Genomic DNA, 122,564 nt, shown 5'->3' on the forward strand with positions numbered 1-122,564 from the left:
CAAGTTGTTCATATTTTGAGATAAACGATATTATATTACATAGATCTAGATGACCTTGGTATTAAAATTTTTATTTGAATATATCATTATAAAAAAAGCTTGCCTAACAAAAGTATCGAAGAGGAATATTTTATCTGACAATTTTCAACTACAAAATTGCTTTCGACTTGTACGAAATCGTCGGCGGAACATTTGACATTTTCATTTGAATTGCAAAATATATTTCTGTGCGGTTACATTTAAATTCAAACTTTTACATACATATATTTATACGAATAACACAATGTTTATATAAAAATCTCATATACACGTATGGACCAACCAACCAAGCAGACCAACCAGCCCAAGGTTCCTTATTTTAGCGCATTTTAACAGCTAAAAAGCGCTTACTATATAAATAAAAAACTATTTAAAATGACTTTATTGTAGCGAACATACAAATAAATCCTACAATGTAAAATTCTAATTGTTATAATTCTTGTACATATACCATCAAAAGGAAGTCTTTATTAAATATTTAATTAACTCCTGTTACAATTTGTTATTAAGATAAGAACAAAGCCGAGTTCCGAATTCGTAAGAAAAGGTCGATTAACTTGCCCATGGCAGCAATTAAGATTTTCTTTCATCCTTATACAACATAATTACTTTTTTCTTTTATTCAATTTTATTTATATCCTATATAGTATCTTAATCTATATATATAAAAGAAAGTCGTGTTAGTTACACTATTTATAACTCAAGAACGGCTGAATTGATTTGACTGAAAATTGATGGGCAGGTAGCTTAGAACCTCCCGGGAAGACGGTGACATAGCGTGGTCCTATGTTACCGTAACACCTAGAGTAACGGGCAGATTCCTGTCCCGGGTAGTAAAGTGCTGAGGATTCCGGTGCGTTCTTCGGAGATCCCGGAACCTTCTCTGATTGCACTCGAGGCTGGCCACCGAGGGGGTTTTAGTGGGTCAAATCCCACATAACCCTGTCTTCCCCCCAGAAGGCAGGGTATCTTTCGAAGATTTCCCCCCCGATACCAAAAAAAAAAAAAGATAGCTTAGAACCAGGAAAAGGACATAGGATAATTTTTACCCCGTTTTCTATTTTTTATTCCGCGCGGACGGAGTCGCGGGTAAAAGCTAGTCTTATATGTAAAATTTCGTGTCACGGGGTTCGAACTTGAACTCCTCCGAAACGGCTTGAGCGATTCTCATGAAATTTTGTGAGCACCTTGAGTAGGTCTGAGAATCGGCCAACATCTATTTTTCATAACCCCCCCCCCCCCATTTAGTTTCTTTTTTTTTTAACTGCGCGCGGATGGAGTCGCGGGCGACAGCTAGTAATATTCTACATACGAATGTTTAGATGGATGTACGGATTTTAAATGGTAGCTGCAGAACGGTTCAACGAATCATGATGAAATTTGGCACAGATGTAGAAAATAGTCTGGAAAAACATAGAAGTTACTTAATATGTTATTTATTTACGCGCGGACGGAGTCGCAGGCAACAGCTATAACGCAACCATTTTTAAATGTATTTTTCAAGTTATTTTTTAAAAATAAACACAATATTTATTAAGAATTTAATTAATTTAATTACACATGTAATATGTCTTTGATTAAACGCTTTTGATTAGCAAATTATATTGAAATAGTTGAAAAGTTTCAGCGTACATTAATTAATATTGAACATAATAGTTTGTCTAATTAAAATACTAATTACGGTTGAAAATTAAATTTCCAAACTGTATTTTAGAACATAGAAAATTATGCCACATATCTAAGTATTTTATCGAACTATTAAAAAGGTAATCTTTTCACGAGTATATTATGTTAGCTCTACAACTTTTGAAGCCTGAAAAGTTTAAACTGTTCTAAAAAGTGATATGTCTATAGTCAGTAGTATCTATATATATAAAAGAAAGTCGTGTTAGTTACACTATTTATAACTCAAGAACGGCTGAATCGATTTGATTGAAAATTGGTTAGCAGGTAGCTTAGAACTAGGAAAAGGACATAGGATAATTTTTACCCCGTTTTCTATTTTTTATTCCGCGCGGACGGAGTCGCGGGTAAAAGCTAGTTTTTTTTAATTACTAGGTATACCAATTTTTCACTCGTCTCCTATAAAAAATTATTTAACCGATATATTTTTGTTTTACATGGTACGACTATATAACATTAGTAAATTCAAATAATAACTTTAACTGTAACATATTTGTACAAATGCGTAATCTTTATGTAACGCACTTCGTATTTCAACAGACAAAATGTTCACTCACAATGAATGTTACACAAAAGACTTCACACGTTCCGCAAGCTTTTAACGATTCACTTAGCTAATAGCCCGCTAAGAGTAGAAGCTGTGAGCTACCACCATAATGAATAGTAGTAGAGAGTTTAATTCTGACGTCAGTAACAAGAAACCTTTTTCTACAAAACTTCTAGTCGCGTGACTTAAACCGCGCTTCAGATATTTTTAAGGAAATCGTAGCTGCGGCAGTAGAAACAGTATATAAAACTGCAGTAGCACGATGTCGTAGACGCGCAAATTTTGACACTGGTGGAAAATAACCGTATGTAAACTTTAATATCACTGCTGTGTAAACGTCTTTCACTTCATTTGATGTACAAGTCACTTTTACTATATTTCTCATAGACGGTAAAATCAATACCAATAGTTTTACTAACATTTTATAAATCTGTCGAATCCGAGCAAGGAATTTATACTATCTCATATATGACTAGCTGTAGCCCGCAACTCTGCACGGAATAAAAAAAACCTAGTTAGTAGCCTATGTGTTCTTCCAGGATATGTTCTATATCTGTGCGAAATTTCATCGAGATCTATTGAGCCCTTTTCTAAATACCTTCTAACATACATCTATCCAACCATCTATCTAAAACAGTGTTTCTCAAAATGACGTTTGAAACCTAGGAGGGGGCGATAAGGGGCTCAAAAAATGGGGGGCATTGAAATTAATTAAAGTAATGAAATTGTGGTTTTTAAGTTTAAGGGCTGAATAAAAATTAAGGGGGCTCTGAAATATAATTGATTTTAAAAGGGGGCGGTGAAAGAAATAAGTTTGACAATCACTGATCTAAAATTTCGTTTTATAATTTTAGTCAAATAGAATGTTGTATAAGTAATGAAAGGTATTAAACGAAACAAGGTATGATAGTAAAGACAGCTTTGTTCAACATCGCTTGGCTCATGAATACGATGTTTTCTCAGCTTGCTTACTGACTTGAGATATTCATGAAGTGCTTGAAGCAATACAAGATCTGTAACGCGGTCAGAAAACTCTTATCTCGACCAAAGTAAACGTGAAATGAAACATTTATACTCTTGTAAAATAATATTAATTTTTAATTTTGAAATATTAGGTCCTTACATATGAAATTGGCGTTTTGTATGGGAGGAACAAAAAGTCGAATATTTTTTAATATAATATATTTAATTAACCAAAGTATGAACCATTATTTTCTATGCACTTTTGGCATCTCATAGGTAGTTCATTGATCCCTTTACTAAAAAAACCAGTCGGACGGGAATCAATAAAATCTTTGAAGGCGATTTGGACTGCCCCATCGGAGTTGAATTTTTTCCCTTGCAAGAAGTTATCCAAATTTCGAAAAAAATGGTAATCTGTTGGAGCAAGGTCCGGGGAGTACGGAGGATGTCTTAGACTTTCCAATTGAAGCTCTTCTAATTTAGTAGCCGTCTGTTGCGCAGTGTGTGGTCTAGCGTTGTCGTGAAGCAGCAGTGGCGTGGAGCGATTGACCAGCCTAGGTTGTTTAGCCGCTAGCTTTTCCATCATGGTTTGCAATTGCTGACAATAGACATCAGCCGTAATAGTCTGGCCAGATTTGAGAAAACTGTAATGAACAATACCGGCACTAGTCCACCAAACGCTTACAAGTAACTTTTTTGGGGTTAATTTTCGCTTGGGGCAGGATTTGGCTGGCTGGCCAGGATCCAACCATTGCGCTGAGCGCTTCCGATTATCGTAAAGAACCCATTTTTCATCACAGGTAATGATTCGGTTTAAAATACCTTCATTATTGTGCCGGTTTAGTAATGTAACGCAACAGTCGACGCGCGTTTGCCGGTTTGCTTCAGTCAATTCGTGAGGTACCCACCTTTCAAGCTTTTTAATCTTCCCAATTTGCTTCTAGTGAATTAAAACAGTTTTATCACTAACATCGCAGCCTGCAGCTAACTCGGACGTGGTTTGCGATGGATCCGCTTCCACAATAGCCTTCAACTCTTCATTATCAACTTGAGTCTCAGGCCGTCCACGGGGCTTGTTCTGCAGATCGAAATTTCCAGAACGAAAACGTTGGAACCAAAAACGAACTGTGTTTTCTTTTGCAACACGACCGCCATACACATCATTCACCCTTCGAGTCGTTTCCGCAGCACTAGTGCCACGGCGGAACTCGTACTCGTAAATAATGCGATATTTTAAGTTTTCCATTTTGTAAAAAGAGTGACGCAAACAGAAAAAAACAGAAGAAAAAAAACAAATGAATGACGGTCATCGAACCACAAATACATGAGTCTATAGCTGTAAAAATTTTAATTTGGAATTCCTTACCAAAGAGGAGAAATTCGTGATTAAAGTGGCCAGTACGAAAAACGCCAATTTCATATGTAAGGACCTAATATTTAATTATTTTAGCAAAAATTATTTCTTATTTGATTCTACAACGATTGTTAGTTACAATAATTTATTATAAATAAAATAAAATAATATACATTTTGTTATTTAAAATATTTATTCCAAAAGACTTTAAACTAATTTACATGTTGTTATTAAGAAAATACGTAATAAAGATAATTGCAAAACATGGAAGATAAAGAATAATTTAGCGCCCAGTATTAACACGTGACATATTTTTATAATTAACTAGCTTTTACTCGCGACTCCGTCCGCGCGGAATAAAAAATAGAAAACGATGTAAAAATTATCCTATGTCCGTTTCCTGGTTTTAAGCTACCTGCCCACCAATTTTCAGTCAAATCGATTCAGCCGTTCTTGAGTTTTAAATAGTGTAACTAACACGACTTTCTTTTACATATATAAGATAGATTATGATAATTTTTCAGCAAAGATTGTCCTTTTGATACTTAAGCTTTTCTCTCATTCACTAATTTAATAACAAATGAATAAATCTGGCTTAAGCTTTAAGCTTCACTTAAGCTTTTTATAAATGTTAATTCCCACTTTGTAAAATTTTGAAGCAGTGAAAATTCGAATATAAAATTTCACACTAAAATGTAGTCTTTACTAATATTATAAATAGTAATAAAATTGATTATTTCCTTTGAATAGACTCCGAAACTGTTGAATCGATTTGAATTCTTTCAGTGTCGAAAAACTACACTATCACTTTCAGACAGGCTATATTTATTACTTGATTTTATTTTTTTATTCTTACGAAATCGCGGCCAACTGCTAGTATTGAAGAAAAATTTTAAGTACGTCAGTAATTGAAACAACATTAAAAGCACTAGGTTCTTTATTTTAACAAAAGTGTTCCATATTTGAATTGAAAAGAAAAATAAAAATATAACAGCTAAGTTTAAATGCATATTTATTAAACATTTTGCTAGTGAAATAAATATCAGATGGTACTTTGAGATAATCTTAAAGAACTAAGAAATATTAAATGTAAGTAAATGTACGTAAATATAACGCTTTTAGCATTTATTAAAGTGTTTTTAAAAAATATATCAATATATTATAAAACTTATTTTCATTAAATTAAGTGTTTTTTTTTCAAACGAAAAGGCGATATAAAAAAACTTAGAGAAGGATTAATTTTTTTAAATTATTTAATACTTGCACATTGACAACAATGTAACGTACAAAATATAAACCATAAAATAAAACTTTAAACGTTAAAAATAAAATGTACACACATTTTTCAGATTAAAAATTATTTCAAACGTCAGAAAGCGGTTACAAAATGTCCTTGCAATCAGTGTGAAAGCCAAAAACGTTCCGAAATACGAAAGGAACGAATTTCACGTTTACATCGTACGTTCAAATGCCGCAGAATGATCTTATATCCACAAAATTATCCAGTGGTATGGCAGACGTTTATTCGACCTGAATTTCTTCCTTATTTAATAGGAAAATGTACTATGACACTATAAGTAAAATTTACCGTGGATTTTATTTCTACAAGGATTGTTAACTTCCTGGTTAAAATAATATATTTATGTTCAGAACATATTGGTCAAATTTTGTTAATTACGTAATAAGTATCTGGTAAACTAGCGTTTAAACGCAACTTCGTCCACGAGTAATAAATAAATGTAGTAATAAATAAATGATTATTGCACATTACAAATAACCGGGGAAGATGTAGCTTTCTAACAGTGATATAATTTTTCAAATAAGTTCAGTAGTTTCGGAGCCTATTTAATACAAATGAATAATCAAACTCTTAGTCTTTGTAATATTACTAGCTGTCTGCGACTCCGTCCGCGCGGAATAAAATAAAAACATAATAAATGTGCATATGTGTTCATCCAGACTGTGTTCTATATCTGTGCCAAATTTCATCACTATCCATTGAGCCGTTCTGGAGATACCTTCAAAGAAACATCCATCTTAACATTCGCATTTATAATAAAACTAAAATTATAGAAAATTAAATGTTCGTATCTACGGACTAACTACGGACTAGTTACTATCCATTGATGTGATAATAGGTTTCTATTAAACATCTCTTATTACCCAATTACTCATCTAAATTAAAACGGTATAAGTTAAAATTTTAGTTTTATTCGTTGAGTTTGTAAGAAAGCAGCGAATCCCTCTCGATATCCCATAGTTATCGGATTGAAACTTTTGCTATCACATTAGTACTCAGATGATAGTCGTAGAACTAATTTACTATACAAACAGTCTAGACAATCCGAATGTGTAATGTAAACTGAACCTAAGTGCACCTAAGTAGCTCATGTGATTTCTGGAAAGAAAATCTTGTAGAAAACTTATAACGAAATGGATCTTATAATCTTGTACTATCAGATTATACTAAGAAAATAAGTTAAACTAGCTGACGCCCGAGACTCCGTGAACGCGGAATTAAAAAAAAACATAATAAGTGGCCTATGTGTTCTTCCAGATTATGATCTACATATATGCCAAATTTCATCGAAATCCATTAAGCCGTTTTGGAGATACCTTCAAACAAACATCCATCCAAAAATTCACATCTTATATATGTAAAAGAAAGTCGTGTTAGTTACACTATTTATAACTGAAGAACGGCTGAATCGATTTGACTGAAAATTGGTGGGCAGGTAGCTTAGAACCAGGAAACGGACATAGGATAATTTTTACCCCGTATTCTATTTTTTATTCCGCGCGGACGGAGTCGCTGGTTAATGCTAGTTTATAATACTTGTAAGATATGACGCTAACCTTAAGCCATTGCATCAACTTCAGTGTTAAACTCTGACTATTACCTTAAATAAGCCATAATTATTTAATAAAACAACATAAATGTGATCATCTTAATTACTCTGAGTGTTACTCTGGGTGTCCCGGACAAAGAAATCGTTATTGAAAATATTATAAAACCATAATCGTACTAATATTATAAATGCGAATGTTTAGTTTAGATGGATGGATGGATGTTTATTTGAATGTATCTCCGGAACGGCTCTACGGATCTTGATTAAATTTGGCACAGATGTAGAACATAGTCTTGAAGAACACATAGGCTACTTATTATGTTTTTTTATTATTCCGCGCGGACAAGACGCGGGCGACAGCTATTAATTTTTATATTTCTAAAATATTATTAGACATTAACATTAATTTAATTGTCCAATATATAATTTATATTGAAAAAGAACTGTAGTATAACATAATATATCTATAAAATCTACATAACCTTATGTTCTAAGAATATTTTCCTCCACTTCTCACAAAGCTACAACGCAACACTGCATTTCCACCGCACTCCTATTAACAACTCTTGAATTATTTATTAGAAGAACATTTTTACTATTTAATTTATTCTTTATAAGAAATAATTATTATTTATAAATGAATGAAATTAGTTTTTTATAGATGTTACAGAGAAATGAGTTAAATCAACATTACTTTCTAGTAATAGTGGTGAAAAAAACCCACGACGCCACGAACCAAAACAAAAATATGACATTTGGACGAATCTCCAGAACAACTATATGGAAATCGAAGAAATTAGGTATAGATGTAGAACACATTCTAGATCAGGGATCCCCAAACTATTTTGGACAAGTGACCCCCTTTTCCAAAATGAACCGTTATCACAGATCCCCATAGTCAAATTACCTACTTTTAAGATCAATTATTATTATTCATTCTGACTTGGGTCAATAGAAGAAGACAGAGTGAGAATTAGCAATGCTTTAAGTTCAATACAATACATAAGCTATGGTCCCTGAAATGTCTACGGTTCTTGCGGGATACGTACAATTCAAATAATTACTCGGTAAATCCGCAACGGTTAAATATATCTTATTGAAATTTGGCCTAGATATAGAACATAGTCTGGAATATCACATGAGATACTTTTCGGCCTTTCTTTTATTTCTTTGCAGACGAAAAGAGGTTAAAGCTAGTGTTATATAATTTACCGTAGGTTTCTGAGACCGAAATCTCCGTATTAAATTTATGGTAATACCTGTTATTATCTTTGAGAAAATAGAGATAAGACTATGTCCTAAACCCTGTTTAATTTGGCCTCAGAAACTCACGGTAAGTATACCTTTAGTATAAAATAAATTAATTTTGAACTCGAATACAAAAGGCTCACAGCTTATAGCTCGTAAATTTTAATTTTCTAACGTCACGTGTTACACTTATAAAATAAAGGGTGAAGTTCGTTAGTTCACTTTAACCCGAACACCTGCGTCTATGTACTGTACAGAAGAAGAAGAAGAAGAAGAATTTAAGAATTTAAGAGAACTAAGAATTCACTGCAAGAATTCTTAGTTCTCTTTCTTAGCTTACATAAATCATTGGAAAAAAACGACAGTTAATTATAAAAAACAAAACAAAGATTGCATCAGGGATTGCGAACCAATGGCACTCGTGTCACAATATGGTCACGTTATTGATCACAAAATACATTATACGCATAGAAAAATAGTGTGATGTATACCTACTTATATCAGCAGGAAACGAGATAGATGGCTACGGTACGAAATGTTCCCAATTTTTTATGTGATATCACATCTAAGACCTCATTATACATTACTTTAAAAAACTGGCAAGTTTATGTGTAAGGGTTCGTCATCTCTCAACAATAGCCGAATGCTGGGATTTGAACCCACGACCGCTTTTTTGATTGTCTGTACTTTGATATAAGGTTGTTGGCGCTTCAAAGATATATAAATGTAGAGTGAAATAGGTATATACTTAAGTAAAGTAGATAGAGTCTGCAATTTATTTAGCTACGAAGGACCCTACACATCAATTAGCTAAATCCTGTCCGTACGTGTTTGTGTAAACAGGATCGTACTAACCTCAATGTTAAAGTGCCGCAAAACCACAAACATTGTAAGAAACAGATTCTACGCGTTTGTACATTTCACCATAACAACGTATAAAATCTGTCACGGTTGACAAAAAAAAACAAGTAAATTGTATATTATTTATTCTTTTAATATTATTTATTTTGAAAAGAAAACAATAATTGAAATGCAAATACAAGGTAATCATTAAATTAAAATCTGGTAAAATGAAAGAACAATCTTAGGAATCTTTTAACGCCCGCTACACACCTTCAGTTTTAACTGACGACGATGATTCAACGTTTTGTGTACGAAGGGCCTAAAGTAACTATAGTTTGTCGTATATATTATATGAATCCATTTCATACGATCATAGAAAAAGATCTACAAAACTTGGCAACAGTTCCCTATACGATATCGTCTACATGAACACAATAGTTTATTTTACGACTATAGTAGAATCTTATGTATACTGTAATGTTCAACACAAACGTTACATATCTACTGTCAGCCTAAAAATTGAAAATCGATACTGTATCAGTACTTCAATAGAAAAAAAAATATTATCAGATGACATAACGTATTTTAACGTTGACATATTTATAACAAATAAAAGACGGCAAACGAGAAAAGCGACTAAATTATTCAAACTTTCGTGAGACATTTTCATTAACTTATATATAGGTAGGAACGGCTCAGTGAGCGACGAGCCGCGTCCGCGAAATAATACCAGTCCCACTCACCCTGATGAAGGGCCCCCGATGGGCTAGAAACTAGTCGGTGCCGACACCGGATATATATACGTGAGTGTTTTAGCCGTTCCTTTATAAGTTAATGAGAAAAGCGACCTCCTAAATTCTCCAAAACAGCGAAACGACAACTGACCATAGACCGCATTTGGAGATATCGCCTACATTAAATAAACAGAAGAGGGAGTGCACAAAAAATGGTTTAACTTAATTGAAATAAATCAATAAAGTATACGAGAAAATACTGAAACGTTATTTTGTTTTTCATCCAGTTCTGAATCTAACGATGTTTTTACATTACACACTAACCTTTTATATCCACTGTTGTTAAACATATAGTCTGTGTTTTAAAAAGACGACGAGACAAATGACAATTCGTTTTTATAAAGAAGTTTCAACAGTGAAAATTTACTCTAATAATTTTAACAGTATTTCGATGTTTTTTTACATAAACGATCTTGTACTCAACATTGGATATTTTCAAAACGCTCTACTACTTCATGGCCATAACTTAAGTTACAGTTGTATTGTTTGGAAGTTGTGGCCCATTTCACGAAATTCCCGAATTTCAAATCATCTGTGCAGCGCAACACGAAAGTACTGGAATAGCGGCTAATAGCACTCGACCGCTGGGGGCAATTTCTTTAACAATACCCACAACTGTATTTTCAACAATTTTCGTAAAGCCTAAAGATTTCAATTTTTACAATATATTTTGGAACTTGCTTTTTTCCTCCCTAATAGTTTGCGTTTAAAACTATATGTTAGTAAAAAAAAATGTAATTAAGCAAAAAAAAAAATCACTTTATTGATGAGAAAAGAGAAGAGAAAAAAGAGAAACGGGAGTAATTGAAGTTCTTATTTCCTTTTCCAAGATTTAAGCCTTATCAAATCTTACTAATATTACAATTGCGAATTGATGTATAGATGTTTGTTAGAAGGTATCTCCAGAACGGCCCCACGGATTTGGATGAAATTTGGCACAGATATAGAAAATAGTCTTAAAGAACACACAGGCTACTAATTAAGTTTTTTTCTTAATCCCTCGCAGGCGGAGTAACGGTGGACAGCTAGTTTATCCTATAAAGGTATAATGTGGAGTGAAAGTTTATTTTGTACTTTTATTCGAATGTAGGTTAAACAAAGAAACCAAGGAAAACGATTATGAATAATAAAGCTGGGAAGACCGTATTGTGAAGTATTGTGTAAAAGGTAATATAGGTAAGGAAAAGAATTCAAATAGAGCTGATTATAGCTTTGTTATAGCTTTTTATGAATTTAAATTAAATGTTATTCTATCAATAAAAACAGCCTATGTTTATTCCTATGATATAATATTTTTTATTATTATTTATTTATTTATTTTATTATTACTATGATATAACATATAATATTTATTACTATAATAATGTAGCTTTCCAATGGCGAAATATTTTTTGAAATCGGTTCAGTAGTTTTTGAGTCTATACGTTACATACAAAAACATAAATCTTTTCTCTTTATAATATTAATATAGAAAGAGAGACATCTCTATCTATATTACTATTATAAAGTTTGTTACATGTTTGAAAGAGTAGTACACAGTATGACGACTCTATGTATTTTCCGATTCAATAATATGACCAAAACTGCAATTCTTCAACACTTTCAATTTTGTTTTGGAATTATTTATGTGCTAAAATTAGGAATGTCTCCCCTAGAGACGTAATATTTGGGCCAATCCAATTTTATTAATAAAGTCAATTTTACTAACATAATATAATGAATATGTAAAATAATCTAACATAGTTATTTAAATCACGCAACAGATATGTGGACAGTTATGATAAAAAGGCCTTTGGGAAATAAAATAAAAAGCGATTATTGCGAAGGATACAAAACTAATTTGCCTAAAATATTCTAATTTCAAAGTAGGTACTTACTTTGTCTAACATTTTGTAATATTTTGTCTTTCATCTATAATTCAGTAGTAAGTATTCAAAAATATTATACGTTTAAGCGTAGGCATAATGTTTTCTTACTGAATCCATATAGTTTAGTTTTATAAAGAGCTTTTATGAGACGATCATGTGATTTCATGAATGATATTGCTTTGAACAATGAAAACTCAATTTCATTTTAATGTTTTTTTAAAAGAAGTGACTTAAGACAGCCCTTTATTTTTGTGAGTATAATTTTTTTTATTAAGTACTAGCTTTTACCCGCGACTCCGTCCGCGCGGAATAAAAAAAAATGCACACAAGATAAAAAAGTTCCTATGTCCGTCTCCTAGTTCTAAGCTAATTCCCCATCAATTTTCAGCTAAATCAGTTCGACCGATCTTGAGTTATAAATAGTGTAACTAACACGACTTTCTTTTATATATACGAGATAGATTTTTTTAACAGAATATAAATACAATATTGTGCAGTGGTTTGGATTACATTATAAAACATAGCAAAATATGGAGACCGCTTTTCGTTTCACATTTAATATATTCAGAGAGAAGTGCCGGAAGCTTCTTGTTATATAAGTTACATAAGCTTTGTAAGATACTCCAAACATTTGCAAGTCATAACTACACGCTGGAGAAAAATTTAAAACTTTAAAAATACAACTTGTTATACAAAGTGTATGGAATAGACGAGTATACCAAACCTAATCCACGTCCCCTTCACACCATTTTAGTAAGAAAAGAAAAAAGGTGAAGTAGGTATGACGGATACAATCTCTCTCCGTCATTGTGTACATGTTACGTGATGCAGATTTATACACTCGGTCACTTCGCTTTTTTAGCGACATCGAGTGGCTGATCACCCACTCACTTTTATTATAAAAACCTATTCATGCCATTTGCCAAATAAAAATTTGTAACAGTACATTTAAGTTATCAGTGTTCAGCAGATTTACCTTTGCATATAAAAAAAATACTAAACCTAAGCAAGTCACGTACGTAGAAGAACATTTTTTCACTCGACTTTACTCGAATCATATTTTCCATTGAGGGGCCGTCGTTATGACGTCACATCAAACCCTTTTATGCGGATGAATCTAAAATCTAACGATCTCTATACGCTTTGAAATAAACCATAACCTTATTCAGTATATATTTCAATACGTTTGGATACATAAAGATAACTTACTCAAGAAGCTTAGGTCTTCAAGAAGCCTTATGTTGGATATAAAAACTACAAATAAAGAAAATTGTAAATTCATTCTTTTTGTGTTGATAATGAGTGTTCAATGTCAAAATAGCTATAGAAAAAAATGTTGACATACCTGTCATTTTCTTTTAAACAAAAGAGGTAACAATATATTAACATATGACTCATCATCAGCTCACTATACGTCCCCACCGAGGGGCTCGGAGCCTTTTTTTTTTTTTTTTTTTTTTTTTTTTTTATAGTCAGGAAATGCGTTTACGCACGCCTACGCCGGGCTGTGCAATGGCGTAGGGAGTGTGGGACTCGCCGGCCACAGAAGGTGACCGGAATACCCACTAAAACCTGACTGCCCTCTAACGCATTATGGCGGGCGCCACGGGAACGCTTTAGCTTTCTTCCGTGACCCCGCCTGCGTTATCGCCCTGAAGGGGCCACCCTCTCACGCGTGGTTTGTGGGGGGAAGTACGGCGGCGAAAGCCCGCCTCCTTCTCCCCACTCTCCTGCGTCTGAGCGGGGGCGCGAGGGGATTATCCTCGCGCTCTCGCTCCCTTTCCTCCTTCTGCGAAATAGTAATTTCGCAGAAGGAGGAAACCGCCTCCCATGACCCCTCACTGCCCAGCATGGCGCTAATTACACCTGGGAGTGAGAGGTCATCACCAATCGTCGCTGCCAGAGTGCGGCGCTCTTCGGACCACGCTGTGCATACCTGAAGGGTGTGTTGCGCGGTGTCCTCATCAGCGCCGCACTCGTGGCACGACGCCGTCTCTTCTCTTCTGATGCGGTGTAGGTACCGCCCGAAGCAGCCGTGCCCTGTTAAAATCTGGGAAAGTCTATAATTCATTGCGCCGTGGCGCCTCCCGCACCAGTCCGAGAGCCGTGGGCGTATGGCCTCTATGGTGCGGGCGCCGTATTTGGCGTCCGCTAGGCCAGCAGCCCACAGCTCTATGGTCGTTCGCTTTCTCTCCGCCCGGGACCGGGCGAGCTCCTCTGGAGCCGGGGCTTCGCCCCGAGCTCTCTGCTCGACCCGCTCCCGGTACGCTTCGGCCAGCACACCCGCTTCTATCTCCCACGGGGGAGTGCCGGCCAAAGCGCAGGCCGCTGCATGGCCAACCGTGCGGTAGGCCCTGCATGCGCGCACCGCAACGATGCGCTGCGGCCTGCGGAGGAGGGCCCTGTTTGACGCGTCAAGAGCTTCTGCCCATATCGGCGCGCCGTACAGGGCCATACTGCGAACGACCATGGCATACAGTCGTCTGGCCTGCACGCCCGGACCTCTCAGGTTCGGGAGGAGCCTGGCGAGGGCGGAAGCCGCGCCGACGAGTCGGGGGGTTAGCGTCCGGAAGTGATCTCCGAACCGCCAACCCCCATCGAGGATAAGGCCAAGATATTTGATCCGGGCCTTAACCTCGACCTCGTCCCCGTTGATCCGGAGGGTCGCTCCTGCGGGCACTCTCCACCTCGGCCCTTTGAAGCAGAGGGCCTCGGTTTTGTGGAGTGCCACGCGGAGTCCGAGCGCCTCGATCCTCCGGACCAACAGGGTGGCCCCGGCTTCCGCCCTCCTCTTAACTTTCTTCCAGGTGGTGTCCCGGACGGCTATCATCGTGTCATCTGCGTAGCAAATGACAGCCATCCGGGGCAGCACCTCCCCGCGGATGGCCCAGTCGAAACCGATGTTCCACAGCAGGGGTCCTAGGACGGACCCCTGAGGAACACCGGAGGCCATCCGCCGCTCCTCTCTTCCCCCCCTCCCCATGTAGGACACTACCCGCTCTCGCAGGTAGTGTCCCACAATCCTCCGGAGATAGAGGGGCAGTTCATGGTACCGAAGTGCCTCCTCTATAACTCCGAAGGGGAGGGAGCCAAAGGCGTTGGCGATGTCGAGTGACACCGCCATCGCCCCCTGTCCCCTCTCGGCCGCATCCTCCGAGAACCTTTTCAGGACGGTCAGGGCGTCCAGAGTGGATCGCCCAGACCGGAACCCGAACTGGTTCTCGGAGAGCTGCGGCCCTTCCGTCTCCAGATGCTGGATGATCCGGGAAGCCAATACCCTTTCGAGCAGCTTCCCGGCCTCATCCAGCATCACGAGCGGCCGGTGGCCGGAAGGAGAGTCGACGGGGCGACCCTCCTTCCTCAGCAACACCAGTCGCCCCTCCTTCCACACCCCGGGGAAACGCCCCTCCGCCAGACAGTCGTTAAACAGTGTGCGGAGGCGCTCCCCGAGGGGCTCGGAGCCTACCCTAAGTTAGGGGTGACTAGGCCATAGTCAACCACGCTGGCCAAGTGCGGGTTGACTTGACACATTTCACGATGTTTTCCTTCGCCGTAAAAACGTCGAATAAATGTACATATGTAAATCGAAAAACACATTGGTACATGGCGGGATTCGAACCCAGGACTTGCAGATTGCAAGTCAAGTGCAACCCCTGAGCCACCGACGCTCTAACAATGGAAAATAAATGAAAATAGAATGTCTAAATCATAGTGAAATGTACTAGTAACGCTATGTTGTCATTATTTAGTAACATCCTCTGAATCTGTATTTATTTGGGCCTCTAATGAGATCATTAAAAGAGAACAAAAGAAGAGCCAAGTAAATATACAAAAAAAAGTGTCCGCCCTTAGCATTAATTAGACGGCTTTCATTATCCATCGAATGGAAAAAACTTCCCTAATCACAGCAACGAATGTTGTTTGAACATTTTTTTTCTGATAACATAGATCTTTCCTAAAAAAAACTCCTTGTTAATTACAAGGAGGATTTATTTTCAATCGCTATAGTCATATCTGCAATTTACTCGTAGTTTTTATTAAAAATGGACTCAAAAACTACATAAAGTACTATATTCCTTATTCTTACTAATTTTAAGTTATTATAAGTGTTTTGTTTTTTCTTCAGTCATTTTGTTTATTACAGTTTTTCATTTGTTTTTATTAATATTTTTATCAATTGATTGCTTTCAGTTACAGAAGATCATAATGAAGAAATTGAAGTCTGAAAACTGAATGTAGTTACAAACGACATGCAATAGAGTTGAAGGAGAGATACATGATACAATATCGGTGTGAATCGAAATGAATAACTCAGTAGGATAGACTACGTATATATAATGCTGTAAAAATGCAATTGATCGTTCAATATACACTTGCGATAGTCTAGAAAATGAAACCCCTGCCAAGTTTACAACTCGAAGATCAACTCAGTGAAGTTGGATAATAAAAATGTACCAAGCAAATAAGTATAAATATTTTTATGAAAAGACGAAAATTAAAAAAAAATCTAATATATAAAATTCTCGTGTCACAGTTCTCGTTCCCGTACTCCTCCGAAACGGCTTGACCGATTCTCATGAAATTTTGTGAGCATATTCAGTAGGTCTGAGACTCGGCCAAAATCTATTTTTCATTTTTTTTTAACTGCGCGTGGACGGAGTCGCGGGCGACAGCTAGTAATTTATAAAAATGTGAATAAATCGACGCCCCCATCGAATTATCCTGTAATGCACTCTTACCGGGTTCTTGCTTTTCCGTCGAATTCGCCATCTAGAGGTCCCATCACACGTTGTGATTTTTTTTTTAATTTTTCTTAAAATTTATTACGGAGATAAAAAGTCGTTATTGAACCAGATTTTTTTATTTCCGGTAATTTAATTTTTCCTTCATAACACAGAATACGCACGAAATACATGAATGAAAATTATTTTTTATATTATTTTATTATTTTAATTAAATACAATGAAGCTATTAAAATTAGCTTTGTTTTGGTATCTAAAAGATTCTTGTACAATAATTATTGATGAAGTTATTAAAGAAATACGGTTTTTTGCTTCCCCTGAAAAATTTGATTTTCTATTACGGGGTTATTCGGTGGGGGCGTCGAAATAAAGTTCGCGTCATTACGTAAAGTAATTTAACTGTCTTGTAATAAAAGATGAAATGGTGGCTACTTGTTCAATCACTCAGATAACTGTTAAACATTGCCTAAAAGATTTGAAAAGATACACTCATTCTGTCTGTCTACATTAACTCGTACTTTACAAACTCACGAGTCTTGGGATAAACTGGATTCACTAATTACCTAAAACATTAACTTGTCTAATTGCAAGCTGAAACCAACGAGCGTATTTGTAATTACAAGAAAACAAAGAATCATCTATTATTTACATTTAAAGTTAAAACATAATAGCCAGCGACTTCGGTCGTGTGAGAATAAATCTTGGATCTCTATTTTGTTGCGCACTTATCTAGTGAATATGTAAAAAAACAAAAACCAAACTATACCTCGAAAGCCATATATTTTTTCAGGATTAAAAGTATTCCACGTTTAATTTATGTTACAAACTAACATCCATCCATACATTCTTTCAAACTTTCACATCTTTCGAAGATAAGTCAGTATTCATGTTATAATTGTTCATAGTCGTTTATTACTTTATAGAAAGGCGAAACTACTAACAATACAACGATGAAAATAATCCTTTGTACTTTTAAAATAGTTTCTCACACGCAGAGCAAAGAAAATATTTCGGTTGAAAGTTTGTTACATTGTTCTCACAACAATGGTCTAACGATCCTTTTGTCTATATTTCTATTATCATTAATTAATAAAGTAATACGTTGTTACTAATGGATGTGAATATACCGAAACTTTATACTTTATATTAGACTTGAATGAGGAGAGAATTATAGAGAGCGGTTCATAATAGTAAGTTTCCACTGCACTAGCAACAGTACAAAATTGTATTTATCTCGCCCATTCGCATTGAAAACGCAGCGACAGTATGTATTTGGTACACGTATCACAGCTTTGGAAATTCACTGTTTTATATATCTATATATATAAAAGAAAGTCGTGTTAGTTACACTATTTATAACTCAAGAACGGCTAAATCGATTTGACTGAAAATTGGTGGGCAGGTAGCTTAGAACCAGGAAAAGGACATAGGATAATTTTTACCCCGTTTTCTATTTTTTATTCCGCGCGGACGGAGTCGCGAGTAAAAGCTAGTTATATATAAATGAGGTGTTGCCCGCGACTCCGCCCGGGCGGAATTAAAAAAAACGTTATAAGTAGCCTATGTGTTCTTCAAGACTATGTTTCTACATATGTGTCAAATTTCATCAAGATCCAATGAGCCGTTACGGAGATACTTCAAACAAACATCCATCCATCCAAACATTCGCATTTATAATATTAGTAAGATTTATTATTAAGAAAGAGCTTCACCTTATTTTAGGTAGATCGTAGTAAAAATTAACTTCTAGAAGAATTTCGTCTTTGTGATGTTTTAATGTAAAAAAGAAGATGTATAAAGTTTTTCAAATCGGAATAAAAGGAGCCAACAAATCAGAGGGAATAAGGGAAAATTGGCCAATTTATATGGCAAAAACAAAACCAATCAGAAATTTACTTGAATCCGGATAACGTACGAGTTTTTCTTTGTTCATTTATTTTATTTGACCTACAAGTGAATCCCTTTGGATTTATAATATATTGTCTAAATCACAGAGATATACGAGCATTCCGACGGTCGCATGACCTTTGGGGACACCGATCACTTGGCTTGCGAAAATACCTTCAAATACCATTGCCATTGTTATTTATTAATACATATATATCAGTGTAATAATTGTACTGTATACTGCAAACTAAAAAAAAATAACTACAACACTTCGCCGTCAGTCCTCAATCATCAATAAAGGTCTTTTGGGTGAGATTTAGTGAAAAATGCACAATAAGAGACAGGTAATTAAACATTAAAAGAGTATGAGTGTGACAGTAAGACAGTCATAGAAAATTACACATAAAACAAGATAGATGAATCCAATTCCAGTCGGATTATTACGAAAGGTTAGGTTAAAAAAGACTCTAATGAGTAAGTGCGGATCACATATAGTCTACAAACATTATATGTGTATAATATTATTTATATACTAGCTGTCGCTCGTGACTACGTCCACGAGGCATTAAAAATCGTATTAAGTAGTCTATGTGTTCTTCCAGACTATGTTCTACTTCTGTGCCAAATTTCATCAAGATCCATTGACCCGTTCCGGAGATACCTTCAAACAAACATCCGTCCATCTAAACATTCGCATTTATAATATTAGTAAGATATAAAACTCTTATTATATCTACCCGGATGCTACAGACAGTAACTTGCGCCATCTTTTTCGAATTTAATAATAAAAAGCCATTTATGAAGCAATTTAACAACGTCTTTGTTCATGAAAATGACGTTAATATTTGATAAGTTTGTCGCATAAATACTGGAAGAAGGAATCCTTTAGCTCCCCCGTAGCCTGTAGCCCGTAGCTCACACGTACCGCGTAGCTCCCGCATAAATAATTCAAACGATGTCAAATACAAGGGTTAGTATCAACTGTCATCGACTCTATAAATAAATAATATTCATTCAATTTATGAGTAAGCATCGTTGCGCAATCAAAAAATTACATTTGCTTACAATATGTATAGACTGACAAGGCTATCTGAACCGGTGGGCATAAATCAAACTAAATTATGACACCTCACTAACCCTGTCAACGTCAAAAAATATCACAAATTCCTCTTTGTACTGTAACTGTCATCTTTTTCTTTTTTGTCATTTTCTATGTCTAAACAGGTTTTATACATATTCGGACAGAACCAACCGCGATAGCAACGCTTCTCTCACCATATCAGATATTGTTGTTAGACTACATATTGATTTGACAAGTTTCACTAAAATGGATAAAAAATAAATGTCTCCGACTGTTCTTGCACTTTTTTTATTAATAGTGCTTCACGTACTAAAATATTTACCCTTTTCACGCCTTTATCAATGGAATTTCAATAAATTTTGTACGTGATGTCAAATAACCTTTTATAGGAAATTAATTTATTGACAAATACAAATAGTAACCTAGGCTTGATAATTCTTAATAATAATAAAGTAATTTCGAGTTTAATAAAATCCTAATGTTGTTATGTTTTTAAAAAGGTGTATTTCCAAAATAAACGCTAATTTCAATCACACTACCAGCCCTATTTGTATCAATAAATGTTTTCAAATTAGTCAATCAAATCATTAAAATATTACTTTTTTTATGTTAAACGTCCGCTATTCAGTCCGCATCGAATTTGAAAAAACTTAATAAATAGCCTATGTTCTACTTCTGTGCCAAATTTAATCAAGATCCCTTAAGCCGTTCCGGAGATACCTTCAAAAAAACCATCCATCCATCTAAACATTCGCATTTATAATGTTACTAAGATTAAACTTTATTATATAATCAATTCTCGATTTAATACTTTACTATAATAAACTTGTTATTACCGACTCTGATTACGGTTTCCAATTGGCTCTCGGAGGAAAGAAAATGTTTAATTAAGTGCTCCTTTAAATGAACTGTACTTTCAGGTTTTCCCTCATTAAGCACTAAACGAACACCTTTTAATTGATACAAATATATAGCTTAGATTGTACTTAATCGTCAACTTGAATAACTTTATTCAAACCTTATAAATTGCTATTGAACAGTTGATGACATCTGACGACATCACGTTTGTTTACACTGGCAAAAATCATATAAACAAACATATTCCCTCTGTTTTTAAAAGATAAATTGACAGTCCTCTTTAGTTCCCTTTCTGTACCATTATCTTATATGGTAAAGATGTGAAGGGCAAGTGGATTTGACGGAGGAGGAGACGCATAGGAAGGGGATGTAGCCTTTTTCTGTGCGTGCTCTCCTCCGTCGATTAAAGGTAGGCAACGCATCTGCAATTGCGAACATCTGTAGGCAACAGTCGCTTCGTTATGTAGGCGTATTCAGGTGGCCCCTTGATCGTTTGACACTTTACGACATTAAAAAAAAACGGGATGTCAATATTATATTTTGTACAACTGTTTCGGCAATTAAATAATTTATTCTACGACACGTTTAATCACATAAGATATACCGAATGCTGAACCCATTACTGATAACTTTAGTAATATTACTACAATTTTCCAAAGTAAAATTTTCACTAATACCTCCGAACTTACAAAGGCGGAAAAAGTTGGCAAACATCGGCGAATTGAAACCTCTTTTGTTGGCTGAACAAAAACTGAAATGCAAAGTACACAGTTTGCAGGAAATGGATGATATTACCCTGTAGGCGTAGAATAAGTCAACAAAGGGAAGAAAATATCAAAGAAATACAAGGAAACATTATTCGCACGAGAACTGAGTCCCAAAAATAATATCGTACCGTTATGAGCCCCGCTTAACAGCCGCTTCACTTGCTATCTTTTCCCGCCGATTCTTTACTGGTATAAGACTCGATTTATTAGTACACTAGCTGTCGCCAGCGACTTTGTCTACGATAAGCTATTGATTCGAGTTTTATGTGTCAAATAAAAAAGGTATTAGTCTTTTTTTTTATTTCGTCCATAGTTCTGAGACTAAAGTGAAAGTAACCTCAAATTTAGTTCTCTTTCTCCTCGCACCATTTTCTAATAAGACAAACATGGGAATACTGAGTTGATTTGATAAAAGAAATGGATAGAAAAAGAGAGGCCAAAAATTCTAATCATATTCTTAGTTAAGATTAAATGAATAACAATTCCAGACTTATACATTGACGTCCAATCCATTATGTGAAATTGAACTGGCTATCTTTTGAGTTATAGTCAGCAGAATTTATGAAATCCGAGTCACTTCAGATCAGATGTACAATATCTCGAGCATAACAAATCGAAAATATTAGAAATCATAAAATTGAATCGAGAATCAATTCACATTTATTATTGTAAGTCCGCTATTGGAAAGATTTTAAAGTTGTTGAGTGGAAATTAAACATTCTGCCATAGAGGTGGCATACTGGACACTACGAACCTTTGCCTTTTTATTCATGGAAAAAGATAGGAGAAAAGAGAGAATCGCACAGGAGTTAACAACAAAATGTAGTCGTAAATAGAGTTAGGATTGTTATTGTTAATATTTATATAGTTTTATTATAAATAATTTTAACAACGGAATATAAGTATTTTGACTGCCGTATTAATGTTTTCAATTTATACAAAAGTAGTCAAATGTACATATAGTTTAACTGAATTTACATTTACTTAGATCTAGAACTTATTGCACTGTATATCAAATCGCACAGACCTTCATTTTCAAGCAAAACGACCAAGAAGGTACTAATAATCCCGCCGGAGATGCTACTTCTAAAACGATGATAAAATATAATTCTTTATACGACTTTTTAACACTAAAACGTTTATTATAATTTATAAATGTTTTTTAGAAAAATATTAGTCTAAATATACGATATATTTTACAAAGTATGTGTGTTTTCATAGTAATATATATCAATAATATTTTCTTCAAGCAATCACTTTAAGGAATAGGTCGTATTTTTTGATACTCGTTATTTTCTTATACTCAAAGGGATTTTGCTCATCCATATTTCGACTAACTTGATTTATATTTTCAAGATTTATGTAATTGTGGTAATACAACGTACTTTATTCCGTTGTGGGTTTTTTTACTACCTGTTTCTACTTTTTAGAAATGTATTTATACGTAAGTATTGAGAAATAAACTTAATCAAATACTATTCAGTGGGTATATTTTATTTTAGACCAGATAAAAATAAGTTATTGCCGTATCGAAGTCCTCTGCCTTCATCGCATTCGAATTGATGTTGAAAATGATATAGATGATTATCATAATTATTAAACCACTAATTAATATTTAAAACGATTCCATTGTGCAAATCATGTAGGACTTAGGGTAACACTGTGGAAATATTAAAGGGTTGACCTTGCAGGAATATAAACGAAACTTGGTCCATGAATTATGAATTATGTAGGTATTTTATAGTTCCGGATAAATGCAGAGAATGTGGAAAAAAAACTGAATCCTACTGGTGTTTAGTCTTATAAATGTTTATTATTATTTTTATTAACTTGCATTACAATTTAATTATAGCTTGACCAAAAACATAATGAAACTGTCATGAGGGCGCCACAGTATCCATTAACGTTGCAACACTTTACATCTACTTCAATATACCTAACGAAGTAATGTCATTTAAAATTTAAATTTTGTATTTTAAACTTCTCCTACGTTAATTGCCTATACTTCTTTACTCTGCTGTTTTTACATATTCTTTCTCTGTTGCTATAAATATTTACCAGCATATCAAAACATCAAGTTCCCATAAAAATAAAAATTAGACTATGCTCTACATCTATGCCAAATTTGAGCGAGATGCATTTAGCGGTTCTGGAGATACCTTCTAATAAACATATATCAAACCATCCAAACAGTCCCTTTTATATTATTAGTAAGTATTTTTAGTGTTTTTTGCTGTTTTTAGTATGGCAATTGTCAGTGAAATGTCATTGTTTGTGACGGAGATAAAGATTTTCGCAGTTTCTCTAATAGATTTTTTTCTTATTATTTTGAAAAATACAAAGTAAATCACAAAAGAAAAGAGTGTCTTATAAATTTATTGGGAAGCAATGTAGATATATTCTTTAACGTCTTTAAGAGGAGAGAACTTTATGTCATAAATACAAACAAAAATAATTTTGTGAGACAATATTTACGTTGTTTTAGTACCATTTAGCACAATAACAATGAATTATTCAAGTGTTTCTGGTGTATTTTGCATTATAATCATACATTACATATGTGCTACCTTGTGTAAGTACTACTGTTAATTCCTATTAAAAAAACGCTTATTCAATAAAAGAGGTACCCAAAAACTGAGTAATTTTAACTAAATATACCATAATTTACTGGATAACATTAACAAATTAATCAAACAATCTATAATTAATACATAAATGCTATATTTACCTTCTGTAAATATTATTTTAGGTACTTAAATTCAATAATTATTTTTGAGTACTAAATTATTATTTTTTTTAAATTCAGGCTCGCTGTCAAACAATCTTAAATATTATGAAACCCTTCATTCATCAAGTTTTAATCACCATATAGTGAAAAGAGGTGCAAAACAATCCAATCATCCATTCAATACAATCAAGGAATTACACTTTAGAACTCTCGGCAAAGACTTCAGACTAATCTTACATCCTCACAGTACTGTATTACATTCAAATTTCAAAGCTTATGCAGTTGATGGTGAAGGAAAGAAAACTGTTGTCCATGTTGGTAAGATAACCTCATTTTTATAGTAAATTTAACTAAGACTTTTTCCAAATAATGGCTATAAATATATAAGTTAGTTATAACTTTTTTATAAAATCTACTTAATAAGGCAACATAACTGAGTTTCAGTGACTTACCAATTTAAAGTTTAAGATATAAATAATGAGGATAATCATAAAACTGGGTCCGTTTTTTAATTGTTTGGGATAAATTGTTAGACAACAACAATCACAGTCAACCCCGGCAAAGCCAGAAACCTCTATGACTTAGAGTCATTGTCTGGTACCGATGGACAACCTCCATAGGCAAGAAACTCTGGTTAGAGAAATACCTTTATATGCCAGGGAAATAAAGAGGTCCTTTGGACTCACATTTATCCAGGCCTGTAGAGGAAGTAATTCCGCGTTTTGTCTGATGATTGTGGTTCCGGAGGCCTAATTTTGGTCCTCTTTCCTTTCCCACCCTTTTCTTATAATGAAAGGATGGGAAGGTTAAATATTCTCTTTTAGTGCGTCTCCTCCTTTGTTGATTGAGGGTAGGCAACGCATCTGTAATTGCGAATGTCTATGAGCAGCGGTCGCTTCGCCATTTCGGCGAATTCATGTGGCCGCTTGCTCGTTTGCCACCTTGAAATATAAAAAAAAGAAAACTACAATTACAATGTTTCCAGATCGAGACAACTTTTACACTGGCAGGGTTTTTGGTGAAAAGTTATCAGATGTAAAGTTACATATAGACAATGGTGTTGTTACGGGCATCATTCATACACCAGATGAGACTTATCATATTGAGGTAATAATAAATAACAATATTGAACAACACTTGATAATAATTTAAAACATCCAATGAAAAGAGTTACATCTTTGAGAGGTTTCATAAGAGATGTAACTCTTTTCTTTGGTTTGGTTAATTTCAGTAAAAGCACCAAGTGTTATCAAATATTTCACCTTATAGATCAGCTTAGGAAGAAACCTATCATCATCACCTAACTATATGTCCCACTGAGGGGCTTGGAACCAACCCCAAGTTAGGGGTGACTAGGCCAAAGTCAAGCTCGTTGGCCCAGTGCGGGTTGACTTTACACGTATCACTGAATTTCTTCTCAAATATGTGCAGTCTGCATCACAATGTTTTCCTTCACCGTTAGAATGTCGGATAAATGAACATATGTAAATCGAAAAACACATTGGTACATGGCGGGTTTGGAACAGGACCTGCAGATTGCAAGTCAAGTGCTTAACCCCTGAGCCACCGACGCTCCAACTGAGAAACTACCAAGAAACCTATATAAGCGAGCAAAATATCACTGTCCCTTTGACTTTCACTTTTCCAAGTTTGACTACACACATGACAGTTAAAGCTTGTTAAAGACAAGAGTAAAGATACATTAATTACTCGTCAAATTATAAATGAGTCTTTTTTTAGCCGTCATGGCGGCATTTACCAGACCAGGAAGATGGGACGATGATCACATATCGTTCATCAGACATACACTTCAGTTGGATGCACAACAACGGCAGCAGACCTCGTGTTTGTGGTTATGTGAAAGAAGGACAAGGTATGTTGCAGTAAATAATATTTTTACAAAAAAATGGATTTTTGTTTGAAGGTATCTTCGAAACGGCACAATGGGTCTTGATGAAATTTGGCATAGATGTAGAAATTAGTCTGGAAGAACACATAGGCTACTTATTACGTTTTTTAACTCCGCGCGGACAGAGTCGTGGGTGACAGCTAGTATTAAAATAAAAAGAAAGACGACATTTTGACCCATGAATTGAATTACATCTATTAAGATGCTCCTAAATGCTATCTTTTTTCATTGAATAGTTACTAAATGTGTTTTTACAGCAATATACACATTACTAGCTATGGACCGCGACTCCGTTCGCACGGAATTAAAAATTCTTAATTAGTAGTCTATGGGTTCTTCCATACTATGTTGCAAGCCATTTTGGAAGAACCTTCATACAACATCCATCCGTCCATCTAAACTTTCGTATTTATAATATTAGTATGATAAATGTTTATGCTTGTTTTCTAAGTAAATAATAATAATGACATGAGAGAAATATTCTATTTAAATTTCTAGAACTTGAAGAAGATGATGAAGACTACAATCATGATGTTGAAAGTAAACACGAACAATTGGAAAAGAATAAATATTTAAAGAAATCACAACAAACCGATCACCATAACAATGTACCTTATGAAGATGGAACCGATAATAAGCGAGTGAAACGACAAAGTGATTATGAATATACACCGACTAAAACAAGATGTCCTCTACTACTTGTGGCTGATTATAGATTCTTTCAAGAAATGGGAGCAAGTAATACCAAAACTACAATTAGTTATTTGGTATGTTTGTTTGTTAATTTTTAAATACACACTTTTTACATCATCATGAGCCCTGTACATCATCACTGAGGGTCTCGGAGCCTACCCTAAGTTAAGGGTGACTAGGTCATAGACACCGTAGCCTAGTGCATGTTGACTTTACATATATCTTTCAGTTCAGTTAAGTTTCTTGATTATGGCTCTCCCTCAGTGGATTCATATATCTTTGAATTTCTTAGAAATATGTCTCATCTGTCATCTGTCAAATTTTTTGCCGTCCTTTTAGGGATAAAATATTCTTTCTTTCATTTTTTGTTATTAATATGTGAACTATCTTACAACAAAATCGCCTAAATTTAAATCTTTTGTTTGAAATTTGACACAAGTCGGTACTATGACAACAGTCCACAGAATACTTTGTATATAAAATAAAGTTTTTTTTTGTATATCTGTGGTATATTTAGTACTAGCTGTCGCCCGCGACTCTTTTCGAGCGGAATTAAAAAAACGTACTTGGTAGCCTTGGTGTCCTTCCGGACTATGTTCTACATCTGTGTCAAATTTCATCAAGATCTGTTGAACCGTTCCTGAGATATCTTCAAACATCCATCCATCTAAACATTTGCATTTATAATATTAGTAAGTCTACTTCCACTCTTGATCAAGCTTATCTGTTTTGAGGAAAAGATAGTTTTTCTCCCATTGGTTTAGTAAATAACATTATTATATTATTTATTTCAGATAAGTCTAATAGATCGTGTTCATAAAATATATAATGATACAGTGTGGCAAGATAGACAGGTTAGTACAGAATTTGTTCAATAAAATACTTTAAATATTAAAGAAAAATATAATATTAAAAACCCCAGGCAATACAAAACATAGATGCAATTATAGACACATACAACGAAAAAGGTTATATCTCGACATGTATGGATGGATGTGCCTTTTTCGTAGTATGTGTTGATAATTTGAATGTCCAATTTTTGAACAATCTTGAGATGTAACTATTTTCGTTGAATGTGTCAATAATTTTAATATGTAATTTTTATTTTTTGAATAATCTCGAGATGTAACCATTTTCTTTGTATGTGTCAATAATTTTAATGTGTATTTTTTATTTTTTGAATAATATCGAGATGTAACCTGTTTGTATGTGTCGATAATTTTATTGTCTTTTTAATTCGTAAATTTCAATGAACACATCTGGAGATGTAACCTTTTTCAACGGATGCACATATTAGTTTAGTACATCTTAATTTTTTTTAGGATTTGGATGGATTTAAAGGCATGGGTTTTGTGATAAAGAAGATATTGGTACATTCAGAGCCGACACGAGTGCGAGGAGGTGAGGCTCATTACAACATGGTGCGTGAGAAGTGGGACGTCAGGAATTTACTTGAGGTAATTTTTTTTTATTTTATTTACTCACGTCACTTCTATATCTTCATGTGTCTATATTTTCTAGGTATAAAGTCTATGTTATTTTTTACTTATAACACTAGTTTTGATTTTAAAAAATGTCTATTTTTCTTTATATTATAAAGGGACAAAAGAGCAACCTCTGCCCATAGATAAATTCTGATGCGTTGCCTTAAGTCGAAGGAGGAGACGCACAGAAATAGGATATATCCTGATGAAGAACACACGTTTACATGGGAAAATTTATTCTTGAAAGACTATATAAAATACTTGACACGTGACTGACGTACACTTTCATAAAACTAAAACAGCCAGTGCACATCTCAGCGTCTAAGCAGATTATACTACTCCAACACGCCCCCTTTAATCTGCATTATCTACGAGCCCTAAACCCTTTACACAAAGTAAATGTTTGGATATTGGCAAAGCTTTAGTAAAGATGTCGGCTATCATTAAATCCGTTGACAGATGCCTTAAGGTTAAATATTTTTCCTTCATAACACTACGTACAGGACGTACACTACGTTTAAGAAATTCAGCCAAACAAATCGCACCTCTATTGTCAACATGCATCACCACTTTAGCAAGTTCATCCAAACCTACTTCAGTTAATAAGCTATTCAAATATATACTCTCTTTCATATATATTCTGCCAGGCTCGTATTCAGCTTCCTCATGCATTCAGCTTTCATCGACGATGTATTTCTGTTTCTTTAACATTATATAACTTCTTAGGCCTTCCACGTTGACCTCTTTGTATTTTAGGTCTTCCAGGCATTCTTTTTAATATAATCTCATTTGTTCCACCAGTTGCATTTTCACTTGCATCGCCATTATCATTTCTATCATTTATATTATTTTCATGATCAATTTCAAAATCATCACATATCGTCTCTTTATTGAATACTATATCAACGATCGATTCATCACTTGATTTCTTATCCTTTTCGATAATCTCATTTCCATCTACATTGCTATCTTTACTTCTGCAAATTTCATTAAGTCTAGTAATATGACTTTCTTGGAATTTCACATCTCGTGCAATAACAACTTTATGTTCACCTGGTACCCATATTCGATATCCTTTAGAAGTTCGTGGGTATCCCACCATTATGCCTTCTCGAGCACGTGCGACAAACTTATCTTTATTAGGCGTCTTGTCTAAAACAAAACATTTAGAACCAAAACATCGCATGTACTCAATATTAGCTGGTTCTCCATACCACATGTTATACGGCGTCTCACCATTAAAAGTATTCGTCGGAGAGCGATTTCTAATATGGCAGGCAGTTGCCACAGCTTCAGCCCAAAAACAACTAGACAGTCCCGAAGATAACAACATGCATCTCGCCATCTCTGTGAGAGTACGATTCTTACGCTCACTTACAGAATTCATTTGAGGTGTATGTGCTACCGTCAAACGATGTTGGATTCCTTCTGTCCTTAGAAAATTGTCGAATTCTTTGTTGCAGTATTCGCCACCGTTGTCAGACTGAAGAGCTTTAATTTTTATACCAGATTGTTTTTCAATAAAAGTTTTATACGTTTTAAACGCGTTAAATACTTCACTTTTCTTACTGAGCAAGTACACTTCGCACCAACGTGTACTGTCATCTATAAAAGTAACGAAGTACTTTGCTCCACCTAGAGATTCGGTTCTCATCGGTCCAACCACGTCCGAATGGACAATCATTAATTTAGTATTACATGGGCCTCTCGTCTTCAAGAACGGTAGTGTAGTCATTTTTCCCTTCGTACATGTTTCACAGTCATATAATACATTCATATCCTCTGTCTTAACATCAAATCCGTAAGTATTCAGTAATTTCATAAGATCTCGTGCATTTAAATGACCCATACGCTCATGCCACAAACGTACATCCACATTCATAGCAACTAACGCGTCATTCATTCTATTTTTCACTTCTCTCACTCTGTATAAGTTACCCACACGATCAGCTGTCATTTTGATAATGCCTTTGTTGTCAGTGACATAAGCAACATCACGTTTAAAAAGAACATTATGACCATTTTCAGTCATTTTGGCAACTGAAATTAAATTACTTCTTAAATTGGGAACGTACAAAGTATCGCGAAGCAGAATTTGACGTTTGTCTCGATCATTTGAAGCTACGAAATTAATATCACCCCTACCTTTGACATCAGTCGACAGATTACTAGCTAAGTTTAATTTTGCAGTATACGGAAAAACCCCTTTACCAAAAATTTCAGGATCTTTGCAGAGATGAGATGTGCACCCACTATCTAAAATAAAAGAATTGCGTATTAAATTATTTGGTAAACCATTACAATTAAACGTTTCATAATTGTTTTGTTCTTCAGTTACACATCCTATCTCACGATTTTTCTTCTTTATTTTGCAATCACTAGCTTTGTGACCATAATTATGACATTTGAAACATTTGTACTTGAATGTACCACCGGAATTAGATGCAGTATTGACGTTCTTGAATGACTTATGTCTCGTCCCATTTCTCTTAGCATACATAGCTCCTTGTATTTCATTAGAATTATTACTTTGTCGCCTCGAGCTATCCTCTTCCAAAATTTTTATTTTTAATATTTCCACCGTAGGTAAATCATCGCGGGATTCCATTGCGCATCTAAAGTTATCATAACTTGCTGGTAAACTATATAACAATAATATTGATAACAATCTCTATGTATTTCGATTCCAATATCATTCAGTTTATCTACAGCGTCCATGAATTTTGAAATGTGTTCACGCACATCCTCGCCCTCTTGCATACGATGTAATGTTAACTGTTTCAATAAAATTGCTTTACGTGCAGGTCCTTTCGATGCATATATAGACTCGAGTTTCAACCACACCTCTCGTGCAGTTATGCACCCTCTTACGTGCTTTAACTCACTCGGACTAATAGACAAAATCAGATCTGCCTTCGCCTTTTCATCAGCAGCTAACCAATCATCTAATAATTTTTCATTACCTGGTGTTGAACACGGTCTCACATTTTTCCCACTTACGTATTGCCAACCTTCCGTCTTCGTTAACAATGCTTGAACTTGTATTTTCCACGTTTCATAATTCTCTTTATTCAGTAACTCTATTCGCACTGATTGAGCCGTCATTATGTAAACGTTTTATATTATTTACCCATAACCTGATAATATTGCGTTTCTGGGCCCATAACCTGATGAAGAACACACGTTTACATGGGAAAATTTATTCTTGAAAGACTATATAAAATACTTGACACGTGACTGACGTACACTTTCATAAAACTAAAACAGCCAGTGCACATCTCAGCGTCTAAGCAGATTATACTACTCCAACATATCCTTCCTTTGCGTCTCCTCCTCCGCTAAATACACTTCCCCTTCCCATCTTTTCTTCATAAGACAAAGGTTGAGAAGGGAAAAGAAGACTAAAATTTAGTCTCCGGCACTCACAAATCAGACCGCAGTATAAGATTTCTACTTGACGTCTGTCTTTTTGTGGCAGACGTTGATGTCGTCTACAACTGTTAGATAACTGGTAAATAACAACAATATTTGTTGGGTGCATGAATTGTCCTCGCTCAGTAAAATACCACGACCTCACAGAAGACAGACGTCAAGTGGAAGTAATTCCAACTACAGTCTGATGAGTGTGGTGTCGGAGGACTCATTTTAGTACTCTTTCTCTTCCCACCCCTTTCCTTATGGAAAGATAAGGGAATAGGAAATGGATTTAGCGGAAGAAGGGACGCATAGGAAGGAGAAATATCCTCTTTCTGTGCGTCCCCTTCTCCGTTGTTTAAAGGTAGGCAAAGCATCTGCATTTGCGGATGTCTATGGGCAACAATCGCCTCGCTATTTCAGAGAATCCAGGTGACCGTTTGCTCGTTTGCCACCTGTTGATATAAAAAAGTAAGTATTTCTCGTATTTATTGTACAGGTTTTCAGCCGGGAGTATTCTCACAAGGACTTCTGTTTGGCGCATTTATTCACAGACTTGAAGTTTGAAGGAGGTATCCTAGGTCTAGCTTACGTTGGCTCTCCGCGGAGGAACTCCGTCGGTGGAATATGTACTCCCGGTATTTACTTACATCTGTATACTACATCCTGGGATCTAATCCTGTTATGTACCAATTTTTTTTATTTTCATATGTACATTTATCTGAAGTGACTCACTGTGAAGGAAAACATCTTGTAATTTGCACATATCTGAGAAGAAATTCAAAGATATGTGTGAAGTCAACTCGCACTTGGCTATGGTTGACTATGACTTAGTCACCTCTAATTTAGGCTAGGCTCCGAGCCCCTCAGTGGGTATAATGCTCTTAAAAGTGATAAAACATACATGTGACGTAAAGAGTTACATCTGCATATATGACATTTTACATTGTGTCGATTGTTGAAATCTGAAGATTTTTTTTTTTATATTTTTAATTGAAAACATATTAAGTGATAATATTCTGGGATTTTGGAATTTATGTTTTCATTTTGAATTCACGTATTTGTTTGTGTGATGTTGAAAAAGATTCGTTTGTCTTTGTGTGACTTTATTCGCTTTAATAGTACAATTTAAAATGTTTTAATTTTGTCAGAACACTTTTTATCTTATGTTTATGTTGTTAAGGTTATATTTTGCATGAATGCTTTAAAAAATTTCACGTGCGATTTTTTTTTTATGTTGGTATATTTTACATTTTGTTTTCGTTTTTTTCTTTTCAGCCATTTCGCTGCGAAATGTGAGTGCTTTATGTTGTTTTCGTTCGCTTTATATATTATTTGTTAAAATTTATTTACTCTATACATTATATATATAATCTGCTTCAATTTTAGAAAGTAGTTATAAAAAGTTACTATTAAATTAAATCTGAAATCAGATAATCCTATCATTCAAACTTTGTAATATTTTGAATAATTTTAAAGTAAATTTTCTTGTTAAAGTATCTTTTTATCTAAATAAAGGCAACTTAATATTATAAATCTTTAAAAAAATCTTTATATTATATCTATACAATTTTATTAGACACATTTATTCCTATACACTTCAAAAAACAATAAAAATTACAAATTAACAGAATACTTCAAGAACGGGTACACATTATACCTGAACTCTGGTTTGAGTTCATCTCGGAACCATTACGGTCAGCGTGTTATAACTCGTGAGGCTGACCTCGTGACCGCGCACGAGTTCGGTCACAATTGGGGATCAGAACATGACCCTGATGTGGTGGAATGTTCCCCCACAGCCAGCCAGGGCGGCTCCTACCTCATGTATACCTACAGTGTCAGCGGATATGATGTTAATAACAAGGTAATTGTGATACATACGACGTTTTATATCGTATGTGATGAAAAAGGTTACATCTGTTATATAGATCCAATGAAAATAATTACATTTGTAACCTTAAACCATATGGAATTTAGTTTTCATACAGTTGTCTGACGTTTTAGATTTTAATCTAAGGATAATTTCTTTTCCTAAATTAATTAACAAAAAATTTTACTAAATAAATTGACAAGCAATATTTACATTAAAGATACATTTGAAGCTCTCAATGATTTTATACAAAATAAATACAAAAAAAAACTTATGTACCGTCTTCTTCCGTCTAGATCAGGGATTCCCAAACTATTTTGGACAAGTGACCCCCTTTTCCAACTTGAACCGTTACCACAGACCCCTATGGCCAAATTACCTACTTTTAAGATCAATTATTATTATTATTTTTCTTCTTCAATGCCTTAAGACCCCAGGGGGTCGATATGATCTCCTTTGGGAATCCCTGGTCTAGATTGTCCTAGAAATATTGATGCGACGAAAAAGGTTACATCTTTAAATATCTCATAACTCTTTTTCGTGAATTAGGTCGTTATATTAGTTTTCAATGTGTAGAGATTCTCGCCATGCAGCCTTCGGTCTATCAGGAAGGTGTTGCAAGCCAAATCTGGTCGCTGCTTCTCCGAGCCCGAGGAGAGCTTCTGCGGCAACCTGAGAGTTGAGGGGGGTGAAGAATGTGATGCAGGACTTCTTGGTAACTTAACATACCACATCTCTATCCCTCCCACTTTCTCACACACAAGCACACTAAGACTCTCTTTTTCCTTTTCACTGTCTACAGGTACAGAGGATAACGATATGTGCTGCGATAAGAATTGTAAACTACGAAAGAATCAAGGAGCTGTTTGCAGGTAATATTAATTTAATAGATTTATCTATAGGTTATTTTTTTTATCTAATTATTGCTGTTTTTAGTTATACTTGTTGGTAAAACATTGTTCGTAGAACTATCAGGGATCCCCAAATTATTTTGGACAAGTGACCCCTTTCCCAAAATGAACTGTTACCTCAGACCACGATGGCCAAATTACCTACTTCTAAGATCAACTACCTTATTCATAATGGTCCGCTAACTTAAAACAGCTGCTACAGAGTGTAATTTTTTATTCTAACTTAGAACAAAAGAAGACAGAGGGAGAATTAGCAATGCTTTATGTTAGCAGACTATTATTAAAAGGGTTCGATTTTTAGACCTCTTCGACTCCCAAAATCTGTTTTCGTTTATGTCGACCCTTAGGAAACCGATATCGACCACTTTGGAAATCCCTGGTCTATAGAATACTGTAAAGGGAGCAATGATTTCATAGTGATTGCCCGCGACTTCATCAGCGCAGAATTTAAAATAAGGATCCTATAATATGCCCGCGTGCGTCAGCTACCTTACTGTTAAGTCCTGTCAAAATCGGTCCAAAAGTTCTGGGGATTATCCCGAACAAACACGACCTTACAGACAGACATACAGAAATTACATAATGTTGTTGTCGATTTTTCATTCAGGCACCTCAATTTTTTATTATTACAGCATGGTTGACTATGGCTTAGATACCCTTAACTTAGTATAGACTCTGAGTCCCTCAGTGGTGACCTCAGCTGATGGTGACTCCAATTTTATTATTTATAGATAGATTTGGAATTTAGATTATTGTCGATTTGTGTTGGGTTAGTGACAAGAACTCGCCGTGCTGCGCGGGCTGTGTGTTCGCGGCGGCGGGTGCTGTATGTCGCGAGCCCGCGCACGCCGCATGCGAGGGCGAAGCCACTTGCACCGGCGCCTCCGCCGACTGTCCCAAGGTGACACATAAAAACACACCGACAAAAAAAGTTACAAGTCTCAGATATAACTGTTTACTTTGCTTTAGACACGATACACAAATCCGTTTTAATATGGTCGTCTTAACTATATCTGGACCTCATAGTCTGACATTACAAACATTTGAAAGTTTGTCACAATAAAGTTTTAGTATGTGGTGTACATGCGCAGGCGCCGGCTATAGCTGACGAGCACGAGTGTGCTGAGCGCGGCCGCTGTCGCAATGGCTCGTGTGTGCCATACTGCGAGACACAGGGCATGCACAGCTGCATGTGTGACATTGGTAAATACACACACACACACACAATACCAAAAAAAATCCGATTACATTTGGACCCATCCGTCAATTATAAATCTTATAAGACCTCTTTAGTTATAATTCTTTTCGTTGCATAGATCTTTATTTCAAGGACATTATTGTTGTCTTTATATTTATGTGAATTGAATAAATAATACTTTAAAAAATCGACGGTAGAATTTCCACAGATTATTAATGAACTCTCAAAGTCCATTAATGGTTTTATTTATAACTATTAATGGACTTTGAAAGTCCTTAGATTTGGTATTAATTTACACAGGAACTGTTTCAGTATACTAATAACTATCGAATGTGACATTTAAGAAAAAATAAAATTAATTAATGCAAGTTTATATTTTAGTAGCTGTCGCCCGCAACTCCATCCACGCGGAATTAAAGAAAAACTTAATGAATAGCCTATGTGTTCTTCCAGACTATGCTTTACCTATGTCAAATTGTATTAAGGTCCATACAGCCGTTCTAGAGATACTTTCAAACAAACATCCATCCATCTAAACATTCGCATTTATAATATTAGTAAGATTGGTAATTAAATAATCCAAATTTTATGAATTTACGTGTATATTTTCCTATGTAAACCATTGAAAGAAATTTCTCTTTAGTTGCGGACGCGTGCAAACGTTGCTGTCGCAAGAGTTTGAACAAAACTTGCTTCCCCGTCGCCCACAATGACATCTTGCCCGACGGTACACCTTGCATACAGGGCTTCTGCAACAAGGTATTTATTACCCGACTCACAGGAAGGGCAAATCACGGTTTTAACTCTCCTAGGGTACCGAACGAGATTTCTACGGCGCAATCTTTTTATACCACCTTTGACTTTGATTTTAAAGTGTTTAAATTCGTTCGTTTTATTCTTAACCAAAATATTTTAGAAGTACAGTCAAAATCTGTTATAACGACATCGAAGGGACTACTCATATTGAGTCGTAAAAACCGATAGTTGTAACAACCGGTGACAGGTATTAATAGGAAAGATATGTATATAACATTCAGCCAGGACCTTTGATTTTGGTCAATTTAACCGGTATGTTGTTCTAAACGATGTCGCTATAAACGGTTTTGACTGTATACTTAATTTGGTTTAGTGTTTTTTATAATTACTGTAATTTGTTTAAAGAAGAAAGAAAGAAGAATTTCCGCCATTTTGTATGATGCGTCTGTTGAAATAGTCACAGCTACTTGCTTAGAGGAAAAAGGGTTTATAATATAATGTGCTGGGTGTAGGGTGTGTGCGAGAAGACTATCCAGGACGTGGTGGAGCGCATCTGGAATATAATTGAAGATATCAACATCAACAATGTGCTGGGCTTCTTGAGAGATAACATAGTGGGCGTGGCCGCGCTCGCCACCGCGCTGCTCTGGATACCTGCCAGCTGTCTGGTCTGTGTAATATACACTGTCTAACTGTAGGTCTCATTTTAGTCGTCTTTCCATTCCCATTTCTCACAAGGAAAGGAAGGAAAGGGGAAGTGGATTTAACTGAGAAATATCCTCTTTTTGTGCGTCTCATCCTCCGTCCTTATATTTCGATGGGTCCTATGTCTAAGGGTCAAAGTAACAAATTGATTTTTACTTTTTTGTGTTTAAAGCTTCCTCCTTTACATTACATGAACTAAACAAAATACACATTAACTTTAATTTTACTTTTTTCTGAAATAAAAAAAAAACTTGTGATCCGTCATGAGACGCCTAGCAAATGTGAAACATCGTCTGTGTACAATTAATGTGCATAAAATATTAAATAAATAAATAAATGAACGAATGAATGAAGGAAGGAATGAATAAATAATAATAAATATTATTAAAATAATATATATATATTTTGTGTAATATATAAATGTGTGTATACCTCAGTATAGCTTGGCGACCCGTCGCCACGGCAAGCGTCGCCACGCCAACAATTCGGTTTATAAGTGATCCTATAGATGTTTCACATCAAAAGGTCTTATGCGTCTTATTTTCATATATGTTTGAAAGTTTAAGTGTCTAAAAAGTTGTCAATTTGCACATTGACCTTTATTCGTAAGAGCTATCGATTTACCGGGAACTATATATCCAATTACAGTTTAATTATTTAGTTACTTGTATATATATTAGGTCCTTACATATGAAATTGGCGTTTTTCGTACTGGCCACTTTAATCACGAATTTCTCCTCTTTGGTAAGGAATTCCAAATTCAAATTTGTACAGCTATAGACTCATGTATTTGTGGTTCGATGACCGTCATTCATTTGTTTTTTTTCTTCTGTTTTTTTCTGTTTGCGTCACTCATTTTACAAAATGGAAAACTTAAAATATCGCATTATTTACGAGTACGAGTTCCGCCGTGGCACTAGTGCTGCGGAAACGACTCGAAGGGTGAATGATGTGTATGGCGGTCGTGTTGCAAAAGAAAACACAGTTTGTTTTTGGTTCCAACGTTTTCGTTCTGGAAATTTCGATCTGCAGAACAAGCCCCGTGGACGGCCTGAGACTCAAGTTGATAATGAAGAGTTGAAGGCTATTGTGGAAGCGGATCCATCGCAAACCACGTCCGAGTTAGCTGCAGGCTGCGATGTTAGTGATAAAACTGTTTTAATTCACTTGAAGCAAATTGGGAAGATTAAAAAGCTTGAAAGGTGGGTACCTCACGAATTGACTGAAGCAAACCGGCAAACGCGCGTCGACTGTTGCGTTACATTACTAAACCGGCACAATAATGAAGGTATTTTAAACCGAATCATTACCTGTGATGAAAAATGGGTTCTTTACGATAATCGGAAGCGCTCAACGCAATGGTTGGATCCTGGCCAGCCAGCCAAATCCTGCCCCAAGCGAAAATTAACCCCAAAAAAGTTACTTGTAAGCGTTTGGTGGACTAGTGCCGGTATTGTTCATTACAGTTTTCTCAAATCTGGCCAGACTATTACGGCTGATGTCTATTGTCAGCAATTGCAAACCATGATGGAAAAGCTAGCGGCTAAACAACCTAGGCTGGTCAATCGCTCGACGCCACTGCTGCTTCACGACAACGCTAGACCACACACTGCGCAACAGACGGCTACAAAATTAGAAGAGCTTCAATTGGAAAGTCTAAGACATCCTCCGTACTCCCCGGACCTTGCTCCAACAGATTACCATTTTTTTCGAAATTTGGATAACTTCTTGCAAGGGAAAAAATTCAACTCCGATGGGGCAGTCCAAATCGCCTTCAAAGATTTTATTGATTCCCGTCCGACTGGTTTTTTTAGTAAAGGGATCAATGAACTACCTATGAGATGGCAAAAGTGCATAGAAAGAAAATGGTTCATACTTTGATTAATTAAATATATTATATTAAAAAATATTCGACTTTTTGTTCCTCCCATACAAAACGCCAATTTCATATGTAAGGACCTAATATAAAAAAAAACTAGCGAATACCTAACTTCTAGTTGAGAATGAAGATGTTTGAAATGTATGTGGGTCTTTAAAAATATACTTGAATTAATTTAAGAGAGTACATTTATGACAGATAAGTTATGTGGACCGTCGCCGTCAGCGTCAGTATCAGAAGTACGCGGAGTGGGAGCGCCGCCGCGATCTCCTGCATCCCTCATCTCCGCGCAAACTCATACACGTCAGGTAACTCATACACACTGTATGTATGTATGTATGTCACATCATACAACCCTAGCTCTAAGTAGGTGGCGCCACCGGCAGGACGTTGACATCTGTCAGTTATACGTCATTCTAGTGATTATAAAAATGTATTTCTTATAGGAATGTATCGGATTTTTAAAAAAGAACTCCGAAACCGTCATCTGCAGCTGGAAAAAAAACTATTTTTGTTATATATAATTTATGTATTATCAATTTTTTTTTAATTTTTTAAATGAAATTTGACGCAAGTCGTTACTATGACAACAGTCCACAGTAACTTTGTATATAAAAGAAAGTTTTTTTTATATATCTGTGGTATATTTAGTACTAATTCCATTCTTGATTATGCTCACATCTATATTGAGCAAAAGACAGTTTTTCTCCCTATTTAGGTGTCTGGATACGCAGCTAACTAAGCCGCCATTAAATTTAAATCGAATTATACAAGCTTCATAAAATTCGCAATCATCGTCAGTTTGTGAACGTACTTTCTTATCATACATTTTGTTAACTAAGTCAAAAAATTGAAAAAAAAGAAAAATAATTTTTGAAATAATTACAATTTTGTCCACAGATTACCGAAACAGAAGCCGACAGGTTTGAAAAGTGTAATCCAAGGCACAAGTCAACTTTGAGCACACATGTACGTAGTATTAATTGTACTTAAGTCCAATTAAGTCCTGAATGAGATATTTGGAACTTATTTATCAAATAAAGTCATTATTGTCGTTTCATCTTTAAATCGATGGTTCCTTCGAATAAAGGTCAATGTGCAAATTGAAAACTTTACAGGAAAGACTTTAAAAGTTTCAACCATATATGAAAATAGGTCGCATAAGCTTACTTTAGCAAAAAATAACATTTACATTTATAAATGTGTATTTAGTACATGTAAACTAAACTAAAAGATAGCATTTAACATTAAAAAAAAAACTTGAGAGGTGTGTTGGGACACCCGGATGGAACGAAGTTCCTTTCAATTAATTAGTGAAGGAACCAATGTTTATTCTATGAATAAAAAACTTAAATCTTCACAAGAAGTACATTTTATTTCTATGAATTTTCGTTATATATTGTCACGTCGTTGCCATGGTGATATAGCAAAACGTGTCGTGACAACTTTTCGTAAGATTTTTTTCCGTCTAGCCCCCTTTCACAACGCGCGATAAGGAACTTCGTTCCAAAAAAATCATCAATTTGTTACTTTGGCCCTTATACATAGGACCCATCGAAATAAGCTTTGAAAAACAAACTATTAGGACATGTATTGTGTCAGTTAATTTGTTAGTTAGTTATCCAGCACTTTACTTGAATTTTGAAGGTCTTAAGTTAAGAAATATAAAAAAAACAAACACAAAAAAAAATCTCTGCTCAAATTTATTTCGTTTTTTCAATACATTATTCTTTAACATAATTTATGTACAATTAAAATAAACTTAAAAGAAAAAAAAACACAAAGTAGTAATTAATAAAACATTACAAAATTTTCTCAATGCTTTTATTTAACCCACAAAATATTAAAAAATAACAATGTACCGTAAATCCATGCAGAGGTCATTTAAAAAGATCCACGTTAAAAAAAAACACCCAAATAAAAATCCCGTTCTAAAGAAAAATATTGCGACAGTAGATAACTTAATGAACAAAAGTAAAAATAATATCAATTTTTTATGAAAAAAATCAATAAGCTTGGTTTACATTATGCCAGTACAGTAGAAAAGCGCTGGCTTAGCATGAACTGTTTTGGCTCACTGGCGCCAGTCAGTGTTTATATTATGCCAGCTTATAACCAATTTTGAACGCTACTGTCTTAGTGTACTGGCATTATGTACAAATATAATTTTTATAATTTCACTTTCTGCGTATAATATTTAAGGGGATTCCCCCCAGAGGTGACACAGTCGACCTTCTAGGATCGTATTCTATAACTTTGGGAGTTTTATTTGTCGCCTCAACTCTGAACTTCGAGAAGAACTTCAGTAGACAAACTCGGGATTGAACTTTGGCGAATCTCATACCTGGAAATATTAATAGTTAATTAATTTTATCATTTAAAAAAAACCATCTGTGAGATGTTCATTGTTGAAACTCTTGTTTATAATATTTAAAAAAAACATATAACAATAACATGTTTTAATACAAGTATTTCAGTAGCGAATATTTACAATTTTACTAGCTGTCGCCCGCGACTCCGTCCGCGCGCAGTTAAAAAAACTTAATAGGGGTATGAAAAATAGATGTTGGCCGATTCTCAGACCTACTGAATATGCTCACAAAATTTCATGAGAATCGGTCAAGCCGTTTCGGAGGAGTACGGGAACGAACATTTTGACACGAGAATTTTATAGATTAGACTAGCTGTTGCCCGCGACTCCGTCCGCGCGCAGTTAAAAAATGGGGGGGGGTTATGAAAAATAGATGTTGGCCGATTCTCAGACCTACTGAATATGCTCACAAAATTTCATGAGAATCGGTCAAGCCATTTCGGAGGAGTTTAACCACAAACACCGCGACACGAGAATTTTATATATTAGATTTTGTATTATACTCGTAGATAATGTTGAAAACAACTGTAATTAGATCATATTCTGTGTTTTTACTTATTACCAAAAATTTATATAATTTAAGTTGTAATTATTTACTCTAGAATTATATAGAAGACTTTTCAATTAAATAAAGTAAAAGAGTAGTAAAAGTTTAAATAAATAAAACTCACCGATGCAATTCCTCGGTCCGATGCCGAATGGTATGTAAGCACAAGAGTGTCTCTCGCCGACTGCTTCTGGAGAGAACCTCTCCGGATCAAATTTGTGCGGGTTCGGATAGTACTGGTCGTCGTAATGTACAGAACGAGGTGATACCAACACAGTCTGACCTTTCTTTATCACCACATCAGTTCCCGGCACTTTGTAATCGTTCTTCGCATTCCTTTGCAACGGATCTACTATAGGATACATACGTAATGTCTCATCGAAAACTTTCTCCATATAAGTCAATTCGTTCAAAGTCTCGTATGTAACTTCTCCATTGCACCTCTCAAGTACTTCGTCGATTTCTTCGATCATTTTATTTTGTATATCAGGGTTTAAAGCCAATTGGTACATCATGAATGTCATTGTCGTTGAACTGGTTTCGTAACCTCCTAAGAAGAATATAAATGCTTGAGCCGCCATTACGCTTTCAGTCAATTCCAGTGGCTTTATTTTCTCTTCGGTATTAGTTTTGGAAGCTTCGATTTCACCTTTTTCTTTTAATGCCAGTATTAGATCGATAAAATCATTTCTATTACTCGGCTTACCGTTTCGTTCTGTTATGACATTCTTGATGAGACCGTCGAAAATTTCTCTAGCTAACGCTGGATAGATTGTATACGTCATATGCTTCAATATTCCGGGAAACATCATGTCTAATTCAGAGAAGAAATTAGTGTTTAAAGCCATTTCATCTAGTTTGTACAAGGAATCTAGAGTTTTACCCAACTTATCGATGTCAATACCAAAAGCACAAGCCGATATAGTAGCAATCGTGTAAAGTTGGATATGTTTCAACACAGCTTGTTCCGGTTGTTCTTTGATTATTTTTTCAACACCTTGTACGAATTTGTCGCCGCGGTCGGTCATCAGGTACAGCATGTTCTTTAATTTCCTAGAGGTAAATATTGGAGTAAATCTATTCCTTAACGCCCGCCATGTCTCGCCATCTGAATGGAATAAGTTAGCACCGTATCCTTCTTTACTGAACTCTATTCCTCGATCTTCAAACATGTCGAAGTCTTTAATCATAATATGTTTGATGACCTCCAAGTCTCTTACCAACACACAAGGCGTGGTCATCCTGTAGACTCCGACCAGCTTCTCTTTAGGATAGTCTTGATATATTTTGTGCATAACAAGAGCGATATTTTTCTTCCTTAATGCGGATTCCATGATATTACCAAACAGAGGTATCGGTTTTGGACCAGCGACATTACGAGATGTCCAATAATTGAATGTTCTAGTTACATAATAATAAAAACTTATCACAAGTAACAAAAGACCTGATACGATATAAGACAACATGATGTGAGCTTGACTACTAAAGTGAGCTCAAGATATGACTTCCAGCGATTTTATATAACCAAAAGCGTGTGATTATCAGCATGACATTTTATTATTGATAAGTTCGAGTATGCATTTAAGATGGTTGAGACGTCGTGAGTTAGTAGTCTCAATGTAATGTGTCTTCGCGCGACTACATTTAAAAAAAAAAATTGCAAGTCATGTACGATAAGAAGCGTAGAACTCGACCAAGCTTCGACTGTGTATTCATAACAAAATCATTTTTATTTAAACCACCAATGGAATGACAACTCTATTGTCAACATCGGTTCAGTTATTTCGGCAACAGGCGGTCACCTTGAAACTTACACACAAACCCATATACTTATAATATGAGTCTACATTCATATTACCAATATTATAAATGCGAATGTTTAGATGGATGGATGGATGTTTGTTTAAAGGTATCTCAAGAACGGCTCAACGGATCTTGATGAAATTTGACACAGATGTAGAACACATAGGCTTCTTATAAAGTTTTTTTTAATGCCACGCGGGACAAAATCGCGGGCGATAGCTTGTATAAGCTAACTTTTGATTCTGTTCAATTTTTACTTACCTCATAAAGTTAATAAACCTACTTAATAATGAATTAAAGTAGAACAATTATATGTCCTAATATACCCTAGAAGAATATTCTAATCTCTATTATAAATTCTAATAGTAATTAATTCATTAGTTTTAAAGTATATATTTGTTTATATTATTAAAAAAATTATCGCGTTATCGAATGAAGTGAGGATAATAATCTTTACTAATATAATAAAGAGGAAAGATTTGTTTGTTTGCATAGAATAGGCACCGAAACTACTGAACTGATTTGAAAAATCTTTCACCGTTGGTAAGCTACAATATTCTAGGATGACAGGCTATATTTATTTTTAAACTAGATGTCGCCTGCAATTCCGTCCGCGCGGAATTAAAAAAAATGTAGCCTGTGTTCTGACATACTATGTTCTACATCTGTGGCAAATTTCATCAAGATCCATCCATCCATCAGATGCTATTAATACCGTGCGGACGAAGTCTCGGGCGGCAGCTAGTATATAGTAAAGCTCACACAGTTGAGTTCTACGGTTTTGTCATGATATGACTTGCAAAAATATCGCGGGAAATCCAAATATGACAGTCATATAACAACAGATGGCATTAGCTAACGGAGAACATGACAAAGTATTTTTATATCTTTTGTTTTCACTAAATTTTATTAAACATTTTATTAAGGTTCAAAAGTCCATCTGATATCTGTTATTTGTGTAATTTTTTCACAATATCATTGCGCTTATTTTTTTTGAGAATATAGTATGTTCATGAAAGTAGAATTCTTTAGAGGCTTATTTTTATCCGGATAATGTTTTATATTTATAAAAATTGAGTATCTGTATGGAATGTCAATATAATATGTTCATATTTCGTGCAAGCGTTGTGGTGCGTTACGTTACGTATCTGTCCGCAAATCTGCGTCAAAATCTTATATATAAAATTCTTGTGTCACGGGGTTCGAACTTGAACTCCTCCGAAACGGCTTGACCGATTCTCATGAAATTTTGTGAGCATATTGAGTAGGTCTGAGAATCGGCCAACATCTATTTTTCATAACCCCCCCCCCATTTTTTTTTTAAATGCGCGCGGACGGAGTCGCGGGCGACAGCTAGTACTTTTATAAGTATGGATGTGTTAGTATTTTTAAGATGTCATAACCATAATTTATACAAAACATGTTGTCATCCCTCTCATCCCCTTTACAAATCCGAGTTAACGTTATGTTTTGGAACAAGTATTTCGGCAATTTAAACGATTGTACTTATCACAATATTGTGTTTTATCATTTTTTTAATAACGAATCAACCTGTATAATAAAAAGGCATTTCATAATCGATATTTATCGTCACCGTTTCAACAGATTAATACGATATTAACATCACGCGATATATTTTTTATTAAATATTTTTGATTAACAGGTAACGATATAAGGTAAAAAATTCACGATTGCTTTTGCGATCCTTTGATAAATTTAAAGCAAACGAAATTAACATGTTACTGCATTGTAAGTCCACATTTAAATAAGCAGAAATTGATCAAGATTATTGGATTATCTGTAAAATAATATTATCTTTCATCTACAGGTTCGTTTATTTTAGGTTGATTTAGCCGGATTCGTACATACAGTTAAGAGCGTCAGTGACTTAAGGGTTAAGCAATTTTCTTGAAATCTGCGGGTCCTGGGTTTGATATGTGCAACCTGCATATATCTGAGAAGTCATTCAAATATATGTGTGAATTTAACAACTGGCCCAGCGTGATTTACTATGGCCAAGTTCCCCTAGGCTCTGAATCCCTCAGTGTGGTCGTATACTAAGCTGATAACGTACTTAGTACGTACGTACGTAATTCGAACTAACCGGCGATGACGTCAATAGCCGTATAACGCTCTCATATGTTCCCATAAGTTTGTTTCGCTCTGAAGCGATTGCCGAGCGAGAACCTTAAAAGACCTTTTAAATCCAATTTATGGATTAAAACGAAAAAAAAAGTTGATAAAATAGTTTATTTTTAAACAGAAAAACTTAATTTTTCTACTTTATCTTAATTTATTACAAACCAATCTTAACTCTACGTTTATTTGGACGATGTTTCCCTTTGGACCGATCGGCCAATGGGATTTTTCCCATGAGTCAAGTTAGTCTACCGAAATAAAAAAAAATCGGCCCAACGGGAAACACACTATTAGTAAAATACAATATCTATTCAATAATATTTCATTTAATTAAATTAATACATAGGTATCAAAAAAACAATAACTTTATTTAGATAAAGTTAAATAAATATTTTAAACAATCCAAATAAATATTAACATTAATCGTAAATTTTAAAATAATATCTTAAGTGTAAATAACAATAACATATTTGGTTTAAAAATTTTTTAGTCTTTTATTAAAATTATTCAAAACTATTTCATTAAAAACAAAAAAATTCTGAATTTATATTTTATTTATAATATAATATTCTACAAGTCCGTGAAAAATATTAACTAGAATCTCTATAACTCGAATGTCAAGTGAAATGAAAATAACATCTAGTTATTGAATCTTCGACTTAACCAGTTCATGATATGAAGTACTAGCTGTCGTCTGCGATTCCGTCTGCACGGAATTAAAAAAAAAACTTATCAAATAGCCTATGTATTCATCACACCCATCCATCTATCTAAACATTCGCATTTATAATATTAGTATGTTTTAACGTGAATTTAACACTAAATTTTGTCTGCGATACCATCTGTGCAGAATTAAAAAAAAAAGGTGAATAGTATCGCATGTATTACTCGTGTTTAACCGCTGCGTAGTTACCAAGTAAATATGTAAATCAAATTTATCCCACGGGAAGCGGATACAATTCCGTAATCATAGGTAGCCCATATCTTTCAGACTGTGTTCTACATCTATAATTTCATCAAAATCCATGCAGCCGTGCTGGAGATATTCACAAACATTCATCCATACATACAACTAAACATTTGCATTTAAAGAAATTCGAATTAAAGAGATTGATTTTTGAAATACGAATTATTAAGTAAATGTATTGAAGCGAAATAACATTTTGTTCGAGTTATAAAGTTTAAATAATTCGTTAGTGAAATGAAACGTCATTTTTTTGACTTAACAATGGTCTAGTTATAGAGATTCCAATGTAGAATTATTATATTATCAAATTTGAATAGAATAACTTCCTTATTATATAATGAACTAGCTTTTACCCGCGACTCCGTCCGCGCGGAATAAAAAAATAGAAAACGGGGTAAAAATTATCCTATGCCCGTTTCCTGGTTCTAAGCTACCTGGCCACCAATTTTCAGTCAAATCGATTCAGCCGTTCTTGAGTTATAAATAGTGTAACTAACACGACTTTCTTTTATATATATATACCTATAGATAGATAGATTTTCTTGACGCAGTTGTCCTAAATTTATCATATTTTGTGTTATTTGGAACTTCCTTATAATGAAATTTGGTAAATTCAATGAAATATATCTTCTATATATATTTTATTATTAAAACGTAATCGAGGAGATATGACTTATTTAACTTAATTTCTAATAAATAATAAATTAAGTTTTCTAACTTAGTTTTTACGATCTAATTAAGTATCCACTTGCAGGCTGCAAAAGTAGAAATGCATTTAGAATTTTTTTTTAACTTAAAATAATTAACCTAATATAATTATGACACAAAATTAAAAATCATCATCATCATCAACAGCCTTTATCTGCCCACTGTTGGGCATAGGCCCAACTACTTCCCACAGTGCGAACTATATCGTCGGTCCACTTCGATGGAGGACACCCCACGCTCCTGGTCCCCTACCGTCGCCTCCATTCTAAGACTTTCCTTCCAAATCTGGTGAACTACCCCCCCCCTACCCATTTAAAATACCACTTAATGATTAATATCTTAATTAAATACATACCTTGAGTCTTACAGAAACTTCACTTCTATAGTATTTCCCATCACAAACAATTTATTGTAATGCACTGGATAATACGTTAAAGTAATTATTAAGAAAACTTATTTACTTATTACCCTTCCTATAATTTCGTTATAATATAAAGATGGGAAGGGAACGTGAATTTAAATTAAGCCTATGCAAAGCCCACATCAGACTGTAAGTAGAATTGCTTCCACTTGACGTCTGACTTCAGTGTAGCGATATTTCAATGGACAAATAGACACATTCGTTCCCCAAAAAATAATATTGCAAGATCTATTTTTTAAAAGGTATTCTCTTATAAAAGGATACAATAACATCTCTCTGCGTGCGCGGGAGTGGCGAAGCGGACGAGCGCGCAGCCCACACGCGTCAGTTCTAGAGATATCACCTGCCCTACCCGCGCCATCTTCTCTGACAGGATGGGGAAAGTCGTCGACAGGGGAAGCTGTCCATACATGTCAATACATTTTATCCACATTATACCTACTATAACACGATTTTTAATGGACGAAAACTAATGGAAATAGTATTTTAAGTTTTTTTATATTTGTAATTGGTAATAACAGGTGATTTTTCTAGTAGAATGTACCAAACGAAGTTTTATTTGATATTATAGTTTTACAATACAGGAAATTCTAAATAAAAAAATTCTTAAAGTAATAAGTCTAAAAATAAAAAGTAAAAAGAAAAACTCAAAAATGAAACTTTAATAATAATAAAACGACAAATTAAAAAACATAATAACGCATAAAAATACTTACATTACTTAATTCCACCACTGAAGATGTCTTTTGCGGTAAACAAACATTCCTATCAGGCGGTCTATTCATTGGAGGTCCACCCCAACCATTGGCACCAGTAGGTACAGGTCCTTGAGGTATAGGACCCTGGTATGGCCCAGGAAACTGTACCCTAGGGTCCCTAGGTCCAATCTGAGGTAAATTTGGAGAAGCCATCATATTCTGAGGACCAACATATACTGGTCCTGGGATATTATAACCAGGTCTAAATGATTTATTCTCCAATTGACTTATCGAAGGTTGGTGTGAGAATTGTGTTATTGTGAGATTTGGTACTCCATTCGGATGTACTGGTGCAGAACTAGGACCCATAGGTACATTATCTTGGGGTCCAAGATTTTGTGTTATTGTTATCGATATGTTTGCTTTCTTGGGTATTAAATTCTCATTTGATCCTAATTCATTGTTTGTATTATTTGAATTATCATTATTTGTGATGTTTTCATTATTTTCATTAATATCTATTTCTTCTTTCATATTTACATCAGTTGTATCATCTTGTTCATTATAATCTGTATCATTATTTGATATATTAAATATTGTTTCATTTATACAATTAACTTTACCATTCAGATATCTTTCGTAATGTTGTACGATATCTCTCAATGGTTTACCACCGATTCCAAATCCGGGACCAATTTTAACGAGACCCTTTGGTAGTAATAAATCATTTTCATCACATGTATACATAGTTACTTTAAGTGCTTGTCCGTAAAATGTTTGTCCATTCAACATAGCTACAGCCTAGAAAAAAAACTATCTTATAAAACCTTAAAAAATATATTTGAAATAAATGCTGTAAAGTTGAGGTATTTATGTAATGAAATAATTAGTAATACATTTTGAGTAACAAGAAACTCATTTGACTACAGATAGGAAGGAACAAGAACATTGGGAATGAATATGAATCAAATAAAATTTTATACATAAAAAATAGTCAATTTACTTAAATTAATATGTTAATGTTAGGACTGTTGAGGGTAGTCACACAAAAGGTTTTATAAGGAAGCATGCGCTGCTGCTCGAGGCAGTCTCTTTCCATCCGTCATTGCGGAACGTCTGACATTTTTGTTTATTAACGTTCGGTTTGAGTTTATACTACAGCGAGGATTATTATGAAGTAGAGTTAAATTCATTATTTAGCTGTTAGTTTATTTCTTTTAAAATACTTTTGAATCAAATATCTTATAGTATATAATTAAATATAACTTACTTGTACAGCTTCTAACGGATGACTGTACATAACTTTTGCATATCTGTTATATGCACAAACAACACGACAGATAACAACATGACCTGCTAGTTCCAACACTTCTTTCAATTCAGATTTATCACATCTAAACTGTTCAGAAAAATTTAATAAGTAATGAATAACGTAATCGAGTACCGGAGGCCTAATTTTAGTCCTCTTTCCCTTCCCACCCTTTTCTTATTAGGAAAGGATGGGAAGGGGAAGTGGATTTGGCGGAGGAGGGGACACATAGGAAAGAGAATCCTCTTTCTGTGCATCCCCTTCTCCGTTGATTAAAGGTAGGCAACGCATCTGCATTTGCGGATGTCTATGGGCAACGGTCGTCTCGCTATTGCGGCGAATCCAGGTGGCCGTTTGCACGTTTGCCACCTTATGATATAAAAAAAAAACATTTTACAACGAGATTTTTTTTTAAATCTTTTCTACTTAACATTAAGGACTGTCATAAACTCATTCTTAATCAAATCTGTTATTTGATTTGAAATAACAGATTTAACTAATTACTTATTAAATTTTTAACCCCGCTCGAACGGACTCGCGGGCAACAGCTAGTTATATTTATATATCTTACTAATTTGACATAAAACAAGTTGTAACATTAATTTATGAAAAAAATATACATACATTACTAACATGTATCCATTTATCTATTGGCAGTTTAATCCCTAAAGATTTCAAATAAGATGGTTTTAGACCATAAGTTCCGGTAGGTTCCGTTGCCCAAATATCTATTGATTCCCATGATGTGACTGGTAAAGGTCCACTTGTGGTTCTATAACATAATACGATGTAAAATTTAAGTCTTATTCCACCTCCATGTCATCCTCTTTAAAAAAAAGAATTATATACATGCTTTTACAAAGATTTTTCAACTTAACATTAGAAGAGACCACGGGTCAAGTTGTTAATTTATTCTTTGTCTTCTTCTATTTGATGCCTAACGAAACTTGGCGACTGAACACAGCAGCTCAAAATATAGAAACGAGAACTTTTTATAAATTGATTTGTGTTGTGTTGTAACTTTTAATTATTTAAAAAAAAAAAGTTTTAATTAATAAGTCTAAATAATTTCGATATATGTATTAGATCGTTCAGAAAGTCATTTCTGACTTTCTGTGACTTAGGATTCGTGAATTTTCGACGAAGATGCACCACGTCCTGGTTCGGTTGAAGCTAATAAAGGCATTATTAAATATAGAAAATAGAAACAAACATAGAAATGAACATAGAAAATAGAAATAAAAATGAAATGACTTTCCGAACACCCCAATATTTTTAATTACAAGATGTTACGGTAACACTGGCCTGGGATTGTGTGGCCAGTGTGCACCGCGCAACCTTTTTTGTACATAGATTTTTCTTTTTTTTTTTCTATTAATAAAAAGTATTGTCAGTGTAATTTTTCACATCACCAAAAACAGTTTTTTTCATACTTTGCTATTGAAGAAATCAACATCAACAAAGAAGACTTACCTTCTATTGGCTAAAGGCATATCCATGTCATCGTCACTATCAGATTCTCCAGGTACTGTAAATTTTATAAAACTAAATTTAATTATTTCTTTAAAAATCTAAATCCCAGGAAAAATGTGACAAAATTTCTGATAACCTAAAACATTGGAAAACAAATTATGATTACATTCATCATCATCAGATCACTATACTTTCCCACCGAGAGGCTCGGAGCCTACTCTCAGTTGGTGGTGACTAGGCTGACCAAGTGCGGGTTGGTTGACTTCACAATGCAGGAAGAATGTCAGATAAATGTACATATGTAAATCAAAAATAGAAAAACACATTGATACATCGGGATTCGAACCCAGGTCCTGGAGATAGCAAGTAAAGTGCTTAACCCCTGAGCCAACTGCTATGATTACATGCAAATGCAAATTGCATGCTAAAAATGCTGGCTGATAAATGACTGAATGGCAGATTATGAATTAAAAAGAATCAAATGTTGCTTGTTTATTATCTACAATATTAAATAATCAATATATAGCTTTCCACTACATTTTAAATCTTAAGTGTTATTTATGTAGACCAAGTATGATAAATACATTATTTTATTTAGCTATAAAATGAATTTTTTGTGACTTAAAATTAAATAAAAAAATAATGTGAGCCGTCATGGAACGCCTGGCAGATGTGAACATTGTGTGTGTACAAGTAATATACATAAAATATTATAATTAAAAAAATAAATAATAATAATAATAACGATAATGATAATAATAATAAATAATAGTATATATATATATACCTCAGTATAGCGTGGTGACCCGTCGCCACGGCAAGCGTCGCCACGCCAACGATTCGGTTTACAAGTTATCCTATAGATGTTTCACAATAAAAAATAACTTACTTTTATAAACCACATCAAGTTTTTTCCCATCAATTGCTTTCAGTTTTAGCTGTTTTCTTGCTTTATTACATTGCTCAAAATTAGTAAAGGTGAGTTGTATTTTTTGCCCCCTTTCAAAATCACCACCATCTAATTGTTCTAATGTGTATACATCAACACACTGAAAAATACACATCACACTGTAAAATGCGGTAGATAGAAATCATCATCATCTCTAAGGACTTATCCCACTCATGTGGGGTTGGTGGCACACAAAGTTTTATAGCCATTAAAGTTTTAGCTTCTTTTTTTACACTCGGCCTGTCTGTAGCCAATACTACTTGGTAAAAGTAAATAATTGTAGATAATTAAATCAAAATTACTTCTGAAAATACACCAACAATAAAATGAGTAATAAACATTATAAATAGAACAAAACTTTAAGCTCTTGTTGCTAGGTAGTTAGTGATCATCAACTTCATGGTGTGAACAGAAATGACAAGGTGAATAGAAAAATTAGACATAGTTTTTACAACATATTGAATGATATTATCTATTTCAATGTTAAATAGTGTAATCTGTATAACTCAAATGTCAGAAAAAATAAGCTCTTCCGCTGAAGTTTAAATTAATTTATTTTGTCAACATTATGTTTTTTAACTGTATGAAATAATTATTATAGTGACAAGTACTTACATTTTCATTTATATAATCTGTTATCTGTTCACATGTCCATTGGTAAGGAATATTTGCAACCAATAAAGCGAAAGCTTCCTTTCCTCCCTCAAAAGACACATCTTTTTCTTCTTTAGGATTTATTGTTGTATCATTTTCACTTCTTATCCTCTTGGCACTACTATTAGAAGAATCATTTTGTGTAACGCATTCATTACGCCGTTTTCTGACATTTTTGTCTTTATTTGAGCAATTATTTTTGGTAGACTCATATTTTTTTGAAGAGTTCTGACCTACGCCGGCCATACTTGTTGCTGATAGATTTTTTATGAGTAATATTATATTATATATATATTGGTGTCCAAATTACTCAAATACTAACGTAACCTCGTAACTATACATTCAGTGAATAAATTTAAAAATTAAGGCTTCAACTGGAAGTGAATATAAAACATTATCAACATCTTATAGTAGTAAAGTTTTATTTTTCTCCGGTACTTAACAAATCATGATTTATGTAATGTAATTTATCATTTTTAAAAGCACTACAAATGCATAAACCATAAGCGCAGCAAATGTATTTATTGGGATTATTTTTACGAATCAATATAACAACAATACACAAAAGTTGAAACCACTTGACAGTTCAATTTGACATTGACAAAATTATCTTGAACAAAGAGTAGTTTCTTGTGGCATTGAAAATATTGAACTTGCTTGTGGGAGAGGAGAACTAAAAATGAGTAAGAAAAGAAATCTCATGATCATTTCCTTCCTAAATAATTTCCCAAATCAACGAAGTATTCTTTTTTAAAGAGATCTATCTATCTATCTATCACAATTTTTCTACTTTTACCACTTTTACCATTCTAAGGTTTGTTGTAATTTGACAGCTAATACCAATTGACAATGTTTGACATTGACATTTGACACCCATATAAAAAACAGCTTGTATCTAATAAATTTACTCATTTCAAATTATACCAAAACCAAGTAATAGTTTCAAATTTTAAAATTTTGGGTAGTTTAAAACTGAAGTGGTATTTGTAAACCAAAAAAACAAGTAAAATGTCAAATGGTGAACTTCTTTACGTAAAAGGAATGAATCTTGTAAGTAAGAATAATGTACGTTTAAAATGTATTCCGATTATTATTACAAAATATTTCATTAAAAAAAAACAATTGTGTTCCTCCAGTCATGATTGGTCTTTTGAGTTTTCTTATAAAGAGTTTATACTATATTTTCAGTCAGAAACAGAAGATGAGAATGTTGAAGAAGACATATGGGACGACAGAAAACTAAACGATGCATACGATAAAGCTTTAAAAATTGCCAATGCTGAGGTAGCAAAGCGCGTAGCTATGTCCACTAATACACAAAATTTAGTTAAAAACCCTCAGAAAGGTGAGCAAATGGAACCTAACTGATAATCAGAGAAAAGGCTGTTGTCTCTCTTTCTCTCATGTTAAGTATGTTCTTCTACGGCGCCACTTACTAGGAGACCCATTCTTTTGTTGAATCTCTCTGTTGTTACATCAGTACAGTTGAACCTGGATAAGTGAGAAACCTCTATGAGCGAGAGTCATTATCCAGTTTCAATTGTGTAATAATCTATCTATATATATAAAAGAAAGTCGTGTTAGTTACGCCATTTATAACTCAAGAACGGCTGAATCTATTTGACTGAAAATTGGTGGGCAGGTAGCTTAGAACCAGGAAAAGGACATAGGATAAATTTTACCCCGTTTTCTATTTTTTTATTCCGCGCGGACGGAGTCGCGGGTAAAAGCTAGTTTCAAATTAGGTATGTGATGTGACATTTTAATTTAAATGTTCCTCCACATCTTTCTGTATAACTCATTAGCATTATCATTGACAAAAAAGAGACAACAATATGTTTTAATAAAAAAAAAAACATAAAAAAAACTATATGAAAAAAAGTAAAACGATTAATTCATAACTACGATTTATTAACTATGCAGGACTAAGTTTATGATGAATCTTATTTTGCACAGACAAAACAACATCAAAAAACGAAACTTCATCTCAAAAACTAAATGGTTCGCAAAGGAAAAGTGTTAAATGGCAGGCGGGTATGCCGTGCAGAGCTATATATGAAGTAGATGGCCAGGAGTATGAGGCATTTGTACTGAGACTTATCAATGATAAGGAATGCATAGTTAAATTCTTAGGTAAAGTAATTACTATTATTTTACACTAACATATATTTCAGTATACTTTTTCTAGCCTATTTTTAAATCTTTTCTAACCAGTTTAAGATGTCAATACTTATTCCTCCTTTATAAACTGTCACTACAGACCTAGTTTTATTTTTATTTAAGCTTTATTTTCCACTTAACAATGAAATAAATATAAAACAGATTATGTAAAAAAACTAGTTTGTGTGTTTTGTTATGTGGCCCCTTATTGGGTAAAAGCCTCCTCCATCCTCTTCCATCTTTCTCTGTCCTTGGCCAAATGCATCCAACTTGTTCCAGCAGTCATTATAATATCATCGACCCATCTTTTCTTTTGTCTCCCCACACTTGGTTTTCCTTTTGGGCCCACCCATTTAGTAGTTCGGTAAGTCCATCTCTCATCTTTATACCGGGATTAGTGTCCAGCCCAGTTCCACTTCTGCTAAAAACTATAATTAATAAACTAGGCCTTAAAATATGTACATTCAATGTGAGACCTAGTTTTATAAATTCTGTCTAAATAATTCACACTTATAATCAGTTTCATATATTTTCTGTTGTCAATTTACAAATACGATCTCTGGGCTCGGAGTATGCATAACACATAACTCTCGAAAAGAAAAAGGTTCAACTGTATTTCAAGAGATATAAATAATGTTTTATGTAGCATACACTTTCGTACACGTAATAACGTACATAAACTTTCAAGTTGTCAATTGGTTACAATAATTATGAGTTCATATTCCAGGTTATGATAATTCAGAGATAGTATCCCTTAGCTCTCTCAAACCAACACAGGGTAAACATGAACGCATGCGACAAACACAACAGGCATTATGTGATAATGATGATGGGTTCGGAAGTCAACCACTGTTTGAGAATATGGATTGTAGTGATGCTGGTACGAGTCTTGGAAGTACAGGTTGGTTTGCGATATGAGCCAATAGCCTAGTAGTTAAGGGTATGGATTCCGATCACATGGTCACAGGTTCTCCACATTTTAGTATTTGATACAGATCATTTCCTAGCACAAGTATAAAGCGTAGTTGGAATTGTACAAAAAATAATAGTAAATCAACAAAAACCTACTAATATTTTAAAAAAAATGTAAAAAAGTAGTTAAATAAAACTTCCGTAGTAATAATTTAATGCAATGGATATTTCATTGGCCGATTTGTGTTTTTTTTTTTCAATTTTTAATATTTACTATGTTTAAGATTTGTCAATTTATACTGGGGAAAAAGATGTAAAAGAATCATAATTTAATTGATCAATACTATATGTTGAAATTTTCAGATGGATCATTCCAGAAAAAGAAAAAATCACTAAACAAAAAGAAAAATCAACGAAAAATGAACTTACCTGATATACCAATGTTTAATCCTGCCATGTTAGGAAATGTAAGTAACTACGCTTACTGTAAATAAAATTAATTTACCTAATTTTTTTTTTTTAGAAATATTAAGATTAAGTTTATAAACGTATAAGGCAAAGCAGTGGCTTATATCTTCTTTAGTCAAATTGCGTGCTTCTACTAAAAAAAACTAATTTTTTTTAGAACCAGATAAAAAAAATCATTTTTAATTTTTTTTTGTTTTAGTTGAATTCAATGGACATGCCACTACCTCCTCCCCCTCCTATAGGCTTTGGGTCAGAGCACAGCAGTTCAGAAGACCAGGCGCTATCCTCAATGTTGCTCAGCTGGTACATGAGTGGGTACTACACCGGTTTATATCAGGGAATGAAGAGGTAACTTTGTCCTGTAAAAACTATACTCACTTTAAAATGTCCTATCTTTAATACAAACTACCCACATCTACTAAAAATCTAACTATTTTTTTTTCTCTCATATTTTTTGTACAGTAAAAAATATTTTAATCTCAAATATACAATCGAATCTGGAAAAGTGAGAAACCTCTGTAAGTGAGTTGTTTTCCGTTCCCGAGATCTTCCAAACCGAGAAACTCGGGTTAGAGAGACCTCTCCTATAAACAAGAAAATGATAGTGGTTCCTTGAATTCTCGCTTATCCAGTTTCTGAAATCTTATATTCTCTGAAATGTTATATTCTCTGAAATCTCATATTCTCTGAAATCTTATATTCTCTGAAATCTCATATTCTCTGAAATCTTATATTCTCTGAAATCTTATATTCTCTGAAATGTTTTATTCTCTGAAATCTCATATTCTCTGAAATCTTATATTCTCCGAAATCTCATATTCTCTGAAATCTTATGTTCTCCGAAATCTTTTATTTTCTGAAATCTTATATTCTAGTGTAAAACTTTCGTTATTTTTACAGGGCAAAAGGAAATCGAAATCGAAATGCCATACATTGAATTGCGTGAATATAAAAAAAACAACGGAACATTTTTTTAATATTATATTTTTAGTGTCACATAACACAAACTACCCTTTCAAATAAAAATATTGTTATATATTAAAAATAAATTAAATTATGCCTCCAGGTTCCTGAGTATACTATGTACAAAATATACATTTATATATTTTTATTAAAAAAAAAACATGAACAGTTCAATCTGATTGGTGGGTTTCCTTTTTTTTTAATTAAATCTGTTTACATTGACACATGTATAATGTTCAGCCAAAAATATATAGGTTTTTTGAATTCTGTAAAAAATATTACAAAGGCCTTATAAAGTAATTCCTAAAATAAAAGCATGTATCTTGAAAACGTTTGTTTTATTTTAACTATTAATATCCTTATTTGTTTTTTTTTTTAATGATTATTGTCTGTGGTTTATATTTTTTGCTATTGCATAATCTGTGGCTTATATAATTTACGTTGTGTTTACGAAAACTATAAAATAATAAATTTAAATAATAAAACATGGCAGGCAATTACTGCTATGGCAGTATATGAAAATAAACAACTATTTACAAAATTATTTTATCATACAAATAAAAATAAGTCAGGTCCGTTCAAGCTTCTTCATGATCGACTTCATTGCACATTTAAAAGACGCTCCATTTCTAACCTCAAAAAATTATGACAAGTATGTCATATTTAAGCAACTGTCAAAATTATTAAATCGAGGGGTGAAAGGCTATTTGTTATAAGCGACATTTTTTGCGATATTGACTTATATATATATATATATATATATATATTATATATATATATATATATAAGTCAATGTCGCTTAAAACAAATAGCCTTTCACCCCTCGATATGTATTTTTACATTATTAAAGGATAGCATTGGCAAAATATACTTGTTTTATAATGGTGGATTTTATGACAATTTACGTGTATAATCTACGCTACATTATACAAGTTATTTATTGCCTTTATCAGTAATATTATATGAATCTATTCATGTTTTATACTCAAGGTTGTATATTAAGGCTTTAAAAACCTTGAGGAACTATCAAAAAACATTCCATACATTTCCATCAATTTATAAACTTGTAATTCACAAGCATTTGACGTCATCACAACCTGATTCGTTAATTTCAAATTTTGTAACAAATTTGATTTAACATTTTTATTATTTTAATTGGTAGCCAAAATTGAGCAGATTATAGATTAAAAATGTTTTTAACTTCAGTCGTTGCATTAATAAAAGATAAGCGATTATCTTTAAAACACTGCGTTCTTTAAAACAGTCTTCGTCTATGACATGGGATATTTCTCCCCTAGACATAATTGTCTACGTCAGGTTATTTCTACATTAGACGTGGTTGTCTATGACTCGTGCTGTTGTCACACTAACGTGCTGAGCTCGTGCGCATCGTGGCTGAGGTCGATGGTGGCAGCGGGCACACCCGGTGTCGCCGCGCCCTCTCCCGGCGGCGTACTCGTAGGTGGCCTAAAGTTGACATTATTATTTTAGTAACCTCTAAAACTTAGCAAACACTAAAATGTTAATCGAGAGCTTACATTAGTCAGCTGATATTTTTAAAAAATTTGAATGAAAGATGATAGTACTACATTATATAGTCTGGTAACTAGTCTCTTTAAAGGGACCCAATTCGCAATTGATGAGATATTGTCACTTTTAGTTGTTTATGGTAATTATTATATAGGATAAAAATTATGGTTCAAATAGTTCTCAAATACACTTCAGGTATGTAATAATCTTATCTATATATATAAAAGAAACTCGTGTTAGTTACACTATTTATAACTCAAGATCAGTCGAACTGATTTTGCTGAAAATTGATGGGGAGGAAACTTAGAACTAGGAGACGGACATAAGAACTTTTTTATCTTGTGTGCATTTTTTTAATTCCGCGCGGACGGAGTCTCGGGTAAAAGCTAGTTAAGGTTATTTTTTTGTACTTTACTCGTTTACCTATTTTATAATAATCAAAGTTATGGTTCACCTAATAATATACGGTCCACCTTGCTGGAGCAACGTTATAGGATGAGTGTACGGAGCCCCGGCAACACTGTGGAAGCTGACATTCCCTCCAGTGGTGTTTAAATGTCCGTTGCCAAGTAAAGCACCATTAGACGTGCTAATATTTGGTGATGTAGCATTCGTTGCATTCAAATCTTGGCCCCGGAACGCTTTAACAAGATTCGTCTTCTCTTTTTGCCACACGAAGACATTATGAACCATTGCGCAGCCACAGAATATGATGCCAACTCCAATGAACACTGACGTCACTATAGCCGGCGTTGAATGGAACTGGATGAAAGTGTAGAGTATTATCCCTGGAAATATATATATTTGATTAATTAATTTAAAAAAAAGCAAGAAGTAGAATTTCTTTCACTTCGGGGAAGAATATGAGTCGAATGACATCCTCGCTCAAAATCAGAATGTTTAGGCTACAGGCGCGGACACATTTGAATAAAAAATTTGGAATTTAATTTTGCTAATTTCAGACACCGAAAAATCGATATCAAAGTATAAATCGAACTTCTTAATCGACTGAGACGGATAAAAAACGTTATTTTTTGCTTAACATTAATCTCACCCTTATCTTAAAGTTGACAAAGAGTAAAAAAAAGTATTTGTAATTTACGCAAACATAAAACCGATTATCAAGTATTAATTACCTGTTAAAAACACCGGTATCGATATGAAGAAGCCTCCAACAGCACAAACACGCGTTATCGCTGATTTTTGCAGATATTTGTTTGATCTGTAAATAATTAAACACAGATTAAAAAATAAATAAAACAAACGTTTCTTTTAACGCTTTTTATGTTTACTTTATCGCTATGATTTTGTTAATTGTTCGGGAGTCGAATAATTGTTTAATGAGCATTCGATTAATCGATATGATATTTTAAAAGGTTGCAAACACGTTGAAACTCGTTTGTGAGCAGACTTAACGGATCGGGCACCTGTCGTACTGGCGTCAGGGTTGTCGACTTTCACGGTCCATCTATAGATAACATAGACTTTCACATTCGTTAAAAATCATGTAAAATAAGGTGCCTAGTATTAAAAGAAAGGAAAAACAACCAGTTATTACAAAGCCGCCCTTCAAGTTTTATTTACTTCTTATACCACAATGCAACTGTATTTTCCAATAAAGTTAGTTTAAATTTGTTATTTTCCTAACAAAGTATAACGTACTGCTATTTGTTACACTTTTATTTAATGGACCCTTATTCCCTTGGTGTATAGTTGGCGAGAGGAATCTTCAAATATAGATAACTAGCTTTTACCCGCGACTCCGTCCGCGCGGAATAAAAAAATAGAAAACTGGGTAAAAATTATCTTATGTCCGTTTCCTGGTTCTAAGCTACCTGCCCACCAATTTTCAGTCAAATCGATTCAACCGTTCTTGAGTTATAAATAGTGTAACTAACACGACTTTCTTTTATATATATAGATGTAACATAATGTAGAGATGGAGATTTTTATACAAGTTGACGTCTAATCGAGGGTTCATTTTTGAAGTGTCATTTTGTAATGTAAATGAAAACACTGAGGAAATTTATTCCAACAAGGCTTTCGGAGGCTGTTGTGTCGCTTCACTTGTGCTCCGAATTATGTATTTATGGGTTATGTATCTTTAAATTAATCTAAATATGGTTGTTAAAGAATAACTGTTATTTTAAATACACTTTTAGACCAAAATTGTTTCATTTTTATAACTTAAAATTTATTTATTTTTTTATACACAATCTGCACAATAATCTTTGCACATGTATCATCTGTTAGTTCTCGTTGGGTTAGTTTATCAGCTGTTTCAAAATATTTTATGACAGCCCTAGACTTGACGGTGTCCCACCGGTTTTCTTGTTTCCCATGTCACTGACACTGCCATGTTCCTACATTATTATCATGTTGTGTTCATTGCTTCATTATGATGGCATATTTAATAAAATAAAACCCCTAATTAAATGTAACACAGACGATTCTGCTCGGAATTAACTTTATAATTTACCAATCGAAAGTTTTAACTTTCTTAGACACTATGGAAATTCTTTAAGATGTGTCCGCATAACTGATGCAGGAAAATCTATGTCAAGCATAAGTTTGTGACCACAAAAAATAACTAATATGTTGCTATATTTTGAAAAAAAGAAAGAAAAACATTTATTACCTACCACACTTAAAACATGTACAAGGCACAAACTTGACATAAAAGTGTGACGAACGGGATTTATTTCTTTTTATGTCATGTTTTATAGAATTATTTTCTTAGTATTGTAGAATTTTGTTTCTTTATGCTTTGTAAAGAAACAGATTTTTTTTTTCATATTTGGTGATTTATTTTAAATTCCAATAGTCTTTCATATGACAAAGTTTTTTTTACGTTAACTGAATTTAACCCAAAGTATGACATGTTGCGGTTGGCGCCATTTGCAAGGGTTGTTCCTAACGGTTTTTTCAAAAGGCGGATACAAAGAGTCACGCTTCGAAAACTGTAAGGGTAAGTTCACATAAAAAAATGTTACCATTATTGTGATAGAAAATAATTGCTATTACTAAGCTTATGTCATTAAACATCACGTAGATGCAACATAGTAATCTATTTGAATAAAACAGATACAACATTGTCGCAGTGATTGTTTGACCCTGGCAACACAAATGTACGAGTAAGTATAAATATTGTGCTTTTATTGTGCTAATTGCTTGTTTTACAAACAGATAAACTGTCCTACAAAATTATAACAATGGGGCAATAAGATGAATAATTAAACCTTTAATACAATACCTTTGATAGGATCAGATTTAAATCTAATCCGTGCAATACAATAATTCTAGCATAATCTTCAATTAGTAAACAATAATTTGATTAAATGCGGGCGGTTTAAGATTACGTTATCAGAAGTTTGCGCTTCACAGCCGCCAGTATACGGATTCAGTTCTATCAGCTGACAAGACCGGTTCCCTACGTGTCTACTGCACAAATTCCAAGTAACAGGTACGTACAAAGATATCGTGAACATTCCTCGCTCGTTTTCGACTCGTGAGATTTTATTTTCGAATGTTGAAGAAATGGCGGGAAATGTTCTCGAAATGATCGATGACCAGAGATAAAATATCGATGTTACGTTGGTATCTTTGAATACTAACATGGCAAACTTGATGTTAACTAATTATTTAAAGTCAAAATCGATGCCAAAGATAAACATTAAATTAATTCTGTGGTTTAATTTTTTTATCAGCATTTTCATTGATTCTTAATCAAAGTAATGACCGTTACAGATAAATCCATATTAATTTGAATATTTATGCTGTCATTCGTGTCATTACAATGGCGGGAAATGTTTTCGCGCCATCCTAAGTTTGCGTTCTGAAATAGTAGTTTCAAGTCGTAATTCATAACAATTTCACGTCACAAAATCAAACAATGGAGGCTTATCTCTAGCCTACTTTGTTATCATTTTATGTAAACTAATACTTAGACCTAAATAAACGTGAGAATCTAAAATATAAACTTTTAAGTTTGATAATTTTGAATGTTTTGATATTTATCGTATGCTATAAATAAAATTTGTAATATACACTTACACATATATAACGAAATTGTTAAATATAGAATTGCGTTTGTCTCAATTTATTTAGGTTATTACGATAACTAGAAACTTGTCTAGACAAGTCTTTACTTTAAAGGTAAACAGTTTGACGTTTCCGGTTTTTAACGAGGTGACCATTCTATGTCGTCGATATTTAAGTTAAAATAAATTAGTAGTTTTCTAATAATCTAAATTCTAAATAATTTAAAATACAGTAACTAACAATATATTTAATACTTGAAGAACTGCAATTTTTCTGATAAAAGTTTTTTGTGTAATTATTTATTCTCTGTTGCAGAATATGTAATTACAACGGTATTTTACATATTACATGCCAAATATAAGATAAGATATCTAGTTTCTTATTGGATATATCACTATATCTTAATGACTAACGATAATATATAAAATATTATACGAAAAAAACTTGTTAAAATTCATCGAATGTCATTTTGTGCCAACCATAGACAGACTATATTTTTAAATGTGATAAAGGATTTCCACTAGCCAGCTGCATCGCAATCGTATATTTTAAATTCCTTATCTTCACGAGCAGCGATTTTTTTCTTTTTCTGTTAAACGATGGACATTTCAAATAGTAGTAGCCTGCCAAAAACATCCACATAAACGTGTTGTTTATTATTTTTTTGCTATCTTTTTTCCAGAACAAAAAAAACTAATCTCATCTTGTTTTAAATGAATGTTTCGATACTGTTCATAATGTTTTTAAATCTAACAATTAAATTACACTATAACACTGACCTTGTCTATGATTTTTATAAGGAATTCAATTATAAGTCTGTGTAGAGGTTCCTTTTTTTTGTTACCTGCCCAACGCTTTTATGTATGATAGAGCTTGAATAGTTTAAGGAATTCCATTTTAAGGGCAGAGTTGTGGAAGAATTTGCAAAGTATGCTTATTATTATCAAGGTATTGGCAGGTAAAGATTAACTGTATCACATTTGCTTACTTTTTCTTGCCATTCCAAAGGATGGATTTTTTACTATTCTTATATTTTACTTGGCTAATACACTCCAAGAACTCTTTTAAAGAGGAAGAATAAAATAAAATCATCTTTCAAATTTAATATAATTAATAACAAAATATACGAACAACAATTGGATACTTAACACTCTTTTTATATTTGGAATCTACAGTTTTTTTTTTATTTTAAATTTAATTGTAAATTTTCGTTCATGTGGCATAACAATCCTCACTTTTGCCACTATTAAAAAATATGTTGTCAACTGAGGAAAGTAAGGCTTCGTTTAACACATTTTTCAAAGGATAATCTATTTTAAAATACTTGCGTTTATTACATACGACAAGGGATTCATTTTGCTGCAGGTGAATGACAGAAGTAAATCTTTTAAATACGCTTGTATGGCTTTTGTACCTTCCTAACATATTTACATGTGAAAGACCTTCTTTTACTTATTATTGATATATATTACTTCTATTACGCTTGTTGTACATTATGCCAGGAAAAGAAAAGAAAGATAAACCTTAAGTGAAATACTTTATACCTTATGTTAATCGGAGAAACCTTATTTTTTAAGTTTCGAACTTAAAATATCTTGCTCCTCAAATTCCAAGTTATTTTACTAATATTATAAACTAGCTTTTACCCGCAACTCCGTCCGCGTGGAGTAAAAAAAATGCACACAAGATAAAAAAGTTCCTATGTCCGTCCCCTAGTTCTAAGCTACCTCTCCATCAATTTTCAGCTAATTCTGTTCGACCGATCTTGAGTTATAAATAGTGCAACTAACACGACTTTCTTTTATATATAGTTGCGAATGTTTAGATGGATGGATCCATCATGTTTGTTTGCAGGTATCTTCGGAACGACTCAACGGATTTTGTTGAAATTTGGCACTAATGTAGAACATAGTCTGGAACAACACATAGGTTATTTATTAAGCTTTTTTTTAATACGGTGCGGACAAAGTCGCGGGTTACAACTAGTAGAAAATAAAAACTATATAAAATGAATATTTTTTTAATTTTGAAGAAAAAATAATTAAAATTAAAATTAAAAAAAAATAATAAATTGTGAAAGTATTTTATTCAAAATATAAATAGAAAATCTCAAATGGACATTTATTACATCGTAGGTATGAGTAAGTAATAATAAAACACCCGTAGACAGGACGTCCACACTTAGCAGGCTTCGTAACCCGTTTGATACGACTCTATAAGGTATGTTGTATATCGACCGTCGGATACGAACGAATACAGGAAATTTAACTTGTATCTCTCACTAGTTACTCGCACCAGGTTTCGTTCCGGTAATGAAACGAACTTAAGATACGATTAACAAGAGAATTTCTTTTTGAAGTCGGTTAATAAAGAAAGGGTGCGAGGAGCTAACAAATTGCGAAAGTTGTGCAATATAACCGTGCGTTTTCACTGCCGACTGTAATTTGTATTAATAACTCGGAACGTGGTCATTTATCTAGAAAGTTCAACAGAGGTATCATAAAGCATCTGAACCTATCAAAAGAACTGGCCAGTTATACCTCGGTTATTGAACAAATTCGAATAAACTAAAAAAAAAAAAAACAATTGTCGTCTTTGAACTACGCTTGTGTAATATTTTGCATTGGCGTAAAATCAATTGAAGACGCAACTCGATTCCTTAACAAGTCTACATCTAGGTGTTTTGTTTCAAACACGAGCCGGCCTTAAATGGAGTGCAATTAATGCTCATTCAATAAAATCCATTGCTCACAATATCTAATCCAGAGGTGTCAAACTCAATTTTGCAAAGGGCCATATATTAAATTTTAAATTCATAGGAGAGCCAGATTGAAAGTAAAAAAAATGAACTGAATTATTATAACATTTTATACATTAAATTAGAATCGAATGAAGTCTAAAAGCTCTAATAAAAAAAAATGGGACCCATCTGCAAGCAAAAAAGCAGAGATTCTCAGTAACACACATAAAAAAAAATACAGTCGAATTGATAACCTCCTTCTTTTTGAAGTCAGCTAAAAACATGATTCATTTTTGTCTATGACATTACAATGCTAGGATCCAAATAATATTATTAACTATCTGTCGCCCGCGACTCCGTCCGCGTGCAATATGAAAAAACTTATTTAGTAGCGTATGTGTTTTTGGGGGACTATTTTCTATCATGTCAAATTTCATCCAGATCCGTTGAGCTTTTCTTGAGATCCAAACATTGGCATTTATAATTTATGGTATAAATTAGTACAATGTAAATAATTTGTATTGTATATATAATAAGCATATCCAATTATAGCAATGGTAGGTCAAATTAGATCTCAAGCAATAATACGCTTGAGACCTAGTTTTTAATACTCATGTAGCCTGAACCCTAGTAAATGTTTAAGCTTCGATATATGTTATTACGTAACTAAGACATTTGTATGGTCGTAATGATAAATTTTATAAATAACAAGCAGTTGCCCGCGACTTCATCCGCGCGGATATAAAGAAAGAATCTAGTAATAAATATCAACTGGAGGTAGTGTAGCTTCCTAACAGTTAAAAAATTTCAAATCAATTGTTTTGATTCTATTTTTTTTTCTTAATTTATTATTTTTTACTTACAATATAAACAAAGGAATGCGAACTGATTTGTTAACCTTCTTGGCCAGTGCCTTTTAAGGCAATACGTATAACAAAAAAGGTTAATGTTAAACGTGGGCTGACCGGTTGTGATCAATTCTGACCTTGTCAACCTTTAGCATCCATCCCATGACATGGCCATATGATAGGGTCATAGGGCACAATAAAAAAATTGTCTATGGAGTTTATCGTTTTCATTGTGATATAGCAAGAAGTACAAATTCAAAATATAAAATCTGATTTATTTTACTTTTTTTTATATTGAAAAAGTTGGCGCTTGACCACGATCTCACCCCATGAGGTGATGATGTGGTCTAAAGATGGTACGCGCTAGCTTTGTAGATGCATATTCACTCTACTCTTGAAGTATCTTTTTTTTTAGTGTTTGTCTGTAAAATGTAGTTAATGATTGTATTTATAAAGTTTACCGTTTAAATTTCCTGAATTATAATAAAAACATTACAGTTGGAACCCAGCAAATAATAAACGTTTTCAAACCGCCATACAAAAATCAATTACGTTGACAATTTTTTTTACGCTTAAAAGGTTGTGTCTAAAAAAGGCTCAAGTATTTAATGAGACTAAAAAGTATACCAAGATTCAAGGCTACAAGGCCTGCCCACCTAAAGGTGTTTCATAATCTAAATTATGCGCATAAATTATGACTGGTTAGCGGACCATCACAAGATACTTTGATATTTTTTTCAACTTTTTGATGAATTTTATGAACACCCTGTTTCATCGAAACATCTGACAGATGTCAAAAAGAGGAAATGACAGATTGATATAGTGAATTTCCATTGCTGATATTTTATAAAAAAAAATTGTGTTATCTCTGTTTTTCGTCGTCCGTTCATTGTTTCTGTAATCTGTAGTCTAGTATTTATTCAATATCTGTCTTAACATAATCGGAGATTTTTAATTGTTGACAAAAAAAAACAAACAAATAACTGGTTTTAAATAACTAAAAACTATAAACGCACGTTCTGATTAATATAGAGAATAGAGGATCAAGTTATTCAGTGGTTACCAGGGCGAAACATAGACAATCCAGGGTATATCTCATGTCAAAACTCGTTCTCACGTACACTTCTCAGTTATTACATTAGGGTTCGTTCTCATGAGGATTTTTAATAGCTTATAATATAATTACTTTATTTACACGACCAAATACAGCAATTTAAAAGTGAGTTACCAAAATCATAAAGTGACAGTTTATTTTCATTAGAAATTCCTTAGAATTTAAACTATGGTTAATCGTAGTTCAGAAGTGTCTAGTGATCTTTTTCCGGTACCTGGCACTGGGAAGTCCATTCGTGACAAAAACAGTATCTAAAATGGTGTACAGTCGCAAACAAAAATTAATCCGAAAATAATCCAATGCTATTTATAGCAAAAGATATTTGAAATTAAATTCAACGATGCAAAGTAAAGTACAATCAAGTCCAATAACAATAACCTTTAATGAACTGTGATAACAATAGGCAACGGTCAATGAACGACCGATTAATTGGGTACCGTATAATTTGTGATCAACTACTGGTCATACATCGATGGCTCTTACGAATAATGTGCAGATTGACAACTTTAGAGGAGAGGGTCTCAAAGTTTCAACAATATAGGAAAATAGGCCGCATACGCCCTTTTACTTCATCAAAAACACATTTAAATAAAATTGTTTTAAACATATTGTTGTTAACTAGACTAAGACGTAGCTTTAAATATAAAAAAATAAAAATCATTAATTTCGTACTTTGGCCCTTATACATAGGACCCATCGACATGCTTGTAACAAAAACATCTTTGAATATAAATAATGGGTACATCGAAAGCCTAGGAAGAGATAGATTGCATGAATTGGGACACAATTATAAAAGAAGTGATGACAGATTCAGGACGAAAACTTTTGTGCCTACCCTACACACTATGGCATGACAGGGAGATGGGCTACTGTTGAAACCTGAGTTGAATGATATTTGTTCACCTTTAATTAACAGAATAAAGCTAAGCAAGGCTTTACTCAGGACGAAAGGGAAAGGATTTGCGAATCTAGGTTTAATTGATAACTTAGGAAATCGCTAGTCATTCCCATATAAAGACAATATAATGTAAAAGAAAGATCAAGCCCAATAGGAATAAAGTAAGGGCTAAATTAGTAGGAGAATAACATCAGTAAAAAAGAGCACCCGAAACTGTCGTGCATAGATATGTATGTATGAATATAGAAGCGAGAGAGGTGCAACAATACCGCTTCAATTGGACGCCCGTGGTTTCTGCCTACCCCTCTGGGTTACTGGCGTGAGTTAAGTTGTAGTTTTTTTTAAATTAAAGTTCTAATTCAAAAACTTATTTAAAAAAACTAGAATTTCATAACAGTTTTACGTATTACATTATTACCGTGGGTTCTCATTACCGGAATATTTGTATTTTTTTTGTCATTTCACTCATTCCCTCTGAAAAGAAACGAGATAGTTATGGTTTTGTTGAACAGTGGAAGCCACCGCTTAGGCGCGTCATTTCTCATGATTGCGTCCGTAAGGAATTTGAATGGGTGTGTTGAGTTGAAAAAAAAAAAGTTCTATCTCCGAAACAGGTTAGATGGGCATTGGGCAGGGCGAAGGCAAGGTCGACTCAACGAATGTCGATTACTTCCGGTTGTCGGAGATACTCTTGATTTAGGTCGACGTGGTCATGTATATTAGATAAGATTTTAATATTCTGATATATTATGTTTCTGTGCGAATACATTTTGGTTCCTTTAAAGAGGTTATGAAGAATATATATACTATTTTAGTGTAATGTAAACACATTGAATTTAGAGCTACTTATTTCTAACTACTAATTTCAATGAAAATATCTTTACTGGAAAAAAACAATTGTTAATGATAAAAATAATTATTATTAAATCAAAACTAAATAATGTAGTATTTATGTATATGTTGTATATTATGTAATGATAATTAAAGAATAAAGCTTAAAAATATTATGCAAGAAACTGTTGCTAAATCCTTTTAAAGTATTTTTTTTTACATAATCGAAAACTTTCATTTTTAACACAACACTACTTTGTAACTGCAATGTTTAATTTTATTGCAATATAAGTATGAAGCCAATTCGATTATAGTTAACAATCTTAAACGATTTTTTCTTTATAATAAAATATAGTTAGAATTAAAAAAAATATATAGTAATTAATATAGCCTATGTCACCCGGGGATAGTGTAGCTTCCCAACAGGGAAAGAATTTTTCAGATTGATTTAGTAGTTTTGAAGCCTATTAAATTCGAACAAACAAACAAATGTTTTCCCTTTGTAGTAATAATAAATAATAATAGTATAGATAATCTGTAGAAACTGTAAACTGAATCGGCGAAAATACTAGACGTTAAATCACAAAAATTTAATCTGTAGTACCTGTTGTAATCGTATAAAATTTATCTTTATTGTATGTGTATTAAATTAAATAAATATTGAATTAATTGTACACTTTTATGGCCATTGATTCAATCGAATGGTTTAAGCGAAATAATTTATTAATTAGACGTTAATTAAAGAACCTAGACTTTCAAAATAAACATTTTGCATGTCTACAGTTTTTAGGTTATGTTAACACGAATTGCGTGTTTGATTACAATCACATAAAAAAAACGAATAAGTACTGAAGTGAAGAAACAAAAAACAAAGAATAAACGCATGAACTGAATTAAACAAAAAATGGCACACACTTGAGTTGCCTTTGACACTAAAGTTAAAATCATATTTGAAAGGGTTTTGGGCTGATCGACTACCAAATTATGTTTACCAAAAAGATACCTAATAACATCCTAATCAATGTTGATCCATTATTTTTTATTAAATTTTTCAAAAATTAAAAAACAAGCATTTTTACCGATTTAAATAAACTATAACTAAAAAAGGCAAAGCAAATAATTTTCTTGTTGTCATTTGCATTTAATTTTTTCTTGAAACAATTCATTTTTAATTTAAACGTGTATTAAATATCACTGGCCAGTGATTCATCAAGTCAATGTCAACAGAAAAAAGTAAAATGAAACTTTATTGCGTGACAAAAAGGTTACAAATAAAAAGTAGCCCTTCCCAGACATGTTTATTACAAACGTGGGAACGTAGACGGGAATCGTATCGACGTTATTGACATGCAAGGGAAGAATTTCGCGAAAACGTACAATGAAAATTGAGCACTAATCGAATTGAAATAGAATTGAAAATTTAATGGGATAATAATATTGACATTTGCGTTGATATGGGAATCTGAATAGAGATGTACACAATTTAACAATCGATTGTAATTAAAATTGGATTTTATACTTATGGGAATAAAATCTAAAATTCAATGAGTAACAATTGTTATGGGAACTGAGAAGTATGGACACGAACAAGGCGAGGTTTTGTGTAAGAACCGGTCTCAAATATTTGCGTCTGACCTCGTGCCGTGGTTCATTCAATAACTCCGATAGACGAACCTATAAGCGTTCTTTTTACTAGCACTTTTTAAATGACAAATAAGTGTATTACTTCACATATTTATCTAACATTAACAACTTTAACACATGTACATACGGTTGATTATCGCCTGACCAAAGTTTAATTAACACTCAGATATTGATTTAAAAGAAACAAATGGTATAGCTCAAAAGATATAGTTTTTTGCTTGACAAAGTACTTTGTAACAAGTGTCTCTGAATATATACGATATAAGCAGTTTCCTGCGACTTCGTCCGCGTGAAATAATAACAAAAAAAGTAGTAACATAGCCTTTATCGCCCGGGAATACTGTAGGTTCCCTACAGTGAAAGATATTTTCAAGTCGGTTCAATTGTTTCGAGCCTATTCAATGCAAACAAATAATTAAACAAACAAACTTTACTATTTATAATCTTACTAATATTATAAATGCGAATGTACAGATGGATGGATGGATGGATGTTTGAAGGTATCTCCGGAACGGCTGAACAGATATTGATGAAATTTAGTACAGATGTAGAAAATAGTCTGGATCTACTTATTAAGATTTTTTTTTAATTTCGCTATATAAGAAAGATCCCTTGATGCGTGCATTTTAAAACAATGGACGCATTAAGTATCTCCCATCGTAATCGTAATTAAAAATGGCGATGTAATAAAATTTTCTTTAAAAATAGCTACAGCAATGAGATTGATTCCTAAGCACGAAACTAAGATGCTTACCTACTGATATATAGAAGCTAGATTTTAAAAAGAACTTAGGTAAGTTCTTTTTAAAATCTTTCGCAGGTGCGAATATGAGCAAAAAAAACATTTTTATCTAGAATCTCTTCATACTATTTATCTATTTAAAGGGTTTCAAAGACAGAATTTTTTAAAACAAACAAAAGTGTAAAAAGTGTTATTGCACGTTACACAAGGAAGCACGTGTTGGAAATATGTTATCAAAACAACAGTATAAGTAATCTCAGTCACTCGGGTGACCATGTTTTGAAATAAAAATTGTACCATAATATAGTGAAATGCTCAACCACCTATAAGATCTAACCTTCATCACACTTATCTTAAGTCTCAGAAACCAAACGTTACTTAATTAATATTTTGCCATAAAATAGGTAATAAAAATACAGTTTATCCTTAGAAATAAATATTATCCTTAGAAATTAGATTTCTGTATGCTTATCCTTACTTTTGACTGACGAAACTTTTACTTTTTAACCAACTTTTAGAAAGAAAAATGTTTTAAATTCGGCAACTAGTAACTTTACACATTACAAACAATATAATTTTAATATTATTACTTGACGAATAAAACAGTCTTGCAAATTTATAAACACGTAGCAACCCTATTAATAACCGCTGTTATTTTTGGTTTACCTACTTGCAGCAATGCAAGATGCACGCTCGCATTGTACACATTTCAGACTTCGTATTCACCGCGCGTACACAATTCACGTATTTTTACGATTCACTCAACATCGTCTAATAATTTAAGAACGGATCTATGTTAAAACATTTAACGTGATTTAAATTTAATTAAATGTGTGTCCTAGTAGCTTTTACATCATCAAACAGTTATATAATCTTTGCCTTAAATATGTAATGTAAAAGAATTATTTCGGCTTAACAGAAGGTCACTTAGGTACGAAAAGGTGACAACTCTATGTATCAAATGCATTGTCTAAATTAAATGAACAGACGAGAGAATAAACTGAAAAAGTATAATTACTATTCTTTTAGAAACAGTTTACTGAATGACTATAAAAACATTTTTTAAATAAACATTTAAAATCGTTAGCCATGTACATGGCCAGTCACCTCAATACTTTATGGAACGTTTAATATCGCTAACTTCAACAAAATTATGCTTAACTAAATCACCTGTCCTTGCCATTGATGTACTGGACTTGAACGAGTTTCATTAAGGTTACCGCATAAGATATTCAACACTGTTCAAATCTTATATGTCAACAATGTATAAATATATTAAGAGATAGGAATAGTTCGAGCGAAAATTAGACGCTTTATATACAAATAGCTATCACCCGCGACTCCGACTGTACGGTATTAAAGAAACTAAATAAGTAGCCTATGTGTTTAGCAGCTCTGGAGATACCTTGACAAATATTCATCAAACATCAGTCCATCCATCCATACATGTAAACATTAGTATTTACAATATTAGTAAGATCATACACAATCGACAACAAACAGATACAATGCAATTATTGTTTCGTTTTTTTTTCCAAGGATATGTTTTTAACACCCTATATCTTCTCTCTGAGTTTACATATAGAGTTCAGATGCTAATATTCAAGTTATCTTTCATATTATAAAATGGTTCAGTTATAGCAGGATCATTTATTAAATTCAATTTTTAATCAAGTCTGTCACTCAACGGTATACTGAGGAGTCAATTAACGGATGTTTCATGTTAAATATGCAAGTTTCAGTACACAAGACTTGGTCATAAAACTGGCTTTAACTGGTTACTTGTTAGTGAGAGCTCGTTGCATGTTATGATAGAGTAACTTACATACTGTGACATTAAGCTAAATATTTGAAAAATTACACATTATTGCGGAAATTTACAGTTCATATTCTATTAGAAGGCTTCTAAAAAAGGTCTTTGCCCCGTTTTCTTTAGGTAAAAAGCACAACAAAAATCTAACTTTATTTATAATATCTGATAATATAATATCTGATAACTAATTATATTTTATATTAATAACAGTTGCCCATGACTTCGTCTGCGCGGAATTAAAAAAATCTAGTAATAAATATGGCCTTTGTCACACGGAGATAGTGTAGCTTTCCAACGATGAGAGAATTTTTTCAAATCGGTTCAATTGTTTCGGAGCCTGTTCAATGCAAACAATCAAATCTGTCGAAAATATAATACTATAAAGATACTAGCTGTCGCCCGCGACTCCGTCCGCGCGAAGTTAAAAAAAATGAAAAATAGATGTTGGCCGATTCTCAGACCTACTGAATATGCTCACAAAATTTCATGAGAATCGGTCAAGCCGTTTCGGAGGAGTACGGGAACGAAAACTGTGACACGAGAATTTTATATATTAGATACAGGGCATTAAAGTTCATTGCTATTGGCACATTGTAAGACAAAATACCGGTGCGGGCCTACCTTCCGCGTTGGCTTCATAGGTATTTGCGTTGCCACATTCCGCCCGGAGCACTAGAGCAGACTATAGACACGACAAACCATAGATACGTGGAACCATAGAGGTAGAATTATGTATGGAATTTCGCAAAGTCTGTCATTTACTGCACTGAACACATGTGTTTTGCGGAATGGAAATTAAAATGCGTTGAAAACACGCCTAATTGACAAGTATTTTATTTTTTCAAAATTGTAATGTATACTCCAGTATGACTAAGTACATATTTAAAGACGAAATGACTCCTTATTACTCTAGTTTACATACTAGAGATGTCTATTATTACAAGGAAAAGCTGATTCTTAATAACGTCATAGTTAACCAGATATATTGATTTATTGCCCACCATTTTACTTTTATTTTATCTTGAACTAGTTCTTTTTATCCGAATCAAAAGGAGGTTCTAAATTCTGAATGTTTTTAAGTACTATTATTAAGTGAAAGTTAACTAGATCATGTTAAACATGCATTAAAAATAATATACGAAATCATCTGATTACTGACATAAATGTTCAGAGAGGTATGTAAACAAAAAGAAATTCTTCGCCAGATGTCCGAGCGACCAAGGTATTCGGTTTCGGGATTGAATTCCAAGCGTACCTCTTGGTGTAAAAATACAGATTTCTGTTTTACTATTATCTAATTTTCAGTGCAAAACACAGGCTGAATTTTTTCTCGTAGACACAAAATTTAACTGGTTTTGTGAACGTGCTGCTAGGTACATTTCTTCTTCGACTTGTGAACACTCAATTTTATTTCCCGCCAAAACTCAACCCAGGAACCTGGGCCAGTTTGGTTTAAATAACAGATATATTATTAATCATAGAGATAGCATTCTCGTAGACATATCGTAAAATATGTTCCAATTTTGATGTATACGGAAATTGGTGTTAAACATATTGGTTCATATTTTTTATGTGCAGTTAAAAATGCATTAACACAAACGCTTTCAGAAACATTTATCATTTTTACTCTATTTAATAGTGTTATTTTAGCTTTTTAAATGTAATTAAAACAATAATATTAAATGTCTTATTATCGGCCGTTGATATACGAGTTATTTTTCAACTTTAACTGACTTCAGATTTTAAAGATTTTTAAACTGTCTTTCGCTCATCATCTGGATATTATCTAAGCGTTTCTATGCTATTCTACGGTTCCTTAATTGTCTACTACAGTGATAACAAACCTTTTTGTAAGTCTCAAAGTGCCAGTTTCCAAAAAAAAATTTTTGGCGAGATCATAGACGTGCCATGAAACAATTTTGACTTTCTGATTTTTGGGAACATTATGTAGCGTAGGGATCAGTCGTGTTCACTCCTGATGTGACACATATTTCACTATTTATTTGTAGTGCATAATGAATTTCGTGTTCAGTGACGTGAAATATTTTGTCGCGTGCCATTGGTTTCCCATCCCTGTTCAACATTCATGTTAACTTTATATTATCTATTTCTCTCATTGTTAACATCACCACCCTGTCCTTCTCATATTAGTAGAGTAGATGCACCAGTTTTAGTTCTCCAGATAGATCTATCTTCATAGATCTCAGTCGTCACTCCCTTTTAAATTATGTCATCTTTCACGTATTCATTGTTAAAAGGCGTATTCAATTATAAATAAAGAAAAAACAACTATCGGCTCGTGCCAACGGTTTTGTTATCAGCGTTCGAATGCGGGAAGCGAACTTTTTTATCGTCATCACGAATAACCGCCAACGACGACCGTTAGCACCTGCCCACTGCGGTCGGGTATCGGATGTACAAACAACCAAAACCAAAAAAATCTATGTCTAATCAAGTGAATATACAAAGAAGCACCAAAATAGATTTCCTATTGAAAGTAAACAAGAATTTAACGCTTTAACTTAACAACAGAATTATTGATTTTGTCAGTTGTCCTCACGATATGCTGACTAATGTTGCAATTGTTTCTAAGTTTATTGATTGTATTAAATCGCAAATGCTTTATGCGATCTTTGATGTCTGCCTGTCGACTTGCAATTTGATGAAACCGGGAGCCGTAAAACGACCCAATCATGCTTACTTTATCATAACATCTAGTATCTAATTCGAATTCACGACTCCATAGTTCCGTAACTTAATTCAATCCACTAAGTCATTGGAGCTTTAAGTGTCCTAGTAAGATTGTAATGTTTGGAGAGTAGGCATATGTTAAGTATGATAACACAGTTAATGGTGAGTTAACATTAGCAGCAACGGCAAACTGCAGCCGTTCAGCTTGAGATAATGCGAACGAAATGAGGCTCGCAGCGTCATGTGAGCTGCGATAACACCGGTCCCAACATGTCGCGCTCGCGCCCGCCGCGCAGCCGACCGCGAGCCGCGAGCCGAACAAATATTTAAAATCTGCGGCGAGGGCGAGCGGCCGCGCATACACTATCTACTCGGCACAGGCACGTAATCACCGCAACCGGTTCTCAAGCATTCTTAACGGATAAGAGGCGAGCTGCGCCGGCTGCGGCCTGGTGGAGGCTGAGAGGACTCACCGGCCGTTGGGCGCCGACGGTGAGTGCACCAGCTTCACTGCAAACAGGAACTGTATCGCGCACACGAGCAGGCAGCACAAGTTCAGCGACAGAGTCAACGCGCACAGGGCCAACGTCACTTCGTACACCACAGCGAACTCCTCGGGCGCGCTCGTTGCCGGCGCCGATATCTTGAGTAGGAATAGTAGCGCCAAAAGCGCCAGCAGCAGGCTGACGAGGCAGAGCAGCGCAAGCGACGTTAGAGCTTCCTCCGTAGCCGCCCGCGAGCTACGGCTCCTCATGCCCACCGATCGCGGCTGCAAGCCCGGCGCGGTGCCGTTGGCCAGCTTGGGCGGCGAAGCGACAGGCAAGGGCGCGGGCACCGGCGCCGGCACGGGCGGGGGCTGGGCGCCGGGGCTAACGCTAGCCGAGGTGCCGCCGACCGAGTGCTTGGAGGAGTCCAGCGTGGAGACGTTAAGCGGCAGGTGGTGGTGCGGCCGCCGTGGCATGTTTTGGTAGCGGTGGTCGGCATCGTTAGCCGCCGGCGGCCGCGTCGCATGCTTCAACATAGCGCGGCGCTCACGCCGTGGGCGGCCATCCCGCCGACTGGTTCTCCGGCATACGGCCGGTCAGGTGCGCGACACGATCGCTCCGCTCGGCGGGCGCGAATCGACTGCCGCCGGCCCCCTCGGTGCCTCTACCTGTGGTGACGTCACGGTGCAGGGTGTGCACGCCACCGGCCGTCACCACCGCACTGCAAGCTGCATGCCACGGGCTCTGGATCAACCCCAGGGATTAAACTGACATAACCCACATACATACAACATACAAGTGCATCATACTCAAACTATTTTATTTACAATCGCATGTTGTTGTTTTTCGAAGTGTTTACAAACTACACGAATCAAATTATATGCGCGTGCACATGTAAAGGAATTTGTAACTCATCATCAAAGACAATCACTATTATTGATATGGTTGTTATCTTAGACAGTGATTTTATATTCGCTTAATTCATGGTATAAGGATCACGCGTTTATTAGATGAATCAGGATTCATATTTTACACTAACCAAAACTATATTTACCTTAATTTTTCTCAAATTCATACGTACTTTCAACTCAGGTTTAATTTCAAACCATTATAATATTCACGTAGAAGCGCGTCTATTGTGACATTTTATCAACGTTTACATTTACATCAAATTCAAACAATGACAAGTTGGTAAAAGCAAATATTGAATGTTAATATTAAAATTGTTTACGTTCAACGAACAATTGTGATAATAATAATAATCATTACCAACTTGTATACCAGTTTCGATTTCGGTCTTCCTTTATTTTCCTAAAGTGATCTGTCTATTTTTACACATTATAATGTTCATTTTGTCGACAAGGGAGACGTAATAAAGCTGCGACTTTCAGATGCATACTGATTTATTTTTACTTTATTTATAACTACCCTTATAAACAATACCGACAACCCCCTTTTAAACAAAAACAAAAAAAAAAAAGTACAACAATATAGAAAAATAGGAAAAAAAAAAACATTATATTATTTAACTTAGACTAACACATGCCTTATAAAACATTGTAGGTAATTTTTGTAACAATACTCTTGGGGTATGAATTAAAACAATGAAAACCTCTTTGTTTTTCAAGAAATATTTTGTTTGTTACAAACAAATTTGTTGTAAATTATATAGGTAATCAATAGCAGTTTCGGTTAGACTTTAACTGTATTAAAGTGCACACTACTATTCTTTACATTTATATGTATATTATTTATTTGTTCATTACTTCCATTGAATATTTTGTTGTAACATTATTTATTTTACTACTTTCAATATAATATGAAATAAACTAACTAATACTTACTAACTAATAACACTAATAATAACTAACTAATACTTACTAATACTTATCACAAAAATTATATATATTAAAATAAAAATTTACGTTTTTAAGCTGTTAACAGTTAACTATAAAACTTTAATGATGTAAAATTATAATAAGTGGAAAAAGAAAACGAGAACAATTATACATAATATACAAAGAAGCTATATACTGTGAATATGCCTTCTTAGCCATATTAAACTATTATATCGGCTTCAATTACAATAATATAAAGTTAATACAAAATAAATTTTATGTACGAGTATATTCCAATTACATTGATGCTGTGCCGGGAGCGGAGTATCCCCACCGCTCAGGCTGCCTCACGGTCCTGCCAGAACGAGTTGTGATTTGGTTAGGCTGATGTGAATATGCCGGCTGACAACTATTGTTAACTGTTATGTCGTCGTAAGTGTCGCTATTTGAGTCGTTTAATGATTCATAATTTTTTGAACTTGTATTAAGATTTAAATGTCTACGGTTGCGAATTAATGTCGTACCATTGTTCAATTTTATGAGATAAGACCTCTTACTTAAGATTGCCTGTACGACGCCGCTTACCCATTGCTTATTGAAACGCACTTTAACCTTTTGACCTACAACTAGGTCACACATGTCTTTAGCTCTTTTATCGTAATAATATTTTTGTTTTAATTGTCTATCAACTAAATTATTTCTTATGTTCCTGTGGATGACAGGGCGAAGTAGACGAGGCTGGTAAGGAATGGTTGTTCTTAACTTCCTACTGAATAAAAGCTCAGACGGAGATGGTAATGTTGTACTTATAGGTGTATTTATATAATGTAGTAACGCAAGTCTAAAATCAGTCTTATCTAAACGGGTCTTTTTCATAATGTTTTTTATAGTTTGAATTGTTCTTTCAACTTGTCCATTCGATTGTGGATATCGAGGGGATGATGTTATATGCTTAAAGTTCCATTCGCGTGCGAAAAGTCGAAATTCTTTAGAATTGAATTCAGGGCCATTGTCTGACATTACTGTTTCAGGAATTCCAAACCTAGAAAATATACTTTTTAAATGATTTACTATAACATCACTTCGGAGCGATTCCACTTGAACTACCTCAACAAATTTACTATAATAATCCACGACGATTAAATATTTTTCGCCCCGAAAATGAAACGAGTCCGCCCCTATCTTCAGCCAAGCCCTATTTGGTACCTCATGCGGTATTAAAGTTTCTTTTTGATTTTCGTTTTTAAAAGTAAGACACGCTTGACATTTACTTATGTAATCTTCTAATTGACTATTTATGTTCGGCCAAAACATGCTCTCTCTCATTATTAATTTGCATTTTTCTAAACCTAAATGCCCTGTGTGTATTTTTTTTAGCATCTCATCTCTCATGACTTTTGGTATGACGACTCTGTCGCCTTTCCAAACTAAACCGTGTGCAGTTGATAACTCATCCCTATAACACCAGTAAGGAGAAACAATACTATTTAATTTTTGTTTATGCTCGGGCCAACCATTTTTAATAAATTCTATTAATGTCTGCAATTCATTATCCTTTTGTGTGCAATACTGTAATTTTACAAAATGAGAATCTGTGAGTGGATTCGAAGCTATGACCGCAGAGACGTGCGCTTCGGTGTCCAAGTAATTACTCAATTGCGCATGACTCACCGGCTCCGCGTCGCGCGACAATGCATCGGCTATGAACAAATATTTACCGGGCTTATATTTTAATGTGAATGTGTATCGTTGAAGACGCAACAACATTCTTTGTAGCCTGGGGGGTGCCTCAGCTATGGGTTTCACTATAATGTGCACTAAGGGCTTGTGATCTGTCTCAATCGTAACGTCACTTTTACCAAAAATGTAAGAATAAAACTTTTCACATGCAAACACACAGGCTAACAATTCTTTTTCAATTTGAGCATAATTTTGTTCGGCTTTAGTAAGCGTACGAGATGCATAACTAACCGGTAAATTATTTTGTAATAAACAAGCACCCAGACCGTTTTTACTCGCGTCCACCGATAACACTACTGGCTTATTGACATCGTAATATTGTAACACAGGTGGTTTGGTAAGACACTCTTTTAGAACATTAAATGACCTGGCATGATCTGGCGTCCAGTGCCATTCTATATCCTTTTTTAACAACTGTCGTAGTAAATGTGTTTTATCTGACAAGTTTGCAATAAAGCTACCGACGTAATTAACCAAACCAAGAAACCTTTCGACATCTTTTTTATTTTTTGGAACCATCATTTTTTTTATCGCGGAAGTATGTGACTCGTCGGGATGAATCCCATTTTGAGTGATTCTATGACCTAAATACTTAATTTCCGTTAATGCAAATTTACATTTTTCTTTGTTCAACTTCAAATTAATTAATCTACATCTATCTAGCACTCGCTTTAACCGTTCATCGTGTTCATACTGGGTTTTACCATATATTAATAAATCATCGACAAACAAACACACACCTTCAATGTCATCAAAATTTTCGTACATCTTTTTATGAAATACTTCTGACGCTGACGAAATCCCGTACGGTAAACGTAAAAATTTATATCTACCAAAAGCTGTATTGAACGTGCATAAATCAGCGCTTTTTTCATTTAATTTTAATTGCCAGAACCCATTTTTGGCGTCTAATGTGCTGTAAAATTTTGAACCTGCCAAATTTGTCGTGATTTCGTCTAGCGTGGGTAAGTGAAAGTGTTCCCTTTTAATTGCTTTGTTAAGATCCTTAGGATCTAAGCAAATACGTAAATCACCGTTTGGTTTCCGTACGACAGTCATGCTACTCACCCAATTACTCGGCCCTTCTACTTTACTTATATTTTTTTGCATTTCCATCTCATTTAATTTATTTTTTACCTTTTCTTTAATGGCCACAGGCAACTTTCGCGGTGCGTGAACAACCGGACGGACGGATTTATCTATAGCTATTTTGTATTCACCTGGCATACAACCTAAACCTTCAAATACGTCTTTATATTCGTGCAGAATTTTCTCCTTAAAATTATCATTACTTTGTTTACTTATTGCTAATGTCAGTTTTATTAAACTTAATTCCTGACAGGATTGACAACCTAAAATTGGTGGCGAATCTACATCGGCTATAATAAAATCTAAGATGTAATTAACATCCTTGTACTTGACTTTTATGTTACACCGACCTACAACTTTAATGTCCCCGCCAGAATATCCGCGTAATTTAACTGCACTTTTCATTAGACTGTCGCTTGTCATACCTATCTTTTGTAAATATCTTCTAGGCAGCACATTCACATCAGCCCCTGTGTCTAATTTAAATTGAATTTTATTCCCGTTTATTAATAAATCTACATACCATTTACTATTGGGTTCATGAAAATAATAAATTACCTGGTCAGGGGACTGGTCAGCCTGTGGGAACTCCGACTGCACCTCGTACACATTGTTGCATACTCGCGAAAAATGATTTAAATTGTTACAATTAAGGCATCTCCTTCCGTACGCTGGACACTGATTATAACCATGAGTTATGCCGCACTTCATGCACTTTGAACTGTTATCACGTCTCACATACTTATTGTTCGAATTTACATTTTCGTTATTAAACGTCGAAGACGTAGTACGAAATTTGTTTGACGCAGAATGCATGCCGGAAACGCCGCCGGGGCGTGCGGGCTGGCAACGCCGCGTTGTACCGCCGCGCCATGGCACGCCGCGAACACCGCGCCCGCGCGCACGCCCTGCTCCCGCTGCGCCCGCACGCTGAAATCTCCACATTGCGTCACACTCGTAGTTTTCATAACAGATGTCTTTATTTTCATTACGTTTGTTTACTTCGTATGCATTATTTTCTTCGGTTTTACATTTAATTGTTCCAGCTTGCACTTTTGATATTTGGGCAAGATTACATATATCTAATGTTTTTTGAAGAGTTAAATCCGGTTCTCTTAACAAACGTTCTCTTAATGAATTATCTGTAATCCCACAAATTATACGGTCTCTTATGAGGTCGTCGCACAAGTTCGCAAACTCACAATTTGCCGCCATTTTCTTTAGTTGAAAAGCATATTGTTCGACAGACTCATTATCTTGTTGTTCTTGGGTAAAAAACTGATGTCTGAGCACTGTAATATTCTTTTTGGCCTTGAAAAAGTTATCAAATTTTTCTATTAGTCTTCCTAAATTTGAAAAAGACTCGTTAAATTGGTTGTACACTTCCCTACACTGTTCGCCAACCAAATGCAAAAATATATTAATTTGAACTTTTTCACTCTTCTTCGCTAATTCACAGGCTTCGTAATAAATAAGGAATGCACTTTTCCATTTTTTCCACTCTTCCGATAAGTTTCCTGATGTTAAACTGTCCAAATTATTAGTATAACAAAATGGCGACGGTGGAGGGAGTACGGCTTCCATTTTTTTTGTTGCACGATTGTTATTTAATGTTCCTATATTTTATTTGTCGCTAATTTCTCACTATAACTGCACAATATTTTGTCCACTTTTACTTTTAAACTTTAAATCGATAATCCTACCGGCTGCGCCATGTCGACAAGGGAGACGTAATAAAGCTGCGACTTTCAGATGCATACTGATTTATTTTTACTTTATTTATAACTACCCTTATAAACAATACCGACAATTTTTTCTTTTAATATTAAAAATCAAACCGTTCGATATTTGAACGCAACTTTTCAATATGGAACTTTAATTTACATTCCAAATTCAAATTGAACGGTACTTTTTTTCGATAAAAGTTGTTCTCTTTACATTAGTTACGCAATACGACTGATATTTCGTAAAGTTCTGATGCAATTTGTATATCACTAGACATGTTATCAGGCTCTTTACTAAGGGCTACGTCTTACAGGAAGTTTGGGTCAAACTTTGATAAGCCCGCAAATATAGGACAATGAACTGTTTCGATTTTTATTTTGTAATTTACATCTTGTGTGGTTTACGACACATAAATCAACAGTATTAATTGTCGAAGATTTTCAATGCAAAATTATTTAATACAAAAATTGAACCTTAAATGTATACATCTAATATATAAAATTCTCGTGTCACAGTTTTCGTCACCGTACTCCTCCGAAACGGCTTGACCGATTCTCATGAAATTTTGTGAGCATATTCAGTAGGTCTGAGAATCGGCCAACATCTATTTTACATTTTTTTTAACTGCGCGCGGACGGAGTCGCCGGCGACAGCTAGTATTTTATAAAATAGGTATTTACTCTTTCATGTGAAAATTCTATCCTCACAATAAAACGAAGTTATCTTTGTTACCGTGGAATTTCACTGCCGAAACACGTATAGTTAGTTGGCTCTTTTAGTCTCTTTGAAGTACCTGAGAAAGTAATCCTTACTAATATTATAAATGCGAAAGTAACTCTGTCTGTCTGTCTGTCTGTCTGTCTGTCTCGCTTTCACGCCTAAACTACTGAACCGATTTAAATGAAATTTGGTACACAGATAGTCTAGAGCCTGAGAAAGGACATAGGCTATATTTTAACGCGAAAAAGGGGTTGTAAGGGGTTGAAAGTGGGGGTGAAAGTTTGCATGGAATTATCGTCATTTTTGCTGTTAGAAGCTTGAAACTTATTTTTGTGGCTGCTAATTTGATATAAATAATTATGAAATTAATTTTTTGTAAAAATTTGACCCCCGAGGGGGCTAAATAACAAAAGGGGATGAAATTTTGTTTGGCAATATGTGAGGTTTTGGTGAATGTTTTGTTGAATATTTTTGTTGTTACCTTTACCAATATTTAGTCTAGAGCCTGAAGAAGGACATAGGCTACATTTTAACGCGAAAAGGGGGTTGTAAGGGCTTGAAAGTGGGGGTGGAAAATTGTATGGAAGTATCGTCATTTTTACAGTTAGAAGCTTTAAACTTATTTTTCAGGTTGCTGATTTGATATAAATAAATATGACATGATAAAAGTTTTACCCTCAAGATTGCAATGTAACAAAACGGAATAGGGATGAAAGTTTGTATGGGAAGATGTTTATGTGAATATTTTGTAAGTTTAATATTTTTTGCCATTTTTTATAAGTTTAAGTAAAAACCACAACAACAACTTAATTCACGACCCGTAACCCAGAGGGGTAGGCAGAGACCCAGGACCTACATTTGGCGCGGGCCTGGCACACCTCTCTCTATGTTCTTCTACATACTACAAACATAGCACGTCGGTTATATAAAATAATTAACCCAAAAAAAATGCTACCCAAAATAGTATTTCACGCGGACGAAGTCGCGGGCACAGCTAGTATGTCTATATATGAATGATCCGGCAGTGTAAACCCACGATTAGAGCTCACATCTGCTGGACAGGTGGTATGTGGGGGAAGGTGAACACGCGACACAGTGCGTGATAGAGACAAGTTTTTGTTTAATCAATAGAAAAAAGTACGCCTTGCTTTTTGCCTTATTAGCCGCGTACCCACCTAGCGCACAGGCTCACGCGGCAGCCTCGTGAGCCAATGCCTCGGCTGGTGTGGACGTGCCTCGGCCTGCCTCGGGCGCGCGTTTCCTCGACCGAGCACGGCTCGGCCCCGATCCATCTGTTGTCGGTAAACTTGACGCGCTCAAAGGTGCCTCAGTGAGCGCTGTGCGTTAGGTGGGGACGGTTATGTTTTGGCTCGCGCGCGAAGCTACTTCAAGTTTTGTCTCTTGCCGTGTTTGTCTTCTGTAATTTTGATATCATGGGCAGTCAGGAGGAGTCCAGTAGGTTTTTTTGATACGTGACTGTTTTCGTTTCTTTAAACAATAAGCAGCTAGGAAAATAGCTGTAGCTGAAAAAACACGACTGTCCATTACGAATACTCGCGAACTTATGATGGCTCAGCCTGCCTCGCGAGGCGGCCACGGCCACGCGGAACAAAACTACTGAGGCTGCCGCAGGAGCCATCGCTCGCGATCCGGACATCGAGGCTGCCGCGTGAGCCTGTGCGCTAGGTGGGTACGCGGCTATTAGAATACTAGCTGTCGCACGCGACTCTGTCCGCGCGGAATTAAAAAAAATATTTGTAGCCTCTTCCATACTATGTTCTACATCTATGCCAAATTTCATCAATAGACTAATATTATAAATTCGAATGTTTGAATGGATGTATGTTTGTTTGAAGGTATCTCCTGAACGACTCAACGGATCTTGATGAAATTTGGTACAGATGTAGAACATAGTCTGGAAGAACACATAGGCAAGAACAAGAACTTATTAAGTTTCTTTTTAATTCGGCGCGGAACCCGCTAGGAACCTGGAGTGGATCCCGCTAAGAACAAGAAGATGTGGTCGTCCTAAACAAATCGGGCTGACATGGTTCGAGACCAAACGCAGAGCCAAGATAGAGCGAGCTGGCGGCGCACTGTGGACGCCCTCTGCCCCACTACGGGGACATAGAACATTAAGTCAAGTCAAGTCAAAAAATAGCTCTATCAATTACATATAGACAACTCATTTTGTTTTTAATTCAACCTGAATAAGAACATTGTTGTTACTTTTTTATCAAGAGAAATGAGACAGTTAGCAATATTATTACAAGTTAGGACAATTGAAATTCCACTTAAGAAACCACCAGAATACACTTTTTGATTTTTCTTTGAATAATTCCCGTGTCGTAAAGTGACATTGTAAGAGAAAAAATTACATTATATAATGCTTATGTAATCTCTATCGCTTATATACTGTTACTTATCACTTGTGTAGATACATACTTTATAATAAAAAGTATTATATGAGAATAAGGTTGTAATCTCCGTCGTTACAACGCAATATAAGTACACTATAATAGTCTGTGTAGCAAAAACTAAGCCATCAGAGTACAGCTAGATGTAAGGAACGTGCGAAGTACTGCACTACACTTAATTACAATGTACTTGTTTACAGTCGAGGACGTTTATTTCATACCCATTTCTATGAAATATCTGTATGTCTAAAACTTTTTATACCAACATATACAAGTGTACTGTGAGTTTTGACTGTAGTGATAGTTGTATTGACACTAATTGTGGTCCCAAGTTCAGCAACACCGTATATCGTATAGAGGTAATGATGTCCTTTGTAAAAAGTCTGATTTTTTATCTCTATGTATTGTGTATTTTTTTTTATTTTGGACGTTAAAACAGAAATTGCGACAAGAAATACAGCAATATTAATTTGCCATGACAAACCTGTCACACTCTGTTTTTACAAAGATAATGTAGGGGAAGACTATATCTGTCAATAGAATTTTTTGATGTCGAAACCCAAACCCCTTAGTGGGAAGCGAATTAAATTCTTTCACTGTACATCCTGGGATAATCTTATGTTTACCATGGGTTCCCACTACCGAAACATTCACACGAATACATATCTTTATCTCATTTAAATAAAGAATGCGACAGACGACTGATAATATTTTTTTTTGTACAAAAGTATTGGCCACGTAAAGCCAGGGGCTTAACCAGGAAAAAAAAGATTGTGGCTGGTTTGTAATGGGAGATTAATATTGCTGTATTTCTTCTCACAATTTCAGTTATAACGTCCAAAATTAAATAAAATACAATATACAATACATTAAGAGATTAAAAATCAGACTTTTTACATAGGACATCATTACCTCTATACGATATACGGTGTTACTTAACGGTGTTAAGCCCAAAGGTTCTACTAAAAAGTTCATTATTATAGAAATGGTTATTATTATTATTAAATTACTTAGTACAAGTGTAATTACATTTCACTGTATAGGGTTGGTTTTCATTGCGTTAGTTTTTCCAGTATAGACCGGCGCGGCGACATTCTCGGGTAACTTGCTCTTCTTGTCACTGCAACAGCCAAGTTACGGTGACTACAAAACTATGTTAAATTGGGATATTCCACTACTTTATTAATTTCCTCTTATAATATTTAGGGTCTAAATAATATTATACAAGTATTAAAGGTTTCAATTTTTTTTAATATCACAATAATTCTCAATAATACTTAAGTAACGTGCAGATTCTATTTCGCAATCTTATAAAGTAATACTAACTCTCTGGTTCAAAATATTAAAATAATATTAATAATTTAATATTAAAATAATATAAATAATATTACTTTGCAACTTTGCGTTTGAATTGCAGTGACAGGTTTACGAAAAACGGTTCAATGTTCTTATTCTTTTTTGTTTTACATTGTATAATTATGTTGTGTATACTTGACTTCGTTTATAACCTAATTTCTTGAACTTACTTTATGTTATTTTTTAACTATGTAATGGTTCTAAACTGTATTGTGTACATATTAAAATAAATAAAAGTAACTTGAAGGTGTACTATGAAATTATTATTTCTATATTTATAATCTTACTAATATTATAAATGTGAAAGTTTAGATTTATGGAAGTTTGTTATTATCTCCAGAATGGATTAACGGATCTATTTATAATTTGGCATAGTCTGGAAGCACACATGGCTACTAATAAGGATTTTTTTAAACCGCGCAGACTGAGTCTTGAACGACATATAGTTTAATTATAAACTTATACCATTTTATTAATTTATAATTGTCATCCTACAAATGATGGTGCTAGTACTAGTACTTCGGACATTGTCCTGCAAATATCTTAGATTTATTAAGATCATATAATATTAAATCCGGTTGACTTCGCTAGCCGTAGAATACTTGATTATTATCTTTTACTATTCACTTATTGTATTAATATGGAAATTTATTACAGAAATAAATTGCTCTGAAAGATTAAGTACACTCAGAAAAGTGGTTATTCAAACAGACCCTTAATGTACTTTTACTAACTCTAACTAATCTGACTTAAGAATGCGGTAATGTAGTTTAAATAATGTAGTCTTACAGTTAAACTAAATCAAACCGTGGCACTTTTCTTTAGTTTTTACATTCTAGATAAAAGATTTTTTTCGTTTTGGGGTGTCCAATTTTCTATATTGTCGATTGTCTGCGATAGATGTCGCTATTCCTAATTAAAAATATCAAACTGTATTCGAGAGGATAATTATCAATCATTAAATTGATGATGAAATATTACTTTGATCCAAACATTGTATAATTGCTCGTATTACGTAACTCTAGGTCAGTGTCGTATCGCGGATAAGATTGGTCGCACGTCGGACGACGACTGAATTTCCTCTCACTGTACATTACAATCAGTAACAACGTCGTAAGTTTATTTATTTTAATAATATTACCGTGAATGAACTGTATTAAAATATATTGTTGTCTTTGTTGTTTTTTAAGAGACTGAAAGGGATGACAATACGTATTAATATTAGGCCTTTCTTATATATAGCAACGTACATCGTCGAAACTTTATTATATGGTTGAGTCGCGGGAATCGCGTTTCGCGCGCTCCGTACTCACGACGCGACGTTGAATCGTCGATGCGGTTTTGTTCAGTATAAGCATAGCGACTACATTTCAACTGTATAGATTTGCTCCGCCATCTTGAAAATTGCAGCGACTTTTCTTACGATGATGTTGACAAACGGGTTGTGAGCGACTGGCTTCGGCGATGACAGATAGAAATTACGACACGAGCTGTGAACGAACCTTATAGCCCGGGAGCCGGGTACATTTTCGGTCAATTATTTCCTCTCGAGCAAAACTTCGTAAAATGCATAAGGGACTTATACTATGAATACTCGCGACTGTCAGCTGCGACTACGTGGGTGGGGTGGGCAGAGGCAGCCTCCCAAACATGGAGAAAAAAAAAATCAGTCATTTCCTCTCATTTGAAAATTTATCTTATATAGTTTATGTAGTATTTTGAAAGAAAAACATAGTCAGCTGACTATAACACGGTGGATTATACGTCAGCTGGCTCCTTAACATGAAAAAAAAAATATTTTTTTTCAGTGATTTCCTCTCAACTATTACTTAAGTCCCTTATGCATTTTACGAATTTTCGATTGGGTGGGACTTGGTCATGAAAATCTGTCGCTGGCTCCCGGACCATCAGTTTTTCTAGTCCATTAATAGACTGACGAATTCCGTAATTGTTCGGGGACATTAAGTATCACGAGTGTTGCCTCTTCGTCAGCAATTCTTACTAATTTTAAGATCTCAATATTAAAACTTACTAATATGTAATGGGATTGTTTAGATGGATGAATGGATAGATGGATAGATGGATGGATGTTTGAAAGGTATCTCCGAAACAGCACAACGAATCTTGATCAAATTTGGCACGTGTAGAATATAGTCTGGAAGAACACGTAGGCTACTTATTAAGTTTTTTTATACCGCGCGGACAGAGTCACGGGCAACAGCTAGTATTAAAATAAACCTAATTTTGATATTATTAATATAATTGTTGCGACTATATTACGTAATTACGTAATTTCTACAACATAATAATTGTAACACAACATTTGGCAAACGTCAGACTATGTGATAAGATAATATTTTATACAAAATACTTTTAATCGAAACAAGAATTCTTCGAGTAAGGTTGTGACAGTTAATTTAAGTAAAGAAAGAACTAAAAAAACAGTAAAGTGCTGTAAAAACAAATAACAAACATTCCTATCGTACTGAAATTCTGAGAAGAGGTAAGCAGAATACAAAAATAACTACGTAATTGAACAGACTAAAGCTAAACTAAACTATAAGTCTTGTTAAGCCTTTTTGTTCTTCCAAACAGTTTGCCGTTTTGGAGTAACCTGATAACAAACATCCATACATCCATACAAAACATTCGCATTTATAAAATTAGTAAGAATATGAAAAGCCTAATGGATACAGACTACCTATCTTACAATTGTATCTTTGTACAACATTTGACAATCGTCGAAACAAGCTTCGAACAAGTTTCAATCTTATGTCTAATAGTTATAAGATACATTTTATCTGAAATTTCCTTAGCACGTTTGCAATTTGGCATTTTACTATAAAATTTTCTAATACTTGTTACAGGCAACTAATGGATGTTATAGTGATAGGATGTGGTGCGTCCGGTTTGGCAGCACTGAGGCGGCTGCACGAAGCCGGCCTAAAGGTCCTCGGTTTAGAGGCTGATGACAGGATCGGCGGTAGAATACGCACCGTGCAATTCGGGGAGTGCGCGTTGGATTTAGGCGCGGCCTGGTATGTCAAAGACTATAGATTATTATCCCTGTTTCTTTTTAATCTATGATAAATGATAGATCGATCTGGAGGACTAAAACTTGGTACGTTCCCACATAGAGTGGAATAAGGATTGAGAAATGAAGCAGCAGTTCCAGCTGTTATGCAATGTAGACGTAAAAAATTTGAAATACTAGTTGTAAAATTAAATTAGATGATTTTCCATTAATCAGTTAGTAGTGCCATTCAATTGTTTTTGTCTCGTAGGTGTCATGGGGAAAAAGATAACGTTGTATTCGAGCTGGTTAATCCGTTAGGTCTTCTGGGAAGACCTAAACCGGATCATAAATGGTACGTCCTTTCCAACGGAGAACTGGTAGATGAAGACAAAAGCGAGGCATTGATCGGTGCTCTGAATCAAGAAGTTGGTAAAGCTGATAAGAATAGCAAGAAATCTATATCTGAATGTGTGCGTACGGCGTAAGTCTTCTTTAATTATTATTTTAGACTATTAAACTGTTACCAATCGTAAAGGAATATTCCGGTGGAGAAGTTGCTTTAGAAGCAATTTAAGCTTCTGAAGCAAAATCATCAGAAATCTTTCGTATACTGGTTTTAAAGGAGACGTTTAAATATAATTTTTGGCTAACTCTAAACTAAAATTAGTATCTATTCATTCCTTTCAGGTTAAAGTCCAACGCAACTTTAAAGAAGGAACCTCAACTAGCCAAATCCTTCGTAGATTGGTTTGAGAAGAACAACCATTTGGGAGGTCAAGCTGACCCGCGACAGGGGAAGTCTCTCAAAGGCCTCGAGGAATGCTGGGGTTGCGAGGGAGAGTTCATGTTAAACTGGAAGGGAAAAGGCTTTAAAACACTTCTGGATGTTTTATTAGTTAGTTGACCAGATTAAATGATACTCGAGAGAACGATTTTGTGAGAAATGATGACGAATTTAATACAGAATCATTATTTTAAAGTCTTATGTCAGTTCAGATAATTTTCCATCGCCCCCAAGTATTTTTCTAATCGTAATAACGATCATAGCAAAAATAATTATTGGATAACCGTCAAATTCCACTGCTTTTTTTGCAGATTTGCTGTACAGATTTTTTTCTCTATTTTTTGAAAGACGCCATATTTTAATAAGAGTATTTAATGTCAATTTAAAAATGATTTTAGAATAAATATCCCGATCCATCAAAAGCAATTCCGGTTGAGATACTACTGAACAAAGAGGTGGAGAGTATCAAATGGCGGACTACACAGCCAGGACTCGAACCCGAAAACCCTCTGGTGCACGTAAAATGTAAAGACGGCAGTCTCTACGCTGCCAAGAGTGTCATCGTCACCCTATCTGTTGGGGTGCTAAAAGAAAGGTAACTTCTTAATACCATAAGCAACGCAAATCATTCTTGAAAAGGAATTTCGTTCACTACACATTGATAAAAAAAAAAATTAACATCGTGAAACGATATCGTGTTTTAAAACATAAGTAGCGCCATCTATTTATGAAGTCAGGTTTCAACGGTATAAATGTAGTGGTGCACTTTATTTTAACTACTAGCTTTTACCCGCGACTCCGTCCGCGCGGAATAAAAAATAGAAAACGGGGTGAAAATTATCCTATGTCCGTTGCCTGGTTCTAAACTACCTGCCCACCAATTTTCAGTCAAATCGATTCAGCCGTTCTTGAGTTATAAATAGTGTAACTAACACGACTTTCTTTTATATATATAGATAAGATGTAAAATACATTTCGAAAACATTATTATATCTGTATTTGCGGTCAGCTATAGTCATTATAATTTAAAAAAAAACTTTTTTTTTCAGACACAACCAACTCTTCAATCCGCCACTACCGGCCGAAAAGGTCACAGCTATTAACACACTTCAACTGTGTGTTTTAGACAAAATATACATAGAGTTTACAAAACCATGGTGGCCTAAAACTCCAGCTTGCTTGTCCCTTCTCTGGCGAGATGAGGATAAGGGAAACTTTGCTAACGAAGAATGGGTGACAGAAATATGTGCATTAAATACTGTTGAGTACCAACCGAATCTACTCCTAGCCTGGATATACGGCCGTGGCGCTCAGGAGATGGAGAAATGTAGTGAAGATGAAGTGATGGCAGGAGTCACTAAATTGATGGAAATATTTAAGAAGCAGTTCAATGTGACACCGATTAAAGCTATTAAAAGGTTTGTTTAAAACCATAATGACAAACAATACGTTTTTAGAATTGCTATAAATTTTAGTGAGTTATAAAAAAAAATTAAGGTATTATAAGATTCAAACTTTATAGGCTTGTAATTTAGGAGTGGCGCACTTCTTGTCCGCATAATTATTGCTTTAAAAGTTAACAGACTTAGCTATAGTTAAACCGAAACACTAATGGTAATTTTATAATTTCAGATCGCAATGGGCATCCAATCCGTTAGCCCGTGGTGCCTATTCATACCGCAGTGTCGCCACTGAGGAAGAGGGCGGGAGTGCGGTCACTCTCAGCGAGCCTCTGTATCACGGCGGGAAATTCCCCGTGGTGTGTTTCGCGGGAGAGGCAACTTCCCACCATAGACACTCGGCTGTACACGGCGCTGTTGAAGCCGGGTTTAGAGAAGCTGACAGATTGGTCGCCATATTGAAAAAGAAATGATCGCTGTTCTAAATTCAAACTTTATGGCGAGACTACGAACGATTTTACCGTGAGATGTGTTTGACATATATTGCTGTCTCTATTTAAAAAAAAAACATGAGAGGGATGATATGCTGCCCCAACGCATGCTTTCCTCCATCCACAATGGACCATTTGAAGACATACGCTCGCAGCTAATATAGAGCCGCCATAAAGTTTGAATCTTGTAATACATATATTGTTGTTGATTTGGTTTATTTGTACAATTTTAAGCTCTATACCTATTGTATTATTGTTTTGTTATAATTATTGTCTTTTTAACAAATTGTTTATTATAAATGTTAATCGATTATTTTTGGGTTGGTTTTAATATGTTTCTTTGGTTAAAATATACGTAAATGATAATTAGTTTATTTATTTTACCTTCCTACTTTATAACCCTAAGTATCCACCGTTGATAGATTAATTATAAAACATATTATCTCCGTCTCTGTGAAATTGAGACAATATTTGTATCCCTGAATCAGCAGTGTAAACCCACACTAAAATAATCAAAGCAAAGAGTTTAAGTAAAACAGAAATCTCAACATATATAGGTCGGAGAAATCGTTAGCATTTTAACTTATGAAAATAGATACGTATCTTTAAAAGGCTATCTTACATTTTGCTACACTTTAAAAAAGTTAATTCACATCTATACTAGATCTACAAGATAGTATCTATTTAAAAAAATAATTTAAATTCCTGCTGAAAACCAGAATTTATTTAAAATAACATGACCTCACCATACAAAAGAAACTTATATAAAATAAATAGTTGATAAAGGTGTTGACCAACTAGATGGGAACAATTATCAAGTTCGATTCACGAAACATTTCAAATGCATTCTAAGAACTCCAAAATGTCAAAGCCTAACTTAAAATAAAAATAAAAACATTTGGAGGTTTATTGGACAACATTAATATTTTGTTTAAAGCCGGCATAGTGTGTAATCAATCTTCAAGTACTTAGTTAACATACGAACTTGGCTGTTTTGGAGGACTCTTAAACAGAAGGAAAAACATGGTTCCTCTAACTATATTTGAAAGTTTCGTATTTCGCATACATTTGTGCGAAAACCCTTATGTGTTGAAAGCTTTAAACTTGTTTATAGTTTGAGTTAAGCTTATCATTCCACAACTGACGCAGGACGCTAGTGGTCAACTGCTTCTTTTAAATACAACAATATTGTGAATTATATTTTTATATCACTAAATAATCAGCATCACTTACATTATGAGGTATGTTTTTATCTTAATAGTTTGTGTAAACTTTAACTTCTTTCCAGTAATCAAAATAATGTTTTAATTTTTATAATCTAGTTTATAGTATTAAAAGCGCGGGAAATTGAAATAGGTTATTTTTTTTTTCAATTCTACTTGAATGGAGACATTTTTAGAGCGGATTGTAACATATTAATGGGCTATTTAGTTCTCTTTACCTTCTCACTCTTTTCTGATGAGGAAAGGACGGAAAGGGCAAGGAGATGTAATGGAGGAGGTGACGCATAGAAAGGGGTAATATTCTCTTTCTGTGTATCACCTCCTCCGTTGATTAAAGATAGACAACGCGTCTACAATTGAGGATGTCTAGGTCAGAGGTCGCCTCCCTATTTTAGCGAATTCAAGTGGACTCCTGCTCGTTTGCCACCTTTTAATATATATTAAAAACAGTTTAATTGGTTTTTATAAGATAAAACAAAGTAATTGACGGTCTTTTAAGTTAAATGTTACTTTGAACAAACATCATACAAATGTTATTAAATGGATATAAAAATTATTACAACGAATGTATACAAATTTGTATTTTCAGACGGTTCATAATAGTAGTGGTTGCAATACACTCCTGTATATTATCAAGAGCTCAAGATCAGATACATTTTGTGAAAGCTGATGAAGAAAAAGCCACAGGTAAAATAGCATTTACTCTATTATAACTATATTCGTTGACGTAAGTACAAATTTTTATTTAAACTTAATATTTAAAGTTTGTAAGCAAACGTCATTTAGGGCCACAATAATATTTTCATTAGAAATATTGAATTTTAGTAGTAAGGCCCTTCGTACGTAACGTAACGTAAATCTACGATTTTAGTCGCTAACCGTCTTTATACGATAACGGTTTGTAAACAGCGTCGCCGACATTTTATTCTTGTCGCTATCACGAGTCATTCGCAACCTGTTTGAAAGAAAAGTTGCGGCAATTTTCAAGATGGCGGAGCAAAATACAGTTGACATGTAGTTACTATGCCCTTACTGAATAAATAGACGATTCGCAACGATACAACGTTATGCATATGGAGCGTACGCGACGCGATACTCGCTACGCAAGGATGCAATATTATTTTTGAAGATTGAGTGTGAAAAGGTTATTTACCTAAAAGAAAGAATGTCGTTTGTTTATAAAACTTAAATGTTTTGGAATTAAACTATACGAACACAAATAGCTGGCTTCCTTTTGCCACACTTTATATCGGGTTTGGCTTTATATGTTTTTCTTTCTTACTTTCAAATAGATAAAAACTATGCCTAGAAGTTTTTTAATGTCTTATTGTCTTAAAAATAAGATGACTAAATGATAGTTTATTTTAAATACAGTAAATTGACCTTGTAATTATATTTAGAGTTGATGTGAGTCGCTTGATGTAGTGATGCGGTTAATATTTTCCTGTTTCTTTACTTGACTGCGTAATTATAGGCCATATTGTGCAAATACATGCTCATAAGAATCTCACATTTAAAAGTAATTTTATATTTTAAAAAAAAGCTTTTCAAATGTTGTTATTATAATTTTTAGGTATGTCAACATTATACGTTACTATTTTCAGAAACCAATTTTAAATGCGGTATAAATAATCCGAGCGGTCTGGTATTCCGCTTCGGAGACGGGCTGGCTGACTTTGGAGAATATCCATGGATGGTAGCAATCATTAAGTAAGCTCAAAAAAAATATTTTTTGGGTAATGTAAAGAAACTTTTTTCACAACCCTCTTTCTTTCTTTACAACATAGAAATGCTTACTCTTTCTCTCTTCTACGTTGTTAATTATTTTACGCACATTACTCATAGGTAAGCAAATTCAGTACCTAATAGACGCTAGCAACATCTGTCGAATATGCCGCCGGCTGCAATACCACGACCACACAGAACACAGGCGTAAAATGGAAGTAATTCCTCGTTTCGTCCAATGAATTTGCGTGCCGAAGACCTAATTTGTAGTCCTCTTTCCCTTCCCATACTTTTCTTATAAGAAAGTGGATTTGACAGAGAAAGGCACGCATAGGAAGGGAAATATTCACTTTCTGTGAATCCTCTCCGCTGATTAAAGGTACACAACGTATCTGCAATTTCGGATGTCTATAGGAAGGTGTCGCTTTGCTAATTCAGCGAATTGTATAGTATAAGAAAGACGGACTTATACCTATCAATTTGATTTAAAAATTTACTAATTATAAAGTTGTTTTTTCATTTGTCAGAAAATCGAACACGACGTCGAAAGAATGGTCCGATAAAAACTACCTCAACGCTGGCACTCTAATACATCCCTCTGTTGTACTCACCATCTCGTATGGCCTCGAAAAACTGACACCTAATAAGGTAACGTATTTTTTATATAAGATCAAATAAAACTGAGATAACAACAATGATGATTACATTGTCAATCAAACTGTAGATTCAGAACCAATCTTTAGATGAATAAACAAACTTTAACAACCAAAAGATAGATTTTTAGCCGACTTCAAAAAGAAGGAGGTTATCAATTCAACTGTATTTTTTTATGTGTGTTACCGCGAATCTCCGCCCCTGGTGGTCCGATTTTGATAAAAAATATTTTAATCGAAAGGAAGTGCTTGCAGCTAGGTCCTATTTTTTTTTAAATAACTAGAAGACTAGTAGATTTTGAATTTAGCTTCAAAATTTGTTGCGATTTGCTGTTGCTTGTTGTTTTTTTTGATTTGCAAATTTTGAATTAACAACCATCTTTAGATTTATAGTCAATCTTTAAACAACAAATCTCCGTTAACATTTCGAGCATTGCCTTTATAATTCTTAGTAGTCATGATAAAATTGATAACCTGCAGTTCAGCTCACGACGGTTCACAAGTGTGAAGCAGATCAGTGAACCGATTCGCAGCTCAGCTCAATTTGCACTTACATAGAGTTATTATTTGCGTTTTAAGCTGCGAAATCGGCGTAAGCTGCTTGCGGGGCTCACAGAGTTATGGTACATCGTGATGAGCTGCAAGTTTAGTTGTTGTTCAGAATTGATTTACACATATCTAATTCTTACAGCTCAAATGCCGGGCGGGAGAATGGAATAAAAACACCGAAGATGAAAATTATCTGCATCAGGAAAGGAACGTACGTAGAATTGTCACCCATCGAGACTATTTAAAGGGTAAGTACACAGTTCTAGTCCTTTTTCCCTTACCACTTTCTTCTAATAATGAAAGAACGGGGAACGAAAGTGGATTTGGCGGGAGAGGCGCATTAAAAGTAGGCAACGCATTTGCAACTTTTTAGCGTGTTACAGATGTCTATGGGTCTCTGTTATAGCGATGCGTTACTTTCTAATATTAACACTCCTTTCTCCCTTTCAAAATGTTAGTCTGGAATTAAAATATTTGATACTTTTCAGCATCCCTCCTCAATGCAGTAACCTTGATATTTCTGGAACAACCTTTCGATTTAAGTGAGGCGCCGCACGTGGGCATAGCGTGCGTGGGTCAGACGTTGCCAGAGCCGGGAACTAAATGCTTTAGTACTGGCTGGGGCATGTCCGATGCCGCAGGAAAGTCTGACATATTGAAGAAGGTAAGGTGAAATTGTGGTCAAGTGACATACGTCAAATAGTCAATTTTTTTAGATAAAATGTTATAAATTCCTAGATACCGGTTACTCTCATAAGTGCTGCTGACTGCGAAGCAAAAATGCGAGAGACGCGACTCGGTAAGATTTACCGATTGCACGACAGTCTGACTTGCGCAATCTCAGCTGATGATAGTTGCAAGGGCGACGCGGGGGCGCCACTTGTCTGTCCCGTAAATGTAAGTAATTCAACATCACACAGATCTAACTTACGACTACCCACTATAAAAGTTATGACGTTTATATACTGACAAAACAACAAAATAATTATACTTAATTGCAGTAATGAGTTTTTTTTATGACATGTATCCTAAAGACTGACATATTTTGTTAGCCGCGTTTGATTTGTTTTCTTAAATAGTTAGCAAACTTGAAAAGAGTTTACAAATATCAAACATTATTGTCCTCTGTTTTTTTTTTTTGAAGAACACGAGAGAAAAGGCAATATTGTTGTAGTCTTACAACAGTGGAGACTAACCATACAAAATTTCACAATATATGTAAAATCGTTTTCAGGGTGAAAGTACAAGATACACGTTGTACGGTATGAGCGCGTACGGTATACAAAATGGCGCCCCGTGTGCTTATGTCAAAGTTCCTGCCTTTTACAGCTGGATAGGAGAGCGCATGGCTGAAGAAGGATTTAATTCCGACTCATATACTTACTTGCCTTAATTGATGCTAGTTTTGATATAGAAAATTAAAAAATATTCTCATTTAAAGAGCTTTTTATTAATATGGTGATAAACGAGCAAGCGGCCATTTAAATTTCGAGGAAATAGCGAAGAAAATTGAATATTTACCCTCCCTAAGCCCTTCCCATCCTCCCTGTCGTCTGTCAAATTCACTGCCCCTTCCCATTCTCTCCTTATTAAAGGGTGAGAGTAATGCAAAATCTCCGTCTTACGAAATAAAACAATATATTGAAAATGTTAATAATTTTTTTTATTACAATACAATCAATATTATCCATAAAGATATCACATATTATATAAATATTTAAACATATTTTTACGTTAATATTATAAAATTATACAAAAATATGTCTACGATTTTTTTTTTATAATAAAAGATTACTTTATTATGTTTTGTCAATGGTTACGTCTATAAAGTAAAAATAATCTGTAACAATTAGAAAAATCACTTTTGCCTTATTCTGATAAATTTTAAAATTGATCAGATTAAGTATAAACAACATCAGACTGTATAACTTCAGAATTAATTATATTTCCTTGTTCATCAACATCACACATTGTTATTTCAACGGAAGTTTCATCTGGTTGATCATTTTTATCACTTTTCAATCTTATTTCAAAGTGTACAGGCGAAGTTGCCGTAGCTTCTGACACTCTTTGTACTTCAAATTCATAGGAATCTGTGAGAGATTTCTTTGGATCACTGTACCCGTCTACTATTTTTTGGGAAAGTTCAAACTCTTCGAATCTCGTTTCTGTTAAACGATACATACCGTCCTCGCTAAGTTGATATCTAAATAAAAAGGACATTCGATGAAACTTTGCTACAATATTTTATAGTAAAAGTTATAAAAATTGTTCCCGCTGCTCGTTTGCCCCCTTCTCTTATATAAAAAAAAAAAAAAAGAATTTTTACTGAAACTCTTTACTTGCACTATGACATTGAAATTTTCCCATTTTTCCCAACAAAAAAAAACGGAAAATAACTAATTAAGATTACATTTAAAGAATGAATGTATCACAGAATTAAAGGTCCGTTAGATTTGAATTGACGTACCTGAACCGACTGTAACCACAAGGCCACTGCGCCCCGTGAACCTTCACCAGATGTGTGGTCAGCCGAGTTCCCCTCGAGAATATCTTCTTTTCCTTCTCCGGACACATATGACACACATACTTCCTCTTCTCTTTAGGTTTCTTACTAACTTCCTCTTCAGAATCTTCATCAGACATTTCTACATCGCTCGATTTATCCGCGCCTTTTAATTTCCTCTTTTTTCGTGTGTGAGTCGGAATGTGTTTAAGTAAATCGCGTTTTGTGATCGCTCTATAAGGAAAGTGGACTTTTGGGACATACACTTATACACACTTTAGAATTAAATAATGAAGCATTAAATGGGGTGTGAAGGGGTTGTGTGGGGGTTGTGTGGGGGTACGTTACCTGTAGTGACAGTGGGGACAGGGGTGGGGGCGCGCGGCGACGTGCCGGTAGCGCACATGCTGCGCGAGCGCGGAGAGCGTGGGCGCGGTCATATCGCACATGGAGCACGCGAACAGCGACACATGTTGGCGAGCATGTTCGCGCTTCAGGTACTCGCTCGCGCACAACACGCCGCAGAAGTCGCAGCGGATGTTCGATTGTGGGTTCACATTCTAACAACTCATATTCATTATAGTAGGTTTCTAATACCAAAATATCGTCATCCCTCTCATTTCCATTGACAAAACAAAGGTAACAATATATTTTATAAGGAGATTTTGATTTCAGAAACGACTAAAAAAATAACTTATCCAGTACATTAGTGGAACCATGTCTTTTAATATGCTAATTTCAGGAAACATTTAGAGATTTTTTACGACAGTCAAAAGTAAAAACATCCCACAAAAGTATAAGCTAAATGAATTAAGAACGAGTTAAAATAAACACAACTGGCATAATAAATAGTTTGACTTACAATAAAAAGTCTCAATTTATAATAACAGTAGATCCTAGATAAGCGAGAAACTTCTAGAAGCGAGAAACTTCTATAAGCGAGAGACTTCAATGAGCGAGAAACTTCTATGAGCGTTTCTCGCTCATAGAAGAAAACTTTAGAAACTTTTAGAAGCGAGAAATTTCTAGAATTGAGAAACTTCTAGAAGCGAGAAACTTCAATGAGCGAGAAACTTTTAGAAGCGAGAAACTTCTAGAAGCGAGAAACTTCTATGAGCGAGAAGCGTTGTCCAGTCCCGTCAGACGACTTCCGTAAGCGAGGAACTCGGATTAGAGAGAAAGTTACGAAAGCGAAAAAAATATTGCAATAGTATAATCAAAAATATATTTTTAATTTACCAAATTGAATAGAAACTCTTTCTACTTCTAAAATATTTGGATTATGTAACAAAATTATACCAACCTGTCTGCGTATATGATCACACAACTTCCTGTTGTTAGCAAAGTGCTGGCCGCAGTGGTAGCAAGCGATGAGCCGCTCTCCAGTGTGGGAGCGCACGTGCGCTATGAACAACGTACGACGTGTGAATGTCGCACCGCAGCCAGCCCATGAACACAAATTTCTCGAATTGTCTATGTGCTCTTTGACATGCTTGATGAATTCCTGACCATAGACAGAAAAAAATCCCTTGAACCAGTTCTTTTTAACAAGTGAGATGTAACATAGCTTTTTTGTTTTGAAGATTACACACTTTAGTTACCTCGCATAGCTCAGCTCCTTTAAAATATATTTTTGTCCTACTAAAGGCAAAAAGAAATAGTCTTCTAAAATGAAGTCTATTTGGCACACTTGATCATCAATTGGGTATTTAAACTATACTCAGTGTAGATTTCTTATGCTCCAAATAAACAAACAAACTTAACAAATCTGAATTAGTATGAGACACTATGAAAGGTTAAAAGTGTGAAGCAATTTATACTTATTTATAACACGACCAGGAATATAAAACACCACATCATATTGCAGAAAAACATTGAACTAATTTTAGAAAGTGATAAATGTGATAGTGATGACATCATAACAGTTTTCTATTTTCCTGGACAGACTATACAAATTAAATTACATTAATTAACTTACGTCTATTGATTGATATGTCTTTGTACAGCCAACCCATAGACAGCAATGTTCACTTATATTACTTGGCAATTGGTTCCTCTTACTCGAATCTTTCTTACACTCAGCCAGGTTCAATGTAGCTCGTCCATTTAAACCGATAGCTAAGAGCTTTGCGTGGTATGCATGGTAGTTGATATGACGGACCATTTCGGATAAGTCGACAGTCTTGTGTCCACATGTATCCCATAAGCAAAAATATTGATCTGTAATATTAGATTTTTAATCTGTGTTAAATATATTTTGTACAGGTAAATATTACTGGTTTGAAAAAAAAAATAGTAAAGTAGTTTTTTTTATAAGAGTAGGAGGCAAATGAGCAGCAGGAACACTGAGACATGCAACACTAGAAATATTACAGATGTGTTGACAGCTTTAATAGTTTTAAGTTCTATAAAATCCTTCTTTAGATTAAGAAAAAATTCATAAAACTTAATAACAATATCAGCTGTTATAAACGAGACAAAATATACTACAGACATCTATCTATATATATATAAGAAAGTTGTGTTAGTTACACCATTTATAACTCAAGAACGGCTGAATCGATTTGACTGAAAATTGGTGAGCAGGTAGCTTAGAACCAGGAATAGGACATAGGATAATTTTTACCCCGTTTTTTTTTTTTTTTTTTTTATTCCGCGCGGACGGAGTCGCGGGAAAAAGCTAGTGTAATATATTAACAAGGACTTGATCTAATGCCCTAATATCTAAGACATCATGTCTAACAGAAGACATTTAATAACTTATATTATTTATATAATTAGTTGAATTAAAGTGAAGTCATTAATCAAAAAATCAGTGTTCATTCTGGATGATATATCCAAAAACGAGAAACATTAAAAAAAAATTGTAACATAACATTGGTAAGACATAAAACTGATCATTTCAACAATACTCACTAGATTTGTCTTCTTCTTTTATAAGATGCAGATTAGAGACATGTTTCGCAACATGTGTTTGAAATTCCTCATACTCTGTAAACTTCCTGCGACATGATAGCCATTCACATTCTAATACTAAGCCAGATCGTCGTAATTCTCGCAATGGCTAAAAAAAAAGCCAAAAAAGAAATGAAAACAAGTATAAATTCAACCCTGACATAGAAGTTTATTAAGAGAAGGTTATTAAGATTTGAGGGATTCTATAAACAATAACGTGTTATTTATTACATTTAATTCCTTATTTTACTCACAACTGCTTTAGGTTCTGCTTCATTGTCGTCAACTGCCGAAGGTACCGTAGCCTCATCTTCAGCAGCGGCAAGAAGAAAATTCTTTCTATCAGCGTTAGTTTGTATGATAAACTGAATATCGTTTTTATTCTGCAATGCCAACTTTTTTGGTTCTTGTTCATTTTGTTTCTTGAGCCATTCTAAGCAACGATCTAATTTTAACTTTTTCTTTGAATTATCCATTTTTATACTGAATACAAAATTCGCATGGTAAATGTTGAGTTTAACAATTAAATTACTTTTTACAAATCAAGACACATCTTAAAAAATTTTTTTCGCACTTTCGCGCACAAAGTTGACAGTGACAATGACTTTTTAACATGTGATGTGACATTGACAGCTTCTACTCAGTCTACGAAGACACTATTCCCAAAATCTTTGGACACAATATTCTGGAAATTATGTAAAACAATGAAATAATGAAAATTACTTAATAAAATCTTGCAAAAGTGCATAAAGTTCGTCTTGATTTATTTATTGGATAACTTGAGGAAGAAAAGATTTTTTTTTCAATCCCGTTCGGATAATTTTAAAGAAGCGAACTTATGGCTTATATAATAAGGTTTCTTAAAACGTTAATCCACTGTTTATGTCAACATATTTTATAAAATAAGTCCGCACTTAAAAAATATTGGGAGTTCGGTATATTTTCAGTTATTATTTTACTTTATATTACCATTAAAATTACAAGTTTCTGCAGGGTCCTTAGGATATTGGCCTTTCTCAATCTGTCATGGTAATTTTGGTTTGGTATTGTCATTTAGTAAAACTAAATAAAACGTGCGTGCAAATTCACTTTGCTGCTCTTTGAAAGTTTAAGGCCCCGTGGTGTACGGGTGTGCGGCGTATTATTGTATTAAAGTAATTAAAAGGCAAGCCCCACGTTGTCATAACTATTCCTTATCATTTTAAATACATAAATAGTTCATCTCGAATCTCGATAACTCAGTATAGCTGTATTTACTACGGGCCACAGAGCTGAGGCAGTTGTCCGGTGCTGATGAAATCAACGATTACACTTGAAGAAGTAGTGAATAAATTAGATCACTTCGCGTTACCCCTAACAACCAGAATGCCGAACATCAAAGTTTTCAGTGGAAGCTCACATCCTGACTTAGCACAGAAAATCGTCGACCGACTCGGTATCGACCTCGGCAAAGTGGTAACCAAAAAATTCAGTAACATGGAAACGTGTGTGGAAATAGGTGAATCTGTACGAGGTGAAGATGTTTATATTGTGCAAAGTGGAAGCGGTGAAATTAATGATAACTTAATGGAGCTACTAATTATGATTAATGCTTGTAAAATCGCGTCGGCGTCGCGTGTTACCGCCGTTATTCCGTGCTTTCCATACGCGCGACAAGACAAGAAGGATAAAAGCAGGGCTCCTATAACAGCTAAATTGGTCGCTAACATTCTTTCGGTGTCCGGCGCCGATCATATAATTACGATGGACCTTCACGCGTCGCAGATACAAGGTTTCTTTGACATACCCGTTGATAACCTCTTTGCTGAACCTGCTGTATTAAAATGGATCAAGGAAAATATACCGGACTGGAAGACGAGTATTGTTGTGTCTCCTGATGCGGGAGGTGCGAAGAGGGTAACATCTATTGCAGACAGACTTAATGTGGAGTTTGCTCTTATTCACAAGGAAAGAAAAAAAGCAAACGAGGTTGCCTCTATGGTATTAGTGGGTGATGTGAAAGACCGTACAGCTATATTGGTTGATGATATGGCAGACACATGTGGAACTATTTGCCATGCAGCAGAAAAATTGATAGAGGCTGGTGCGATTAAGGTGTATGCCATACTCACTCATGGTATTTTCTCAGGACCTGCAATATCTCGCATTAATAACGCCTGCCTGGAGGCTGTAGTGGTAACGAACACAATACCACAGGAAAGGCACATGCAAGACTGCCCCAAAATTCAATGTATTGATGTATCTATGATGTTGGCAGAAGCTGTGCGTCGTACTCACAACGGAGAATCTGTCTCGTATCTATTTTCTAATGTTCCATATTAGGTTAATTTGTTAAGGTTCCAGCACTGACAATATTTTTGCTTGTGTTTGGATTTATTTTTTACTTAGTTTATGGCATGCATCAGCATGTTAAACTTTTTTTTTTAGTTGAATTTGACCAACTTGTTAAAGAAATGTTCTTGGCAACATTAAACATACACAATGTAAATTTAAATGGGTACCAAATTTACCTGCATATAATTACGGGCTAATAAAACTTCATAAAGTATTTCAATGTCCATTTTGATGTTTCTTGATAAATCTGGTCCCTTAACAAACAACCTAAACTTTAGTTCAAATGCAACTGCAATGACAACTTGGTTACTTCGGGAAAAAATTTAAATGTTGCAATTAAGTGGTCAATACTTGTTTGTTTTAATGCAATTATTTTCATTTCTATTAGTAATCGTAAACTTTAGTTTTAAACCATAATCTCATAAGTTAAATGTAAAGATGAATATAAACTAGAGCTTTTCTCACGCATTCTTTTGAATGCTAAAATGTGTAGTATGTCTGGTTCGTGAAAGGGAAATACTAGAAAATGTAGAGAGGCTTGTTCTGTTACAAGTAAATGCTCTAGTTTGTACTCACCTTAAGGATAGCATCTATTATTTAGTTATCATTAAAAGCAATTCAAAAATATTTTTTTCTTAAATATTTGAGTTTGTATGTACTTTTTAATTGAAAAAAGGAGACAAATAACTTGATATAAGGAAAGTTTTCATATTATTTTAATTCGCATTTATGTTTTATTGGTTATTTTTCATAGCTGACTAATTTTCATTATTCAAAAGACATATTAGATTTAATAATAGATACAATATTGTAAGTTAATTAATTTTTGTTTACAAAATAATATGGATTAAAAATTTTAGTTAGAACACAAAATATATAAGGCTTTAATAGCTTTTGAATAAAGAACACAACACATTTGACCCTATCATCTGGACCGGGAGACTATTTCGTGCGGAAAAATCTTAGTGTGTCATGGAATGTGTTAATGTTATTTTACTTGGGTAGTAAAAGATGTCTACTGGTTATTTTAGATAATTAAAAACCTTTTTTTTTAGTGTGGGTAGTATCAAATTTTTCTACTATCTAACTCGCCAGTGAAACTAGCAAATACGAATTACAGATTGTCATCTTTTACTATCCATGTTTGTATTATTAAACATTTTTGTAATGTGATTTGCAATAAACTATTTCTAATGCATTGGCTCTGCGCCTGATATTTGTAAAGAGATTTTTCTAAATTTCTAGTACCAATGTGTATTTAGTCCATTCGAGAATATTTAGGTAATAAAAAAGCGAATTGCCGTTCCCTTCGATTTTTCATCTTTTATTTATTTTTCCTAAAACCAACTCGTAGTTATCAAAAAAGCCGATCTAAAAAACTATATCGTATATGAAGTTTATTTTATTATTTCGGGATAAACTCAAAAACTACCGAATCAGTTATGATAAAGTTTTATAACTATGTGTAATTTGGTCCAACCTAAAGACAGAAGTGTTATTAATTACTAGATTATTGACCTTATTTTTTTTTTACCATTTTAATACAGTTTCAAAAGAAAAAATATTGCGTTGTGTAAATATAACTTCAACATAATAATAATATTACATTATCAATAATTGTTTATATACCAATTAATAGAACGAATCATACGAACATCTGTCGAAAAAAGCAGCAAATACGTGGCAGCTCTCCAGATGATCTGTGGCCACATCAAAAATAGTAACGATATATAAAAAAGTCTGTACAATCAGTCTAAATCTGCGCGGAAGTGTCTTGGGCATTGTCTGGACGGATTGATAAACGTTGGTTAATGCTCAATTTAACTCGCAACATTAAAACAACGGCAACAAACACATTAACTAATTTCATCTAACTCAAGCCCGGGTGACTTAGACTGTATTTATTTTTAATTCCGCACGAATAAAGTCGCGAGCAACTGCTAGTAAAAATAATGTTAATAAAGTCTCAGTGACATTTATTGTGTATGTTTATCAAAGTTTTGTTACATCAGTGTTATCAATATACTTGACCCTGGGTCGCGTCTGATGTAAAATGTTTGTTTGTGGGCCCGTCATGTCGTCATACGAATAAAGAAAACAAAAACGCATTTATAATAATAAAATAACCAATGTCACCGATTAATGCTAAACTTTAACAATATGTCTTAAATTGTGTGTTGTTTCGTGTGCGAGCTACTATTAAACTTTGACTTACAATGTTTAGGTTGAAAAACAAAAAAAAAATATTCCAACACAGTATGATATAGTAATTGATAAGAAGTTTATTATCGTTAAACAATTCCCAGTTTTAGATAACTTCTTGACCTTCTGTATGCGAAAGTTGACTTTAGAGACATCGTATTTATTTAGGTACATTTGTAAGAAATTGTGATTTTAGTTTCAGAAGAAGACATCAAGTAAGGTCTAGTCTATTCATATATTTGTGGCAAGCAGGTTTTAACTAATATTAAATAGTACTTAATCATAAATGTCTGAGACTTTAATTAGTTTACATATATGTTAATGTAAACATAATCTTCGGGATATAATGTGCGTAATAAAATGACCTTGACAACACCGCCCAATAAAGCATACTTTATACTTCATAAATATAAACAGGTTAAAAAAACTAACTCATGGTGGCCTTGTGAACACAAAAAACAATACGAATTGTTACGACATTATTCAGGAAGGAATAATATTTTATATTTGTTAGTTTGAAAAAAAAAACATATCGTCACTTTTGTTGGTTATGGCTGGTATAGTCTAAGAGCCAGCATAAAAAAATCATCAGATAAATTATTTGAAACATTTTCTGCCTTTCCGTTATATTACTGATCAATTTTTTTTGCTGTACCAACGATAAAGCATGTCGTAATTTGTTCGTGTAAGCGATCGTTCATCTTTATCGCAGCGTATCTGACAATATTTACTTCCTGTTAACTAAAAGAAAAAAACACTACTAAATATCTTATATTTCGTAAACAAAGAAATAAAAACAAGGGCCAAAAAGTTACAAGGAGATGAATTGATCTTGTATCGCAAAACCGTGGGTTTCTGAGATGAAATCTCTCTTTAAAACATATTGTTCTCTCATATTTTGGTCTCGGAAACAACGGTGTTAAAACAGTTGTTACTCAAATTTCCGTTTTGAATCAATTTATAATAATCTATATATATATATAAAAGAAAGTCGTGTTAGTTACACTATTTATAACTCAAGATCGGTCTAACTGATTTAGCTGAAAATTGATGGAGAGGAGCTTAGAACTAGGAGACGGACATAAGAACTTTTTTATCTTGAGTGCATTTTCTTTTATTCCGCGCGGACGGAGTCGCGGGTAAAAGCTAGTAACTCTATAAAAAGGAAATTATTTTGATTAAATGCTGTGTTTAAACAACGTGTACATTTTATTCAACATATTCCTACATAAGAACATAAGTCCAAATGAAAGTTCAATAAACAAGATGTGATATTTGCTGACGTATTTCGATAACCTAACGCACTTTGCCCTATGAATAGGGGGTGCCATTTTGCATGAATTGTTTCTAAATAGTTAACACAAGTTAGTGCAAAGACAGTTACTTAGCATATGCACAAACAGCCGAAAACTATTTTCAAACTAATCAAAAGGTACTTCTTAAAATTTTCAGCAGAGTAAAAATTTTTTTTACACTTATATGATTCAAATTCATATTATGATTGCAAATAATTAATTTAATTGTGACAGAATGGAAAAGAAGATGTCAGAAAACAGCAGTTAAAAGGGTTAAAAATGTATTTAAAACTGATTATACCTACTTAGATTGTGGAAATAAATAAAAATACCATATAAAAGCTAAGTTTTATTTTTTTACTTAGTGTGTGTGGTCGTGTGGTGAGCCTGAGCGGCGGCTTTACGCATCTGCGTCAGTACGTTGCTCATCTCTTCTCGCTTCCTCTTGGCACGGATGTGAGTGCCTAGACGACGCTTCAAAAACTTGAGTGCACGCTTGTCCTTTGACACCTGTGGACATTGGAATTTTTTTTTATATAAGAAGCAAACGAGCAGCGGGAACACCAAGGTGTTCATTGACGGCCATGGACATCTGCAATACCAGAGGAATCGCAGATGTGTTGAAGGCTTTTGAGATGGTGATACGCTTGCTTCTTGAAGGACCCTAAGTCGCAGAGGTTTGGAAATACCGCCGAGGACAGACAATTCCACAACATGGTGGTATGCGGTAGAAAGCTATACGAAAACCGCACGGTTGTAGATTGCCAGCCATCGAGAAATTGTTGAAAGACTGATGACAGTCTAATACAGACATGAGGGTAAATGAGGGTAATAAAATTTTATAGTAATTTTAATTTATATCCATGCAAGGAAGCGTTACATGAAATTTGTCAGCATGGGATTGTTACAACTAAGATTTATAGAAAAGGGTTACATCTAAGATGATTGGAGAGATGTAACTATTTTTGGATTAGTTATATTATTATTATTGGTACAGCTTCTAACATTTCGAACTGCAAATGTTTTGTTTTTTGCATAGCATTATTTCAAGATTTATCAAACAAACTACAAAAGTAACCAATATTATATAGAAACTAGCTGTCGGTCGCGACTCCGTCCGCGCGGAATTAAAAAAAAAAAAAAAAAAAACTGTAAATCTAAACCATTCTCGAATCTCCACGAACACACACAAAAAATTTCATCAAAATTGGTCCAGTCGTTTAGGAGGAGTTCAGTCACATACACACGCACACAAGAAATATATATATTAAGATTAAATTAAACAAAAAGTTTAATAATATGACACTATTCTTAAAAAACATTTCTGCATTGTATGATCAGAATCTTGTGCAAACATGTTGAATAGTATTTCCTTAAATTTTTAGAAGTTTTTATCCTAGCATACAATAAAATACATTACCTTAAGCAACTCCATAGCCCTCTTTTCGTACTGTGCATGTCCTACAACCTCACGGACCAAGTCACGCACAAACTTTGAGTGTTTTGTTTGAAGCTGAAATGTGAAACATAAAAATTTGAAATTTAATATACTCTCTCATAAGTATCTTTAATGATCAAGGGAGTATTTATTCTGTAATTTTTTTCATTAAAAAAATTATCTTCAGTAGTGGATTTTCATACTATCCTTTTAAGCACATTTACACTCTTTGTTTTCAGTAATTCTCCAACCAACTTGTTGGAGAACTAATTATTAGACGCCTAAATATATTGATGTAATGTTAATAACTAACTTTGTTTATTTATCGTTTAACTATCCCTGTGTATTCACAATAAACAGACAACAATTTACATTTCTAATTTAAACTATGTCTTTCCAATTTAATAAAATCCTTGTTATGTTGTTAAATAACACGAAATGGTACATGAACCGGTTCAATGAACAGGAGTAACAATGTTTTGAGAAATTTAATATAATTTTTTTTTATATTTAGAATACAGCAAACAAAAATTTGAATAACTTACACCCTTTAGTCTTGCTGGCCTTATCCTGATCGCTTTATCTGTAATGCCCTTCTTTCCCGCTGATATTTTAGTTGTTTTGTGGCCTTTTCGCAGACCAACTGCGATCTCGAATCGCGGTGCCATGCTGAAAATATGCAACTTGTAAGTTTCAACACAAAATAAACACTTATGTAATTCACTTAGCAATATTTAACACTTTATTTTAATTCAATTAATATTAAAACTCAAAGATTATTTAGATAAATTGAAATAATAAAATTATTCACGTACATGACTGTTTGACAGATAAATCCAAAGAGAAATTTTTGGTTATATGCTTTTGACAATGACAAGTTTGGTTGCAATGTAGATTAGACAAGAGGAACGAAACAGATATACAAAAATGTGTTTATTATTTTTAGTTAGGTAAGAAAATATAAGAAAATATAATTATTAATCTGAGGAAAATATATCCTAAAGCCTTAGGTAACCTAGGAAGATTGATAAAATAAACAATAACCGTACTCTTATTATTTCATATCTATTTAATCTGATTACTTTAATTTTACCACCCCAAAATATTGGCGTAGTCGAATAAACCAATATCAATTAAATTAGTCTGCTATGAAAAACATTTATCTAAATATGAGCAGAGTCAAAAAAAGCGACAAGAAAACAAAAAAGTTGTTTTTGCTGTTGGCAGAACAACCAAATTTCCTCCGTGTAATAAAAACAGAAATTATTTGACGTTTGACGTTTCCGTATGTCTTGTTTCTGTTTTTGTTCGTGTTTTAAGTTTAATTCTTTAAAACTCCTTTAAACCTAATTTATCAATAAAAAGCTATTATACGTATGTCAGTTTTCCTTGGGAAAAGATGATTATTTGTATAAAATTTTATTGATTATCCACCACCAAACGTTGTACGTTCGGATATAACTTTACCTTACTACTATTTATTTTACACGATTTTGAACAATAATGGAAGTTGGTGCAGTTAAACAGGCCTTCAATAATGAGGTTAGTACGTGTTCAAGTTATTTTAATGGATTATATTTTTGTAATTACTACTGATGTGAATATTACACGTGAAAATGTTTATAACCTAAAACTTTTGTTTAAGACTTTTTTTTAATTCTTAGCAACGTATGAATATTATTTAATGCCTGAATTATTGCATTAAATTACTAATAACACATATCGATTCTCATGAAGGTTAAAGATATCAAAACTTTAATAAACGAACCAGTACAATATCTTGCAAACTGTTTTTTATTTAAATTTAAAAATTTTTGTTCAAATATTAACTGTAACTTACATTTTATTTATCATCACTTATATATATTTCAGATAATCCAAATGAAAAGAAATTTAAACCAAGCGAAAATACAAATAATACACAAGCTTACACGTAAAGCAAAAACATTAACAGAAAAGAAAGCACCTGAAGCTTTAAAAGAAAAGCTAAAGAAGAAAGCCGAATCTGCTGTTAAAGAAGTTTTGATTATTAAGGTAATTTTAATTGAAATTACGTTTTTTTTACAGTTAAGTTTCACTATGGAAATACATGTAAAAAATTACTGTAACCACTCTCAAACTTGTTGCAAAGAACAGAGATCCTTGTCATTCTGATGTTATCTTGTCATGTTTTTTATATATCTTTGTAGGTTTTACATATTTAGTAATAAAACTAACTGTGATAATAGATTAATTTATTATTAATTTTATATCATTTGTATTTTTCAGAAATTAAAAGCAAAAGATATTGCTAAATTCATAGTCACTTATGACGGAGAGCTTACAAAGTATTTAAATAAACCAGAAGTAGATCATAATAAGGCATGTGCTAGATTATTACTGCACAAAAGTTTGCAGCAAAAGCATAAATATATAAGAGAAACATTTGGTAATACCTCAATAAATGATCTATTCATGTCAAGGTTAGAAAGAAGAAAGATGAAGAAAGAAGCTAGAGAAAAGCAGAAAAATAAGAAGAAAGAAAAAGAAGCAAAGAAATTAGTGAATATTGAAGGCGATTGGGATGTAGAAGAAATAGTAAATAAAGGTACTGATGCTTTTAAAGCAAACATACACAGTAATGAACCAGCTATGGATGAAGGGCAAAGTGACAAAGGACAAGAAAGTGACAATGGACAAGACAGTGATGATGATCCAAATATTGAAACACCTGGCAGTTATGACGGACGGACATCAGATAGTGGTGATGAAGCATTAGCTAGTGATTCTGAACAAGTAGATAATGTTATAAATAACTCTCAAGTAGCTAAAGACTCGGAGAATTCTGACTCAGAAGTTAAAGAAAGTAAAGTTAATAAAAATAAGAAAAAAGATATTTCACAAAAGAAAGAAGTTATAGATAATTTAAATCATAGCTCTGTAGTTAGTATAGATGTAAATAAAGATAAAATTAGAAATAAAGAGAAATTACATGATAATAAACTTGTAGAAAAACGTAAAATTTTGTCCAAAGAAGCAAATAAAAAGAAAAAAGATATTAATAAGAATAAAAATTTCAATGAAAAAATATTAAAAAGGAAGTTCAATAAGGTTATTGATGAAAAACCAGCAGACAAAATAAAAATGGCCGATCCTTTCTTTATAACAACAACAGGAGAAAGTTACATGTCAGTTGTTGAACCGAGACAACCAGATGAAGTGAAAGAAGTACATAAACAAGGGAATAGAAAATATAGGAGAGCTGTTATGTTTGGAAATGTACCAATTCCTCGGAGAAATGATTTTAAACAAGATAATAGGAAATTTAAAGATCTATCTAACACAAATGATCGCTTTAGTAATAATAGTTTTAAGAATAATAAGAAATTTAGTTATGATGATAGACAGGAAATTGAAAAAGTTGAAAAATTACATCCTTCATGGGAGGCAAAGAAAAGAAAATCAGGTATTTTACCTTTTGAAGGTAAAAAAATTGTTTTTGACGATGGAGAATTATGATGATGCTAATAAAATTATTTTTATAACAATTCAAATTTTATTTTTACCTTATTTCAATCGAAATTAAAAATATATATATTCTAAAATTTCAAAAGTCATTGCTTTGTGTTTATAAAAATGTACACACACTTATGAAAATAACCTTAAATGTCATGTTCATTTTTATCGTTAATCGAAATTGCTGTAAGATTTTTTTGAAAACAATATCTTTGTCGTCGAAAAACTGGTAACTCGTTCCCTTTTATAAACGTGATCCTTCATAAAATGTGAGCGGCCACGTCCCGACAATTTATAGCTTCTACAATCTGACTTTGATTCTTACATGTAGATAAATTTAATGGATTTTCTAGGAAAGGCTGTTCCTTTAAATCCGATACGATAGTATAAATTATTGCCTTTCTGTAGAAATAGTTTTGAATTTTAATGTTGAATATCAAATATGGATTAATTTTTAAAATTAAAACAGATAAAGATAAATTTAACTCATCTTTTGTTTAAATACATTTACCAAATTCTTTACTAAAGTCTATATTATATTTCTATAAAATGAACAATCCGAAAATTCCTATTCCAAGCAAATACTCGGTTTGCTTTTGGAATATAACACCATCGAAGAATTCGTTAGTCATAATAAAATTAATCCACAAGCTTTACTTAGCTTATTAAAATTCTTATTATCTTTTAAAGTTTTCATTTCACGGGGAAGTAAGTGCACCGCGTCTGCGCCATTTATAATTTTTATTATCTGTCGTGCCCTCACGTAATATAAAAGTGACTCCATCTAATTGGAGCAGTAAAGTAAGAAGTGAACCTTTCTATTTATAAATGTTAACTACTAAGGAAAAATGTTTAAAGATCTTTTTATTTTATTAAGCAAATGGTCTACGATCCAGCATTTTATATTGTTATCTGTTATTTGATTACGAGATGGATAAAAATTTAAGCAATAAAGTGTGCAAAGTGTGCACTGCAACGTAACACTTTTACCGACTGCTTTGTTTTTATTAACCACTTGTCTGTTATTTCAATAATCTATACATCGAATGGTAATTTTTTTATGTTATATCCAAAAGTATTAAGTTGCGTTGGAAAAAGTTTGGTCTTATCCAGGTTTCTTAAGTTTTAACGGTTTTGTCAGTGGCTGCGCCTGCACCGCCTTAGCAGTAAATATTCATTGAGCTTTCAACCTCCACTGTCTAAATAAATATTTGCTGCGAAGTCTGTGCAGGCGCATTTATTATGGGGGTAAGTCGTGGACTTGAACCATATATGTCTTACTTCTAACTAATATTATAAATGCGAAAGTTTAGATGGATGGATTGATGTTTGTTAGAAGGTATCTTTGTAACGGCCCAACGGATCTTGATGAGATTTGGCCCAGATAAAGAACATATAGTCTCGAAGAACATAAATATAGACTGCTTATTAAGTTTTTTGAATTCTGCGTGGTCGAGGTCGCGGGCGACAACTAGTAATATATATATATATATAAAATAATAGTATATGAGGCACAGTTGCGCAGCGCACGTTCGTACAACAGCATTACGTATTCCGTCTGCGAAGTGGTTGGACGTTTATTATGCAATGTTATGTTCCCCAAACATAGTTAGGCCTCAACTAAATAATATATTAAACATTATGTAAAGCTTTTTATATAGTATATTATTTGAGGAGCGTCTTGATAAAAAACCGATAAATCACATTGTTATTTTTTTGTGAAAAACTGTAAAAATATCGCCATGGTTCACAACCAATTGGCATTATAAAAAAAAACGAAATATGATTCGATCTTTTGTTCCGAAGCTTCTCATTTAAAATGCAACTTTAATGTAAGGAAATATCGTTAAATTAGACTTTTTATAGTAAATTGAGAATTAATTTACAATATAGCCTCAAATTCCACAAGAGAATGCAATCATTTTAAAATTAAAAACCATTTATTTCATATCTCACAAAAATTTCCGTGAAATTTTAAGCTGAAATAATAAGATTACAAAGTAGTCTATTGTCTCGAGCGAAATTATTTCCATGAAATTATTTTGCATAATATTGCCAAGTTTGGTACGTGCGAGTAGGAAATAGAGAATCTCAAACGAGCCTCTTACAATAATAAGGGCCATTCTCACGTGCGACAGAACGAGGAAATCACGATGTGCAGGGCGTTACTGTGCAGATTAAAAACAAATATCCGTTAGGAATTTGTGCTGATTTGAACTTTTTTTATGAAAAAGGTCATTTAATTTTCAGCCAACGGTTCTCACGATTGCTTTTAAATTTTGATTTATTTAATTTTTTATTATTTATCTTGAGGAATCTTTTTTCCTTTGTTATCGGAAACCACGAACGATTTAGTTAGAAGGGTTTGTTGACATTCAAATACCACTTATGTAGTTACTAGATACGTATTATATAAATACTTTAAAAATTATTGATATATGCCAAAGCCAGATTACTTGCAAATACGTTATTAAACTATAGTTCTCTGTGCGCACTAAATGTATTTTATATAAGATCTCTAAATTCAGTATTCAAAAACGTAGTACGGAATATAAGAGATTCGAATACTAACCAAAGTTTATTATAGACTTGGATCTCGTCCAAAAACAACCTACCGAACTCGCGACACAACTAGAATTTTTAATACACGTTGCCTTTTTTTTGGATTTTGTTTCTATAGTTGATACTAGGGAAATAATGTGCTAAAGTAGTACTAGCAGCCTACCACAATATATCTGGATTACGAAAATTTTAAAAATCTTCGAAGATGACCAATCCATTTTTTGACATTTCAAAGATGGCGGGCTTATAATATCTCATGGAAAAATTACTCAATTTTCTTTTAATTCCCCGTCAAAGTAATAAAGTTTTTACATAAATAATTGAGTACATAACTTTATAGTGCTCTACAACCATAAAAAGACCGTTTACATAATATAGTAAACATTTAAACTGGTGAGTGACATACGAATGTAAATCGTTCTCAGCTTGGAATCGGTCGGAGCTGCTGCCACCTGGCGAGGTTGCATGGCATTCCTCACATGATGGAATTTATTGCATTGGGAGTGTGCAATTGCAAATGCCGACTGCGCTCATTGTGAATGCTTTGCATTTAGGGCTGTCATCTCTTCGCGTTTGTATGGTGCATATTTGAGTTACTAGTTCGATATACTTGTCTTCTGGTAACAGAGTTTGGTCTCTCTGGATGTAGGTTTCGGGTCGGTAATTTTTTTTCGACTGTCTTCGGCTCTTTTTCGCCGGTTGTTTTCGGTTCTTTGTTGAGTGTTAGCACCCCTACTTGCCGTACACATACGTATTTGTTCTCAGTGTTGGTTTAATGGTATTTTAATTAAATATTGTACGTTTTATCAAGTCGAAATAAATTCGATTAAAACTTACTAAACGTATAAATAGATAAGAAATAAAATACCCTTTGTTAACTTCTATCAACTACTTTAGTTATTAGGTTGTTACCATAGACATATATGTGTTAAAAATTGCAACTATTGGATTCAAAGGTATTTTCTATTTAGCTTAATCTGTGGTTCCGTAAAAATAAATAAATGAGGCACGGAACGTTGGTGTGTTAGTAACGTAGGATAAAATACCGTCCCTCAATATTAACATATTCATGTATTCTGTAGAAAAGTCGAGGTCGGCGCGCCGCCGCCGCCGGTCGCAAAATGTTATAAATCGCCTTTACTTCGTGCTCGAATAAATTTTGGTTTTTCAACTATTATTGCCTGACCCTAATAATGATCGAGTGGTTTGATCGCCATGGATTCCGTATAATTTAGTTTAATTCCACTATAGGTGTGTTTTAATTTTGATTTACAGGCACACAATATAAGTTCTTTTTCCATTCTTATTACATTTATGATGACAAGGTAGGGGATGTCGATATGGATGGGAAAGGGAAAATATCTTATTTCTCTTGTACATAAATAACTGTCACCCGCGACTCCGTCCGCGCGGAAATAAAAAAGCTAATTAGGGACCCTCCATAAATTACATCACACGAATTTCATGATTTTTTGACCCTTTCCCATCGTTGTCACAGCTGGTCACAATTATGAGATCCTCCAGTTACGTAGTGTGACATTTACATTACTAGAAACTTACTATCTGTCGGCCGCAACTACGTCAGCGCGGAATAAAAAAAAAAGAAGCCTATGTGTTATGAGTAAGATGAAATTAAAAAATAGTAGAGATGTAAATTTTATTGCAGATTTTATTGCAGGCTGTTCTTTTGCCACAGTGTAATAAAGTAAAAAGTTCCATTTTCCAATTACATTTAATATAGTTAGTTATAAAGTTGTATTAATAATCACGTTTTATATGTGTCCCGTGGCGTTCAATCAAAACGAAGGGTTGGCAAAAACATCAGGTCAAGAGCCAAACGGCGTTCCGGCAAAAACAATTTATAAGTTTTTGTCGTAAACCCGCCTTTGGGACTGAATACATGAATATGTTAATTCACGATAGACCCCATTTAAACCAGCCTAACAAATAAGGTCTTTTTATTAAATTCTTAAAGGAGTATATCTTAATCTTACTAATATTATAAATGCGAATGTTTAGATGGATGGATGGATGGATGTTTCTTTGAAGGTATCTTCAGAACGGCTTAACGGCTTTAAGAAATTTGTCATAGATGTAGAACATAGTAGGCAATTTTTTTTTTAATTCCGCACGAACAGAGTCGCAGGCGACAGCTAGTAATAGTATACTTATAAAATAACTAGATGTCACCCGCGACTCCATTCGCACGGTAATAATAAAAATTTAATTAGTAGCCTATGTGTTAGTCCGGACTATGTTCTACGTCTATGTAAAATTTTAGCAAGATCCATGATTTTTGGAGATACCTTCTAACTAACCATCCATCCATCCATACATCCAAACATTCGCATGTATAGTATTAGTAAGATTAGAATTTTAGCAATATCAAAAAATTAACGGTTTTAGAAATAAAATTTTTTGTCAATCTGTTAACCTCAGAGTTTCTTAGAGTATATTTCTCATTTTAAATCTACAATAAGCAAGACTACTTAAAGACTCTGAGTAAGACTTTTGACGTCAACAAGAAAGCCCAAAACAGAGATAAGAATATGTTTTAAACGGGGATTTTTTTCTCAGAAATCCAAGGTAAGTACATTTTTTTTGCAGTACCTGAACAAAGAGCTATTCGCAGATTTAATTAACTATATTTAATGATGATTTTAGAGCAAGTCCTAAGTTCTAAGTATACAGAATCGAGATCCATTACTAATACAACTTTTAAATTGTGTTTATAATTTTACAAGTTGATATATTGTTTAAAATGTCTTTTCTCGTACGAAAAGAAAAAACATGCCAAAGTTTTACCGTTTTTCATTTATTCAGTGGTCCATTGTGGACATATTGCCTTTGTCTTTTTTATTTACAAAGGTTAAGAGCTTCGTTGAAGCCACTGGTATTTTGAAAATTTTATTCAAGGGTCTTTTGTAATATTTAAGAGGAATATTTCTTCCTTACATTACAAACTTATATGTATATAAAATTCTCATGTCACAATGCTAGTTACCATACTCCTCCGAAACGGCTTGACAGATTTCGATGAAATTTTATATGCATACTAGCTGTCGCCCGCGACTCCGTCCGCGCGCAGTTAAAAAATGGGGGGGGGGGGTTATGAAAAATAGATGTTGGCCGATTCTCAGACCTACTGAATATGCTCACAAAATTTCATGAGAATCGGTCAAGCCGTTTCGGAGGAGTTCAAGTTCGAACCCCGTGACACGAGAATTTTATATATATGATTCAGAAGGTGTGAGAATCGGCTACTATCTATTTTTCATACCCCATTTAGTTTTTTTTTTTAATTGCGCGCGAACGGAGTCACGGGCGACAGCTAGTATCTATATATAAATGTTTTTTTAAAAGTATTAATGAGTAAATAAAATAAACACTACGATAGCCAATGCTAGTCTTTCATTCACCACATATGTGTGGTAGGGATGGCGATTACGACGTGTGCCTGTGATTTGTCGCTACAATTTAGGTGCACGTCATCGCGGCCGTTAGCAATTCCATTTAGTAATAATAAATCACAGCCGCACGTGAATTATTAAGTGAATAATGATACGATCATTACTCACTTTACCTGTCTACGTTTGTTTATCTAATTAATGATTATCCATTACGTTTCATTGATTTATATAATAAAACAAGGATATCTAAAACGGTGAGAGAGGCGCTGCTATCGCGGTTGGTTCTGTCATAAATATAAAACCTACTTAGATATGGAAAATGACGTAAAAGAAAAAAATACATGACAGCTATAGTAAAAAGATCTTGTGACATAATTTGGTATTGACAGAGGGGCGCTAGTAAGCGGTCATAATATAGTTACTATGTCCATCGGTTCAAATAGCCTTATCTTACTAATGTTATAAATGCGAATGTTTAGATGGATGTTTGTTTAAAGGTATATTCGGAATGGCTCAATGGATCTTGATGAAATTTGGCACAGACATAGAACGTAGTCTGGAAGAACACATTACTACGTATTAATTATTTTTTTAATTCCGCGGAGACGGAGTTGCGTGCGACAGCTAGTTGGTCTATAAACTTACTCTGTGCAAGAAATCAAAGTAGGACTAAATTTTGAAAAATTTACGAATTTTCTTATTGTAAGTTTTAAAAATTCAAAATCTACTAGTCTTCTAGTTATTTAAAAAAAATATGGGACCCATCTGCAAGCACTTCCTTTCGATTAAAATATTTTTTATCAAAATCGGACCACCAGGGGCGGAGATTCGCGGTAACACACATTAAAAAAAATACAGTCGAATTGATAACCTCCTTCTTTTTGAAGTCGGCTAAAAAAGACGCCTATTTCTATTTGTCATTTTGTACTATTATCAATTATTATTTATCATCACGTTAGATTAGAATTAGGTGGGTTAGTTTTGTTCATACAGTTAATAAGAGACGTCTATGAAATTTAGCTAAGGGTGGTGAGGCAAGTTGCTTCAGATCAAAGGAAAGCCTTTAGTGTTAATCTACGAGTATATATATAAAAGAAAGTCGTGTTAGTTACACTATTTATAACTCAAGAACGGCTGAATGGATTTGACTGAAAATTGGTGGGCAGGTAGCTTAGAACCAGGAAAAGGACATAGGATAATTTTTACCCCGTTTTCTATTTTTTTTTATTCCGCGCGGACGGAGTCGCGGGTAAAAGCTAATTTAATATAAGAAACCTAATACCTTATAACCAAGTAATTAAATCACAATTATATTAACCCTGAATGTAGCTGTAAGAAACGTAGCTTTAAGTGTATTTGATTATAAAAAGCGCTTTAATAAATTTTAAAGGGAAAACAATGACATGTGGTTTCCCATTTGCGTATAACAATGGTGATACATTAGGGATGATAGATGAGTGTTGTTAAAAGATAAAACATCGATATTGTATCTAACATTGAAACGATATCAACAACATCGGATGTGATTCGATGTTAATCAATCGATGTTGTAAACAAGAGCAACCGAATTCCAAAACAAAATACTCTCGTCCATAACTTAGAAAAGTTTGCTGTATACCATAAACTTGTTTCTAGCATTTTTAAGCTTACTAGCTTATACCCGCGACTCCATCCGCGCGGATTAAAAAAAAAATAGTAAACGGGTTAAAAATTATCCTATGTCCGTTTCCTGGGTCTAAGCTACCTGCCCACCAATTTTCAGTCAAATCGATACAGCCGTTCTTGAGTTATAAATAGTGTACCTAACACGACTTTCTTTTATATATATACTAGCTTTAACCCGCGACTCCATCCGCGCGGAATAAAAAAAAATAGTAAACGGGGTAAAAATTATCCTATGTCCGTTTCCTGGTTCTAAGCTACCTGCCCACCAATTTTCAGTCAAATCGATTCAGCCGTTCTTGAGTTATAAATAGTGTAACTAACACGACTTTCTTTTATATATATACTAGCTTTAACCCGCGACTCCGTCCGCGCGGAATAAAAAATAGAAAACGGGGTAAAAATTATCCTATGTCCGTTTCCTGGTTCTAAGCTACCTGCCCACCAATTTTCAGTAAAATCGATTCAGCCGTTCTTGAGTTATAAATAGTGTAACTAACACGACTTTCTTTTATATATATAGATAGATAATTTGGGTTTGGATGTCATGAGTATTCACATATCTCACATGTAAGTTCCCGGAATTTCCTTACGCCAGGCCTTATAAATTCTGAGTAGACTTTTCAATCTTATTCTAATATTTTTTACGTCCCCAACACGTGCTTCTTAGGGCGCACATTGAAATGTTTAAAGATGGCAATATTTTCTACCTGTATGAATTCTCCAAGGACGTTTTACAGCCCCCAATCCCCTATGAAATACGCCTCACGTTTGCCCAATTTATGGTCCTTAATAATCTCGTAAAGGTGCACAGCGTTTGTTTTATCGACTCTTGATATTTTTTTAGAACTTTCGAAATTGATTATTTTATTTTATAGTAGAACATATTAATCTTATCTTACTGAGTTAGTTCGTAAGTTTAGATGGAGGGATGGACGGATGTTTGTTTTTTAGAAGGTATCTCAATGGTTCAATGGATCTTGATGA

At 34.0% G+C, this 122,564-nt stretch overlaps 12 protein-coding genes across 15 annotated transcripts; 6 read left to right on the forward strand and 6 right to left on the reverse strand.

Moving 5' to 3' along the window:
* Window positions 1–23,926: 23,926 nt before the first annotated feature.
* LOC106713573 (ADAM 17-like protease) lies at window positions 23,927–40,249 on the forward strand. Its single transcript, XM_045683041.1, has 17 exons — window positions 23,927–24,095; window positions 24,330–24,569; window positions 25,237–25,358; window positions 25,992–26,124; window positions 26,659–26,927; window positions 27,648–27,707; window positions 28,176–28,310; window positions 32,251–32,389; window positions 33,383–33,618; window positions 34,201–34,339; window positions 34,427–34,496; window positions 35,310–35,436; window positions 35,627–35,738; window positions 36,377–36,492; window positions 37,002–37,157; window positions 39,272–39,381; window positions 39,974–40,249. The coding sequence occupies exons 1-17, from the start codon at window positions 24,029–24,031 to the stop codon at window positions 40,032–40,034; spliced, it is 2,292 nt and encodes a 763-aa protein (XP_045538997.1). The 5' UTR covers window positions 23,927–24,028; the 3' UTR covers window positions 40,035–40,249.
* Window positions 40,250–41,080: 831 nt separating this feature from the next.
* LOC106710208 (cytochrome P450 6B2) lies at window positions 41,081–43,490 on the reverse strand. The gene is made up of 2 exons (XM_045682778.1): window positions 42,116–43,490; window positions 41,081–41,417 (listed from the first exon to the last, which is right to left on the reverse strand). The coding sequence occupies exons 1-2, from the start codon at window positions 43,455–43,457 to the stop codon at window positions 41,251–41,253; spliced, it is 1,509 nt and encodes a 502-aa protein (XP_045538734.1). The 5' UTR covers window positions 43,458–43,490; the 3' UTR covers window positions 41,081–41,250.
* A 4,093-nt stretch (window positions 43,491–47,583) lies between these two features.
* LOC106710247 lies at window positions 47,584–53,395 on the reverse strand. The gene is made up of 9 exons (XM_045682874.1): window positions 53,074–53,395; window positions 52,399–52,558; window positions 51,510–51,564; window positions 50,661–50,808; window positions 49,998–50,126; window positions 48,746–49,528; window positions 48,294–48,429; window positions 47,964–48,027; window positions 47,584–47,655 (listed from the first exon to the last, which is right to left on the reverse strand). The coding sequence occupies exons 1-8, from the start codon at window positions 53,356–53,358 to the stop codon at window positions 47,972–47,974; spliced, it is 1,752 nt and encodes a 583-aa protein (XP_045538830.1). The 5' UTR covers window positions 53,359–53,395; the 3' UTR covers window positions 47,584–47,655; window positions 47,964–47,971.
* A 595-nt stretch (window positions 53,396–53,990) lies between these two features.
* On the forward strand, window positions 53,991–57,034 carry LOC106710255 (survival motor neuron protein). 2 transcript variants are annotated; one of them, XM_045682898.1, is made up of 6 exons: window positions 53,991–54,177; window positions 54,301–54,457; window positions 55,069–55,245; window positions 56,000–56,173; window positions 56,548–56,651; window positions 56,852–57,034. In XM_045682898.1, exons 1-6 carry the CDS (start codon window positions 54,121–54,123, stop codon window positions 57,002–57,004), a joined length of 822 nt encoding a protein of 273 aa, XP_045538854.1. In that variant the 5' UTR covers window positions 53,991–54,120; the 3' UTR covers window positions 57,005–57,034. The 2 variants fall into 2 exon arrangements, with proteins under 2 accessions (XP_045538854.1, XP_014357754.2); XM_014502268.2 differs by having other exon boundaries at window positions 53,991–54,162; window positions 56,852–57,023.
* Window positions 57,035–58,816: 1,782 nt separating this feature from the next.
* LOC106710277 lies at window positions 58,817–78,062 on the reverse strand. Its single transcript, XM_014502303.2, has 4 exons — window positions 76,981–78,062; window positions 60,282–60,367; window positions 59,600–59,933; window positions 58,817–59,082 (listed from the first exon to the last, which is right to left on the reverse strand). The coding sequence occupies exons 1-4, from the start codon at window positions 77,526–77,528 to the stop codon at window positions 58,977–58,979; spliced, it is 1,074 nt and encodes a 357-aa protein (XP_014357789.1). The 5' UTR covers window positions 77,529–78,062; the 3' UTR covers window positions 58,817–58,976.
* On the forward strand, window positions 62,530–93,752 carry LOC106710264 (spermine oxidase). Of its 3 annotated transcripts, none has more exons than XM_014502288.2 (7): window positions 62,530–62,608; window positions 90,745–90,915; window positions 91,162–91,374; window positions 91,581–91,788; window positions 92,076–92,272; window positions 92,727–93,095; window positions 93,310–93,752. In XM_014502288.2, exons 2-7 carry the CDS (start codon window positions 90,752–90,754, stop codon window positions 93,548–93,550), a joined length of 1,392 nt encoding a protein of 463 aa, XP_014357774.2. In that variant the 5' UTR covers window positions 62,530–62,608; window positions 90,745–90,751; the 3' UTR covers window positions 93,551–93,752. The 3 variants fall into 3 exon arrangements, with proteins under 3 accessions (XP_014357774.2, XP_045538921.1, XP_014357766.2); XM_045682965.1 differs by lacking the exon at window positions 62,530–62,608 and adding an exon at window positions 88,895–88,990 and having other exon boundaries at window positions 93,310–93,751; XM_014502280.2 differs by lacking the exon at window positions 62,530–62,608 and adding an exon at window positions 90,242–90,380 and having other exon boundaries at window positions 93,310–93,751.
* Window positions 79,151–83,462, reverse strand: LOC106712181. The gene is made up of 2 exons (XM_014504663.2): window positions 82,218–83,462; window positions 79,151–79,185 (listed from the first exon to the last, which is right to left on the reverse strand). The coding sequence occupies exons 1-2, from the start codon at window positions 83,241–83,243 to the stop codon at window positions 79,168–79,170; spliced, it is 1,044 nt and encodes a 347-aa protein (XP_014360149.2). The 5' UTR covers window positions 83,244–83,462; the 3' UTR covers window positions 79,151–79,167.
* A 955-nt stretch (window positions 93,753–94,707) lies between the features above and the next one.
* LOC106710229 (phenoloxidase-activating factor 2) lies at window positions 94,708–99,146 on the forward strand. The gene is made up of 8 exons (XM_045682966.1): window positions 94,708–94,809; window positions 95,381–95,478; window positions 96,396–96,501; window positions 97,044–97,164; window positions 97,861–97,966; window positions 98,207–98,382; window positions 98,457–98,615; window positions 98,953–99,146. Exons 1-8 carry the CDS (start codon window positions 94,805–94,807, stop codon window positions 99,109–99,111), a joined length of 930 nt encoding a protein of 309 aa, XP_045538922.1. The 5' UTR covers window positions 94,708–94,804; the 3' UTR covers window positions 99,112–99,146.
* A 437-nt stretch (window positions 99,147–99,583) lies between these two features.
* Window positions 99,584–103,761, reverse strand: LOC106710293 (histone H4 transcription factor). The gene is made up of 7 exons (XM_014502314.2): window positions 103,434–103,761; window positions 103,141–103,288; window positions 102,203–102,444; window positions 101,528–101,728; window positions 100,573–100,784; window positions 100,189–100,458; window positions 99,584–99,924 (listed from the first exon to the last, which is right to left on the reverse strand). Exons 1-7 carry the CDS (start codon window positions 103,653–103,655, stop codon window positions 99,618–99,620), a joined length of 1,602 nt encoding a protein of 533 aa, XP_014357800.2. The 5' UTR covers window positions 103,656–103,761; the 3' UTR covers window positions 99,584–99,617.
* A 403-nt stretch (window positions 103,762–104,164) lies between these two features.
* LOC106710304 (ribose-phosphate pyrophosphokinase 2) lies at window positions 104,165–105,826 on the forward strand. The gene has a single exon (XM_014502325.2). It carries the CDS (start codon window positions 104,473–104,475, stop codon window positions 105,499–105,501), a length of 1,029 nt encoding a protein of 342 aa, XP_014357811.1. The 5' UTR covers window positions 104,165–104,472; the 3' UTR covers window positions 105,502–105,826.
* A 3,520-nt stretch (window positions 105,827–109,346) lies between these two features.
* LOC106710315 (60S ribosomal protein L36) lies at window positions 109,347–111,358 on the reverse strand. The gene is made up of 4 exons (XM_014502336.2): window positions 111,264–111,358; window positions 110,994–111,117; window positions 110,431–110,523; window positions 109,347–109,520 (listed from the first exon to the last, which is right to left on the reverse strand). Exons 2-4 carry the CDS (start codon window positions 111,114–111,116, stop codon window positions 109,368–109,370), a joined length of 369 nt encoding a protein of 122 aa, XP_014357822.1. The 5' UTR covers window position 111,117; window positions 111,264–111,358; the 3' UTR covers window positions 109,347–109,367.
* Window positions 111,359–111,764: 406 nt separating this feature from the next.
* Window positions 111,765–113,967, forward strand: LOC106710326 (serum response factor-binding protein 1). Its single transcript, XM_045682990.1, has 4 exons — window positions 111,765–111,990; window positions 112,321–112,482; window positions 112,717–113,328; window positions 113,413–113,967. Exons 1-4 carry the CDS (start codon window positions 111,952–111,954, stop codon window positions 113,944–113,946), a joined length of 1,347 nt encoding a protein of 448 aa, XP_045538946.1. The 5' UTR covers window positions 111,765–111,951; the 3' UTR covers window positions 113,947–113,967.
* The last annotated feature ends 8,597 nt before the right edge of the window (window positions 113,968–122,564 follow it).

This window comes from Papilio machaon, chromosome 20, assembly GCF_912999745.1.
Source record: "Papilio machaon chromosome 20, ilPapMach1.1, whole genome shotgun sequence".
Classification (NCBI taxonomy): domain Eukaryota; kingdom Metazoa; phylum Arthropoda; class Insecta; order Lepidoptera; family Papilionidae; genus Papilio; species Papilio machaon.

Bases quoted from the DNA above. Each gene is read 5' to 3' on its own strand.
- LOC106713573 (XM_045683041.1), top strand. From the start codon at position 24,029: ATGAATTATTCAAGTGTTTCTGGTGTATTTTGCATTATAATCATACAT. The intron at 24,096-24,329 runs GTAAGTACTACT...TTTTAAATTCAG, and splicing joins TTACATATGTGCTACCTTGT to GCTCGCTGTCAAACAATCTT. The intron at 26,125-26,658 runs GTATGTTGCAGT...TTAAATTTCTAG, and splicing joins TTATGTGAAAGAAGGACAAG to AACTTGAAGAAGATGATGAA.
- LOC106710208 (XM_045682778.1), bottom strand. From the start codon at position 43,457: ATGTTGTCTTATATCGTATCAGGTCTTTTGTTACTTGTGATAAGTTTT. The intron at 41,418-42,115 runs GTGAGTTTTATT...TAATATTTCCAG, and splicing joins CGGACCGAGGAATTGCATCG to GTATGAGATTCGCCAAAGTT.
- LOC106710247 (XM_045682874.1), bottom strand. From the start codon at position 53,358: ATGGCCGGCGTAGGTCAGAACTCTTCAAAAAAATATGAGTCTACCAAA. The intron at 50,809-51,509 runs GTAAGTCTTCTT...ATTATGTTATAG, and splicing joins ATGCCTTTAGCCAATAGAAG to AACCACAAGTGGACCTTTAC. The intron at 48,028-48,293 runs GTATCCTTTTAT...CGTATTATCCAG, and splicing joins GCACGCAGAGAGATGTTATT to TGCATTACAATAAATTGTTT.
- LOC106710255 (XM_045682898.1), top strand. From the start codon at position 54,121: ATGTCAAATGGTGAACTTCTTTACGTAAAAGGAATGAATCTTGTAAGT. The intron at 54,458-55,068 runs GTGAGCAAATGG...TATTTTGCACAG, and splicing joins AGTTAAAAACCCTCAGAAAG to ACAAAACAACATCAAAAAAC. The intron at 56,174-56,547 runs GTTGGTTTGCGA...TGAAATTTTCAG, and splicing joins TACGAGTCTTGGAAGTACAG to ATGGATCATTCCAGAAAAAG.
- LOC106710277 (XM_014502303.2), bottom strand. From the start codon at position 77,528: ATGTTGAAGCATGCGACGCGGCCGCCGGCGGCTAACGATGCCGACCAC. The intron at 60,368-76,980 runs GTGAGTCCTCTC...AATTATTTACAG, and splicing joins CCGTCGGCGCCCAACGGCCG to ATCAAACAAATATCTGCAAA. The intron at 59,934-60,281 runs GTAATTAATACT...ATATATTTCCAG, and splicing joins GATACCGGTGTTTTTAACAG to GGATAATACTCTACACTTTC.
- LOC106712181 (XM_014504663.2), bottom strand. From the start codon at position 83,243: ATGGAAGCCGTACTCCCTCCACCGTCGCCATTTTGTTATACTAATAAT.
- LOC106710264 (XM_014502288.2), top strand. From the start codon at position 90,752: ATGGATGTTATAGTGATAGGATGTGGTGCGTCCGGTTTGGCAGCACTG. The intron at 90,916-91,161 runs GTATGTCAAAGA...TTTGTCTCGTAG, and splicing joins TTGGATTTAGGCGCGGCCTG to GTGTCATGGGGAAAAAGATA. The intron at 93,096-93,309 runs GTTTGTTTAAAA...TTATAATTTCAG, and splicing joins CCGATTAAAGCTATTAAAAG to ATCGCAATGGGCATCCAATC.
- LOC106710229 (XM_045682966.1), top strand. The intron at 96,502-97,043 runs GTAAGCTCAAAA...TTCATTTGTCAG, and splicing joins TGGATGGTAGCAATCATTAA to AAAATCGAACACGACGTCGA. The intron at 97,967-98,206 runs GTAAGTACACAG...GATACTTTTCAG, and splicing joins CCATCGAGACTATTTAAAGG to CATCCCTCCTCAATGCAGTA.
- LOC106710293 (XM_014502314.2), bottom strand. From the start codon at position 103,655: ATGGATAATTCAAAGAAAAAGTTAAAATTAGATCGTTGCTTAGAATGG. The intron at 103,289-103,433 runs GTGAGTAAAATA...CTTTTTTTTTAG, and splicing joins AAGCAGAACCTAAAGCAGTT to CCATTGCGAGAATTACGACG. The intron at 102,445-103,140 runs GTGAGTATTGTT...CTAATATTACAG, and splicing joins AAAAGAAGAAGACAAATCTA to ATCAATATTTTTGCTTATGG.
- LOC106710304 (XM_014502325.2), top strand. From the start codon at position 104,473: ATGAAATCAACGATTACACTTGAAGAAGTAGTGAATAAATTAGATCAC.
- LOC106710315 (XM_014502336.2), bottom strand. From the start codon at position 111,116: ATGGCACCGCGATTCGAGATCGCAGTTGGTCTGCGAAAAGGCCACAAA. The intron at 110,524-110,993 runs GTAAGTTATTCA...TTCACATTTCAG, and splicing joins GGCCAGCAAGACTAAAGGGT to CTTCAAACAAAACACTCAAA. The intron at 109,521-110,430 runs GTAATGTATTTT...CAATGTCCACAG, and splicing joins GGGCTATGGAGTTGCTTAAG to GTGTCAAAGGACAAGCGTGC.
- LOC106710326 (XM_045682990.1), top strand. From the start codon at position 111,952: ATGGAAGTTGGTGCAGTTAAACAGGCCTTCAATAATGAG. The intron at 112,483-112,716 runs GTAATTTTAATT...TGTATTTTTCAG, and splicing joins AAGAAGTTTTGATTATTAAG to AAATTAAAAGCAAAAGATAT. The intron at 113,329-113,412 runs CAAAAGAAAGAA...AGAAATAAAGAG, and splicing joins ATAAGAAAAAAGATATTTCA to AAATTACATGATAATAAACT.